Source organism: Panthera leo, chromosome E1, assembly GCF_018350215.1.
Source record: "Panthera leo isolate Ple1 chromosome E1, P.leo_Ple1_pat1.1, whole genome shotgun sequence".
Lineage (NCBI taxonomy): Eukaryota > Metazoa > Chordata > Mammalia > Carnivora > Felidae > Panthera > Panthera leo.
In genome coordinates this window covers 37,288,038-37,421,899 of record NC_056692.1, presented here as the reverse complement: position 1 = coordinate 37,421,899, position 133,862 = coordinate 37,288,038, and the positions used below count along the sequence as shown (strand labels likewise).

Below are 133,862 nucleotides of genomic sequence, written 5' to 3'. Positions count from 1 at the left end.
ATGAATAGTTTCTGGATCTGGATCTGACCTCAATATGCTATGTAACCTTAAACAGCCCTAGTTTTCTCAGCCTGAACCTGAAGAAAATTCTGTCAAACTAGAGATTAATGACTGCTGTGTTTATTGAACAAACATAATGACTACTGTCTATTGAAGCAAAAGACACATGGACTGACAAAGACGTTTCTTGTTGGTCCTTTCGGGAAAGAGGCACCAGTTTAATAACAATAGCTTATACTTAGAAATGTTTACCAAGTGCCAGGCAATTTTGTAAACATTTTGCATATATTAACTCAATTACTCTTCACCACAAACCAGAGTAATACCCTACTTTTACATATGAGGTTGGGCCACAGAAATTGAGTAATTTATTTACGGTCACACGGCTAATAACTGGCAAAACTGGGATTCAAATCCAAGCAGACTAAATCCAGAAACCATGCTCTAATTACTGTACTGTACTGCTTCACATTCAGTTGTTAAAGGATTTATGATGTTGAGTTCATCCTAGAAAATACATACTGTAATCATTGCTGAATGGCAAACACCTTCCACACTTACCTATAGGTCCTTATGTAGTCTGTCAATTACTGTTTATTGAGCACATGTCTACAGCATTTTGCAATGAGTTAAGAGCTCGTGGTACGTACATACAAGAGCTTACAGGCCAAAATATAATTATCACGAAAGTCCAAATAAAATGCTATGGACTATCAAAAGAGAGGGATTACTTTGGGTTTGGGAATCACTTGTATTGCCTAAAATCTTGACTTCTCAGTTATACTGTAAATTCTTCAAGGGTAAGAATTCCCCACAAGTCCTAGCCACAGCATTGAACCTGGAGCATGACACATTAATCGTGACATGAAATTAGGTGCTATATGTATGTGTTAATTAAAGAATGTGTGTTACTAAGCATTTAAATGAGAGCTCATTTCTTTTTTTTTAATTTTTAAATGTTTTATTATTATTTACTTTTTAGAGAGAGAGAGAGAGAGTGCAAGCAGGGGAGGGGCAGAGAGGGAGGAAGACACAGAATCTGAAAAGGCTCCAGACTCTGAGCTGTCAGCACAGAGCCCTATGTGGGGCTCAAACTCATGAACCATGAGATCATGACCAAAGCTGAAGTCAGTCACTCAACTGACTGAGCCACTCAGGCACCCCAGCTCATTATTTCTTAATAGACTCTTGTCTGTCTACACCCCAGAAAATAAAACATGATTTTTTTTTATTGGTCTCCCCACTGAAGTGAGGAAACTCCATTCCATGAGAATGGTTATTAATACAGAACATTGACATAGTCTATCCGAGATGATTTCCTCCACCGTTGAATTTTTTATGTGTATTTATTTATTTTTGAGAGAGAGCAGGGAAGGAGCAGAGAGAGAGGGAGACAGAGAACCCCAAGCGGGCTCTGCACCGCAGCTCAAACTCACAAACTGCGAGATCATGACCTGAGCCGAAATCAAGAGTCAGATGCTCAACTGACTGAGCCACCCAGGCACTCCTCCACCACTGAGTTTTAATGTACCCACATGGTAACCAATACATCCCAGGTCACCTCTGTCTGCCATCTGACCAGTTTCTTTCTTTCCTTCTTTCTTCCTTCCTTTCTAGATTTTACTTTTCTTTTTTTTAAGTTTATTTTTTAAGTTTATTAATTTTTTGAGGGGAGAAAGGGCAGAGAGAGGGAAAGAGAGAGAATTCCAAGCAGGCTCTGCATTTTCAGCATGGAGCCCGATGTGGGCTCAAGCTCACAAACCGTGAGATCATGACCTCAGACGAAACCAAGAGCCAGATGCTTAACCGACTGAGCCACCCAGGCACCCCTAAAGATTTTATTTTTAAGTAACCTCTACACCCAAAGTGGGACTCAAACTCACAACCCCAAGATCAACAGTCATGTGCTCCACCGCCTGAGCCAGCCAGGTGCCCCTCTGACCGGATTCTCAGGGAATGAAAACTTGTTCTATATCAGCCTGGGTGAAATATTAGGGGAAGTCGATATCAATTCATTCTGAGATGACTCATAAGTAGGCTTTTTAAAATAACTGCTCTTTTGGAAAATTTATATTATATTCCTACCTCATTAACTCCCCAGAACATTGGGAGCCGTGTTTTGGGGAAGTAACACCAACCACCAAAAGGATATTTTCAAATCCTACGGCCCCAGTAGTTTGCCTTTCTGAAAAGGCAAAATGAAAAGCAATTAGAGGAAGTGATAAGGTGGCTGGGAGCTCTGCCTCTCGAAAAACAGTCTTGCGCATAGTAGAATATTCAAATATTTATTCAATAGATGGATGAGTAGAATCCCAGATGGAATATGATAAGACAGAGAGCAAAGTTGATATCCTAGTTCTCCAAATACAGGGGGTTCCTTGGAATCCCTTGCTTTCCTATTGAAATTTCTAAATGGAGCCAAAGAGGATGGGCTATCCCTTGAGCAGTGGGACATGTGCTTGCATTTTTCCCCCCTCCCAGTGGCAGATGACATCAAAGATTGAAAGTTCTGAAATTGTGCCTAGTGACCTACATTCTAGAAACACAGTTGATCTGAATGAAGAAAATCCTTCTGGAGAACTGGAAGATTCTGATTATAATGTTTATTGATGACAGTAAACAATATGATACTTGGATTGAAGCGAGTAATAGGCTTGGCATGTGTTTATATTGTACTCCCCTCCCTTGAGTGAAAGCATGAAAAGCAAAATAAGTGAGTGGTTCAAGATAAAGTGACAGAAGAAACCAAGAATTCTGACTTCCTAAGAAATGTTCTCAACCGATCTTTAGCTAATAATGTTAACAAAACTTCTCGGTCACTCCGAGAATTCACTGTCTATAGCTTTCACATAGTGGTTAAGAACATTATAGCACCTGAATTTACATCTTCCTTCCACCTTTTTTCCTTACCTATAAAAAGGGGGTAATGAAATACCTAAATCACAGAATTGTTAACTCATTAAATGAGTTAATGCATGTTTCCACTCTGGTTAGTTATGGCCCTTGCTTCCAAGCTTTGTGGTAGGCCTGGAAGGTATAAACAGAGCCTAGCAGAATCCTGATAAGTGTAACGGCTCTTTGTTCTGGACACAGATCACGTCCCTGCCCCCAGTGTCCATCCCAGTGCAGTGTCACTAAAGCGAGGCTATGAAACACTATGTCCCTAACCTAGATATTAACTAGAGATCCTCAGGAAGCCCTGTATGTTAGCTGTCTTCCCCTAGGGAGCAGTTTTCACCTCTGTTGAAGCTAAGATCCCCGGAATGCGGGTAACTTCCAAGCCCACACGTAACCCTTTATTTCTGTGCTGCACAACTTTCTTCTATGAACTGTTCTTTCTCATCTGTCCTTCCACTCATCCCTGCTGCTGAGGACAAAGGCCTTTTCCTTTACCTTTTTCTGCCCTGCCTCAAATTCCTTATTTCTAAAGGTATGTTTGGGAGGAGATATTGCTCATCTGGCTCAGCCAGAAAAGAAGCCCATGTATCCTGCTGTTCAAGCCCAGTCTAGAGTTAATCCCTTGCCTCTTCTTGCTCCCCTTTCACCCCAGCTGGCTAAATCAAGCAATAATCCTAAAAGGGAATTTCAGGCTATTTGTAACTTCCCCTCTCCGCACCCCCCACCCCCCCCCCCCCCCCCCCCCCCCCGCCCCGCCATGCCACATTCAGGGAGGAGAAGGCAAAGCCCCTGGATCAGAGTAATCTGTTTCTAACCCACTTCCATTCTCAGGGATTACCTCTGCAGGAGGAGGGAGACAGAAATAAATCTAACACCTTAGCATAGGGAACTTGGGGAAGACACTCCAGAAGGGCTTGGATGGCTTCAGGCATGGGGCTCGGGAGCTTGGGAGGCTGTTTTCAAATGCTGGGCACCCTAGGAAAGTCCACAAACCTGAAAAGCAATGCCTGGAGTAATGTTTGGCAATAACAGGCACTCTATAAATGTGCTGAACAAAAGAATGCAAAGTATATAGATTGCAGGCAGGAAATAAATTGTGGGCAAAAACAATTCCCTCATTATGCCTACAACCTCATGTCCTTATATGCACACCAACTAATGGCTAAAATCAATCGACCCACAAATAGGGGAGCGTCATATACTGGAAAGAGCTCTGGGTTGGGAGTCAGGAGACAAGGATTTAGTCCCACCATTGCTGATGTTTACTTACCCTGTGGTCTCAGGCAAGTCACTTTGTGACTCCGATCACTAATTTTCACCATTAAAAAAAGTCATTCTCGGGGCACCTGGGTGCTCAGTCGGTTGAGCATCCAGCCTCAGCTCAGGTCATGACCTCGTGGTTTGTGAGTTTGAGCCCCGTTGGGCTCTGTGCTGATGACTCAGAGCGTGGAGCCTGCTTCGGATTCTGTGTCTCCCTCTCTCTCTGCCCCTCCCCTACTCATGTTCTGTCTCTGTCTCAAAAATAATTATAAACATTAAAAAAAAAAAAAAAGTCACTCTCTAGAGCCCTAAAAACCAAAGTCCCATGCGATGTGTATTGAGTTCCTATTCATAACATACAAATATCTGAGTTCATTTATATACCAACAAGGACTTCCTTTAGAGTTCCTTCTGAACCAAGTGCTCAGCACATCTCCCCTCCACCCTATAGCCTTTCCTCTGTCCCCCATGGACACTGACATAGAAACATGTATCTCTCAGCTGACTGTTCTTTTGGGATGCTCTCCCGTGATTGAATGAGGGCCTCCCTCGCATCGATTTGGGGTTGAAGCCAGAGAGGCTGTGTGAATGCAGAAAACTTCCACTAGAGGGTATCAAGTCTGCACTGGGATCTCAGACTGCAGGGAGGCCTAGCAATCCTAACAATTTCAGAATTTTCAAATACTACATTCAGAGATTTAGAGATCTCTGTTCATTGTTCCTTCACTGGTCTGCTCCTGACCGCTCCTTGGAGGGCTTAAGAAGTCTCTACTACCTTGACATCATTTTGATCTGATTTGACTTCAAATCAAAGGCAGCTTGGCAGAGTGGAATCCATGAGGGCTCTGGCAACTGATACAGACCTGGCTCCACTACTCCCAAATTCAATGTACCCGTCTGTGAAATGGGGATCGTGAAACTTACCTTGCAGGGTTGTTGTGAGCACTAAGGGAACTCACATATGGCAAATGTGACTGGCAGACAGTTAGGTGGCCAAAACTGCTTTTGCACTGGAGAAGAGTTCTAAGAATTGCCACAAACTGGAAATGGAGTTGAGCAAAGAGGGATGGATTTGCAAGAGCTGAGTACCTCCAAACAAGAAATGTCACAGTTTGCCATTTTGCTCTTAGTCTTACAGGTTTCCAGGCTAGTGCTGCTGAATACTCTTCAGGCTTAGCCCTCAGTCCTGTTCTACCCTCTGTGTCAGCCCAGCTGCGGTACTCGGTAGTCTTCTGCCTTTTTCTTATCCTGGTTTCCTTGGAGGTGAGTTTAGTTTCTACCTCCTACTCACCTCCTGGACAAAGGTCTCTTGTGTTCTGTCCTGTGTGTTCTGAAGCGTCCCATCTCCTCCTGGTTCTGTTCTTCCCTTTTCCTCTCTTTTCTCCCATACTCACTTCTAGGGTGGAATGTGCCATCTGTTTCTGGGACTGAGCAGAAGTCTGGGAAAGGGAGAGGGAAGGCCTGTCAGGGCTTGCGTGTCAGCAGACACGTTACAGCTGCAGGGCAGACCAGGGTGAAACCACAAGCCAGAGGCCTCAGGGCAAGCTGCCGTGAGGCCCGCCCCTCAGCAACTCTCTCATCTCTGTCTTACCCCAGAGGTTTCCTGGCAGGAGTGGGAGAGGTTGGTATCGAGTCCTTGAGCCCTGACTCACTCCCTGACCTAGTTGGGTGTTACCCAGTTATCTCCCAAATCTCTCTCCAGAAGCCTTCCTTAGGAACAGGACCATGTCATCCCAGAAGGCAGAAGAGGAAATCAGACCACCTACTTATTTCATCCCCATCTGAGGATCCCCAAAACAAATAAGAAATGTAGGGTCTTTATGACTTTATGTGCCACCCAGGAGGTTGCACTGGTTATAAAATGAACAATCTTCTCACTAAGGGAATGGCTATTTTCCAGATTGCTTTATAGAAACAATCATGCTTAACTTTCTCAAGCAAGAATAAAATTGTTCTTTTATTTTATTTGGACAGGGACAGGGGCTGGGGAGATGGGGACTGGAACACGGAGCCAGGAAGTGACTGGCCATTATCACATAGTGAGTCAGTGGCCTAACTAGGGACAGAACTCAGGTTTCCTAACCCCACCCCAAATTCCATTCTTTTTCCTTCAGCCTCCTTACTTATGGACTCGAGCAATATTCTGGGTTTTCTGGACTTTATAAAGCCCGCAAATTCCTGAGGGTTCAATAGGATATCAATTGTATTTTGCTTATTTGTTTCATACGTGTCCCTTTCAATATCTGTCCTATGGAAATGTGAGATATGTTTCTTGCCTCCTCCACAGATTGTTGAAAACACTTAGAGTTATCTAAGATTCAAAGAAGACCAATGTAGTAGTCTGTGTGAGGTTAGATTTCAAGACTGAAAATTCTATTTTTAAATTATTTCTTGGTATTCAGATCCTAATATCCTTGTAAATTACCGTACCTGTGAACGCTGAAAATTATTTTCTTACCCTCCGCTTTATTCAAAGTTCCCAATCTCTCCCTAACTGGGGTCATGCTTCTTAAAGACATTAGCTGGTTTCCAAGAAAGCAGATTTTAGCTTTATCCCTTGGCAGAGAGAATTCAGTCATTGCACACAGGCCAGAACATTCTGCCAGAGCTCCCCATCTGGAAGAAAAGAGAAAAAGAGTTTCAGAGTTTCCATAAGGGCTGCCTAAGGGGAGGAAGGGAGAATGAGCTATAGAGAGGGAAGAAGAAAGCTACCGGGCTGTAACCCCAAACTCCATAGTCAGAAAAGAAAATCAGATCTGCAAGCTTAAAATCCTGACTCAGCAGTATGATACCTTCTCCTTCCTCCTAACCCTTCCCCAGGATTTATTTTCACCCCATTCCTTCATCTTTCACATGTACTTGTCTGTCCTGATTGTCCCAATTCAGGACATTCTGCTTATTCTTTGTTCTTTACGTATCTCCCCGTTCCAATGTTGTGCTCTCCCTATGGATAGCTCAGAACGTAGGATGGCCAGGGCACTCTGGTGTGCTGTCGCGATACCGTGGTGCCTAGCTGGAGAAGCTGGAGATTCAGTCTGGATCATGGAGAGTCTCCCACTAAATACAGAAAATTCTAAATGTCCCCAACAGACTGTTGCCCAGCTCTACCTGAGCTGTCTCAGTGACAGGGAACCTAGAACTTGGTAAGGCAGTTCATCCTGCTGTTGAGCGTCTGACTGTGACAAATTCCTTCCAGAATGATGTAATGTTTGCTTCCCCTTTTCACCCAATGATTCTCATTTGCCCTCTGCTGAACTACAAAATGAGTTGACATCTTCTATTCAGGTTGAGCCACATGAAATTGCCATTTTTCTATATTAAAAATGGCTGAACATTGTCGATTTCATATTGTTTGCCTTACACTTGACAAAGTAACCTATTTGAGGACAGCTATTACTTCTCCACCTTAGTCTTCTCTTCTCCATATGTAACATCTCTAAACTCCCCCAATGCTTCCTCACCTGGTAAAGTTACTGGATCCTGTTCCAACCTGTTCTCTCAATGGGTATACACTCATCCATCAATGTCTTTTTCAATATGGGGCACCTAGGACTGGCCAGTTCAAAACACAGTGAGATTATTGTCTCTCTTGATTTGACATTGTGTTTTTTCATGAAACTGTGACCTCACTGGGTTTGGTGAGGCCTAAACCTTTTTCACATAAAATGCTGCCAAGCCAGTACCACTGCTTCCTGTACAATTGATTTTGGTTTTTTTTTTTTAACCAAAATGTAGGTCTTCACTTTATCCCTGTCAAATTTCATCTCGTTGATTTTGGCTCTTGGTTCCAATCTGTCAAGATGATTTTAAATCTTGCTACTATCATCCATTCTATTAATTATCTTTCCCAGCTAGATCATGCAAGTTATTGATTTTTAAAATGCTCAATCGGACAATGAGGCCTCTCTTTGTTGATATCAATCTTTTAATCAATATCCTTTGCGTTCAGTTGAAAGGCTAGTTAAAAATCTACATAACTGATTATCTACCCACAACTCCCCTGCCTCATTTTCTTAGCCCCATCTTCCTGCTCCTTGATTACCTTTTTCTGATCTGCCCCTGGCCCATTAAGCACCAAACCCACCCAGGAACCATACAACTACAGATTTCTATAAGGGGCCATAAGCACTAGCTGTTGTTTATATATATAAAATGTGTTATCATCTTGCTTATTTATGTATTTATATATTTAAGTATTTATTTTTATTTGAGAGAGAGAGAGAGAGTGCAAGTGGGGGAAAGAGGCAGAGGGAGACAGAAAGAATCTTAAGCAGGCTCCATGGTCAGTGGGGAGCCCAAAGTGAAGCCTGACCTGGGGCTCAATCCCATGACCCTGGGATCATGACCTGAGCCAAAATCAAGAGTTGGACACTCAACTGACTGAGTCACCCAGGTGTTCTGCACCAGCTGTTTTTTAAAAGGAATCATCAAAGGCCTTCCTTCTTGATAATTCCCCAACCGCTGTCATGGGGATCTTTTCTCTGTGAAACTTTGTGGGAGGCTTTGTGACCCAACCCTAATCACCCCTAGCAGCCACTCCAAACATGATGTCTCTATACTCCTCTAGAATATAGACTCTGGCTTGGACTTGGGCATGGCTCCTCCCATTGGCTCTTGGTGCTCTCCCTCTGCCTACAATAGAACTGTTTTTGTTTTTTGTTTTTGTTTTTTTAGTTTGGGTATTACCATAAATAGTATTATAACCTTGCCTCAATCTTTTAGCTCATATACTACATTAATGAGCACTTAGGTAACTCCCAAGATTTTGGTGTTATAAACACAGAAGACGTGAATCTGTTTGCAAGTACTTAGGTAAGATAAATTCCTGGAAATAGAATTGAAGGGTCAAAAGATATGTACAGTTTAATTTCAATAGCACCAAATTGCTCTCGGAGGAGTTGTACCATTTTACTTTAGCAGTGGTTCAGATCTCAGCAACATCACCAGTTTCAAATTAAATATGCTTGTTCTTGGGGAGCCTGGGTGGCTCAGTCAGTTAAGCAATGGACTCTTGGTTTTGGCTCAGGTCATGATCTCATGGTTCCCGAGTTCTAGCTCGGCATCAGGCTCCGCCCTGACAGCGAGGAACCTGCTTGGGGTTCTCTCTCTCCCTCTCCCTCTGCCCCTCGCCTGCTCACTCTCTCTGTCTCTCTCTCAAAATAAATAAATAAACTTAAAAAAATGCCTGTTCTTAAAAGATATCTTGCTATACTATTGTAAATTTGGAATTGCTTTTAATCTTTCCCTTCTCCCTCATTTCTCCTCTTTATGCCCTCCTCTGATTGTCCCCCTACCCTGAATTCCAAATTCTTCTCATTCATTTGTGCAAAATAACTCTGCTATCTCCAGACTCCCCTTCTTAACTCTGACCCAGACCTGTATTTGCACATGCAAACCTCAAGAGAATAAATTTGTTACCATCCAAAGCCATCCTCCTTCGCAATAGCAATATTGAACTCTATTATAACTTATTATTAAATATTAACTTATTTAATCCTTTCAACAACCTTATGATGCAGGTACCATTGTTATCCCTACTTCACAGTGACAAAGTTGAAATAGAAGTAGCTTTTCCAAGGTCACACAGTTTAGAAATTGCAAAAATTATGTAAACCTGCACGGTAGGTCTCTAAAGATCATGCCCTTAACCACTGCAGACAGATACCTCTCTTGGGAGATCAGTCTACTTAGGTCCCCATCAAATTCTAACCCTTCTGAGCAATGCCAGTGATACAATTCAGGTTCTGGTATTTACTCTTGACGCCTATCTAGCCCACAGCCTGTTCTATTGGCATTTCTGCCCCACAAGGGTGCCTGGAAAAAACAAGTTTCAGGAAGGCTTTACTTAGCCTGCAGCAGAGGAAAAAGTATCGGGTGGGATCACAGGCAGAAGGGGACACCAGTCAAGCCCTTTCCCTTTGCAGAGGTGTGGCCTCCCTGTTCTGGTCTCTGGGTGGGTCTCCTCAGACAGGAAGGGAGCAGTTGGTTTAGTCAGTCTGATTTTCCCTGGAACTCAGCACACTGTGAAATGCAAGAGGTGCCTAAGGCCAATTTAGGCAAGTTCCATTCAACAAACATTCAGTGAGTCCCAACAATGGGCCAGGCACTGTGCCGTGTTTGGGTACAACATAAATAAGTCACATGCTTTAGAAGCAAAGATAAGCACTCCAACCGCCAGTTACCTACATACCTGAGTGTATTGTCTGGCGTGCGAGAGGACAAGAAGAGAAAGGGAAAGTGTGGATAAGGTGCTTATCCCTGGGAGTTCTGATTTATTTTAAGAAAACAATCTAGATTAGGGAAAGAAATAATAACTCAGTCTCGGTAAGTATTTCTGGCAGAAGGGAGGCACCTTCCTGAATACTAAGTTCTTCAAAGGCAGGTGAGGTCAAATACTTTGCCTGTTTATCTCCAATGGTGGGGGAATGAATGTATGAGGGCAGGGAGCAGTCAGAATAAGTTCCAAGGTTCATAATAGTGTGGGGGAGGGGGTTCCATGAAATGTGAATTCCTGTTTTTTCTTGGCAGGTTTTCTGGAAATTGTGATGACAGCTGGTAGTGGGGGAAAAAAAAATCACTGAAATCACCAGTGACGATGGCCATTTCCCTGCCTCTAGGTGGCTGGCTATCACCTGGGCCATTCCAGATGGCAGGCTGCTATGGATTCTTCATTCTCTTTCTCTTATTTAATAAAGTGAGGGTATTATTGGCTTTTTTTTTTTTTTTTAATAAGAGGTAAAAGGTAGGAAGGAAGAGAGAGGGTCATTTTCCAACAGCAATGAATAAGCAAGCCACATCCTCTACATGAACCGGACAGCTTCTTGTGGGAGGATTAAAAGCTCTGGACAAGAGACTAAGCCAGCAGGGACACCCAGTTTCTGGTTTCAGATCTGGTCCAACTTACTGAGAGCTTTGGAAATTCAAAACCTATCTGTACATCCAGTTTCTCTTTTGTGCTGTGGGAATAATAAATGTTTGTCTCCCAATGATATTGTGAAAAAGGAAAGAGAGGAATCATAGATACACATTTAAAGGCCTCAGGAAAAATAGTACTCTGTAGAGACGTATTTTATTGTTTTTAATAATTTCTCAGACTGTTTCAGAAAAGTAAAAAGACCATGGCTGATATGCTATTTTTTAAATGGAGGTTGAGAGTTGCTAAGGGACCTCTCTTGAGTAACTTCCTCCTCTTAATTGGGACAGAAATTCTGGCAGTTGACAGAAACATGAGAAGGGCCAAAATAGAACTCAACCATTCTACAACTTCTGGTTCTCAGTGGACTCCACTTAAGCATTCAGTTGTATCTTCAAAGCTAAATCATTAAAACAAGGGCAAGTTCTAATGAAGAGCACACTTATGAAGAAATATGGATAACACATAGAGAGAGAAAAGGCAAGGAAAAAATCCATTGATGAGCTACAAATGGCCATAAAAATCTGGAAACACAGGCGAACATACATAATAAAAGGCTTATGGATATTACCGTACATGCTATGTTCAATAACATTACATCACGTGGTCAATAGAATGCCCCGCATTAGGAATGCTTAGTTCAATGTGATGTGCCAATCCACAGTGCATGAAACACTAATGGAGTTTCTATCAATCCCTGAAATGAGTCTGTGATGCCTTGTCTCATATAATTTAACTTTGATTTTCATTTTCTTTTTTTAAACTTTTTAAAAAGTTTGTTTAACGTTTATTTATTTTTGAAAGAGAGACATAGACAGAGCATGAGAGGGGGAGGGGCAGAGAGACAGGGAGACACAGAATCTGAAGCAGGTTCCAGGCTCTGAGCTGTCAGCACAGAGCCCAATGTGGGGCTCAAACTCACGAATTGTGAGACCACGACCTGAGTCGAAGTCAGACATTTAACTGACTGAGCCACCCAGGCACCCCATCATTTTCTTTTTTCTTTTAATGTTTGTGTGTGTGTGTGTGTGTGTGTGTGTGTGAGAGAGAGAGAGAGAGAGAGAGAGAGAGAGAGAGAACAAGCGGGGGAGGGACAGAGAGAGAGGGAGACACAGAATCTGAAGCAGGCTCCAGGCTCTGAGCTGTTAGCCCAGAGCCTGATGTGGGGCTTGAACTCAGGGACCGTGAGATCATGACCTGAGCCAAAGTCTGATGCTTAACTGACTGAGCCACCCAGGCGCCTCTGATTTTCATTTTCACTGAATAAACCTACATACCTCAGAAGAAGTAATCAAGGGGTTTCAATCTGTAAAAACTAAGCTATTTGCTATGTTTCTAGGTTTTATGGTTATCTTGTAGCTTTGATGGAGAGGAACACAGAGAATAGTAAAAAATAGTAAAGCAAGGAGAGCAGTAACGAGTTTAGAGAATGATGGAGGGTAAAAGTAGAAACACACAGAATGTGACCATGGAAACAAAACTGGGGTGGGGGAGGGATATTCAAATCCAGTGAACAGAGAGACATAGGAAGAGAGAGACATCCTCTGGAAAAGAATGCAACAGATCAGGAGGAAAGGACAGTGAGAAGGACAGAAAGGGAGGTCAGAAAGAAAAAAGCATTTTTTTTTTTTTTAGTAATTTAGGATTTATTTTTGTAAAAGTAACTGACAAATATTAAAATGTTATACTTGCATTTTGAACATTATAATATAAATATAAAACACAAAACACCCGATGTTCAACACTGATCTCCCATGCCCAACTTGGATTTAGATAGTGAGTATATTTTAAAGAAAGAAACTTTCAAAGTTTGTCACTGCTTGTAGTATATACTTTTATTAAGGGGAATTTCCTAGACTTCACAGACTGTTGGACGCAACCCTCATTAGCCAAAGCTGATAGATGGGAACATACTAGCTTTTTCTACAGAAAATTAATAGAAACATAGTAAGAACTATAACTAAGAACAAGAAAGAACTTTATTTTTATTATTTATTAAAATTTTTTTTTAATGTTTATCCATTCTTGAGGTGGAGAGGCAGAGAGTGAGTGGGGGAGGGGCAGAGAAAGAGGGGGACACAACTCAAAGCAGGCTCCAGGTTCTGTGCTGTGAGCGACGGGGGGCTCGAACCCACAGACCGAGAGATCATGACCTGAGCCAAAGTGCGGCGCTCAACCAACTGAGCCACCCAGGCACCCCTGGAAAGAATTTTAAAAATGATCTAGTCCTGGGGCGCCTGGGTGGCGCAGTCGGTTAAGCGTCCGACTTCAGCCAGGTCACGATCTCACGGTCCGTGAGTTCGAGCCCCGCGTCAGGCTCTGGGCTGATGGCTCAGAGCCTGGAGCCTGTTTCCGATTCTGTGTCTCCCTCTCTCTCTGTCCCTCCCCCGTTCATGCTCTGTCTCTCTCTGTCCCAAAAATAAATAAACGTTGAAAAAAAAATGATCTAGTCCAACACTCAATTTTACAGATGAAGAAACTAAAGACTGAGAGGTTCTAGAGACAAAAGGATTTGGGTGGTGCTGCTGGAAAACCAAGAGATTGTGGTGACCATCAAGAGAAAATGACGTCTGTTAGTAAGTTTTCAATATTTAAACGAGGAGCGCCTGGGTGGCTCAACTGGTTGAGCATTTAACTCCTGATCTCAGCTCAGGTCTTGATCTTAAGTCCCGTGATAGGCTCTGCGCCGGGAGTGAAGCCTATTTTTTTTTTTTTTTTTTTAAATGAAATTTTGGGGCATTTGGGTGGCTCAGTCGATTACGCATCCAGCTTTGGCTTAGGTCATGCTCTCGCGGTTTGGCTCTCACGGGATGGAGTTCGAACCCCATCCCCGTCTCCGTGCTAACAGCTCAGAAAGAGCCTGGAGCCTGCTTCGGATTCCGTCTCCCTCTCTCTCTGTTCCTCCCCGTCTCGCGCCCTGTCTCTCTTTCTCTTTCAAAAATAAGTAAACAGTGAAAAAAAGTTTTTAAATGAAATTTAAATTAAACAGGTGAGGAAAACTCATATGAACTGCAAAAAGCAAAATGGGGACTCAAGCTCTAGTCTTACTGTTCCAGCCATTCTTTACTTTTTTTTCTTAAATTTATTTATTTATTTATTTTGAGAGAGAGAGCAAGGACGAGCAGGAGAGGGGCAGAGAAAGTGAGAAAGAGAGAGAGAGAGAGAGAAAGAGAGAATCCCAAGCAGGCTCTGTGCTAATGTGGGGCTTGATCTCATGAACTGTGAGATCATGACCTGAGTCAAAATCAAGATTTGGACACTTAACCAACTGAGCCACCCAGGTGCCCTTGCTTTTTATTTTTTTTTATTTTTTATTTAAAAAAAATTTTTTTTTAACGTTTATTTATTTTTGAGACAGAGAGAGACAGAGCATGAACAGGAGAGGGGCAGAGAGAGAGGGAGACACAGAATCTGAAACAGGCTCCAGGCTCTGAGCTGTCAGCACAGAGCCCAACGCGGGGCTCAAACTCAAGGACCGTGAGATCATGACCTGAGCCGAAGTCGGACGCTTAACCGACCGAGCCACCCAGGTGCCCCTGCCCTTGCTTTTTAAAAAATTTTTATTTTATTTTTTATTTTTAAGTAATCTCCACATCCAGTGTGGGGCTTGAACTTACAACCCAAAGATCAAGAATCACGTACTCCCCTGAATGAGCCAGTCAGGCGCCCCTTAAGGTTTTATTTTTAAGTAATCTCTACACCCAATAGGGGGCTTGAACTCATAACTTTGAGATTGAGTCGCGTACTCTCCAGCCATTCTTTGCATTGAATTACATCAATCAGCTCTGGAGTTTACAGAAGAAGATCATGAGAAGATGAGAAAAGAATGCCTGTTCTAAGTCAAGCCAGCTTGGGCTCTTGTACGGGTTCTACCAGTTACCAGCCACTGAGATCGCAGGAAATCAGTTAATCCAAGTGTTTCTGTTTTCCAAAACGAGAATAGTAACATCTGCTTCAAATGATACTTGGGGGTGTAAGTGAAAGAATACATAGTATAAAGTGTACAGCAATTCACCAAAGCAGTAAGAAAGGCCAATAGGAAAAGAACACCGAAACTTCTTCCGGACCATGAATCAAAGAAATGCAAAATAAAGAGCAACGAGGTACCACTTTCACCCACCAAATTGGCAAAGATGAGAACAAAGCTAATTAACACTGGAGGGGAGGGGTGGAAGCAGATATTCTCATATATTGCCGAAAGGAGTGTCAATTGGTACATTTCTGGAGGTCCGTTCGGCAATGTGTGTTAAGAACTTTAAAAATGTTCCTGCTCTGGGGGCACCTGGCTGGTTCAGTTGCGGGAGTGTGCGTCTCTTGATCTCAGGGTCATGAGTTTGAGCCCCACGTTGGCTGTAGAGATTACTACAAAAAATAAATAAACTTAAAATAAAAATAAATAAAATATTTAGCAGAAAAGTTTATGCTCTCTGATTCAGGGTTTTACTCTAGGTATTTTGCCTAAGGAAACAATTACACGTGTGGAGTTTTAGTTCATATAGATGCTTTATAGGATAGGAAGAAATACAGTAAGGATGAGTTCTCACAACTTTCCTCTTTCCTACACGGTAAGAAGAATGCTTTGTTGCTAGATGAGTAGGTCCTGGAGAAAATTAGATACAGCTTCGATTTAATTGACATTGAAGGCAGATATTTACAGGAACGTGAGAGGAATTTTATCAGAACATTTTAAGAGGGAGGAAGACATGATGGGGAAAGGAAGGAAGGGAAGGTGGAAACAGGAAAAAAGGGGCTGGCTGAGAGAAGCTTCAAATAATTGTCATATGTGTGAGGTATTAAGAGACAAGAGAGAGAAGAGAGGATTCTGAGGAGTGCTTATTAATGCTAATTAATTATGTCTTATTAATGCAATCTGCCTTTGGTTTTATCTTGAGAGAGTCAAAATTTACTTTTTCTTTTCTTGTTTTTTTTTCTTTTCTTAAAAAAATTTGTTTTAATTTTATTTTTTTTAATGTTTATTTATTTCTGAGACAGAGAGAGACAGAGCATGAGCGGGGAGGGGCAGAGAGAGAGGGAGACACAGAATCCGAAGCAGGCTCCAGACTCTGAGCTGTCAGCACAGAGCCCGACGCGGGGCTCAAACTCACAGACTGCGAGATCATGACCTGAGCGGAAGCCGGACGCTCAACCGACTGAGCCACCCAGGCACCCCAAATTTGTTTTAAGTAATCTCTACACCCAATGTGGGGCTCAAATTCATGATCCTGAGATTAAGAAGTCTCATGCTCTTCTGACTGAACCAGCCAGGCACCCCTTTCTTTTTTCTTTATTCTCATTCTCTCTCTCTCTCTCTTCACTTCTTCTTTGTCATCCTCCTTTTCTCTTATTATTCTTTTTCTTTTTCATTTATTTTTAAAATATTTTATTTATTTATTTATTTATTTATTTATTTATTTATTTGAGAAAGTGAGAGAACACAAGTAGGGGAGGGAGAAGGGCAGAGGGAGAGGGAGAGAGAGAATCCCAGGCAGGCTCTGTGAGGTCAGTGCACAGCCAGACATGGGGGTTCAACTCACAAAATTGTGAGATTATGTCCTGAGCTGAAATCGAAAGTTGAACGCCCAACCAACTGAGCCACCCAGGTGCCCCCTTTTTCTTTTTAAATTTTTTTAAAAAATGTTTTATTTAGTTTTGACTGAGAGAGAGAGACAGAGCATGAGCAGGGGAGGGGCAGAGAGAGAGGGAGACACAGAATCCGAAGCAGGCTCCAGGCTCTGAGCTGTCAGCACAGAGTCTGATGCGGGGCTCGAACTCACAGACCGCAAGATCATGACCTGAGCCAAAGTCGGACACTCACCTGACTGAGCCACCCAGGCGCCCCTTTAAGTGTTGGAGTGATGTTTCTTTAAAATCTTAGCTTGGGCTATTATCAGCTTGGTTTTACATGGATCATATCTAAAACAGCAAAAATAATTAGAAACACTCTATCCAGGAATAGGAAATTAGTTAAATAAGTTAACTAATCTATAGATTAACAGATTAAATTAAGATGTGATCATCTACAGTCATTAAGTCATACTGAAGAATATTTAATAGCATGAGTACATGAATAACATATTAAGCAAAATATATTATGATCCCAGTATGGTGTGTGTGCATGTATGTGTGTGTGTGTGTGTGTGTGTGTGTAATGTATATGTGCATAGAAAAAAGACAGTATACCAAATGTAACAGTGATATTTATGGAATTACCAATTATTTGATATTTATGGAATTACTGGTTATTTTTGTTTTCTTTTTTTTTTTAAGATTTTATTTTTGAGTAATCTCTACACCCAATGTGGAGTTCGAACTTAAGACCCTGAGATCAAGAATCACATGCCCTACTGACTGAGCCAGCCAGGTGCACCCTATTTTTGTTTTCTTTTTAAAAAATTTTTTAATGTTTATTTTTTAAAGACAGATTGAGAGGGAGAGAAAGAGAGAGAACACGATCAGGGGAGGGGCAAAGAGAGAGGGAGACACAGAATCAGTAGCCGGATCCAGGCTCTGAGCTGTCAGCACAAAGCCCGATGCGGGGCTCAAACTCACGAATTGTGAGATCATGACCTGAGCCGAAGTTGGATGTTTAATCAACTGAGTCTCACCCAGGTGCCCCCTGCCATTTTTGTTTTCTTAATGCTCATCTAAATTCTCTTAATTCACTGTGTTGATCAAGCAATACTTTTATAAACAGAAACACCCTCACAATAACCTTTGCTTTTGATTTTTTTTGATGTTTATTTATTTTTGAGACAGAGAGAGACAGAGCATGAACAGGGGAGGAGCAGAGAGAGAGCGAGACACAGAATCCGAAACAGGCTCCAGGCTCTGAGCTATCAGCACAGAGCCCGACGCGGGGCTCGAACTCACGGACCGTGAGATCATGACCCTAGCCGAAGTCAGATGCTTAACCGACCAAGCCACCCAGGCACCCCTGCTTTTGTTTGTTTTTTTTCAATATATGAAATTTATTGTCAAATTGGTTTCCATACAACACCCAGTGCTCATCCCAAAAGGTGCCCTCCTCAATACCCATCACCCACCCTCCTCTCCCTCCCACCCCCCATCAACCCTCAGTTTGTTCTCAGTTTTTAAGAGTCTCTTATGCTTTGGCTCTCTCCCACTCTAACCTCTTTTTTTTTTCCTTCCCCTCCCCCATGGGTTTCTGTTAAGTTTCTCAGGATCCACATAAGAGGGAAAACATATGGTATCTGTCTTTCTCTGTATAGCTTATTTCACTTAGAATCACACTCTCCAGTTCCATCCACGTTGCTACAAAGGGCCATATTTCATTCTTTCTCATTGCCACATAGTACTCCATTGTGTATATAAACCACAATTTCTTTATCCATTCATCAGTTGATGGACATTTAGGCTCTTTCCATAATTTGGCTACTGTTGAGAGTGCTGCTATAAACATTGGGGTACAAGTGCCCCTATGCATCAGTACTCCTGTATCCCTTGGGTAAATTCCTAGCAGGCACCCCTGCTTTTGAAAGTGAGTAGCACAAGAACCACACAGCTTCTAGAAAAAATACAGAAAAATATCACTGCAAGCTTGAAGGAAGCACAGATTTCTTGGCAGAACACTAAAAGCACTAAACATAAAAGAAAAAATTGAAAAATTGGACTTCATCAAAATTAAAAATGTCTACTCATCAAAAGACACCATTAAGAAAATGAGTAGACAAATGACAGGGAAAAATATTCATGGTATATTTACTTGACCAAGGATTCATACCCAGATAGTATAAGGAATGCCTAAAAACCAACAACAAAAAAAGATGAACTACCCAATTAAAAAATGGTCAAAAGACTTAAGCAGACACCACAAAAAAAGAAACATAAATGGCCAATAAGCCATGAAAGGGTACTTATGGTAAATGCTATGATATATCACCCAGATTTTTCTTTTGGAACGAAGGACTTATTCTTCAGGTGTTGAAAGGCTGCCAATAGACAGCCCTCGACTGTCCAGTCCATCTCAATGATTGATTGCCTCAGCTGAAGAGCCCTGACTTGCCTAAGGTCATTCTTTCTTCACACAGTGGCCTGTATCCAATGACAAATCAACATGGAGGTATAAAGGCCTAGCCACTTGCTCAAACTCAAAACATTTTTGAAGGGTCATCCCAGTTTCAGTGCTCTCTGTAGGGTCAGTTGAAGCCTCTGAGACTACATAGCTCGCCTTTCCTCTTCCCAATCATCCTTTTGCCTTCCACACTATAGGTGTTGAACCCAAGTGCACTCCCAAAAAAATCCTCCTGCTGACTAATCTCCCTCTCGGAGTCGGCTTCCAAGGGAACCCCAACTGTGACAATGCTCAACATCAGTAATCATCAGGAAAATGCAAATTAAAATCATAAGGAGATGCCATTTCACATCCACTAGAAGGGCTTTGAAGAAAGACTGACAACACCAAATGCTGATGAAGATATGGAAAAACTGGAACTCTCATACAGTGGTGGTGGGGCTGTAAAATGGTACAACCACGTTGGAGAATTGTTTGGCAGCTTCTTAGAAGGTCAAATACACACTTAACCTATGACTATTCTTAAGTATGTACCCAAGAGAAATGAGGACATGTAGCCATAAGATTGTACAAGAATGCTCATAGGTAGCCTTAGTTATAATAGCCCCAAAACTGGAAATAAACCACATGTCTATCAATAAGAGAATGGATAAATAAACCACAGTCCTATAATACTACTCAGCAATATGTAGGAATGAGCCATTGATATGTACAACAGGTTAGATCAAAAACATTGTTGTATAAAAAAAAAAAAAAAAGCCATAAGCGCACACACACACACAGACACACAGACACACACAGACACACACACACACACACACACACCCCAAACACATATTGACTGATTCCATTGATATGAAGTACAAGAATAGGCAAAACAAATCTATGGTGATAGAAATCAGAAAGTAGTTGCTTGGGTGAAGTGGGGTCAGGGGTGGGGATTGACTGAAGGGGCCATGAGGAAACTTTCCGGGGTGATGAACATATTCTTTATCTTATTTTGTGTGGTAGTTATATAGTGGTTACGATTGTCAATAGGCACTGACCTGCACATTTATGATTTATCCATTTTACTGTATGTAGTTTATATTTTTAAAAAAGCTTATATACACAAAGAGTAGCACAGACACACTCAACAAATGTTTAATGAACAAACGGAGATGATTTTTCTAAGGAAACCAAATTATTAATAATCATAGAAAAGATTTCCTTCTCCTGGGTTATGGTAAAATGTGAGAGTCTCTTGGGATACCCCTTGATTAAAAGCTTGTGAATATTTATTCTTCACGGCAGTTTTTTTCCTCCCCCCCCCCATTAAAATGGGTAAGCTTTGATATCTACAGGAGTGGCAGAATCAGGTCTATGATGTCTGCCTGCATCATTTGCAGGTGAGTGGAAACACTAAAAGTATTATCAAGGTAGTAACAGCGGTGAGAGAAAGAAGTTAAAAACCATCACTGGTTTCCCAGGGAGGTAGATCAGCATTTGGCTGCTTTTCCACATAATCCTGCCAACATCACTCTCAAAGCAATTTCTCTTATAAAATATGGCACGATCACCACCCTATTTTAAACATGGGTACTTAATCTCAAAAAAAAAGTATTTAAAGTATTTGAAAGGTTTCAAGAGATGAGCTAAGGTTTATGGAGCCAGCTGATGTTAACCTATGCTGTTTTGCACTAAGGTTAATACCCTGGGGTACAGGAAAATTAAAGGGGAGACAGAGAATCCTTCTGGGGGTTTCATAGCCTAAAAAAGTAAACATGACAGAATGCCAATCGACTCTCAAGAAAAAGACTTTCGCAAACATGCAAAGCTATTTTAAAATTCCCTTTTATAAAATCAAACAGTTCAAAAGCCATTGGCTGCCATCTTCAAAATCTGAAAGTAGATACTTGGTGGGGTTGCCAGATTCGGCAAATAAAAATATAGGATGTTCAATTAAATTTGACTTCCCGATAAAACAATGAACAGTTTTTAATAGAAGCGTTCCCTCCAAATATTGCATATTTTTAGTATGAGCACGTCTCATGACATATTTGAGACATATTTATACTAAAAAGCTATGTATTATCTGAAAATCAAATTTAACTAGGCATCCCGTACTTCATCCAGCAACGCTGAGTGCTACTTCTCTGCAGGACAAGAGGCCCCACCAGGCTGAGGGGGATGAGCCTTTGCGGTTAGTACATGGAATTACAAGGTTAACGATGGTTATGGTAAAAGAAGAACTGAACCTTTCTTTTTAATGTTTATTTATTTTTGAGATAGAGAGAGCACAAGCAGGGGAGGGGCAGACAGAGAGGGGGACAGAGGATCCCAAGCGGGCTCTGCACTGATAGCAGAGAGCCCTATGCGGGGCTTGAATTTGCAAACCATGAGACCATGACCTGAGCTGAGGTCAGACGCTTAACTGACTGAACCACCCAGGCGCCCTTCTTTTCTTTTCTCTTTTCTTTTCTTTCTTTAAATATTTATTCTCATCTAATCTGAAGGAATGGCACAACTTTATTTTTGTTGTTGTTGTTAGTTAATTTATTTAGAGAGAGAGCGCAAGCAGGCGAAGGGCAGAGAGAGAGGGAGACACAGAACCCAAAGCAGGCTCCGGGCTCTGAGCGGTCAGCACAGAGCCCGACGCGGGGCTTGAACCCAAAACCGTAAGATCATGACCTGAACTGAAGTCAGACGCTTAGCCGACTGAGCCACCCAGGTGTCACCCCCCCACCCCACCATTTCTTTTTTAAAGATTTAAGTAATTTTTGCCCCCAATGTGGGGCTGGAACTCATGCCCCAGAGATCAAGAGTCACATGCTTCACTGACTGAGCCAGCCAGCTGCCCCTGAACCTTTCTTGTGCTCCTGGATTTTTTACTCTGTCACACTGAAAAATATGGTGAAAAGCATTGAAATGTATTTCCAATCTTTTTAAGTGGTAATGAATTTGTTGTACTAAATAAATACACTTGATATTGGAACTCCACGGTTTGTGTAGGGGCTAAGTGCCTAGGATTTACCATATGGGTTTATAAACCTAGAGAACTCATTTCCCTTGCTAGGTTTGCTTTTCCTAGTAAGGAATGAACAGACCGGACTTTGTAAAGCGATTTAAAGACTTCCAAATCCCCACATGAAAGTATTTTTTTTTCTAATGAGGTTATTCCCGCACCCCTTTTACTAAAGGATTGCCCACACTGTTTTGCTTTATAAGGCTTCTATTAGGGGCGCCTGGGTGGCTCAGTCAGTTAATTGTCCGACTTCGGCTCAGGTTATGATCTCCCAGTTTGTGAGTCTGGGCCTTGCATTGGGCTCTGTGTTGATAGCTCGGAGCCTGGAACCTGCTTCAGATTCTGTGTCCCCCTCTCTCTGCCGCACCCCAACTTGTGCTGTGTCTCTCAAAAATGAATAAATGTTAAAATAAAAATTAAAAAAAAAAAGACTTACACTATGTCAGAGATGTCTCATATACTATGTTTCCAAGAGGAGAGCCTGCTTCTGATGGAGTCTGGAGTACCAGTACTCCAGAGGTGGGTTGCAAACAGCAATATTTCTCTGAGTCTGTTTTAACACTCTTGGGGAGAGCATTCTTTTCAGCATCAGCTGATGCTCTGCAGCACAGGATTCTGTTACCCTCATTTGAGCTGCCTGGTTATTCTAGCAATCAGATCTTTCTGTCTCCTTCCTGTTACCCGGCCTGACACCAGCTATCATGTACCCTCTTTGCCTTGACTCCCAGACACACAATTCTTTCATTTTCTTTAAACTCAAATGCCAGAATATTAGAATTTCTAGGACAGCTACATGGCTTTAACAACAGTAGAGAATATGTGAAATCAGGACTTTTCCTGTAAAATCTAGGACATGTGGTCTCCCCAAGATTTCAACACTTGTCCTCTGACAGTTACCCACAACGGTGAGGATATTTGGAAAGGAGACAGGACTGAGAGTCAGAATTCTTTTCAACACGGCTTTGAACACTGCTTTGCAGTTAACCTTGGGCAAATTACTGCCGCTACCTCTGTCCTGTTTCTGACCCCCTTGAATTTGAAGCCCCCTATACCAAAAAAAGTAATAATAATAAAAACAAGCTTAAAGAAAAAAAGAACAGAGCAAAAGGCACTCATCTCTGACTTACTTTGCCTAGCCTTAACATTTGAGTTTGAAACCTAGTGTTTGTAACTTGGTTTATTGGGTTTCTCTTTCCCTTTACCATGAAAGGGGAGAAGTTATGGAAAACAAAGCTCTTAAAGATTTTACCATTTGATTTCCTTGTTTAGGAGAATGAAACTTGCGTCTGCTTTCAGGACTGCCATTTGTCAACTTCAAGTCTGAACCTAACCTGGATAGAGCCATAGTATTCTCATTCCCGGGAAAAAAATGAAAAGGGGTTTATAAATTAAAGAAAGTAATTTACCCCCTCAGACAGTAAGAAAAGTATTTTCTAGGAAATAGTGACACCTTTTTCTCCACTCAACCTCTTCATTTCCTTTGATCCTGTTACCTCCCCTCCATATACTAATGTCCTCTTAAATTGAGATAAGACAGTAATGAATCACTCTAGCAAAAGTACACAGGACTAAACAAAGATGCCACATTCTGGCATCTCTTGTCACTGAGACCCATCAGGATAGGGCACAGCAAGACTTCAGGTTTCCTGATGCAGAGCTCCTAAAACTGTGGTCTCCACTTCATAGTTAATGCATGTTTTGGGGCGGCAAAAATACAAATCTCTCTTGAATGTTTGAATTGTGCCTTGTTGCCTAAAGAGTTTTGTCTTTTTTTTTTTTTTTTCTTTTGGCCTGTCCTAATTCCTGATGTCAGGTCCCTGGGGTATCTGTGATCTGTGCTAGGTCTCATTCTCAGTGAATGTATATTTTATACAGTGTGATCGCACTTTGAGCTAAAATAGATCATATCTAGAAATCGGCTGGTACGGCTTCCTAGGACGAAAGAATGTGAGCAGTTTGAATGCTTTTTGTCTCTTTGGTTTCTTACTGAGTCAATTCACAATACAGAGATGTTACCATATAGATTTATTTGGGGGGGGGGGGGAGGCACCATATCCCAAAGGCTAGCCTCCATACTGAGACCATTTTCCCAGAAAATACAGAATATCTGAAAATGAAAGGGACCTAGATGCATAATTTACAGTTTTTCTTCAGCTCTGGAATTACTTGTTTACTGGGGACAAGATGACTTTCAGCTCAGTCCTGTGCATAAGCAGGCCACAAGCCAATTTCTAGCTCTCTCTACACTTTTTAAGTGTTTATTAATCTTGGTTCCTATGCAAATTCTGTAGGGAAGCTGGCAGCAGATTTTTTTCATCCTCACTTATTTAAACTCCAAGATAAATCGCTCCTATAAAATCTCACTCCATAAGATGTGATCCCGCCAGGTTGGCAGGCCTAAATGTCTTGGGTCTCTTTTTTCACCTCACCCTTAACTCAGGGTTGGAAAGAGGTTGAGAGTATTCTCTTTGGTAGGCATGGCATCAGGTATTGAGTGAAGACCAATTCCTTTTTTTTTTAATGTTTTATTATTATTATTATTATTATTATTATTTTAGAATTGCAATCTTTTTTAAATTAATGTTTTTTTTTAAATTTTTTTTAACGTTTTATTTATTTTTGAGACAGAGAGAGACAGAGCATGAACGGGGAAGGGGCAGAGAGAGAGGGAGACACAGAATCGGAAGCAGGCTCCAGGCTCTGAGCCATCAGCCCAGAGCCCGACACGGGGCTCGAACTCACGGACCGCGAGATCGTGACCTGAGCTGAAGTCGGCCGCTTAACCGACTGAGCCACCCAGGCGCCCCTAAATTAATGTTTATTTATTTTTGAGAGAGAGAGAGAGTGTGTGTGTGAGTAGGGGAGGGGCAGAGAGAGAGGGAGACACAGAATCCAAAGCAGGCTCTGAGCCAACAGCACAGAGCCTGACGTGGGGCTCGAATCCACAAACTGTGGGATCGTGACCTGAGCCGAAGATGGGTGCTCAACAAACTGAGCCACCTAGGCGCCCCATTGTTTATTTATTTGGGGGGGGGTGGAGAGAGAGAGAGAGAGAGAGCATGAGCTGGGGAGGGGCAGAGAGAGAGGGGGACAGAGAGTCCCAAGCAGCCGGATATGGGGCTTGAACTCACAAACCATGAGATCATGACCTGAGTGGAAATCCGACTCTCAACTGACTGAGTGTCCTGAGTGAGGGCCAACTCTGATGTACATTCTTTTTGTCAGGGATTTAAAAAGCAAACAGAAATAGAGCCAAGGGTGGAGAAACTGAGGCTATCTGACTGTTGCCAAGCTGCTGAGGCTTCTAATCCTCTCAGCTACTCTACCAGGCTGGTTCCCGCTGAGCCATCACTCATTTTTCTAGATGAGAGGTCAAGGCAACAACATTGCTAAGTCAATTCCAGCATGCCAGCTCCAGAACACTGTAACCTTTAAAGACTCGGGATTCCATGAGAAATGTTGCAGCAGCATTCCAGAGACCTACGCATCAGACACAGACATACGCATTCTCGCCTGCAGCACAGGGTGTTGGTGTTCCTGCTTAACTCATCTTCTTGTGAGACTCTGGTGGCTAATCTCTCCTAAAAGTACAGTCAGAAAGGCTCATCTCAGTATGAAGATCAGCAACAAAGGGCTTGGGTTTAGTCCTGTAGTTGTCAGTCACTCGGGATTGGTAAGTAATCCTGGAGTAGTGGCTGGGGAAAAGGAAGCAGAAGTACTGAAGAAAAAAAAAAAAAGCTGGGAGGAGCTAGAAAAGAAGGACGGTAGGTGGAAATGTATGACTTTTTCAACTTCCTGATGGAAAGATACCAAAAGAAATAAAACTCCTTCTGACTCTGAGGACCCTTCTTTGGCTATATCTGGATGTATATATAATAATGTCAAATTGCCACCAAATATATATAAAGTTGACCCTTGAACAACGCAGGTTTGAACTGTGAGGGTCCACCTATACATGGATTTTTTTTCCCCCATAAATACAGTATTGTAAATGTATTTTCTCTTCCTTATGGTTTTCTTAAAACATTTTCCTTTCTTCAGCTTTACTGTAAGGATACAGTATGTAATACATATATAACATACACATTACATATTAATTGGGGTGTCTGGGTGGCTCAGTTGGTTAAGCATTTGACTCTTGGTTTCGACTCAGGTCATGATCTCACAGTTCATGAGTTCGAGACCTACATCAGGATTTGTGCTGCCAGTGTGGATTGTGCTAACAGCTCAGGATTTTTTCTCTCCCCCTCTCTCTCTGCCCCTTCCCCACTCATTCTCTCTCCCTCTCTCTCTCTCTCTTAAAATAAATAAATTACTTAAAAAAAAAAAAAAACAGGGGCACCTGGGTGGCTCAGTCAGTTAAGCATCTGCCTCTTGACCTCGGCTTCAGCTCATGATCTCCTGGTTTGTGAGCTGGAGCCCCACATCAGGCTCTGCACTGTTGGTGGGGAGCCTGCTTGGGATTCAGTCTCTCCTTCTCCCTGGTCCTCCCCTGCTTATACATGCTCTGTCTCTCAAAATAAATAAACTTAAACACACACACACACACACACACACACACACACACACACACACACACCTGGATGGCTCAGTTGGTTGAGCAGTCGACTTTGGCTCAGGTCATGATCTCGTGGTTCTTGAGTTTGAGCCCCGCAGTGGCCTCTGCGTTGACCATGCAGAGCCTGCTTAGGATTCTCTCTCTCTCCCTTGCCCTCTGCCCCTCCCCAACTTGTGCCATTTCTATCAAAATAAATAAACTTAAATAAACACACACACACACACACACACACACACACACACACACACACACACAAAATACACGTTAATCGACTGATATCAGTAAGGCTTCCAGTCAACAGTAGGCTATTAGTAGCTAAGTCAGAGTCAAAGAGTTACATGCACCTTCAACTGCACAGGGGTCTGTGCCTCAATCCCTGCCTTTTTCAAAGTTCAGCTGTATTTATATACACATGCAAACATACACACCACCTGTTATACACAGTATCCATTGGTATAGTATACATTTAAAAGCATATGGAATTAATCTGCTTTACTTTCATGAAAAACACAGGATGGGTAGATGTACTCCCCACTTTTCCAACAGTCATTCCAACAGCCATTTTATGTTACAAAGAGTCAAAGCTGGGATCTCATGGCATCCAAGCTCCCATGGATTGCTCTCTTTCTTTTTGTGTCCCTAGTGTTTGGAACCCTCTCACTACCTTCCCCAGGTTAAGACTCATAATAGCGAAATTAGAATTATAATTTCCATGCTTGAAAGTGACATTGAAGGCTTTAATTTCTACATCAGGGAGGTTACATATTAATAGTTATGCTTAGTTTCGATCTAATATCGTGGGTTTTGTAATGGTCTCCCAAAGTCTTCCACATCTTTCTCTTCCCCTTTCAATGTTCCACAGCCAGGATGTGTTTCCCTCCTCCCTGAATATTTTGGCTTCCTGTCCCAACTCCTTTATATTATCTTTGCTTTAAAACATGTTTTCCAATGGTTTACGCTTGTTCAACATATCATTTCTCCCAGCTCTTTATCTAGCATTCCTGCTATGAAGACCATACTGACATTAAGAACATGATAGACTTCTTTTAGAAATTCCTAACCCACAGGTAACATAATATTTTTCTTCGAGAAAAGCATTCATCATGCACTTGTCTCCTTTCTGAATGGGGAAACTGAAGCAGGGAAATTGTAAGACTTGCTCCAAGCCATAGACAAAGTCAGTGGTAAGACTGGGACTTATATCCTCAGACTCAGGCTAGTGCCTAAAATCTAAGGACAAAAATGTCTTAGAATGACTTCATTTATTTATTTTTTGAGGTTTATGTACTTATTTAAGTAATCTCTACATCCAATGTGGGGCTTAAACTCAAGACCCCAAGATCAAGAGTTGCATGCTCTACTGACTGAGCCAGCCAAGAGCCCCTAGAATAACTTTGGTGTTTTTTTTTCTTTTTCTTTCTTTCTTTCTTTCTTTCTTTCTTTCTTTCTTTCTTTCTTCCTCTTTCTTTCTTTGTTTCTTTGTTTCTTTCTTTCTTTCAAGTTTATTTATTTTGATAGAGAGAAAGAGAACGAGTGCAGGAGGGGCAGAGAGAGGGGGAGACAGAGGATCTGAAGCAGGCTCCCTGCCGATAGTAGAGTCCAAAGCGGGGTTCTAAGTCTTGAACTGTGAGATTGTGACCTGAGCCAAAGTCAGAGGCTTAACCAACTCAGCCACCCAGATGCCCCTACGTTTTTCTTTCTTAATTTTTTACTGAAGTATACAATTTGCATGGGTTTTGAAATTTAGATTTTCATGCATCTATTTGACAGACCTGGAGCAGTTATTGTCTGCTGCTAAGGTTCTCATTACAGATGTAAGAAAAAAATTGTCCTCACCCTTTCTGTCTAATTGTGGCAGCCACGACTGAATGGGGGAATGGGGGGGGGGATTTAGATTTTCAAGGGCTTCCTTAAACAGAAGCCTAGAGATCTGCTAGAAGTAAGGCTAATGACCTTGAGACATTACTGAATCTCCCACCCCCCCACCCTGCCCCATTCCTTCTGAAGCATCGTGGAGAGAAATGAATTTCCAAGAGCCCTCGTGTTCTTCATTTCAGTTATTCCAGAGAGGCCTGCCTGGAGCATATTAGATTGTTAGCCAGTCTTATTTATGAGAACTGTATGCCCATACCCCAATTCAACCTTCCATTCCCCAATCCCAACTTATAGGTAGTAAGTATGGCTTCACTCCTGACTTGCTACATTGGAACTTGCTGGGTCATGGGACTAGGGAGAGGGCCAGGTAAGATTCTCCCCTTTTCCCTCACAATTACTGCTACTATGAAGTCTATGGCCCTGGTGATTTTTTTTTTTTAATTGCTTCTGTGATTTTATTAAAAAAAAAAAAAAAGGTTGCTTCTAGTCTTAGGTTCACATAGTTTCTCTATAGGGCATACGTCTTGTACAAAAAGGAAAGGCTACAGACTGGATAAAATATTCTCTCTTGATCAATCGGTTAGTTGGGTCAATAACAATTGAGATGTATTTGTTCAGGGCTCAATACCTACAGTTATGAAGGAATTAGAAGTACATCTTGAAAAGATATCCATATAAACAAATTAAAAATATAATTACAGAACAACAGACGAAATACAAACAAATCAGCAAAAGCCAGTACTTGGGAGCTGACAGGAAAGGGGTTAGAGTTGAGTGGAGTTAGTCAATGAGAGCTTTCTGGAAAAGGTGAGGTTTGAAGGAAGAAGCATGGGTTGGGCAAAGAGGATAAGGAGGTCTTTCCAGCAATAATGCATGGCAATGGTAGAGAAGAGAGAATGAGCAAACTATCAGGGCCAAATAGTAAACAGGTTAGCTTGCTAAGACTGGAGAATCTATGTTACAGGGTGAGAAAAAAACAAATCTAAGGACAGTTCATGGAGAGCCTTAAATGGTTATAAATCAAATTTGCTTTAACAGACAAGAGGGAGTTTTATGGGTACTCACAAAATGAGAATAACTTTTTAAGAAGCAGAGATACAGACGGACTGGAATAAAACAAAACTGAAGAGTTAGAAAAATAGGGAAGCTGCCGCAAAATTTTTCAGGAGAGAAATAAAAATGGCTGTGTTCTGATGCCAATTCTGCCATTTATTTGCTGTATGACAAGTCACTGAATCTATGTGTGTCTGTTTTCTCATCTGTAAGATGGGAAAAATGGGGTCCACCTAAACAGGCTGTTGAAAGGATTAAACGAATTAATATGTGAAAAGTGTGTAGTAAGCATTCCATACATTATTATTCAGTGACTAGTTAGATTATTAGCATATAACTAAGTTATTACTATTATTATTTCTATGACCTAGAAGTGGTCACAGAGAGTCCTGCATGTAACAAAAGGCCTCATCTCACATCTTAGTTTGAAAGGATTGCTTTCAGTCTGTCCTAAAAGTTATGCAGGATTTAGAGAACAAGAGGGCAGGCCCAGTGCCCAAGACAACAGCCCCTGGTCTCACGGGGCAATTGAGCACTATAAATGTGGCTAGCCGGAACTGAGATGTTCTCTGAATGTAAAATATACACTGGATTTCAGAGCTTCAGTACGGAGAAATAAAATCTCATTATTTTTTATATGATTACATGTGGAAATATTTTGGATATGTTGGGTTAAATAAGATGTGTCAATCTCCGTTGTTTCCCTTTCGTTCTCTGATGTGCTACTAGAAAATTTAAAGTCACTTAGTTGGCTCCAATATATTTCCATTGTACAGTGCTGGTCCGTATGTCATTCAGCATTTGAGTTTGGAAATCAAGGGGTACTACATGAGAAGGCTCTATAAAGGAATATGGGGATTACGGATGAATCTCTTTGTCCTTGACACTTTAAAAATACATATTTATATATATGTATAAATACATATTTATATATGATTAATATACATTTCTATTAAAATATATATAACCCCGATTTGTGAGATATCTACAGAACTACTATCTATTGAGGGAACCACAGCTAGTTTAACTTTAAAGAGGACACAACTGGCAAAGGGTCTTTTAGTTTAAAAAAGAAGAAACAAAGATGAAAACGGAAAAAAGATGAAAAACATATCTTACTGTGAACATTAAATCACGGAAACGAAAATCTTCCTAACTTTTGAAATCACTCCCTCAAAGGTCCAAATGGCATTGGTTTAAGTAACCTGGATTATTAAAAGTTTTCTGGCAATTTTTTTTTCATAATCATCCCTTCAAGTTGTTTAAAATAACAGGAATAAGTACTGCCAAATAGCCTCCAGTCAGGGCTTTCCGCTGATCTGGAGGTAAAAATCCAGTTTGGGGTTTTGCTCTGAATTGATATTTTAACATTTTACCCTGATGTACCAGCCAATTGCACAGACTTCAACTTCCAAATGTAGCTGGGGGTGGGGTGTGTGTGTGTGGGGGGTCCTCACGCGGCTTTCCCTCCGCTTCTCCAACCCTTCTGGGCTCCTTTCGGCTCGCGACGATCCGGCTCTCCCCAGTGGCGCCGACAGGTGCAGCGCGGGGAGCCGCCTTCCGCCCCCAGCACGCGCCCGCGACCCCGCACCCTCTCGCCCAGCCGGCCGCGCCCTCGCCGCTCCGCCCCCTGCCCCGGCGCGCGCGCGCACAGCGGTGGGGGCGCGCCCGGCCGGCGGGGCCGCGCACGCAGCTGCCGCCGCCGCCGCCGCCGCCTCCTTCCCTCCCTGCAGGCCCTCCTCCCCTGCCCTCCCCTCCGCCCCCTTCCCCGTAGGCAGCCCGCCCGCCCGCCCGCACTGCCTCCCTCCCGGCCGCGAGCGCTCCGGCTGGGTCTCTCCCCCGCCCCCCCCTACCCCAGGCTCCCCGGTCACTCTCCTCAGGCGGTCGCCCGCGCTCGGTGGATGTGGCTGGCAGCCGCCGCCCCCTCCCTCGCTCGCCGCCTGCTCTTCCTCGGCCCTCCGCCTCCTCCCCTCCTCCTTCTCCTCCTCAGCCGCTCCTCTCGCCGCCGCCTCCACAGCCTGGGCCGCGCCGCGATGCCGGAGAAGAGGCCCTTCGAGCGGCTGCCTGCCGATGTCTCCCCCATCAACTACAGCCTTTGCCTCAAGCCCGACTTGCTGGACTTCACCTTCGAGGGCAAGCTGGAGGCCGCCGCCCAGGTACGGCGACCCTCGGGCGCCGGGGGCGAGCTGCGGGGCAAGCAGTTAGGCCGCGGGCTGGGCTGGGGGCCCGGCCGGGAGGGCGGGCAGGCCGGCGGGCCTGGGCGCTGCGGGCCTGGGGCTGGCGAGGCCGGCTCCGGGAGCGGCGCGCCCCTCTGGGGCGGCCGCGGGGCGCCCCGGCCGATGTGCTCTGCCCTGCTGGGCTGGGGCCCCGGGCCGCGCTGCGGGGAGCGCCGAGGGAGCTGGCGGGCCCTGCCCGAGCGCCCGCACCCCCCCCCTCCCCACCCCTGCCCCGGGCGAGCACACCTGTGCCGGGCTTCCCCCCGACCCCAGGCCCTTCCGGGCTCGGTAGTGTTCTGGGCGAGGCTGGAGGCTGTTGGGGGAGGCCAGAGGGGTCATGGGAGTCCACGCTCCGTCTCACCCTCCTGACTCAGTTCTTTTCTCTGGATTTCCCTACGCCCCACGGAGGACACATTGGAAGGGGCGGTCATCTGAGACTCCGACCGCCGCGCGTTAGCGTGGACGGGAGATTCTAGAAGGGGGGGAGAGGGTGAGAAGGAGAATGCTAATCCCGGGCAGCCTTGCTGAGTTCTCCCCGCCTGCTCCGGCCCAGGGGCTGGGTTTCCAAGATGATCCGCCCCCTCCCCCTTCCCCTCAAGTGACAGTGCAGCAGTGACTTTGTTCTCTCCTAACCTCTAGAGAAGCTGAAGGAGGACCCCATCTCCGCTTTTCCTCCCGTCTTCTAGCTTTGCAGGCTGTGAAGCAGGTGGATTTATTGTTACCGCGATGGTTGCTTAGCAGTAACAGTCCTCTGAAAGAAGCTGTTAGCTTTAGCATACCACTGTTGAAAATATTCCATTACTCTTCATTGCAGTTTTTGGTGAATCATGCCCCCCGCCCCCCACATTATCTTAAGTATTGTTTGATCTTGGAGACTTTTAGTACTGATGCCCTCCAAAGGTCCCGAACAATAGACATTTGTGATATACCGTGTTTTATGGTGTGTTATGTGAAGTCTGCGGTGAGAAATGGGAACCGTTTAGCAGTTATCTTTAAAAAGAATGATGGTAAATATATTGTTTCAGTTCTTTCTCTACTGCAGTCAGAGAGGGAAAACCAGTAGGCCTCAAGCTTAAAGAACAGGGTGTATATCGCAGCGAAATGAAAGGAATGTATGGTGCTGGAATGAATTGAAAGTTTGAAGTTGTCTTTGAAAGCTGAGTACTCAGATTGAAAATACGTCTGAAAGTGTAGAATTAAAAAGTATACTGTCACGTATGAAGTGCTTGTGGGAAAGCACGAGGGCTCTAGGGTCTGGCTGTTTCAAAAGGCAAAACTTAACCCGTTTGAAAGTCAGGTGATTTAAAAAAATTTCCACTAAGAATATGAATCAGAATGAGTGTATCTTTGGTCTAAATTAGGATTTGAGAGGGTTATTTGGGAGACTGTTTGTTTAAGCCAAGTGACTAGAGTGTTTGATACATATTGGCAGGGGGCAGATGGGAGGGACTGTAAACAGTAGTGTGTCTTGTGACTTGGCAAACCTGGGGGAAGAAGGACCTATGATGAATGAGTTCGCATTATGTGAAAAGACTGAGTTAGATTTAAAAAATCATTTGTTTCCTTACCTCGTTAGTTGGCAACATGGGTTCCGAGTTTTGAGAGGTATGCATATTGAAGGGAATTTTTCAGAAAAAGACTATCTAAATAAAGATTTTTCAGTGATTATTAGGAAGTGAAGTGACAGTTCTGTTTAAGTGTTGGGACAGAACAAGATGCAGTGACATGCTTCTCCTTACTGCCTTTCTACTTGCTTTTCCAAAGTGGTGAAAACTATGTGGAAGACTGCTTTGGGCCATTGATGGAGCACATGGTAACGTACTAGATATTAATGGGGAATTGTGAATTTGATACAAGGAAGTAAATGGATCTTTGTTCGTAACAGGAGGTTTTCAAAGCAATTCTTTCCAGAAATTCTTTGCAGGCTAGGTGGTAACACGAATGAAAGATGGTATGATAGTGACTTGTAACAGGTTTGATTACAGAATGATTGGACTTTTTAATTGCACACATTGCCACCTTTGGAAGAGGAAAGGAGTTAATGTTGGTAAAAGTTAGCATTAGTAGTAAAAAGCACATAGTCATGTTTTTGAGATACATGGTTTAGAGCAATAATTGTGGCGTTAGATGGTATCTTATTGTGGAGATCTAAAAATGTGGACAAGATTATTATATCTCTAGAAATCTAGATTTATAACTGGTATTGGGTCAGTTTCCTAACAGTTGGGATCATATTACACAAAGTATGCAAGTTGCTTGGTTGCTTTAGTTGCAAAATTTTATGATAAGCTCAGAGTATTTGTACAGGTTACATATTAGAAGCTTAGTGGATTTTTAACCTGGTCTGGGGTGTGGGCTCCTGGGGAAGGTGAAGAAATTAGTCAACATGCACCAATTTTAAAAGCAGTTGTCTTTTACATAAGTGAGTGTGGTCTAGGTCAGCAGGTTTTTTTGCAAATGTGTTATCAAGGGCCTAGAGAAATGGGACATTTCTACTACCACTGCCCCCATCCCCCTTTACATTAGGATACTTGAGAGCTTTTGTAACTATTTCAAATTCTGATTTCTCTTGCTTTGTGGATAATTAATAAAAAATAGATAAGATGTTTATGTGAGTGGCTACACTTTCTTGTTACTAGGGTATTGTGGTTTATACAGTAATTGGGCTTTCTCTTATGGAAATAGTTAACCTGTGCCAAAGAAATTAACTTCATCCTTCAAGGCCAGAAGTCAGGATATAGTAGACAATCCTTGGTCTTTGCCAACAAAATACTCATGTTGGTGATGACTAAATTGGCACTTAGCGGAGAGTTACAGATATAGTAGTTTGTTTGGCAGGCTAAAACCTGGCACCTAAATGGATGTTATTGTCAACCCTGTGTTATGGAATTTTATGCCCAAATTTTGCATATTTTCTTTAAATTTTTTAATGTTTATTTATTTTTGAGAGAGAGAGAGAGAGAGAGAGAGAGAGAGAGGCAGAATGTGAGCAGGGGAGAGGCAAAGGGAGAGGGAGACACAGAATCCCAAGCAGGCTCCAGGCTCTGAGCTGTCAGCACAGAGCCCTATGCGGGGCTTGAACTCACCAATCAAGAGATCATGACCTGAGCCCAAGTTGGATGCTTAACCGACTGAGCCACCCAGGCGCTCCTGCATATTTTCTATGCAGTCATTTTGGTTGTGTTTTATTACTTAAAAAAGTGATAAAATTAATAATTTGTGCAGCATTGTGTGGAATCACTAAATGGTCTTAAGAAATTAAATTGGAAAGATTGGTAATAAGGAACTGAAGTTGTTCAGATTTTCTTTTATTTCTTGAATTATATGTATGAAGAAACACCTAAATATAAGCAGCTTTTATATGTTAAGCTTTATCTACTATCATCTGGCAATGAATTTTGCAGTGAATTTTCCGGATAAATGAAGTTTACCCTTTGAGGCACTTTACACTTAAAAAAAATATTTACTGATTTGGATGGAAAGATTCCAAAAATGTATTTTTTTAAAACTCTAGTTCCTTATAATCTAGGTTTGTTGCTTTCCTCTTTTTTTAAATACTGGACGTTGTTCTGAACATCTGTCACTGATACTTGTAACCACAGATTTACCCAATTATTACTATAATTTACTACTTTCATATCTATAAAGTCTTTTTGTTTGTTTTTCTTACTGTTAGGTTATTACTTCTTGCTGCTTCTGGTGCCTGGTTGTTGCCGATTGTGCAATTTCTTCCCTCTTCTATTTTATTGAACTTGATCTGAAGAGGTCTAACTAACCAGATAAACAGGCTTTTGTGAGCTTAAAAAGAAATTTCTAAGTGAGAGTTTGATGGACTCTTCTGAGTGAAGGGTATGAGCTTTATTGTATGGACTTTGTATCATCTATTCTGGCTTCTATACAGGCTCTTTTTTTTTTTTTTTTTTTTAAACTTCCTGGTTCTGGATAATTGGTGTTGTCCAGTACAGCCTGGCCACATGTGATCTTGAGCAGTAAATTATCTATGCAACTTCTCCGAACTTTGCTACATAAATGAGCCTATTCTTATTGGAAGGTAAATCCTACTCTAATCTGTATGTGAGTCAGTGGCAAAGGACTGAGTCTTCCTAGATAGCTGTTTTGTTGCTAACTGGGATTCGTTCTCCAGATCTTGGAGATTCAGTTTTGAACATCATTTAAGTTTGTAGTTCTCAGTTTATTTGGCCACTTGTAATCACTTTAAAATTTTACTTTAAATTAGGAAATGTTTTATAAATACAGAAGAGTAACTCACCACTCAGATTGAGCAGATATTAATGCCCCCCCCCCCCCCCCCCCCCGCATTTGCTTCAGACTATGCATAATGTTTTTTAGGAAATAAAAGGTCACAGATACCACTGAAGTCCATTTCCATCTCTTCCCATCCCTACTTTCAGGGGTAACTTCTCTCTTTAGGTAGGTGAGTATTATTCCTATGTGCATATGTAAGTAGCCACCAACTGTTATTTAAACTTTTATTGCATATGTAAGTAGCCACCAACAACACACAGCAGTGTTCTGTACATTAAAAATTTTTACATTAGTGGTAATCGAAAACATTACCACATTTGACTTTCTGCAACTTGTTCTTTTCTTGTCAATCTCTCTCATTAAAAAACTTGGCTCAATTTGTGTTTGCTAATTATTTGCTCCTTATTGTCTTTAGAAATTACAGCCCCGTTCTGCAGAAGCAATGATTATTACAGAATTTTAACTATGAAACTGCTTGTGAGGCAAAGTGGCTCAGGCTTCAGACTGATTGGTATTTGGAGTTATTACACTGGAGATTTCCTTTTACTAAAATCTGAGGACTTTGGTAATCAGAAAAAAACCCTCTTGAGTCTTATAGTACCTGGAAGATGTATTTCTGGGTGATTGTAATAAAGACTTATTCAGGAAAAAAAATTATCTCATGTTGCTGCCTTCTTAGCTCATAGGAAACTTCCACTGTAAAAGTGTTACCAGTGGTCAAGCTGTATTTTCAGTAGAGCTATTAGTGTTTGGTCCAGTTGAAATACAGTCTATATCAAACTTCAAGAAGACTTAACCCTAGGTTTGAAACAAGGAAAGGATATATTATTGTTCCATTTTTTAGTAGAATCAAATGGAGAAGTTGAAAATGAGTTTGTTATCCACACAATATATATGCCAACTTCAGTTTTTTGCTTCTATTTTAAGCTTGTAAATTGTGAAGGTCTTAATGCTGAAATTCCTTTGAATTATTACCCATATTTTTAATAGTGGAACACACAGGTAACATTCACTAACATGGTGATGTTAATATGTGAGAAATCACATACTGAATCATCCAGTCAGTGCTACTGTTGGGAAAGCATCAAAAAGAGTAGTGTTATAGTGTGGTAGTCAAGCACTTAAGTCCACGGAGATATTTTAAACCTTGGGCAGTATATGTATGCTGATACCCATGGTGCTATATAATAGCACATAGTTTTTAAGTTTCATATCATTCTCCTAGGCACTTTATAAACTGTTGGGTGAATGCTGTTAGATGATATTCAGAGTTAACATTTTTATGATTAGAGTGCATTTAATCTTGGTCTCTGTGTCTTTTTTTTTTTTTTTTTTTTTTTTAAGTAAACTCTGTGCCCAGCGTGGGGCTTGAACTCACAACCCTGTGATCAAGAGTTCCATGTTCTACCAACTGAGCCAGCTGTGTGCTCCTCTGTGTGTGTGTCTTAATAATAACATCTATTAAGTAATTACTGTGTATCAGGCACTAAGGGCTAAAACAAACACTTTCCTTCCTGTTCAAAATGCATTGTCTAACATGAAGCAGAATATACTGTCTGGTTTTTAAAATTTGAGTAGCTTTCTATTATTAAAATAAGTGTTTTTGTTCCTTTGGTTCTTCCCTGCCACCCTGCAAAAAAAAATTAGTAGTTATTCAACAAGCAGCTTATAAGCAGGTGGGTTTTCCTTCAACACAGGAGAAATTAGAATGTACTGGTAACTGGATTTTGTACACTGTGCCTTTCCAAAGTACGCAAGCAGTTTCCCTCAGAATGTTACAGTAGTAGTGAGATAAATGTCATTTGGCATATGTAGTGTTGTACAGGTATCTTGACATTGGCAGATTAACTGCTTGGCTACCATTAAATTCACCAAAGCTGTTGATGGATGAAAATACGGTTGCCTAGATAAAGATTAAGATGCGTAACTAAACTACTGTTGTCATTCTGTTGGCATAAACTTCAAACTCTGGAAGACTTTTATTCATTCAACTTTTTGGAGATACCTCCCTGCCCCTCACCGCAGCCTCATTAAGTGCTTCATTTCTCTGTTCTGAATTTTTTTAAAGTCACTTTATAAATAGGCAAAGTTTTGTTTGTTTGTTTTTGTTCAGATGTGTTATTAAATGGCCAGTTGGGACACAAAAGTTTTACTGCTGTTTAGGAATGTTCTTGGTGTGGGATTCCAGGGTGGCTCAGGCGGTTAAGAGTCCGAGTCTTGGTTTCAGCTCAGGTCCTGATCTCACTGTTCCTGGGATCAAGCCCTGCATCCAGCTCCAAGTGGAAAGCAAGGAGCCTGTTTGGGATTCTCTATCTTCCTCTCTCTCTGCTCCTGCCCCCCACCTTGAGAGAGACAGAGAGCATGTTCGTTCTCTCTGTCAAAATGAATAAGTAGCGGCACTTGGGTGGCTCAGTTGGTTAAACGGTCTGACTTTGGCTCTGGTCATGATCTCATGGCTTGTGAGTTTGAGCCCCACATAGGGCTCCGTGCTGACAGCTCAGAGCCTGGAGCCTGCTTCGGATTCCCTCTCTCTCTGCCCATCCTCCCCCCTCTCTCTCAAAAATAAATAAGTATTAAAAAAGGGAACGATATGATCTTGGTGAAGTAAATGGTATGAAGGAATATTACCACTCGCAAAATTTATTATGTATGTGTGTGTTTATTTTAAGATTTTATTTTTAAGTAGTCTCTACACCCAATGTGGGGCTGGAACTCACGACCCCAGGATCAAGAGTCGCATACTCTGCTGACTGAGCCAGCCAGCTGCCTCTACCACTTGAAAAATTTTTTTAAAGTTCATTAAATGATATTTTTGTTTAGAAACGGACTTATGAAAAGGATTTTTTAAAAACTAAGCTCTATACCTATCGTGGGGCTTGAACTCAGGACCCCAAGAATAAGAGTCCATATTTTACCAACTGAGCAAGTCAAACCCCTGGAAAGGATTGTTTTTAATGAACCAAAATAGTTTCATGTTATATGTTGGAGATTTTGACAGTGTGTTACAGGCTTAATAACATACTCTCTAATTTAGTTTAGATAATTTTAGCTTGAGATTAATCATGTTTATTGGTTATTAATAAAGTGATTATGGTATAGCTTTTCCCTACAGATATTACACTACTCTCTTGTCCTTACCTAGTTCTGTGGTCTCTTGGTGATCTCAAGGCGCTATTGACCTACACGTGGATTTTGTTTGGACTGTGCAGTGTTTTTGCAAATTTTGCATTCATTGCCATTAGTTAAAATTTGGGAGATTGCACATGAAATCTGAAATTTGTGGCTTTTTTTTTTTTTTTTTTTTTTTTAAGTAATCTCTGTCTCTAATGTGGGGTTTGAACTCAGATCCTGAGATCTAGAGTTTTCATGCTGTACTGGCTGAGCCAGCCAGGCACCCCTGTGGCTTTTTTTTTTTTTTTTTTTTTTTTTAATTGGAAGATCTGTCACTACTAAGTCTGCTTTTCAGTATAGCAATAATTGGTTGGCTCCAAGAATTGGTTACTTCCGCCTTACTTTTACACAGAGCCTTCACTTGGCCTACTGTACTCACCTGCTTGGCTGGCCTCTGTAGACATTTGTTGATGATTTAGGGCATCTGTATATTTATTGCTTTAAATTTAGACTTTTCAAATGTCTGAAAATGAATTTGAGTTTCTGTTTAATGCAACAAGTATGTAAAACCATGGTTACAACCAAATTGAAAAATGGGCAAAGGTTATGAATGGACAATTTGCAGAGGAAAAACAATGGCAAAAAAAAAAAAAAAAAAAAAGGAAGAAAGAAACTTTTAGGAAAGATGCTTATTAGTCAGTGTTACTAGTAATAAGGGACATTCTAATTAATACAACAGTGGAATACCATTTAAGACTCATCAGACTGTCAAAAATTTTTAAGTTTTCAGAGGATAATGAAAGTGAAATTTCTTTATTCTTTACTCATTGGAGTATTAATTGAAAATACTCTAGAGGATAATTGGGTAATTCTTGGTAAAGAAAAAGGTGGATAAGAAAACATGGACCAAGATGAGTATTGTAGCACTATTTTTTAAATAACAACAACAAAAAAAATGGAACTAAACTAACTTCCTTCAGGACAGAAATGGATAACTGTGGTTTACTTACAGAATGGAATACCACTAGGCAGAAGTTAAAACTAATGAGTTAGATCTACATCTGCCTGCATTTACCCATCTCAGAAACAATGTTAAATGAAAAAAGCAGGTTGCAAAGGTTATATACACTTTGATACTATTTGTATAAAGTTAAAAACATTGCTTGCTGATATTTATATATGTAGCAGAAGTGCTATACATACATGAGAAAGAGCTACATTAGCCTTTGGAGAGTGGCTGCAGGGAATGAGGAAGAGAGGATGGGGCTTTCGTTATGTCTGTATTTTATTTTGGGGATCTGAAGCACATAAGACAAAATCTTAAAAAGTTTATTTGGTCTTGATGGTGAGTCATTAGTGTCTGTTACATCCAAAATGTTTCTTTGGTAAGAAAAAAATTTAAGAGTTTTATGAAGTTTTGACATGGTTTATAATATCACTTTTCTTCCTCTGTCCTTACAGAAGGTCTTATGATGGGCTTGATGTATAGGTTATAATACATAATTAATTGCAACCTATGAGAAATGTTTCCTGATTTTTTTTTTAATTTGAAAAATTGTAATTGTTTTAAATAAAGGTTCAAGTAGAAAAAAATTGCTTTTATTTCGCTCATTGGTCAGATGTTTAAATTCTGTGAAATACTTGTGTTTATTATTGCTTGTAATATAATTTGGAAAGTGTAAATTGCCTTGGGTTACTTAAAACAACTCATTTATTTTTACCATGGTGATGTATAAATACTCAGTCAAGGTTTTAGTGATGTCTGGGTTTTAAAAAATTGCCTGTGACATACATTAGGCTAAGGGGAAGATGCACATGTTACTAATCTAGGCTATTTCTGACACTGCTGGTTTTTCTTTTCCCTTTAGGTGAGGCAGGCAACCAATCAGATTGTGATGAATTGTGCTGATATTGACATTATTACAGCTTCATATGCACCAGAGGGAGATGAAGGTAAGAGCTGTTTTCCATTTGATTTGCTGTCTCTCTGTGTGTATGATGTGTGTATGGTGGATATATACATTTTCAGATTAAGATATCAGTGTTTGTTACTTTAGAAGTAGGAAACATTTTTAGATGTTCATGGGAAATATTTTAATAATCTATATTATGAGATTAAGGAAATGCCACAATTTTAATTCTACTTCAAACATTAACTTATTTTTTGACTCTAGGCAGATTACATTTTTATAAATGTAAAATATATATAATATAGTAACATGCATATAAAGCCAAAGAGTTATTTTAAAAATAAGTACTTTGAACATGAAAGATTGGTTCATCCAGGCGGCTTAGTTCATATGTGGTTTTCTTAAAAGTTTTTTTTTCCTTCTTGAGCAATAGATTACAACAGGGATAATAAATCTTACTTGTAATGGAGAGAAAAATATTGGCCTTATGAGATTGAATGTGGAGGTTAGATGCTAGATGACCAAGTTAGTTACAGGGTAAGAATATGTTAAGAAGAAACATTATATAGAACACATGGGAATTCAGTTAGCGTCTTTAAAATGAGAACTATTTTAGACCTTGTAATTACAATAAGGATTAAATTGAGTAGTCAGTTTTGGCCTGAAATCCTATTCCCACATAAGCTACATTTTTAAAAAGTTGTCAAGTTTGGCAAAAACTCACAAGTATATTGATACTGGAACTGAAGTGCTTTTTACTTTTTTTTTTTTTAAAGTTTATTTATTTATTTTGAGAGAGAGAGAGAGAGAGAGAGAGAGAGAGAGAGAATCCCAAGCAGGCTCCAGTCCGTCAGCACAGAGTCCAACACAGTGCTTGAACTCACGAACTGCGAGAGCATGACCTGAGCTGAAACCAAGAGTTGGATGCTTAACCGACTAAGCCACTCAGAAGCCCCATAAAATCTTTTCATTTGATATCCGGGCGCTGGCTGGCTGGCTCAGTTGGTGGAGTATGTGACTCTTGGTCTCAGGGTTGTGAGTTCAAGCCCCATGTTGTGTGTAGAGCTTACTTTAAAAACAAAAGAAAAAATCTTTTCATTTGATATCAAATAAGTTAGGAATTTGACCCTTTAATTTCCATTTAGTATTGCTCTTTCCCCTCTCCTTTACTCTGAAAAGAAGCATACAAGTAACATTTTATGACCAGGCAGTATTTATTTCGTGAGTTTTTCTTAGATTGTTTTGTCCATAGCAAGACAAAAAAAAAAAAAAAAAAAAAAAAAGTATCAGTTGAGCAGATCATTGCCAAGAAGTACTGATGTTCGATTGTACATGAGATCAAACTGCAGTGATTTTAAGTTAGAGGAACAGATCCTTCCAATGGACTTTGAGTGAGTGCCAACATTAAAGCAATTGTTTGGTAAATGAAAGAGGGATGATTTAATTTCTTTACCTTTGAAGAAAAATATAAGCACCTTAGCCACGCATATCAATGCAAACATGTTTTGTTACAGGTAGAGAACATTTAAATTTCATACAGAGTTTTTAAATGGTGCCCAGTAAAATACATGTGCACCCTCCGGCTGGCATGGTTTCAGCTCAGGTTTGTTTTTATCTTCCTCTACTAAAACGCCAGGAAAGAATTCAGAGAACTTAAATGCTTCGAATATGCATAACTGAATGGTGCCAAGCTCATACCAGCCTGAATATCAAGGAAGCAGTGTCTGTGTTCTCACTAAGAGGGTCAGAAGAGAAATGAAAGCTTATAGGAAGTAAGGGGATTTGAAGAGAGATTCAGATAAAATATTAATTTTTTTTAGGTACTTAAAATATTTTCTTCAAAACTAGCTAAGGTATATTTTTCAACTCATTTCTCCTACAGCAATGGGAAAAACCTAGGGTCATGTGTAAGCACCTCTAATTTAAGGGATAAGAAGAGGGGAAATTATATTAATGTGGTATTTTAAGGTTTCAGTCAGAAACAGATAGATTTGGCCTTCTAGATACATACCCAGCTTAATTTTGCCCTTGGACAGAGTAGCATTTCTTGATTTTTACCTTATGGGAGAGTACAACACGTTGTTTCTTTAGAAATTAGTAGTTGGAAATTTGACTGCCAGCTCCTTCTAGGACTGTATGAGTTGGCAGAGGAATATTTGAGTCAATAGGACTCATTTTTTAAACCCAGCTAATCTCATCTAGTCTGGTACTTGTTAATACTTACAGATTGCCTTCTGCAAAACTGATTTACATATCTGTAACCACTAAATCTTGGTGCTTTAAGGTAAAATCAGAAAATCGTTTGAAAGCACAAAATTGTTGCTTCTCTGTGTAAGTTTTTAATTGATGAGAAAAGGCCATCTTATGATATGTGCAGTAACCCAGAAAGACCTATTGGCATGTGTCTCCTTAAACTAAGGCACTGCCTTTTAAACAGAAATAATTTATTTTAAAACCTAATTGAGATCTTTATAGTATTTAAAAAATGAGAAATCAGTAAGAAAAACGGCTGAAAACTGTTTTTTTACTGTTCTGCACTTCAAGGGTTGGTGAAATCACTAGCACTTAAGCCCCAGTACAAGGAGTGCACCTCCCTACACAGGGCAGGGATTAGTATTGTCATCAGCTTCTGCAAGAGAAATACGAAACTTTTGAGTGCCTGAACTCAGGTCCTGACAGGTAAAGAGTTTTTTAATTTATCGTTAATAGATGGCTTGGGCATAAGCACATGGAGAATGATCACTTGAAAGTTTTGTACCAACTTTTCCCTTAGTGTATACTCTGTCAGGTATGTTTGTGGCATTAGCTGTATAAGGAAACAGTTTTCCGTTGGCGACATAATATTTCATAGAAGGTTCTAATACATACTTTCAGGTCCACTAGTATCACTTTGGTTTATTTGTAAGGCATGTAAATTTTAACACATTTATTCTTGAAGTAGAATTCTATTTTTCGGTGTGTGCATAAGAGCACATGTATGTGTTTAATGAAAGGAAACAGCTTAGTCAGAAATACTGCCAGATATTAATAATTCAGAACAAAACTATTAACTTGAAAAAAAGGAATGGTTCCTAACACTTGATCATAAGCTTCAACAGGCCTTTATAAGCCTATTAGTAATATATATTCTGTCATACAGTTAAGTGTGGTTGAGGAATAACATTAATAAACTACCATTTCTTTGCAATAGAGTTGTTTTTGTCATCATTCGGAAAATACACGCATGACCAATTAAGTGCTAGCTCTCAAATCTGGAAAATTGAAACAGAAGGGAAAATACCCATTTTTAATACAAATATATTGAAATATGATACAGAATTTCATAAGGAAATTTTATTTTATTTTTATTTTTTTAATTTTTTAATGTTTGTTTATTTTTGAGAGAGGGAGAGGGAGAGGGAGAGGGAGAGGGAGCATGAGCAGGGGAGGGGCAGAGAGGGGAGACACAGAATCCGAAGCTCCAGGCTCTGAGCTGTCAGCACAGAGCCCGACGTGGGGCTCAAACCCATGACACACGAGATCATGACTTGAGCTGAAGTCAGACGCTCAACTGACTGAGCCACCCAGGCACCCCCATAAGGAAATTTTAAATAAAGAATCAAAGTATGAGTTTAATTATAAATAACAGTGTAGAGTAGGAGTCTCAAACCAAAGTTACTGTTGGGATTAAGCAAATAATAAAACATGAATGAATTGGACTGGATATAGGAAAACAAGTGTGTTGGAACAGAGGCCAAACCAAAGAGTGCACGTCTCACGTAAATATTCAAATTTTAAAGAACTTTTCTGGCCAGCAACGTTTTTGTGAGCTATATTGATTTCTTTTGAATTTGCAGCCTCCCAGGGAACTGTGGTGTGTTATGCATATTCTTTATCATTTGGACATGAAAATAAGACGTGAGCATAGCAGTCTCATTAAAAAGAGCAAAAACCCTGGGGCCCCTGGGTGGCTCAGTCAGTTAAGCATCCGACTTCACCCCAGGTCATGATCTTGAGGTTCACGAGGTGCAGCCCTGCGTCAGGCTCTGTGCTGACAGCTCAGAGCCTGGAGCCTGCTTTGGATTCTGTGTCTCCCTCTCTTTCTGCCCCTCCTCTGCTCATGCTTTGTCTGTCTGTCTGTCTCTCTCTCTCTCTCTCTCTCTCAAAAATAAACATTAAAAAAAAAAAAAAAAAGAAGAGCAAAAACCCCGTGCGAAAATTTTCTAGTTTTTAATTGAAACTGATGTATACTGTGCTGTATTACTATTAAATATATTCATCAAACTGTGTTAGTTTGCTGTATGTGTTCCAGTGGTATATACTTTTTAAAGATTCAGAATCTAGCATAATACCTCTTCTTAGGTAGCTAGCTTTTTGGGGGCACTAAAATGGCCTTATTTCTGAGCTCTTATTTTTATTTTGTCTCTGGTTTAATTACCGGTCCTGAGTATACTGAGTTTTGGGGATTTTGAACATAAAAGTCTATCATGTGCTATTATTCTTCTGAAGAATGGGTATGTAAATGCAGAAGCTAACCACCACTCCAGGCTGTATTGAAGAACCGGATATTTTCCCAGGTCTTTGGTAACTTTCAGGACCTCCTGTTTTCTGAATTAAATGGTGATTTTATTTATTTACTCATTCATTTTATAAAATTTTTTTTTAACGTTTATGTATTTTTGAGAGAGAGACAGAGTGCGAGTCGGGGAGAGCAGAGAGAGAGAGAGAGAGAGAGAGAGAGAGAGGGAGAGGGAGACACAGAATCTGAAGCAGGCTCCAGCCTCTGAGCTGTCAGCACAGAGCCCAACGCGGGGCTCGAACTCACGAACTGTGAGATCATGACCTGAACCGAAGTCAAACGCTTAACTGACTAAGCCACCCAGGCGCCCCTTCGTTCATTCATTTCAAAGTTTCTTTTGAGAGCATGTGTGCACACCCAGGTGGGGAGGGGCAGAGAGGAGAGACAGAATCCCAAGCGAGCTCTGCACCATCAGCACAGTGCCCTATGTGGGGCTTGAACTCATAAACGGTGAGATCTTTACCTGAGCCAAGATCAAGAGCTGGACCCTTAACTGACTGCGCCACCCAGGCGCCTCTGATTTTATTTTTTGTGCTAGTAAACTTAATTTTTTTAGAGCAGTTTCAAGTAAAAAGTGCAGATTTCCCATGTATTCCTTGTCCCACCCACCCCCTTTCCCCTCATAATCAGCATCCTGAACCAGAATGGTACATTTGTTACAGTAGATGAACCTACATTAGCACCTCATTAACACTCAGAGTCCATAGTTTACATTAGGGTTCACTCTTGGTGTTATACATTCTATGGGTTTTAACAAATGTAGTCACCATTACTGTACCACACACAACTGTTTCACTGCCCTAAAAATCCTCTGTGCTCTGCCTGTTTGTGCAGTCTTCCTTCCTAACCCCTGGCAACCACTAATCTTTTTATTGTCTCCATAGTGTTTTCTAGAATGTCATATAGTTGGAGTCATAGTGCAGTATGTTGCCTTTTCAGATTGGCTTCTTTCACTTAGTATTAACGCACTCAAGTTTCTCCATGTCTTTTCATCATTGCTTGAGAGTTCATTTCTTTTTAGCTCTGAATGATATTCCATTGTCTGTATATACCAGTTTATTTGTCCATTTACCTATTGAAGGACTTCTGGGTTACTCTAAAGTTTTGGCAGTTAGGAGTAAAGTTGCCATAAATATCCACGTGCAGGTTTTTGTGAGGATGTACGTTTTCAGCTCCTTTTGATAGATACCAAGGAGCATGGTTGCTGGATCCTATGATAAGAGTGCATTTAGGGGTCCCAGGCTGGCTCAGTTGGTAGAGCATCTAATTCTTGTTTGCCAAGTTGTGAGTTTGAGCCCCACAGTGGATGTAGAGATTATTTAAAAAACAAAACTGTTCAGTTTTGTAAGAAACTGCCAGACTGTCTTCTAAAGTAACTGTATCATTTTGCATTCCCACCATCAATGGGTGAGAGTTCCTGTTGCTCTGCATGCTCCCAAGCATTTGTTGTTATCAGTGTTTTGGATTTTGGCTATTTTAGTAGGTGTAGAGTGGTATGTCATTGCTGTTTTAATTTGCAGGTGCCTAATCACATGATGTTGAAACTCTTTCATATGCTTTCTTGTCATCTGTGTATCATCTTCTGTGAGATGTCAGTTCAGATCATTTACACAATATTAACTGGATTGTTCTTTTTCTTATTGTTGAGTTTTAAGAATCCTTTGTATGTTTTGGATAATAGTCCTTATCAGCTGTGTCCTTTGCAGATATTTTCTCCCAATCTGTGGCTTGTCTTTTCATTCTCTTGATATTGTCGTTCTCAGAGCAGAATTTTTAGACTTTAATTAAGTCCAGGTTATCATTTCTTTTTCATGGATTATATCCTGGGTGTTTTATCTAAAAAGTCATCACTGGGGCACCTAGTTGGCTCAGTCGGTTAAGTGTCTGACTTTGGCTCAGGTCATGATCTCACAGCTCGCGAATTGGAGTGCCATATCTGGCTCTCTGCTCACTGCTCAGAGTCTGGAACCTTCTTCAGATTCTGTGTCTTCCTCTCTCTCTGCTCCTCCCTCACTCATGCTGTCTCTCCTTCAAAAATAAATAAATGTTTTAAAACAAATTTTTTAAAAATAAAAAGCCATCACAATACTCAAGATCATTTAGGTTTTCTCCAATGTTATCTTCCAGGGGGTTCGTAGCTTTGCATTTTCATTTAGGTCTATAATCCATTTTGAGTTAGGTTTTGTAAAAGATGTAAGGTCTATGTGTAGATTGTTTGCATGTGGATGTCCAGTTAACAGCACCATATATCAAAAAGATAGCTCCCTTGTATTGCTTTTTCTCCTATGTCAAAAATCAATATGACTGTATTTATGACTGCATTAAATACTTATGTATTTAAATTATGTATTTATCTATTTCTAGGCTCTCTATGCTCTTCCATTGATATACTTGCCTTTTGTTTTTCCAAAACCACACTATCTTGATTACTGTAGACTTTATGGTAAGATTTGAAGTAGGGTAGTGTCAGTCCTCTGACTTCGTTCTTCAGTATTGTGTTGGCTATTCTAGGTTGTTTACCTCTCCATATAAACTTTAGAATCAGTTGTTCAATATCCACAAAACAACTTGCTGGGATTTTGATTGGGATTGGGATTGAATCTATAGATCAAGTTGGGAGGAAATGACATCTTGACAGTATGGAGCCTTCTTACTCATGAACATGGAATATCTCTCTATTTATTTAGTTCTTTGGTATCTTTTGTTAGAGTTTTGTGTTTTTTTCATACAGATCTTCTATATATTTTGTTAGATTTATACCTCATTGTTTCATTTTTGAATATGATAATGTAAATGATAATGTGGTTTTAATTTTAAATACCACTTATTCATTACTGGCATATAGAAAAGTGATTGACTTATATGTATTAATCTTATATCATGCAACCTTATTATAATTGCTTATTAGTTCCAGTTTTTTGCTAATCCTTTTGAATTTTCTACATGACCATGCCATCTATGAACAAGGACAGTTTTATTTCTACCATCCCAGTATGTATACCTTTTGTTTCCTTTTCTTGTCTTACTGTGTTAGGATTTTCAGTACAACGTTGAAAAGCAGTGATGAGAAGGGATATCTTTGCTTTCTTTGTTCCTCATCTTAGCTGGAAAGCTTGGAATTTCAAGTTGAAGAAATTCATCCATTTCTACTTTGCTGAGAGTTTTTATCATGAATAGGCATTGGATTTTGTCAAATGCTTTTTGTACATGTGATGATTGTGTGATTTTTCTTCTTTAGGCTCTTATGATGAAGTACATTAGTTGATTTTTGAGTGTTGAAACAGCCTTGCATTCTAGGATAAATTCCACTTGGTCATGGCCCATAACTCTTTTTATATATTTTTTTCTTTTTCTTTTTTTTAAACATGTATTTATTTTTGAGTGAGGGGGATTTATGGGGGAGGGACAGAGAGAAAGGGAGACAGAATCTGAAGCAGGCTCCAGGCTCTGAGCTATCAGCACAGAACCCAACATGGGGCTCAAACTCACAAACTGTGAGATCATGACCTGAGCTGAAGTTGAATGCTTAACTGACTGAGCCACCCAGACGGCCCTCTTTTTATATTTTTATATGTTGCTGCATTTGATTTGCTAATATTTTGTTGAGGATTTTTGTGTTTACATTCATAAGAGATATTGGTTGATAGTTTTCTTGTATGCCTTTTGTTTTGATGTTATGGTAGTGCTGACTTCATAAAATGAGTTAGGAAGTTAGGAACTCATAAAATGAGTTCTGCTTCTATCTTCTGGAAGAGAGTATAGAGAATGTATATAATTTCTTACTTAAATGATTGGTAGAATTCACAAGTGAACCTATCTGGGCCTGTGCTTTCTGTTTTGGAGGATTATTATTGATTGAATTCTTTAATAGATATATAGCTATTCAGAGTATCTGTTTCTTCTTGTGTGAGTTTTAGTAGATTGTGTGTTTCAAGGAATTGGTCCATTTCATTGAGGTTTTTAAATTTGTGGGCAGAGACTTCTTTATAATATTTCTGTATTATCTTTTTAATGTCCATGGGGTCTGTACTGATGTTCCCTCTTTCACTTGTGATTTTAGTAATTTGTGTCTTCTCTCTTTTTCCCTTAACCTGGCTAGAGGGTTATTGATTTTTTTTTTTCAAAGAATCAGTTTTGTGTGTTTTTTTGTTGATTTTTCTCTACTGACTTTCTATTTTATTTTCCTTTATTATGTTTTTAAAGTCTATTTGAGAATGAGAGAGAGCACACACGTGCAAGCAGGGAAGGGGCAGAGAGAGAGGGGGAGAGAGAATCCCAAGCAGGCTCTGTGCTGTCAGCATGGAGCCTGATGTAGGGCTCAATCCCACAAACCATGAGATCATGACCTGAGCCAAAATCAAGAATTGGGCACTCAACTGACTGAGTGACCCAGGTGCCCCCTGTTTTTCTAGTTTAAATTTCATTGATTTCTGCTCAAATTTTTATTACTTATTTTTGTCTGCTTATTTTGGATTTAATTTGGATTTAAAAAACTTTTTCTAGTTTCCTAACATGGAAGCTTAGATGATTTTATTTATTTATTTATAAGTAAACTCTACACCCAACATGGGGCTTGAATCAGAACCCCAAGATTAAGAGTTGTATCTTCTGACTGATCTAGCCAGGCACCCCTAGATAATTGAAATTAGATCTTCTTTTCTAATATATGTTTTCAGTACTATAAATTTCCCTCTAAGCACTTCTTTCACTGAATCCCACAAACTTTGATAAGTTGTATTTGCATTTTCATTTAGTTAAAAATATTTAAAGGTTTCTCTTGAGATTTCTTCTTTGACCTGTGTGTTATTTTATATATATATAATATATTATATATATATATAATATATAAATATATTATATATATAAAATATAAATATATTATATATGTATATAAAATATAAGTATATATGTATATATTTATATATATATATATAATTTAATTTCCAAGTATCTGGGAATTTTTCCAGCTAGTTTTCTGTTACTGATTTCTAGTTTAATTCCTTTGTGGTCAAAAAGCAGAGGTTTTAGATTTCTCTTATTTATTTATTTTTAATTTTTAAAAAATGTTTCTTTTTGAGAGAGAGACAGAGCATGAGCGGGGGAGGAGCAGAGAGAGAGGGAGACACAGAATCCAAAGCAGGCTCCAGGCTCTGAGCTGTCAGCACAGAGCCTGATGTGGGGCTCAAACCTATGAACCGTGAGATCATGCCCTGAACCAAAGTCAGATACTTAACTGACCGAGCCACCCAGGCGCCTTGATGTGTATTCTTTTAGATTAGTTAAAAGTGTGTTTTATGACACAAAATATGGTCTGTCTTGATGAATGTTCCAAATGAGCTTGAGTAAAATGTGTAACACATTCTGTTTAATGAAATAGTCTATAGATGTCAATTGTATCCAGTTGATTGATGGTGCTGTTGAGTTCAACTGTATCCTTACAGATTTTCTGCTGCTGAGTCTATTTATTTCTGATAGGATGTTAAGGTCTCCAGCTCTAATACTAGATTCATGTATTTCTCCTTGCCATTCTGTCAGGTTTTGCCTCATGTATTTTGATGCTTTGTTGTTAGACACATACACAGTAGGGACTGTTATGTCTTCTTGGAGTATTGGCCCCTCTCTCGTTATGTAATGTTCCTCTCTTTTTGCTTTGAAATCAGCTCTGTCTGAAATTAATACAGCTACTTGCACTTGTTTTCATTAGTGTTAGTGTATCTGTTTCCATCCCTTTACTTTTTTAAACATTTTTAAAAATTATTTTCTTTTAATGTTTATTTTTGAGTGAGAGAGACAGAGTGTGAATGGGGGAGGGGCAGAGAGAAAGAGGGAGACACAGAATCTGAAGCAGGCTCCAGGCTTTGAGCTGTCAGCACAGAGCCCAATGTGGGGCTTGAACGCACAAGCTGTGAGATCATGACCTAAACTGAAGTCAGACGCTCAACTGACTGAGCCACCCAGGCACCCCTCCATCCCTTTACTTTTAATCTGTAAATTTTTTTAAGTGGTTTCCCTAGATTTTGCAGTGTACATTTATAACTAATTCAGTCACTTTCATATAACACCATCATGCTTCCCAAGTAGTACAGGCACCATATAATTACAAAATATTCCCAATTCCTTCCTGCCATGCCTTGTATCATTGCTATCATTCATTTCCCTTATGCATAAGCACATGCGCGCGCGCACACACATACAAAAGCCAACCTAATCAAATACATTGTTATTATTAATATTTTGAACAAATTATCGTTTAGATCACTTAAAAATAACAAAAATATTTTTCTTTCTTTTTTTTTTTTTTTTTTTTTTTTTATTTTTTATTTATTTTTGGGACAGAGAGAGACAGAGCATGAACGGGGGAGGGGCAGAGAGAGAGGGAGACACAGAATCGGAAACAGGCTCCAGGCTCCGAGCCATCAGCCCAGAGCCTGACGCGGGGCTCGAACTCACGGACCGCGAGATCGTGACCTGGCTGAAGTCGGACGCTTAACCGACTGCGCCACCCAGGCGCCCCAACAAAAATATTTTTATTTTACTTTCATTTATTCATTCTATAATGCTCTTCCTTTGTATAGATCCAAGTTTCTGACCTATATAATTTTCCTTTTCTCTAAAGAACTTTTTTCTTTAATGTTTATTTTGAGAGAGAGAGAGAGAGAGAGTGCATGCACAGGGGAATGGCAGAGAAAGAGGAGAGAGAGAATCCCAACTAAGCTTCCTGACTCAGGGCTCGGTCTCATAAACTGTGAGATCATGACCTGAGATCATGATCAAGAGTCCAATGCTTAACTGATTGAGCCACCCAGGAGCCCCTAAAGAACTTCTTTTAACATATCTTGCGAAGCATGTCTACTGGTAACAAATTCCCTCAATTTTTGTTTATCTGAGAAAGTTTATTTTTCCTCACTTGTTTTTAAGACTTAATTTTGTTTTAAGTTTATTTATTTTGAGAGAGAGAGAGCGCGTGTGTGCATGCGTGCATATCAGTGGGAGAGAGACAGAGACGGGGAGAGAATCCCAGGCAGGCTCTGCACTGTCCCTGATGCAGGGCTTGAACTCACAAACCATGAGATCATGACCTGAGCTGAAGTCAGACATTTACTGAACCACCCAGGTGTCCCTTAAGACTTAATTTTATTTTAGAACAGTTTAGGTTCACAGCCAGATTGAGAGGAGTATTCTATTTCACTTTCGAAGGATGTTTTTTTTTTTTTCTTTAATGAGCAGCCGGCAAAAGCATATTAGAATGTAAGAACAGAAAGTAAGAATAATATGAAAGCTCTCTTTACAGAGAGGGGGCATTTGAAAGTGAATGCCACTGAAGGATCAGTTTCAAGGATACAGAATTCTAGTTTTTCTTTCTTCCCTTTAAATGTTTCATTCTATTCTCTTCTTGCTAGCGTGATGGATGAGAAGTTGAATGTAATCCTTATCTTACTCTTCTATAAATAAAGTGTTTTTTTTTCCCCTGTGGCTTCTTTCAAGACTTTTTCTTTATGTTTGATTTCCTAAAGTTTGAATATGATATGCCTAGGTTTAGAGGTTTTGGTTTTTGTTTTTGTTTTTTTTTACATTTATCCTGCTTGGTCTTCTCTGAGCTTCCTGGATCTGTAGTTTGGTATCTGACATTAATTTGGGAGAAATTCTCAGCCTTTATTGCTCCAAATATTGCTTCCATTCCTTTACTTTTCTTGTCCCTCTGGTAGTCCCATCATGGTTACACCTAAAGTTTTCCCATAATTCTTGGACATTTTGTTCTGCTCCCCCCCTCGTCCCTTCCCCCACTTTTACCCTCAGTTTTGGAGGTTTCTTTTGTCATGTCTGCAGGCTCAGAGATGGTTTCCTCAGCCATGACCAGTCTAACAACCAACCCATCAAAGGCATTCTTCATTTCTGTTACTGTTTTTGATTTCTATCATTTTTTAAATTCCTTTTTAGTATTTCTATCTCTCTGCTTACATTATCTGTCAGTTCTTGCACGTGTCTACTTTTTTCATTAAAGCTCTTAGCATATCAATCATAGTTTAAAACAAAAATCCTGGTCACATAATTCCAACATTCCTGTCATAACTGACTCTGGTTTTGATGTTTGTTTAGTCCTTCAAATTGCATTTTCTGCCTTTTAGTATGCCTTCCAATAGTTTTTGAGACCCAGACATGATGTACTGAGTAAAAAGAACCACGGGAAATAGGTCTTTAATAATGAGATGGGGGGCATCTGTGTGGCTCAGTCAGTTGGGTGTTCAGCTCTTGGTTTTGGCTCAGGTCATGACTTCACAGTTGAGTTCAAGCCCTGTGTCAAGCTCTGCGCTGGCAGCGTGGAGCCTGGTTGGGATTCTGTCTCTTCCTTCTCCTCTGCCTCTTCCTGGCTCATGCATGCTCATACATTCTGTACATTGCCTTTCACTCTGTTGATTGTGTTCTGATGTACAACAGTTTTTAATTTTGATGAGGTTCAGCTTTTTCTTTTGTTGCTTGTGCTTTTGGCATAATATCCAAGGAGTCGTTGCCAAATCCAATGTCATGAAACTTTTGCATTTTTAAAATTAATTTTATTATTATTTTTTAATTTACATCCAAATTAGTTAGCATATAGTTCAACAATGATTTCAGGAGTAGATTCCTTAATGCCCCTTACCCATTCAGCCCATCCCCCCTCCCACAACTCCTCCAGTAATCCTCAGTCTGTCTCCATACTTATGAGTCTCTTCTGTTTTGTCCCCTTCCCTGTTTTTATATTATTTTTGTTTCCCTTCCCTTATGTTCATCTGTTTTGTTTCTTAAAGTCCTCATATGAGTGAAGTCATGTGATTTTTGTCTTTCTCTGACTGACTCATTTCGCTTAGCATAATACCTTCCAGTTCCATCCATGTAGTTGCAAATGGCAAGATTTCATTCTTTTTGATTGCTGAGTAATATTCCACTGTATATATAATATATATTTATATATAATATATGTATATTATATATAAATATAATATATATTTATATAAATATAATATCTAAAAAATATACAATATATTATATACTATATATTTGTATATTTATATATAAATTTATATATTCTTGTATATTTATATATAAATTTATATATTTATATATATTTTATATATATTTACTATATAATTTATATATATATAAAATTTATATGTATAAATTTATATATATATATAATATATATAAAATCTATATATATAAAATATATATAAAATCTATATCTATAAAATATATATAAAATTTATATATATAATATAAATACATAAATATATATAATATACCTATTTTATATATTATATTTATATATGTATTTATATTATATATTATGTATATAATGTATGTATATTATATATAATATATATATTTATATATATAACTATATATAAATATATATACATACATATATACATACATATATATATATATTTTATATATATATAGGTACACACCACATCTTTATCCATTCACCCATTGATGGACATTTGGGCTCTTTCCATACTTTGGCTATTGTTGATAGTGCTGCTATAAACATGGGGGTGCATGTGTCCCTTCAAAACAGCACATCTGTATCCCTTTGATAAATACCTAGTAGTGCAATTGCTGAGTCGTAGGGTAGTTCTATTTTTAGTTTTTTGAGGAACCTCCATACTGTTTTCCAGAGTGGCTGCACCAGTTTGCATTCCCAGAAACTTTTTCATTTTTTTTTTTAACGTTTATTTATTATTGAAAGACAGAGAGCGTGAGCAGGTGAGGGGCAGAGAAAGAGGGAGACACAGAATCTGAAGCAGGCTCCAGGCTCTCAGCTGTCAGCACAGAGCCCGACGCAGGGCTCGAACTCACAAACCTCGAGATCATGACCTGAGCCGAAGTTGGATGCTTAACCTACTGAGCCACCCAGGCACCCCTGAAACTTTTGCATTTTTAAAAAAACACATTCATTTTTTGGGAGAGCACAAACAGAGGAGGGGCAGAGAAAGGGGGATAGAGGATCTGAAGTGGGCTCTGCACTGACAAGCTGACAGCAGTGAGCCCGATATTGGGCTTGAACTCATGAACTGTGAGATTGTGACCTGAGCCAAAGTCGGACACTCAACCGACTGAGCCATCCAGGTGCACCTGCATTTTCTTTTAAGAGTTTTGTAGTGTGAGTTCTCACATTCAGGTCTTTGATTGATTTGAGCTCATTTTTAAAAAAAGTTTTATTTTTATTTTATTTTTGAGAGAGAGAGAAAGAGTGCAAATGGGGGATGGGCAGAGAGAGAGGGAGAGAGAGAATCCCAAACAGGCTCCACACTCAGCTTGGAGCCTGACTTTGGCTCAATCCCACTAATCATGAGATTATAACCTCAGCTGAAATCAAGAGTCAGACTCTTAACTGATGGAGCCATCTAGGCACCCTGAGCTCTTTTTTTAAGTTTTGTATTTTAATCCAGTACAGTTAACATACAGTGTTATAGAGGTGCCTGGCTGGTTCAGTCTAAAGAGCATGTGACTCTTGATCTTGGGTTGTGAGTTTGAGCCCCATGCTAGGTGTAGAGATTCCCAAAAAAGGCAGGGGGAACCCTTACAGTGTTATGTTAGTTTTAGGTGTACAGTATGGTGATTCAACAAGTCCAACTTTAGAGGCATCTGGGTGACTTGGTCAGTTAAGTGTGAACTCTTAATTTCAGCTCAGGTCACCATCTCACAGACTGTGGGATGGAGCCCCACATTGGGCTTCGAGCTGTCAGAGTGGAATCTGTTTGGGATTTTCTCTCTCCCTCTCTCTCTGCCCCTCCCCTGCTTGTTCTCTCTTTCTCTCTCTCTCTCTCTCTCTCAAAATAAATAAGAAATAAACATTTTTTAAAAAGTCCAACTTTATTCTTTTGCGTGTAGATATCCAGTTTTCCCAGCACTATTCTTTTTCTTTTTCTTCTTCTTTTTTTAATTTACATCTAAGTTAGTTAGCATATAGCACAATAATGATTTCAGGAGTAGATTCCAGTGATTCATCCCCTGTGTATAATACCCAGTGCTCATCCCATCAAGTGCCTTTCTTAATGCTCCTTACCCATTTAGCCCACCTCCCCACACACAACCCCTCCAGCAACCCTCAGTTTGTTCTCTGTATTTAAGAGTCTTATGTTTTGTCCCCTTCCTTGTTTTTATGTTATTTTTGCTTCCCTTTCCTTATGTTCATCTGTTTTTTATCTTAAATGCCTCATAGGAGTGAAGTCGTATGATATTTGTCTTTCTCTGACTTAATTTCTCTTAGCATAATACCCTCTAGTTCCATCTATGTAGTTGCAAATGGCAAGATTTCATTCTTTTTGATTGCTGAGTAATACTCCATTGTATATATATACCACATCTTCTTTATCCACTCATCTGTCGATGGACATTTGGGCTCTTTCCATACTGTGGCTATTGTCGGTGGCACTGCTGTAAACTTTGGGGTGCATGTGCCCCCCAGCACTATTTCTTTTTTAAAGATTACCTTTCCCCATTGAATAATTTTTGTACCCTTGTTGAAAATCATTTGATCATATATGTAAGAGTTTATTTCTGGGCTCTTGATTCTATTCCATTAGTCTGTATGTCTGTCTGTATGCTAGTACCACACTTTTTTTTTTTTTTTTGGTTACTATACCTTTGTAATCAGGAAATGTGAAACTTCCAACTTTGTTCTTTTTTCAAGGTTGTTTTGGCTCTAAAGGTCTTTATGAGATACTATGTGATTTTTGTGGATGGGTTATTAAATTTTTGCAAAACACATTGTTGAGCTTTTGAGAAGGATTGTACTGAATCTATAGATTGCTTTGGATATTATGAACATCTTTTTTTTTTAATTAAAAACATTTTTTTAATGTTTGTTTATTTTTGGTGGGGGTGGGGCAAAGAAAGAGGGGGACAGAAGATCTGAAGTGGGCTCTATGCTGACAAGCAGAGAGTCTGACATGGGGCTCAAATTCACAAACCATGAGATTATGACCTGAACTGAAGTTGGACACTTGACTGACTGAGCCACCCCGGTGCCTCTAAGTTTAAAAACATTTTTAGGGGCGCCTGGGTGGCTCAGTCGGTTGAGTGTCCGACTTCGGCTCAGGTCACGATCTCGCGGTCCGTGAGTTCGAGCCCCGCGTCGGGCTCTGGGCTGCTGGCTCAGAGCCTGGAGCCTACTTCCGATTCTGTGTCTACCTCTCTCTCTGCCCCTCCCCCGTTCATGCTCTGTCTCTCTCTGTCTCAAAAATAAATAAACGTTAAAAAAAAAAAAAAAAATTAAAAAAAAAAAAAACATTTTTAAGTAATCTCTACACCCAACGTGGGACTCGAACTCACAACCCTGAGATCAAGAGTCATACATGTTCTACTGACTGAGCCCACAAGGTGCCCCATGGAGATTATGAGCATCTTAATATTGACTTTTGTTTTTTAATTTTTTTTTAGCGTTTTATTTATTTTTGAGACAGAGAGAGACAGAGCATGAACGGGGGAGGATCAGAGAGAGAGGGAGACACAGATTCCGAAACAGGCTCCAGGCTCTGAGCTGTCAGCACAGAGCTGGATGTGGGGCTTGAACTCATGGACCGCGAGATCATGACCTGAGCTGAAGTCGGACGCTCAACCGACTGAGCCACCCAGACGCCCCTTAATATTGACTTTTAATCATAAACAAGGGATGTCTTTCCATTTGTTTGTATATCTTCTTTAACTTCTTTTAGCACCATTTTTTAGTTTTGAGTGTATGAGTCTTTCACTTCCTTGGTTAAATTTGTTCCTGAGTATGTTTATATTATTTTTGATGTTATTGCAAATGGAATGGTTTTGTTAATTTCCTTTTGAAATTGTTCATTGTTAGTGTGTAGAAATGCAGCTGATTTCTGTATGTTGATTTTGTGTCCTACAACTTTGCTGAATTTGCTTATTCTAACAGTTTTTTTGTTGGAACCCTGAGGATTTTCTATATATAAGGTCATTTTTCTCTGAACAGAGAACATTTACTTCTTTCTTTACAATTTGAATGCTTTTTATTTCTCTTTCTTGCCTAATTACTCTGTCTAGAACCTCTAGTACTTTGTTGGATAGAAGTGGCAAAAGCAGCCATACTGTTTTATTCCTGACCTTAGGGGGAAAGCTTTCAATCTTTTATTAATAAGCAAGATCATCTTGATACAATTGAATCTGTTTGTTTTTTCTAAACTGCTCTTATTCCGGGTTTGTAGCCTGGTCAGGGGTGTTTACTAAGGTTTTCCTTTCCCTTTTGGGCCCTGAAATTCAGTATTTAGTTCCCTCCCGTCATAAAACTGCTGAAATCTAGGAGTCACCAAATGTCTTGAGGGAAAATTGAATAAAGAATGTTAGACAATCTGTTATTCCATTTTTCTGGGATATTGGCCATTTGAATTCTGGCTGCTTTGGTAGTTCTGAATTCCAATTTTTGTGTCTTCAGCCCAGCAAGACTGCTGCAAGCTTTATGGCTCTCCTTTCTTCATTGGCCTCTGTGTTCTGTTTAGGAGTCAGAAAATGCAGCAAGGGAATAAAGAACCTGTGAATATAGAGTTGTTCTTTATGTGATTCCCATTCAAACACTTAAAAGTTCTTTAATCCGATTTTTATAATTGTTCTGATACCACCTAAGCTGTGATAGCCAGAAGCAGAAGTCTAGATGCATCATTTAAAAATGCAAAACATAACTGGGGCCTGGCTGGCTCAGTTGGTGGAGCATGTGACTCTTGATCTTGGGGTCGTGAGTTCAAGCCCCATATTGGGCTAAGAGCTTGCTTTAAAAAAAAAAAAAGTGAAACAATTCATTATGAGATCTGTAGAAGATGGTATTTCATTCAACTAGTTGTGTTTAAAATATATTTTTTAAATGTTTTATTTATTTTGAGTGAGAGAGAGAGAGCATGAGTGGGGGAGGGGTGGAGAGAGAGAGAGAGAGAGAGAGAGAGAGAGAGAGAGAGAGAATGAGAATCCCAAGCAGACTCTGTGCTTTCAGCACAGAGCTCCACGCAGGGCTTGATCTCACACCACAAGATCATGATCTGAGCCAAAATCAAGTCAGACACTTGAATGACTAAGTCACCCAGGTGCCCCTCATTCAGCTACTTGTAGGTACAATTATTGGCCTCAATCCGGATACACATTATCATCAGTAAGTATTAAGATGATGGTTTAATGATCTGAAGATGGTTATTAAAGCTTAAAATACTTTGTAAACATTGCATACGAATAATTTTTAAAATGTGAAGAATTACAAAACAGTTATGGGTTATCTTCATTAACATGGTGTTTAATATATTATTTTGTTTATTTTTTTTTTAATGACAAAGAAAGTTTATATTTGTTGTCATAAAATCAAACAACTTAGAATATAAAATAAACAGTTGGGGTGCCTGAGTGGTTCAGTCGGTTAAGCATCTGACTCGATTTCAGCTCAGGTCATGATGTCATGGTTCATGGGATTGAACCCCATGTCGGGCTTTGTGCTGACAGTATGGAGCTTGCTTGGGACTCTCTCCCTCTCTCTGCCCCTCCCCTGTGCTTGCTTTCTCTTTCTCTCTCAAAATAAAAAAATAAACATTAAAAAAATAATAATATAAAATAAAAAGTCCTTTTTTTCCCTCCCTTCATTGTACCACCTACCCTCTAGCCCCAGAAGTAAGCACTGTTAATAATGTCATATGAATTATTTTATATGTGCAAATTTTTCCCTTTAATTTACAGAAGTGAGATTTTGATATACAGGGCTTTAGAACTTGCTTTTTTAAACTAAGGTGATATTCACTTTTTAGGACAATATACATAGATCTGTCTCATAAAAACCTGGTATAAATGTGTCATTTTACAAGCCATTTCTTTCTTTTCTTTTTTAAAGTAGGCTCTACACCCAACGTGCATCTCGAACTCAAAACCCTGAGATAAAGAGTCACATACTGTCCCACCTGAGCCAGCCAGGAGCCCCCACTAAAGCCATTTCTTAATGCACATTATCCCTCCCTTTTTTGGCTGTTGTAAACGGTAGTGCAAAGGATATCTTGTGTACCAGTGAGAATATAGTTATAAATTGTATTACGCATAAAAAAGTACTTTAAAAATTTTTAACACATATCAAATTATCTGTTGTAGCTATGATTATCAAGTATCCTTCCTAAAAAGTTGTGTCATTTTACATGCCTGTCAAGAATATAGGACTGTTCATATCCTTTTTTAAAAAAATTTTTTTTGAGTTTATTTATTTATTTTGAGAGAGAAAGAGTGGACAGAGAGGGAGCCAGAATCCCAAACAGGCTCCACACCATCAGCACAGAGCCTGATGCGGGGCTTGAACCCACAAATTCTGAGATCATGACCTGAGCTGAAATTAAGAGCTGGATGCTTAACCAACTGAGCCACCCAGGCATCCCAGGACTGTTCATTTCCTTATATTGCCATTTATCCTGAGTATTGTTATCAATCTATACTGTCACCACACTGGATGTTATTATCAGTCTTTCTATTCTACTCTAAGAAATGAAAAAATAATATTTTTATTTGAACATTTTATTGTATAAATAAATACAGTATATAAAATGTATGTTCAATATAAAATTGGACAGAAATACTACAGATTTATAATTGTTACAAAAAGTAAAAGGCCAATAAGTAGATGAAAAAATATTTAACCCTACTACTAACGGGTTCATAAAAAGCAGAACACAGGCTCGTACTCTTCATTAGACATATAAAATGAAGCAACTCTTTAGGAGGATATTTGATAATCATATCTACAGCAGGTAATTTGATATGTGTTAAAAATTTGACACAGTAGGGGTGCCTGGGTGGTTCACGGTTCTCTCTCTCTCTCTCAAGAATAAATAAACATTTTTCAAAATTAATTGAAACATTTTTAGTGTTTATTTTTTAGAGAGTGACAGAATGTGAATGGGGAAGGGGCAGAGAGAGAGGGAGACACAGAATCTGAAGCAGGCTCCAGGCTCAGAGTTGTCAGCACAGAGCCCAGCTTGGAGCTTGAACTCAAGAACTGTGAGATCATGATCTGAGCTGAAGTCGGATGCTTAACCGACTGAGCCACCCAGGCGCCCCAAGATAAAATCTTAAATTTCTAATTCCTGATCTTATTGGGATATCTAAGTTTATATATGAAACTGTATTTTGCTTTCTATACAAAATGCATGCATTTTAAAATAAGTAATCTGTAAGTACGATTAGCTCAACTTGGCGTCAGATTGAATATATTCTTGCATTAGAAGGAACAAATTGGGGGTGCCAGCTGAGCCAGCTCAGTTGAAAGAGCATATGACTCAGTCTTGGGATTGTGATTTCAAGTCCCCTGTTGGGTGTAGAGATTAAATAATTTTTTTTTTTTAAAAAAAGGAGGGACAAACGATACTGCTAGTCAACCCTTTTCTTCCTTTTTAGTACAAGTCAGAAATGAGAAACATGACGTTTGGAGTTGTGCACACTTAAATTCTTTCGCTTTCATTTTAGTTGGTTTTGAACGGTAATGGAAAACTCTGATAAGGAGTAGTCCAGGTTCCATAAGGTTATGTACGAATATAAAGTATATCAGTGTATCATAGTTTTAAAATTTATCTTATTTGTATTTAGTGGGTTTTTAACGTTATTTAAACAGCTTTAACGTGATATGGATTGCTTTAGTGGCTGTTGTTTTTAAGAATTTAGATAACTTGTCATTTGATTATAAAAGATACATTGGCTTCCTAAATTAGGTTAGGTTCCCTATAATCTGTAGACCAGGTTAGGGGCCCAGTCACGTGTATCATTTTTCATAATAATGATCATGTTTAGTAGTAATGATAAAAATACTGGAGAACTCATGGTTTATTGTATGCCAGGCAGAGTGTGTTACATATTCATAGAGACAACAGCCTCAGGTACAGAGAGGTCATGTGATGTATGGTAGGTCATAAGACTGGTAATTGATGCAAATCCAGGTAGTTTGGCTTCTAGGGTCTACAGTCTGTTGCTGGTTATTAATTTAACGACACCATATTGTAAGTACTTGTTTGTGTCCATACTTATTAGAATCTAAGTTCCTTAAGGACCAAGAGCCATGATTCCTTCTTTTTCCTCTGTGGTCTTTGATAGTATCTGATATATAATAGGTAAATATTTAGTAAAATGAAGTAAAATCTAAAGAGATGGAGTGTCATGTTTGTTAGGACTGAATTTCTTCATATGCTTATGGTATTGACTTTTATGGGTAACAAAATTACATTATATTTGGGATTATTTTGTCATTAACTTTAATTTGTATTTTATTCCCTTTGAGGAATACAGTCAAAATATCTGCTAATTGTAAAGATTTTGTACTGGGGCACCTGGGTGGCTCATTCAGTTGAGTGTCTGACTCTTGATTTCAGCTGAGGTCATGATCCCAGGGTCAGAGGATTGAGCACCGCATGGGACTTTGCATTGAGTGTGGAGCCTGCTTAAGATTCTCTGAGTGCCCAGGTGGCTCAGTTGGTTGAGCGTCCATCTTTGGCTCATGTCATGACCTTGTGGTCTGTGAGTTTGAGACCCACATCTATCAGTACAGAGCCTGCTTCGGATCCTCTGTCCCCCTCTCTCTACACGTCTCCTGCTTGTGTGCTTTCTCTCTCAAAAATGAATAAACATTTTAAAAATTATTAAAAAAACATTAAAAAAAAGATTGTCCCTAAAGTTAAAAAGATGATTTTGTATAGTGTTTCATTTTTTTTTTAAGTTTGTTTTTGAGAAAGAGCACACAAATGTGAGTGGGGGAAGGCCAGAGAGAGAGGGAGATAATTCCAAGCAAGTTCTGTGCAGACAGCATAGATGTGGGGCTCAAACCCACGTTTGTCATGAAATCATGACCTAGGCTGAAATCAAGAGTCAGATGCTTAACTGACTGAGCCACACAGGCATCCCCAGTGTTTTAAATATTAAGATGGGGCGCCTGGGTGGCGCAGTCGGTTAAGCGTCCGACTTCAGCCAGGTCACGATCTCGCGGTCCGTGGGTTCGAGCCCCGCGTCGGGCTCTGGGCTGATGGCTCGGAGCCTGGAGCCTGTTTCCGATTCTGTGTCTCCCTCTCTCTCTGCCCCTCCCCCGTTCATGCTCTGTCTCTCTCTGTCCCAAAAATAAATAAAAAAACGTTGAAGAAAAAAAAAAAAAAAAAAAAAAAAAATTTAAAAAAAAAAAAAAAAAAATATTAAGACAATGAAGAGCATGAAAATTGTAAATTATGTAATTTTTGGATTAAATGGAAAAGAAAAATGGATTCTATAATATAATTTTGTATTTGCTGAGTTCCCCACCCCCAGTTTTAATGAGGTATAATTAGCAAATAAAAATTATATATATATTTAAGATACATAGTTTGATGTTTTATGATACATAACATCATGAAGTAATCATCACAAGCTAATTAGCATATCTATCACCTCACACAGTTAATTTTCTTCATTTCTTTTTTTTGTGTGTGTGGTGAGAACATTTAAGATTTACCTTCTTACAAATTTCAACTATACAAAACAGTTTTGTTAACTATAGTCACATTGCTATGTATTAGATCTCCAGAAGTATTCATCTTGCATAGCTGAAACTTTGTACATTTTAATTAATGTCTCCCCATCCCCCTAGCTCTTGGCAACCACCATTGTACTCTCTGCTTCTGTTTGATTATTTTGAATTCCACATACAAGTAATAATTGCTCAGTACTTGTCTGTTTCTGGCCTGTTTCACTTAGCATAATGTCCTCCAGGTTCATTCATGTTGTTCTTAAACATGTTCTCAAATGCCAGAATTTCCTTTTTTAAGGCTGAATAATATTCCATTATGTACATACACACACGTGCGCCCCCCGCCACCTTGTCCTTATCCATTCATCTAGGGGCAGATACTTAGGTTGTTTCCATGTCTTGCTATTGTGAATAATGCTGCAATGAATGTGGGAGATACTGATCTCATTTCCTTTGTGTATACATCTAGAAGTGGGATTGCAAGATCATAAGATAGCTCTATTTTTTATTTTTTAAGTTTTTAAAATTTATTTATTTTGAGAGAGAGCATGTATGCACACATGAGCAGGGGAAGGGCAGAGAGAGAGAGAGGGAGAGAGAATCCCAAGCAGGCTCAGCACAGAGCCCAGCTCGGGACTTGATCTCATGAACTGTGACGTCATGACCTGAGCCAAAACCAAAAGTCAGCCACTTAACCAACTGAGCCACCCAGGCCACCCCTATTTGTAATGTTTTGAAGAACCTTCATAACTTTTCCATAATGGCTGTACCAATTACATTTCTACTGGCACTATACGAGAGTTCTCTTTTTTCCACATCCTGCCACCACCTATTTATTATCTTTGTCTTTTTGATAGTATGTATGCTGTTCTTAAAGGCAAAGCTGGAAGAGTTATTCTCCAAATCAGTGCTTCTTAACTTTTTTTTCCCCAAGACATTCATAGAAAATGATAATGTTTTCTTGGTACACTGGAAAGAAGAGTGTCACACAAGGAGGGTGACAGAAGTATCTTATTGTTCAAGCACTATCTGGCGGACCCAAGGGCCAAGGAAATCAGCATCTTGGCAGACTTGTAATTCATATTTGGAGCTGCCACAAAACACTGAAAAACTCTACTGTAAATTGTTTCAACATATTAACATTACAAAGGATCTTAGCTACCAAATCTCATATAACAAAATATCATTTTATTTATTTATATATTTTTTTACATAAGTAATAACTTTATAAATTTACTGTACTTTTTTATAAGTAGTTGATCCTTGAACATTGCAGGATTTAGGGGCACCAACCTCCTGTTCAGTTGAAAATCTGCATATAATTTGGTTCTTCCAAAACTTAAGTACTGGTAGCATACTGTGTCTGGAAGACTCACCAGCAACCTAGAGTTAACACATATTTTGTGTATTATATGTATCATATACTGTATTTCTACAATAAAGTAAGCTAAAGAAAAGAAAATGTTATTAAGAAAACCATAAGGTGGGAATGCAGTTTGTTGTAGCCACTGTGTAAAATAGTATATAGAAGTTCCTCAAAAAATTAAAAATATAATTATCATACGATCCGGTAATTCCACTACTGAGTATTTGCCTAAGAATATGAAAACACTAATTTGAAAGGATATATGCACCCCTATGTTAATTGCAGCATTATTTACAATTGTCAAATTGTGGAAGCAACCCAAGTATCCATCAACGGATGAATGGATAAAGATGTAGTGTGTGTGTGTGTGTGTGTGTGTGTGTGTGTGTGTGTGCGCGCGCGCGCACGCGCCCGTGCGCTCAGTGGAATATCACTCAGCCATAAAAACTGAAATCTTGCTATTGACAACAACATGGATGGAGCTGGAGAGCATTATGCTAAGAGAAATAAGTCAGAGAAGGACAAAACCCATATGATTTTACTCTTATGTGGAATTTAAGAAACGAAACAAAGGGGGAAAAAAAGAAATTAAGAAACAAACTCTTTCATACTCTTTTTATTGAGAGAGAAAGAGGGGGCAAGTGAGCAAGGGGCAGAGAAAGAGGTAAAGAGAAGTGGGGCTCACCTGAAGCGGGGCTCATGCTCACCCAGGTGCCCCAAGAAACAGACTCTTAACTGTAGAGAACTAATTGATGGCTACAGGGCAGGGGGGCGGGGGGAACAGGTGAAGGGGACGAAGAACACACTTGTCTTGATGAGCACTGAGAATGTATAGAATTGCTGAACAACTATATTGTACACCTGAAACTAATATAACAGTGTATGTTAACTGTACTGGAATTAAAATACAATTTTAAAAATTGAAAATAAAAAAAGAAAACCATAAAGGAGAGAAAGTACATTTACAGTACTGTATTTATTTAAAAAAATCCATGTAGAAGTTAACCTGCACAGTTCAAACTCGTGTTGCTCAGGGTCAACCGTATTTTATTTCCTCATGACTTTTCTTTTTTCCCCTTCAGTCCCCAAGTCTTTTCAGTTTTATTAGTCTAAGAATCAACTTTTGTGTTATTTATTTGTTTGTTTGTTTGTTTATTTATTTAGAGAACAAGCTGGGGAAGGGCAGAGGAGGGGGCGGACAGAGGATCTAAAGTGGGCTATGTGCTGACAGCAGAGAGCTTGATGCAGGGCCTGAACTCACAAACCGTGAGATCATGACCTGAGCTGAAGTCGGGTTCTTAACTGATTGAACCACCCAGCCAACTTTTGATTTTAAGTCCTCAATTGCATGTTTATTTTCTGTTTCCTTAACTTTTGCTCTTTATTATTTCCTTCTCCTTTCTTCAAGTTTGTTTTGCAGTTGTTTTTTTTTTTTAAACTTTTTGAGATGGTTGCTTGGCTTATTAGTTGCTTTTGTAGTAGTACATTCATTTAAAGCTAAAAAGTTTCCTTCTAAAAATATACCACTTTTAGGTGCATCCCACACTTTTTTTGTTTTGGGGAAAATTCTCCAGGCAGTGACTGTGGTTTGATGCAGCTGCAACTCCTCCTGCCTTCTCCTCTTTTTTTCTTTCCTTTTTTTAAATACAGCTTTATAAGATTTATGTATTATTGGACATGTAATAAACCATGTGTACTAAAATGTATAATTTGGGGGCACCTTGGTGGGTCTGTCGGTTGAGTGTCTGACTCTTGATTTCAGCTCTGGTCATGATCTTACAGTTGTGAGATCCAGCCCCCTGTTGGGCTCTGCACTGGGTGTGGAGCCTGCTGAAGATTCTCTCTCTCCCTCTGCCCCTTCCCTGTTCACTGACTCGTGCTCTCTCTCTCTCTTAAAATAAATAAATAAAATGTATAACTTGATACTTTTTGACCAATGGATACAACCAAGATAACCTATCCATCACCCCTGCAGTGTTTCCTCATGCCCCTTTGTGATCCATTCTTCTCCTTCTCTCCCCATCTCCAGGCAACCACTGATCTGCTTCCACGTTTTTTTGACATATAGTGTCTTTATAATTCAGTTCAAAATACTTTCTGATTCATGGAATATTTAGATGTACCTGGAGCTTTTCTAGTAATTGTATTAGGGTCAGGTAACACACTATTGGCATATCTGGGGGATAGTACAGGTTGGTTTGGTTCCAGGCCCCTGAAATAAAGTAAATAATCATGGTAAAGTGGATCAAATGAGTTTTTTTTAGTTTTCTAGTGCATATAAAAGTTATGTTTACACTATACTATAGTCTGTTAAGTGTGCAGTAGCATTATGTGGTTAAAAAAACCCAAACAATGTATATACCTTAACTTAAAAATACTTCATTGCTAAAAAATGGTAATCATTATCAGAGCTTTTAGCAAATCGCAATTTTTTTTTTTTTGCTGATGGAGAGTCTTGCTTTGATGTTGATAGATGCTGACTGATCTAAAGATTGAGGTGGCTGTGGCATTTTCTTTTTTATTTAACGTTTATTTTTGAGAGAGAGAGAATGTGAGCAGAGGAGGGGCAGAGAGATGGGGGAGATAGAATCCCAAGTGGGCTCCATGGAGCCCGATTTGGGGCTCAATCTCACAAACCTGAGCCAAAACCAAGAGTCTAGTGCTTAACTGACTGAGCTAGCCATCCAGATGCCCCTGTAGCATTTCCTTAAAATAAGACAACAATGAAGTTTGCTGCATTGGTTGACTCTTCCTTTCTTGAATGCTTTCTTTGTAGCATGTGATACTGTTTGATAGCATTTTACCCACAGTAGAACTTCTTTCAAAATTGGAATCAGTCCTCTCAAATCCTATTGTTGCTTTATCAGTGAAGTTTATGTAATATTCCAGATTGCTCTTGTCATTTCAACAGTTTTCAAAGTATCTTCACCAAGAGTTGATTCCATCTCAAGAAACCACTTTCTTTGCTTTCCCGTAGGAAGCAACTCCTCATCAGGGCACCTGGGTGGCTCAGTCCGTTAAGCATCTAACCTCAGCTCAGGTCATGATCTCACGGTTCGTGGGTTCGAGTCCTGTGTCAGGCTCTGTGCTGCCAGCTCAGAGCCTGGAGCCTGCTTCGGGTTCTGTGTACTCCTCCTCTCTCTCTGCCCCTCCCCCACTTGTGTTCTGTCTCTTTCCCTCTCAAAAATAAACAAACATTAAAATATTTTTTTTTAAAAAAGGAGCCACTTCTCATCCATTCATGCTTCATTATGAGATTGCAGCAGTTTACTCACACCTTCAGGCTCCATTTCTAGTTATTTTGCTGTTTCCATCACATCTGCATTCTGAGTGTACTCAACATTTATTGATTAGGTTAGTGGTCTTACATAGGTGCAGTTTGTGGCACCCCAAAACAATTATAATAGTTACATCAGAGATCACCATAACATATACAAGTTTGAAATATTTTAGGACTTATCAAAATGTGACACAGAGACATAAAGTAAGCAAATGCTTTGGGGGGAAAATGGGGCCAATAGACTTGTTCTACACAGGGTTGTCACAGACCTTCAATTTGTAAGCAAAGCATGATATCTGTGAAGGACGATAAAATGACGTATGCCTGTATATGATTTTACTTCTTTGGACTTTAAGACTTGCTCTTGCTTTATGGACCAAGATTTGGTCACTTCTAAAATGTTCGTGGGTGCTTGAAAAGAGTGTGGTTTTGTAATTGTTGGATGCACTGTTTTATATATGTCTTAACCAAATCAAGTTTGTTAATTTTGTTTAAATCTTCATTTTTACTGATTTTTCCCTGCTTATTTTATGAATTATTGGTTGGTGTTTGTCACGATTTTTCTTATTCTTTACCTTTAACCTTTCTGAATGATTGTGTTTTAGGTATACCTCATGTAAACAGCTCATTGTACTTTTTTTTCTTTGAGTTACAATCTGAAAACCTTTGTCTTCTAAATAAGGCTGCTAATCCATTTACATTTAATGTAATTACTGTTATTTTTCTTTAAATCTACCATATTTTATGTGTTTTCTCATATTCTTTTAGTTAGAAAGGTCCTAAAAGTAATGCTTGTTATTTGGATGTATGTCAGTACCCCTGGAATTACAACAGCCATCCCTAACTAAAAAAATCCAGTGGTAATTGATCATTTCACCCTTCTTCTGGATACTACAAGGATCTTAGGAGCACTTAATCTCTATGTATCTCCATCTGACTTACATGGTATCATTGTGGTATAGTTTAATTTTCCTCTCTCCATTTTTAAAAAATTTTAAGTCATAAGACATTATTTTGTTATATGTAGTATAATATTTCTTTAGCTTTACCAAAATATTTGTTGTCTTGTTCATCCTAGCAATCCTTTTAGAATCATTCTTTTTTGTTTGAAGAATACCTTTTACAATGTTTAGTATGGGTCTGTTGATGGCAAAGTCTCTGATTTTGTTTCTTTGAGCATATCTTTGCTTTATTTTTTTAGGCTTTATTTTAAATTCCTACCTTATTGGGGCACCTGGATGTCTTAGTTGGTTAAGCCTCCAACTCTTGATCTTGGCTCAGGACATGATCTCATCGTTCCTGGGATTGAGCCCCAAGTTGAGATCTGTGCTGGCAGCACGGACCCTGCTTGGGATTCTGTCTCTGTCCCTTTTTCTCTGCCCCTCCCCTGCTTGCTCTCTCTCTCTTTCAAATAAATAAAACATTAAAAAAATAAATTCCTACTTTATTGAAGTATAATTCACATGCAATAATATGTTAATTTTAAGATATTATTAACACTATTAATTTTTAGTGTTCATCTTGCATTTTGGTGAGTTTTGACAGATGTGTATTACCAGTGTTATAATACTCATTTTTTCAAACAAAAAAAAAAATTTTTTTTTTACATTTATTTTTTGAGAAACTGTGAGACAAAGCGTGAGCGGGGGAGGGGCAGAGAGAGAAGGAGACACAGAATCTGAAATAGGCTCCAGGCTCTGAGCAAGCAGTCAGCACAGAGCCTGATGTGGGGCTCGAACCCACGAACTGTGAGATCATGACTTGAGCCAAAGTCGGACGCTCAACTGACTGAGCCACCCAGGCGCCCCTTAAAACAAAATTTTAAATACATGGGGCACCTGGGCGGCCCAGCCAGCTAAGCGTCTGACTTGGTTTCAGCTCAGGTCATGATCTCGTCCATGGCTCATGGGTTTGAGCTCCACTTTGGGCTCTGCACTGACAGTGAGGGGTCTGCTTGGGATCCTGTTTCTTTCTCTCTCTCCCCCTCCCCCACCTCAAAAAATTAAATAAATAAATAAAAATTTAAGTAAAATCTACTTCCAATGTAGGGCTCAAACACATGACCTCAAGAGTTGCATGTTCTACCAACTAAACAAGCCAGGTGCCCCATAATATTCCTTTTTTTTTTTTTTAATTTGAGAGAGAGAGAGAGAGAGAGAGAGATCGATCTTGAGCAGAGGACAGGGGCAGAGGGAGAGAGAGAGAATCCCAAACAGGCTTCATGCTCAACGTGAGCCTGACATGGGGGTTGATCCCACAATCCTGGGATCATGACCTGAGTTGAAATCAAAGAGTTGGATGCTCCACTGACTGAGCCACCCAAGCGTCACCCCCCACCTCCATAGCATTCATTTTTGAAGAATTACTTTTCCTTGCTGCAAAATTCTAGATTGGCAGTTATTTTCTTTCAGTACATTGGCTATTTTATTCCACTGTCTTCCTCCTTCCATTGTTACCCTTACAAAGTCAGTTCTAGGCTATTATTTTTTTGACAACAGCGCTCCCCTCACACTCTCTTAGTTCTTGGTTCCATGTTCTCTGTAGGTTCCCCTGTAATTCCTCCAGAATGGTGTTTTTTTTTTTTTTTCCCAGTGCAAAACCATTTTGGTTTTATGAAAAAACAAGGTATGTTGCAAGTAGCAGGTGGCTATTGGAAGCCTCTGTTGAATTCTTTTTCATTGCACCATGAACTGCTTTCTGAAACCACAGAAACACTATGGTCGATAGGTTGCCATCTGAATAAACAAAACAAAACCTAATCACATTTGATTTAGTATTGAACTATATAGGCATATGTGGGTTATCTAGAGTTATGTGGATTAGGTTGCCTAATTAGGTTACATACAGATGTGGCTTGGAAGAAATGATATTCTGAGTTCCAAATAGACCATTAATTTATTTTTATTTTTTAAAGTTTTTATCTAAATTCCAGTTAGTTAACACACAGTATAATATTAGTTTTAGGTATAGAATTTAGTTTTACATACAATGCCTAGTGCTCATCAGAACAAGTGCCCTCCATAATCCCCATCACCTATTTAACCCATCCCTCACCCACCTCCCCTATAGTAACTATCAGTTTTTTCTCTATAGTTAAGAGTCTGTTTCTTGGTTTCCCTCTCTTTTTTTTCCTCCCACTGTGTTTTAAATTCCACATATGAGTATTCGTCTTTCTCTGACTGACTTATTTCACTTAACATAATCCTGTCTAGCTCCATCCACATTGATGCAAATAGCAAGATTTCATTCTTTTTTATGGTTGAGTAATATTCCATAGTGTGTGTGTGTGTGTGTGTGTGTGTGTGTGTGTGTGTCTGTGTGTCTGTGTGTGTGTGAGAGAGAGAGAGAGAAGACAGGCAGACAGACAGATGTGTGTACACCCCACATCTTTGTCCATTCATCAGTCAATGGACAGACATTTGGACTCTTTCCATACTTTGGCTCTTGTTGGTAATGCTGCTGTAAACATCAGGGTGCATATATCCCTTCAAATTAGTATTTTTGTATCCTTTGGGTAAATACCTCCCTAGTGCAATTGCTGGGTCATAGGGTAGTTCTATTTTTAACTTTTTGAGGAACTTCGGTACTGTTTTCCAGAGTGGCTGCACCAGTTTGCGTTCCCACCAACAATGCAAGAGGATTCCCCTTTCTCTGCATCCTTGCCAACACCTGTTGTTTCTTGTGTTGTTAATTTTAGCCATTTTGATTAGTGTGAAATGATACCTCATTGTAGTTTTGATTTGTATTTCCCTGATGATGAGTGATGTTGAGCATCTTTTCATGTGTCTCTTGGCCATCTGCATGTCTTGTTTTGGAAAATGTCTCCAAATGACCATTTATAAAGGAACTTTTTTTTTTTTTTTTTTTTTTTTAATATATGAAATTTACTGTCAAATTGGTTTCCATACAACACCGAGTGCTCATCCCAAAAGGTGCCCTCCTCAATACCCATCACCCACCCTGCCCTCCCTCCCACCCCCCATCAACCCTCAGTTTGTTCTCAGTTTTTAACAGTCTCTTATGCTTTGGCTCTCTCCCACTCTAACCTCTTTTTTTTTTTTTTTCCTTCCCCTCCCCCATGGGTTTCTGTTACGTTTCTCAGGATCCACATAAGAGTGAAACCATATGGTATCTGTCTTTCTCTGTATGGCTTATTTCACTTAGCATCACACTCTCCAGTTCCATCCACGTTGCTACAAAAGGCCATATTTCATTTTTTCTCATTGCCACGTAGTATTCCATTGTGTATATAAACCACAATTTCTTTATCCATTCATCAGTTGATGGACATTTAGGCTCTTTCCATAATTTGGCTATTGTTGAGAGTGCTGCTATAAACATTGGGGTACAAGTGCCCCTATGCATCAGTACTCCTGTATCCCTTGGATAAATATAAAGGAACTTTTGAAGTACAGTTGAATTGGAACTTCTGTTACTGGCATTTTTAGAAGATTGTATATTTGTATCTCAGTATAATACGAGAACAGAATCCACTCGAAGCTTGTGTAGATGATGTAAGCTATAACAATTTTGGCTGACTTTATGTATTTTTTTTTCTATTTCAATCATTTTAAAAATGTGGCTTTCTGAGTATACTCTCTTGTATTTCTCTCTTTGTACTTCCTTTCCTGTGATTAAATTTCATCATGTTTAAACATAAAGAGGAAAAAAGTGTTGCATGGTTCAACTAATGTTTTACCTTTTAGTGCATGATGTTCATGCTCAAATATTAATATAGGAAGAGTTTTTTGATGCAGACAGAGAGGGCATATATAGAGGGCTAACATGAAAAAGTTAAATGGAGTGGAGAAGAGGTGCTTTTGTCCTAAACTTAATACTTATTGCTTCTGCTGAATTTTCCTGGTGAAACACCAACTTTAGTTAATTGAAAACTTAAAATTTTTTTCATGTTTATTATTTTTGAGAGAGAGCATGTGCAAGTGGGGGAAGGGCAGAGAGAGAGAGAGAGAGAGGGAGGGAGGGAGGGAGGGAGACACAGAATCTGAAGCAGGCTCCAGGCTCTGAGTTGTCAGCACAGAGCCCAATGCATGGCTTGAACTTGCGAACCGTGAGATCATGACCTGAGCTGAAGTCGGATGAGCCACCCAGGCGCCCCAGAAACTTACTTTTTAATACAAAAGTAGTATTTCATGAAAAACTGAACTTTGCTTATTTTGGGGCTTGTTATAAATCAGTACATAAAAAGCTTCCTCATTTTTTAATGGTTAATTAGTATTCTGTGAAATGAATTTATCATAATTCATTAAGCCAGTCCACTGCTGATGGATATTTAAATGGAATTCTATGCTGCAGTGAATAGTATTGTATATATCACACATCATTTTGCATATATGAGAAGGTATTTGGGATAATTCCTGGAAGTTGAATTATTGGTTCAGAAGGTATATATATTTGTAATGTTGATTGATATTGTCAAATTGCACTTTATAGAGACTATACTAATATCCAGAAACTTGTTAATCAAACACTCTATTCAGTACCGTATCATCTCAAATTTTTTTATCTTTGGTAATCTGATAGGTAAAAGGTAATCCTATAATACCTTTACTTTGTATTTCTTTATATTATCAAATTAAGAATCTGTGTATTTTAAAAACCATTCATATTCGGGGCACCTGGGTGGCTCAGTCAGTTAAGCATCCAACTCTTGATTTCAACTCAGGTCATGATTTCATGGTCATGTATCAGGCTCTGCAGTGACTGCATGGAGCCTGTTTGGGAGCCTCTCTCTGTCACTCTCTCTCTGCCCCTCCCCTGCTCATGCTTTCTCTCTATCTCAAAATAAATAAACAATTAAAACAATTCTTGTTTGAATTTTCTGTGATGTGCCTGCTCATATCATTGCCCATTTTTAATTGGATGCTGTCCTTTTTTACTGATTTTTTAAAAAAATCAATACTAAATCTAAGGGAGAGTAACCCTTTTTCTATCAGTGAGAGAGAGAGTGTGTGTGTGTGAGTCAGGAAGAGGGGCAAAAGGAGAGGAAGAGAGAATTCCAAGCAGGCTTCATGCTCAGTGCGGAGCCCAATGTGGGGCTCGATCCCACAACCATGAGATCATGACCTGAGCTGAAACCAAGAGTTGGCCCCTTAACCAACTGAGCCACCCAGGTGCCCCTATGACTTCTAGATTTTAAGGCATGTTTAGAAAGGTTTTTCCAGGCATTGGTTATTTGTAAAAGACAGTATTTTTATAGTTCTGGTTTTAAACATAAGTCTTTCTTCCACTTGGAATTTATTTTCATATTAGATATAAGGTATGAATCCAACTTAAATTTTTGCCACAACATCTTTTATGGAATAATCCGTCTTTTCCCTCATATTCAAAATGCCACCTTTATTGTATGTTAAATCATATGTATTTGATTTTCCTTTTTCCTTTTTGAATGTTCTGTATTGCTAAGTGTAGTTCCATACTCACAATTATTGTAATTTTGTAATATGTTTTAATAGCTGTAGAACAGGCCCTCTCATTACATTTCTTGTTCTGAATTCATCGAGTTTCTTATTTATTTTTACATATGAATATCAGTGTCAGATTGTCCCATTAAAAAAGAAAAACTATTGGTATTTTTATTGGGATCATATGATATGTAACCTAAAGACAATTAATAACAATGAGATTTATCCCTAAGATTATTTTTTACCTTTCCATTGTTTGTCTTTTGTGTCTCTGAGTAGTGTTTGAAATTATCTTCATAAAGATTTTACACATTTCGGGTGCCTGGGTGGCTCATTTGTTAAGCATCTGACTTTGGCTCAGGTCATGATCTCACGGTTCATGAGTTCGAGTCCCACTTCAGGTGAGCACAAGCCCCATTTCAGGTGAGCTGCATTTCTCTCTCTCTCTCTCTCTCTCTCTCTCTCTCTCTCCCCCCCCTCTTTCTCTCCCCCCCTTCCTCCCCACCCCCACTTGCCCTTCACTCACTTGCACCCCCCCCAAGGAAAAAAAAGATTTTACACATTTCTTACTGTATGTATTCCTAGGTGTTTTATACTTCTTGTTGCTATTATGAATGAAGTCTTTTGTTATATCTTCTAGTTATGGCTCTTGATTTCTCTGTGTTAATTTTTTTTTTAATGTAAACTCTATGCCCAATGTGGGGCTTGAATTCATGACTCTGAGATCAAGAGTCACATGCTCTACTGACTGAGTCAGCCAGGCACCTCCACTCTGTGTTAATTTTGTATCTTGTTTTACCTTACTGAATTTTTTAAATCATTTCTTTTCACTTGATTCTCTTGGATTTTCCTGAAATACAGTCTCATAACTGATACAGCTTTATCTATACTTACTAAGTTTTTACCAAGAGTGGCTGATGAACGTTTAATCATGTTTTCAGCATCTATAGGGTAAACTATTTTTTTCTCTTAATCTGTTTTTACTGAACTAGTTTAGTTGTGTTTAAAGCAACTATAAGAAATGTTTTGGAGTTAGGATAGATGACACCCATCTGTTTTTAGTATGACCTGCATTTCCTTAAATTTCTTAAATCTTTTATCGTGAAAAATATTGTGTACCTCAAAAAAGTGCCTATGGCAATTGTACAGCTTAGTACTATAATCCTAAAGACCTATTACCATGCCTCTTTCTGATCACATCCCATCTTACCTTACTTTGACTTTCAAAGTAATGATTTTCTTCTTTTGCTTTATAGTGTGACAACATAAGTACACATTCATGAATAATATAGCTTAGTTTATGTTTTTTGTACTTTATATAAATGGAATCACACAGTAAAATACTGTATGGCTTCTTTTGCTCAATATTAAGTTTTTAAGATTTGCCCATGTTGTATACAGCTGGAGTTTATTCTTTTTTTTTTTTAATTTTATTTTTTATTTTTATTTTTTTTAAATTTTTTAATTTTTTAAAATTTACATCCAAATTAGTTACCATATAGTTCAACAATGATTTCAGGAGTAGATTCCTTAATGCCCCTTACCCGTTTAGCCCATCCCCCCTCCCACAACCCCTCCAGTAACCCTCAGTTCTCCATATTTATGAGTCTCTTCTGTTTTGTTCCCCTCCCTGTTTTTATATTATTTTTTTCTCTTCCCTTATATTCATCTGTTTTGTCTCTTAAAGTCCTCATATGAGTGAAGTCATATGATTTTTGTCTTTCTCTGACTGACTAATTTCACTTAGCATAATACCTTTTAGTTCCATCCATGTAGTTGCAAATGGCAAGATTTCATTCTTTTTGATTGCCGAGTAATATTCCATTGTGTGTGTGTGTGTGTGTGTGTGTGTGTGTGTGTGTGTGTGTGTGTGTGTACACACACACACACACACACACACACACCACATTTTCTTTATCCATTCATCCATCGATGGACATTTGGGCTCTTTCCATACTTTAGCTATTGTTGATAGTGCTGCTATAAACATGGGGGTGCATGTGTCCCTTCGAAACAGCACACCTATATCCCGTGGATAAATGCCTAGTAGTGCAATTGCTGGGTCGTAGGGTAGTTCTATTTTTAGTTTTTTGAGGAACCTCCATACTGTTTTCCAGAGTGGCTGCACCAGCTTGCATTCCCATGGAGTTTATTCTTTTTTGTCACTACCCTGCATTCCATTATAGAAACATACCAAAATATAGTTATCCTTTCTTCCATTGGTGGACATTGATGGACATCTGTATTGTTTTAGTTTGAGGCTATTGGGAACAATGCGGCTACATACTTTTTTTTTTTTAAAGGTTTATTTATTTTAGAGAGCAAGCTGGGGAGGGACAGAGAGAGAGAGGGAGAGAGAAGATCTGAAGCAGGCTCCACGCTGTCAGTGCAGAAATGGATGTGGGGTTCAAACTCAAATCGATCATGACCTGAGCTGAAGTCGGACATTTAACCGACTGAGCCACCCAGATGCCCTGCTATGTATTTTCTTAATGTTCAGCCTGGTGCACATAGGCATACTTTGCCATCAAGTATATGCCTTGGAGTGGAGTTTCTGTGCTATAGGGTGTAATTATTTTCAAGGTATGTCAGTTACATTACCTCCAAGAGTGAGTTCCAGCTGCTCCACAGTCTTTGGTCTTTTTTTTTTTTTTTCCCAAGTTTATTTAGTTAAGTAATCTCTACATATAACGTGGAGCTAGAACTCATGACCCTCACGAATTCACTGCTCCATGCTCTTCTATTCGGCCAGCCAGGCACCCCAGCTGCCTCACATTCTAATTAACACTTGGTGTTTTTAGACTTCTTGCTGTTAGCTAATCTGGTAGGTATGTAATGGTATCTGACTGAGGATTTAATTTTCATTTCCTGATTTTAATGAAGTTGGTTACCTTATTGTATATATATTGGGCATACATATTTCCTTTATTGTGTCAAAGTATTTTGCCTATTTTTATTCTGAGTTCTCTGTCTTTTTCTTGGAATTTAAAGGAGTTCTTTTTATGTTCTGGATGTAAGTTCTTTGCCACTTATGTGTCACAAATATCTTCTGCATCTTAAGTTTAATTTTTTTAATTTTTTTTTTTTTGAAAGAGAGAGAGAGCAGGGGAGGGGCAGAGAGAGAGGGAGAGAGTGAATCCCAAACAAGCTCCATGCTGTCAGTGCAGAGCCCAATGTGGGGTTTGAACTCATGAACCGTGTAATCATAACCTGAGCCAAAATCAAGAGTCAGGTACTTAACTGACTGAGCCACCCAGATGCCCCTGCATCTTAACTTTCTTAATCGTGCCTCTTAATGTACAGAAATTCTTATTTCATGAGAAATACAATTTATCATTTTTTTCTTTTTAAAAAATTTTTTAAAGATTTTATTTTTAAATAATCTGTACACCCAGTGTGGGGCTCGAACTCACAATCCTGAGATCAAGAGTCGCATGCTCTACTGACTGAGCCAGTCAGTCACCACCCACCTCCCCTTTTCTTTTTCTTTGTGACTGTTGCTTTTTGTCTTAAAAAAACAAAACAAAACAAAACCTTTTTCAATTCTAATATCATGAAGATATCATCCATATTACCTTTTTTAAAAAAATATTTATTTATTTTGAGAGAGAGCACGCAAGCGAGCAGGGGAGGTGCAGAGAGAAGGAGAGAGAGCAAATCCCAAGCAGGCTCTGCACTGACAGTGCAGAGCTGGATGCAGGTCTTGAACCCACAAACTGAGATCATAACCTGATCCAAAACCAAGAGTCGGATACTTAACCAACTGAGCCACCTAGGTGCCCCTATTATCTTTTTTTTTTTTAAGTTTACTTATTTATTTTTAGAGAGAGTGAGAGCATGAGCATGAGCAGGGGAGGGGCAGAGAGATGAGGAGACAGAATCGCAAGCTCTGCTGTCAGCGCAGAGCCCCATGGGGCTCAATCACACAAACTGAGGGGGGGGGGAGTTTGGCTCATGACCTGAGCCAAAACCAAGAGTCGGATGGTCAGTGGACCGAGCCACCCAGGTGCCCCCATCCATATTACCTTTGAAAAGCTTTGTTTTGATTTACATAATGTACTTCTTAAGGTATGGTACGAGTCCAGGTCCAGCTTGGTTTCTAACCCCCAAAGGGAATTGTGCCTCAGTACTACTTACTAGAACATTATCCTTTCCCCACTGCTTTGTAGTGCTCCATTTGCTAGTTCATGTAATTGATACTTCTAGTATTTGTTGATTAAGATTTTGGTCAACCTTTTGTGAGGTTAGTACTATGTTAAAATAGACTTGATTCTTTATTTTTTAATTTAATTTTGTTTAATTCCGGTATAGTTAACATACAGTATTATGTTAGTTTTAGGTGTACAGTATAGTGATTCAACAGTTCTGTACACTACTCGGTGTTCATCCTGATAAGTGTACTCTTTAATCTCCCATCACCTGTTTCACCCATCCCCCTCACCCACTCCCCTCTGGTTTGTTCAGTTTGTTCTCTGTCGTTAAGAGTCAGTTTCTTGGTTTCTCTCTTTGTCTCTTTTTTTTTTCTTTGTTCATTTGTTTTGTTTCTTAAATTCCACATATGAGTGAAATCATATTTGTCTTTCTGTGACTGCCTTATTTCCCTTAGTATTATACCCTCTAGCACCATCCATACTGTTGCAAATGACAAGATTTCATTCTTTTTTATGGCTGAATAATAATCCGTTGTATGTATATATTCCACATCTCTATCCATTTATCTATCAGTGGACATGTAGGTTACTTCCATAATTTGGCTATTGTAAATAATGCTGCGATAAACATAGGGGTGCGCGTATCCCTTTGAGTTAGTGTTTTTGTACTTTTTGGGTAAATATCCAGTAGTGCGATTCCTGGATCATATGGTATATTTTCAACTTTTTGAGGAACTTCCTTACTGTCTTCAACAGTGGCTGAACCAGTTTGCATTCCCACCAGCAGTACACGAGGGTCCCTTTTTCTCCAGATCCTTGCCAATACTTGTGTCTTGTGTTTTTGATTTTAGCCATTCTGACCAGTGTGAGGTGATAGCTCGTGGTAGTTTGGATTTACATTTCCCCAATGACAAGTGATGTTAAGCATCTTTTCATCTGACTGTTGGCCATCTGTATGTCTTTGGAGAAATGTCTATTCATGTCTTCTGCCCATTTTTTTTCAATATATGAAATTTATTGTCAAATTGGTTTCCATACAACACCCAGTGCTCATCCCAAAAGATGCCCTCTTCAATGCCCATCACCTACCCTCCCCTCCCTCCCACCCCCCATCAACCCTCAGTTTGTTCTCAGTTTTTAAGAGTCTCTTATGCTTTGGCTCTCTCCCACTCTAACCTCTTTTTCTTCTGCCCATTTTTATATTAGATTATTTGCTTTTGGGGTGTTGAGTAAAAATAGATTTGATTTTTATGACTACTAATATTTTTTAAAGTCAAGAAAAATATGAGATACTTCAGTATGTAAATAATGTTTTATGTTCACATTGTGAATGCAAGAGATCAGAGAATCAGTGAGACCTACAGGAAGCCTGTGGCTCACAAAGGAAGGAAGCTATTTTATATATTCTTTATTTTTTATATCTATTATTTATGTAGCATAGTACTGGTTGAATAAAAGGTTAAATTGAGATATAGGATTGTTAGCATATATGAACATATTTAGCAAATTTTCAATTAAGAAAAACTCATCTAGATTTTATTAAGTAAAGCAGGAGTAACCTTATAATTACCGATTGTGTTATCCACTGATAATACAGATTGGCTTTAATGATAACGGTAGGCTCCCTCATAGTGGTATGCGCTTATTAAAAAAAGATATTAGGGGTGCCTGGGTGGCCCAGTCAGTAAAGCATCTGACTCTTGATCTCAGCTCAGGTCTTAATCTCAGGGTCGTGAGTTCGAGCCCTGCATTGGGCTCTGCACTGGGCCTGAAGCCTACTTAAAATAGAAAAGAAAAAAGAATTAGTATTAGTGACATAAGATTGCAGCCATTATGGCCTTGGACAATTTATGAAAATCAAATATACAGTCTTAAAATTAAATGTGAATATAAATACCCAGGAGTACCCCCATTTGTAAGATTTGTAATAAAAATTAATATGAATGGAGTTAAGAGTTCTAATGGAGTGGTGGACCCAAGAGACATATCAATGTTAGCAAAATGGCAGAATTCATATAGCATCAAAGTTGTCCTGTGAGAGCTTCAGCGCCTAATGATGTCTAAAGAAAATGAAACTGCCTCAGCCACTAGAAGGACACTGTTACAACAAGTATTCAAAAAGAAAAACCACAGCCCCCTTCCCCCAATTCGACTGACTGACTGGAAGAGTGTCCCATAATACAAGAGACTTTTTAAGAATTCAAATATATGATTACTACTCTTTTTTCTAACCTTTATTTATTTATTTTTTTGAGAGACAGAGCATGAGCTGGGGAGAGGCAGAGAGAGAGACACAGAATCTGAAGGAGGCTTCAGGCTCTGAGCTGTTAGCTCAGAGCCCAACATGGGGCTGAACATGAACTGAGAGATCATGACCCTGAGCAGAAGTCCAATGCTCAACGGACTGAGCCACCCCATACAGGCACCCCATACTACCCTTTTTTTTTCTAAGAGAATTTTAGAGGAGGGTTTATTCTTTTTTTTTACACATGTAATATAGTTGCTATGTACACTTGAAAGCCTGTATTAGAATGGAATACGGCAATACAAAACTTGATTGTTGTTTTTTAATTTTTTAATGTTTATTAATTTTTTGAAAGAGAAAGAGTGAGTGAGAAAGAGTGAGGGGCAGAGAGAGAGAGAGGGAAGCATAGAATCCGAAGCAGGCTCCTGGCTCTGAGCTGTCAGCACAGAGCCTGACATGGGGCGTGAACCTATGAACTGCGAGATCGTGACCTCAGTCAAAGTAGGACACTTAACCAACTGAGCCACCCAGGTGCCCCACAAAACTTGTTTCAATTTAAAAACTGCTATTCTTGGGGCACCTAGCTCGTTCAGTTGGTGGATCATGTGACTCTTTTTTTTTTTTTTTTTAAGTTCATTTATTTTGAGAGAGAAAGACAGAGTGAGCAGGAGAAAGTCTGAGAGGTAAGGAGAGAGAGAATCCCAAGCAGGCTCTGCACGGTCAGCACGAAGCCCACTGTGGGGCTTGATCCCATGAACCATGAGATCATGACCTGAGCTGAAATCAAGAATCCGATGCTCAATGACTGAGCCATCCATGCACCCCCAGAGGGGTACATTCTTAAGCATTAAGGTGATTCTTGGTTTTCCTCTAGGCTAAGTATGATTCTATATATAGGAATCAAGTTAGAGCAAATCTCGAGTTTTTGCCAGCAAGTCATTTCAGTGAAGATTTCATCAGTATTGTATATATGCCAAGTCATGAGTTCTTTTCAAATTTAGGAGCTAGTTTATGACGGTAGAAACAATTTTGGCAGTAGGAAGGGAACTGAGTTCTAGTCCAACTATGTGACCTTAGGCAAATCATTAACTTTTATGTATCATTTTCTTCATCTTTAAAACAAATATTTGATTAAAGTTCTTTTAAAATCTGAAATTGTAGGGCATCTGCGTGGCTCAGTTGGTTGAGGCTTGACTCTTGATTTCACCTCAGGTCATGATCTCACAGTTCATGGGATTGAGCCACATGGGGCTCAGCGCTGACAGCATGGAGCCTATTGGGATTCTATCTCTCCTTCTCTCTCTCTGCCCCACCCCTGCGTTCCCTTCCTCTCTGAAAATAAATAAACTTTAAAAAAAAATCTGAAATTATAGTTTAATGGTTTTGTGAAGATTTAGCTTTATAAAGACATGTTTGAACCATAATAGTATTAAAAACATTGAAAATTCAATCAGGGTGATTCATAAAAAGGAGTGGATTGTGGGCATCTGGCCTGGCTTACAGAATGTTATTAAATCTGAATCATTGTTACCCATATCAAACTTAAGTCCATGACTGATAAGCCTACCTCTCTCTTTTAATAACAGTTTTATTGAGATAGGATTCACATACCATACAATTCACTCATTTAAATTTTTTTTTTTTTTCAACGTTTTTTTATTTTTTATTTTTGGGACAGAGAGAGACAGAGCATGAACGGGGGAGGGGCAGAGAGAGAGGGAGACACAGAATCGGAAACAGGCTCCAGGCTCCGAGCCATCAGCCCAGAGCCTGACGCGGGGCTCGAACTCACGGACCGCGAGATCGTGACTTGGCTGAAGTCGGACGCTTAACCGACTGCGCCACCCAGGCGCCCCACAATTCACTCATTTAAAGTGTACAATTCAGTAATTTTTAGTATACTCACAGAATTGCACAGCCATCACCAGAATCAATTTTAAACATTTTCATTACCCCATTAAGAACGTACCTGTAAGCAGTCACTTTCCCTTTCTCCTCAAACTCCCAGCCCTAGGCAACCCCTAATCTACTTTCTGTCTCTATATAGATTTGCCTATTCTGAACACTTCTTATAAATATGTGGCCTTTTGTGTCTGGTTTCTTTCACTTAATACAATATTTTTCAAGGTTTATCCTTACTGTAGTATATATCAACACTTTATTTCTTTTTGTTGTCAAACAGTATTCCATTGTATACCACATTTTATCTGTTCATCATTTGATGGACATTAGGGTTGTTTCCACTTTTTGGCTATTGTGAATAATGCTACTACAAACATTTGCGTATAAGTTTTTGTGTAGACATATGTTTTTATTTCTCTTGGATATATACCTAGAAGTGGGAGCTGGGTCTTATGGTTATTCTATTTAATAATTATTTGAGGAACTGCTGGGCTGTTTTCCAAAGTGGCCGCGCCGGTTTACATTCCCACCAGTAATGTACCAGGATTCTAATTTCTCTACATCCTCCCTTACACTTAGTATTTTCTCTCTTTTTGATTTTAGGCATCCTAGTGGGTGTGAAGTGGTGTTTCATTGTGGTTTGCTTTGCATTTCCCTGACGTTGAAGGATGTTGAGCATCTATTCATGTGCTTATTAAGGCTACCTCTTTGGCTGACTTCTGATGTTGGGAATGTGATGTGGTTGATCTACCTTAGCTCTTTTCTCTCAAGTGTCAATTGAGCATTCTGAAGTATCAAATAAGCAATCTTTTGTTACTACTGGTAGAGAGTAAATCAAAGCTGTAATTTAATCCACGCATCTGTTTTCACCTGTATTTCTGTAAAATGCAACAACAAAGAATTTTATTGGAAGTATGACCTGTATTTTACATTTGATTTTTTTTAATTTTTTATTTATTTTTGAGAGAGCAAGAACCAGCAGGGGAGGAACAGAGAGAGAGGGAGACAGAGAATCCCAAGCAGGCTCTGCACTGTCTGCATGGAGCACAATGTGGGGCTGGAACCCACAAACCATGAGATGATGACCTGAGCCGAAATCAAGAGCTGGATGTTTAACCGACTGAGCCACCCAGGCACCCCAGTATGACCTGTATTTTGGTTGGAATTGTTACCTATCTTTGGTTAGGGGACAGAACTTTCATTGATATATTTTAACACCGAAATCTTGGCAATTTGCTGTATCTTTCGAACGTTCGTGAGTAAAACTACAACATAGAAAGCAGTATCTTGTCTGGGCCAGGGATGCCTGGGTGGCTCAGTTGGTTGTACATCCAACTCTTGATTTCGGCTCGGGTCATGATCTCATGGTTCATGGGTTCGGGCCCTGCATCAGGCTCTGTGCTGACAGCTCAGAGCCTGCTTGGGATTCTGTCTCCCTCTCTCTCCGCCACTCCCCCGCTCATTCAGTCTCTCTCAATAAATAAAAGCAAACTTAAATATCTTAGTCACACAAAGATGTGAATGAAGCATGTCTGGGAATCTGGTAGAAGACCTTTTCACATTTATATTAGCCCTATTTCCTTTATGTTATGAAAGTTTTGTGTATTAATACAGATGTATAATTGTTTTTCATGAGCCTTTTTAACTCAGGATGTGGCCTAAAATAGGTTAGTTTGAAATGATACTTTTGTTACTACAAACTTAATTTATTAATTTAATTTATTAAATTAAGAATATTTAGTTTTAGGGACACCTGGCTGGCTCAGTCGATAGAGCATGTGACTCTTGATTTCAAGGTTGTGAGTTCAAACCCCACGTTGAGTGTGAAGCCTACTTAAAGAAAAAAAAGAATATTTAGTTTTAGTAGAGATTTTGCTCTTAAAAAAGTTAATTGTTGCAGTCTAGATTTGTCTTAGTTCAGTCAGATATGTGAAGTAATGTTTTTTATTTCCATTCCAGAAATACATGCTACAGGATTTAATTATCAGAATGAAGATGAAAAAGTCACCTTGTCTTTTCCTAGCACTCTCCAAACAGGTAAGAGTCATGGCTTTTGTAAGATCCCATGATGAATAGTGACATCTTACTTCTTCCAAAGAAATTTGTTGTGTGCCTTTTTTTTCCCCTCACCGTTTTTTTTTTTTTTCTCTCAATATATGAAGTTTGTTGTCAAATTGGTTTCCATACAACACCCAGTGCTCATCCCAAAAGGTGCCCTCCTCAATCCCCTCACCGTTTTAAGCAGATTAAATATTAAGACAAAGCTTTTGAAAGAGGTTCATTACAGCTTTTGGGCCACCAGGAAAAAAGATGACCAAAACTAATGATCATCCTATCCTAGAACATAATGCATTGTTTTTCACCTTTTTAGTTTCACCCTTTAAAAAAATACAGTTACCCAGCTCTGTCTTTCCATACTTGAATCCACATGTCTGAGGTGAATTTCCCACAGATGATTTTGATGTATATTATGCAAGTGAGGGTATGAAAGGAAATATTTGTTGATACGAGACTATTATTAGATATAAAAGCACAAAGAAAGGGGTGCCTGGATTGCTCAGTGGTTAAGCGTCCAACTTCGGCTCAGGTCATGATCTCATGGTTTGTGAGTTCAAGCCCTGTGTCGGGCTCTGTGCTGACAGCTCGGAGCCTGGAGCCTGCTTCAGATTCTGCGTTTCCCTCTCTCTCTCTGTCCCTTCCCCGCTAGCACTCTCTTTGTGTCTCTCTCAAAAATAAATAAACATTAAAAAAAACACACACACAAAGAAAAAAGAAGACTGAGCTTAATGTAGCGTAAGAAATTACATACAAGTCAATTGGTAAAGCACTATATGACTTTGATTTATGATCAACTTGAAAAGCAGCAGGTGAAGTACACTTGTGATGAGCACCGAGAGTTGTATGGAAGTATTGAATCACTGTATTGAAAATCTGAAACTAATATAACACTGTGCATTAACTAACTGGAATTAAAAGTTAAAAAAAAAAAAAAAGCAACAGGTAATTTGTATAAAAGAAAATGCAAATGACTAAAATATGTGAAAAGACATTTGACTTCCTAGTAATGAGAAACATGAAAACAGCATTTACTGATACACCAGTTTTTGTCTGTTATGTAAGCTAAAGTTAAAAAAAAAGATTCTTAATGATTTGACTACTTTGATATTACTGGTGGGAGTGCAAATCCATGCAGTGTATTTGGAAGGCAGTCTGGCAATGTGTATCAAAAGCCTGGGGGGCCTCAGGGGCTCAGTTGGTTAAACTTCTGACTCTAATCTTGACTCAGGTCATGATTTCACAAACTGTGAGATCAAGCCCCCTGTCAGGCACTGTGCTGACAGCATGGAGCCTACTTGGGATTCTCTCTCTCTCCTTCTCTCTCTGCTCTTTTCCTGGTCGTGCTCTCTCTTGCACTCTCAGAAAAAAATAAACTTAAAAAAACATGTCTAAACATGTTCATGGCTTTTGACTCAGCAGTTCTGAATATAAAGAAAAATCCTAAATGCAAGAAATGCTTTATGCTTAGAAATGTCTGTTGAGACATTACTTAAGGTAGTAAAAAATAAGAATGAGTATATTTACCCAACAGTAAGGGAATAATTAAGCTAATTATGACATATCAGTATGGTGGAATATATATAGCAATTAAAAGTGAGGTTATGAATCCTTAATGCTGTGATGTGCTTGTTATAGTGTAAAATCGAAAAGCAGAATACAAAATTACATATACAGGGTGATGAATCATATCCCTAAAATTGTACAAATAAAATGATATGTCTGGTTGTTGACATATTGATTATTTTTATTCTTATTTATACCTTTTTTTAGTTTCCGTAATTTTTAAAAATGTTTATTTATTTTGAGAGACAGACTGTGAGCAGGTTAGGGGCGGAGAGAGAGAGAATTCCAAGTGGGCTCTGCACGGTTAGCACAGAGCCCGACGTGGGGCTTGAATTCATGAACTATGAGATCATGACCTGAGCTGAAGTCAGGAGTCGGATGCTAAATCGACTGAGCCACCCAGGTGCCCCAGTTTCCATAGTTTTTATACTGATAATATATTGCCTAGTATTTTTAGAAAAAATAAAAAAAACTTTTTTTACATTTATTTATTTTTGAGAGAGATAGAGCACAAGTGGGGGAGGGGCAAAGAGAGAGGGAGACACAGCCTCCGAAGCAGGCTCCAGGCTCTGAGCTGTCAGCACAGAGCCCGACGTGGGGCTCGAACCCACAAACCATGAGATCATGACCTGAGCCGAAGTCAGACACTTAACCAACTGAGCCATCCAGGCACCCCTAGAAAAATTTTAAATCGGAGAAGGTTTATTTTTTATTTCAGTCCTCTTTTCATTTTGCCTTTTTCTAACTAGGATTTCTTGTATGAAATAATCATAAAAATAAATGTTTTGCCATGAACATGTATTAAAAGATACTGAATAATATAACATAAAAATTGAGATTTCTCTTCCTCTGATCCCTTCCACTTCCATCATCTGGTGAATCCTTCAAGAAATATTTCATCTAGGGGCGCCTGGGTGGCTCAGTCAGTTAAGTGTCTGACTTCGGCTCAGGTCATGATCTCACAGTTTGTGGGTTCGAGCCCTGCGTCGGGCTCTGTGCTGACTGCTCAGAGCCTGGAGCCTGTTTCAGATTCTGTGTCTCCCTCTCTCTCTGCCCCTCCCCTGTTCATGCTCTGTCTCTGTCTCAAGAATAAATAAACATTTTTTAAAAATTAAAAAAAAAATAAAGAAATATTTCATCTATGTAGAAGTATATACATACATTTTCATCTACAAATGGGATGATAAATCTCAGTGGCTTATAGCAGAGAATTCTTGCTTACACACAGCCCTGAGGACTGCTGCAGCCTTCTTTCCACCTTTGCCTAAGAGCTCCACTCAACTCACAACTCTTCTCTTTCTAGGACCTGTAGTAAGCAGCTTCTGCAGCTCAGGGATGGGGACAGAAACAAACCATAAAGATACATATAACGCTTCTGCACGAATGGTGGTATACTTGATGTCCATTCTCATTTCACTGGTTGAAGCAAATAGCATGGCCAAGCCCAAAGTCACTGGGGCAACAATTACCAGATATTTGATTAAACTTCTATGAAAGAGTCAAAAACCAGACAATAATAGAAATATAGAAACTTGCTAGAAGACAAAAATAAAGTCACAAAAAACCCCACAAAACAAATGAATATCCTTAGAGATATTGTTAATAGCACATTCATCAAATAAGAACAGGACAGAATGTTATCAAACAGAATTAGAGCAAGAAAACTTTGGAAATTATAATACAGTAGAAATAAAAAAACTTAGGGAGCCTGGATGGCTCATTTGGTTAAGCGTCTGACTCTTGATTTCGGCTCTGGTCATGATCTCATGGTTCATGAGTTCAAGTCCTGTGTGGGGCTGGGCACTGACAGTGCAGAGCCTGCTTGGGATTCTCTCTCTCCCCCTCTCTCTCCGCCCCCTCTCGCGCACATATTTGTGCCCTCTCAAAATAAATAAATAAAAACGTAAAAAAAAAAAAGAAAGAAAAAACTCAATAGAAGTTTTGGAAAATGAAATAGAGGAATCTTACAAACGGGAAGAAGATTTGAGGACCATTCTATCAGAACCAACATCCATCTAGTAGAAGAGGGGACAGAGAAAATGAGAAGAGAAAATTATTAAAGACACAAACAAGAAAATTCCTTTGAACTGAGGGGATTGGAATCTTCATTTTGAAAAGGTACACCACCGAGAGGGACTAACTTAATAAATGTAAAAAATGCCGTATCATTGCAGATCTTAGAACTTCCAGGGATAAAAGTGAGGCTCTCAAAGAGTTTCTCCCCAAAGTCAGAGGGTTGGGAGGAAGGAGGGAATGCTAGCAGGTTACCTTCCAAGTTCAGGAATCAAAATAACAGTAGACTGGGGAGTGGGTAAAATGGGTGAAAAGGAGTGGGAGATACAGGCTTCCCTTTATAGAATAAATTGGGGGGGATTAGAAGTACAGCATAAAAAACATAGTCAGTGGGATTGTAATAGCTTGTATGGTAACAGGTGGTAGCTACACTTGGATGAGCACTGCAAAGCTTATAGACTTGCCAAATCACTATGTTTTATACCTGAAACTAATGTAACATTGTGTGTCAACTATACTTGAATGAATGAAAAATTTTTTTTTAAAAAGGGATAGTAGTAGACCATCAGGAACAATGGAAACTAGACCCTAATGAAGCCATTCCTTCAAAATTATGAATGAATATGATCCTCAACCTAGAATTAATTCTGTGCTTAGCCAAATTGTGAATTTAAAGACGGTAAAATAAAGATATTTTCAGATTTGCATGGTCATAAAAAAAAAATTAACTCTTTGTAAAAGATAAAGGAGTGGGAGATGTAATTTAACTAAAACTTTACTTTCTATAGTAAAAAGAAAATAATATGTAAAATTGAAAAATGAAGAAATAGCTGTATAAGCAAGGTATTTAGAAATCACAGAGTTGGGGTGCCTGGCTGGCTCAGTCGGTTAAGCTTCTGACTCTTGATTTTTGCTCAGGTCATAATCTCCCGTTTATGAGATAGAGTCCCGCATAGGGCTCTGCACTGACAGCTCTGAGCCTGCTTGGGATTGTCTCTCTCCCTGTCTCTGTCTCTGTCTCTGCCTCTCTCTCTCTTTCTCTCTCTCTCTTTCTCTCTCTCTCTTTCTCTCTCTCTCTCTCTCAAAATAAATAAACATTAAAAAATAATAATAAAGGGGCACCTGAATGGCTCAGTCGGTTGAGTGTCTGACTTCTGCTCAGGTTCATGATCTTGAGTCCTGCACTGGGCTTGCCGCGGTCAGCCTGTCAGCACAGAGCGTGCTTCAGATTCTCTGAAAAATCCCCTCCCACCCCTCCCTCATGCAAGCTCACTTGCTCTCTCTCTCTCTCTCTCTCAAATAATAAATAAAACATAAAAGTTTAAAAAATAATAAAAATAAAATTCATAGGATATATAGTGGAAATGTGTTTGCCATTCTAGTCCTTTCTAACTCAGCTCTACTCAAAAGCAAACAGTTTCCTATGTATCCTTTCAAAACTATTCCATAGTTTTGTAAACATGTCTGTATATACTGTTTAAGAACACAGACGTTAGGGACACCTGGGTGGCTCAGTTGGTTGAATGTCCGACTTTTGGTTTCGGCTTGGGTCATGATTTCATGATTTGTGGGTTTGAGCCCTGCATCCGGCTCTGTGCTGACAGGGTGAAGTCCTCTTGGGATTCTCCCTCTTTGCCCCTCCCTTGTTGGCTTTCTCTAAATAAATAAATAAACAAACAAACAAACCTAAAAAAAACCCATAAAGGTTAGCATGCCACGCATCATATTCTGTACCCTTTTTTTCCCCTTAATTGTGTGTGTATTTGGAGAAATACCGGGTGATACTGACATTTCGAAGAGTGAAAAACAGGTTCACAGGAAATGGTGGCATGAAGGCAGAGACCTTTACTCTCTTTTCATACAAATTAATCTGTCTTTAATTTTTTAGCATTTAGTAGGCTCATTAAATTTTTATTGAAGTATTTCAAGGTCTACATGAGGTTTTATAGCAGTTCTATCCTAAGTAGGATAGCAAATAGAGTTTTTGGTAGAAGTTGCAATTTTTCTGTTGTTTACTTTATAAATGAATTTATTGTATGTTTTAAAAGGTTTACCATTCCAAGCAGATAAGTATTGCATACACTGGATATTGAAATAAGGTGTCTAATGTGAGGAACAATGTAAATTTTGTACACAAACAGGTATAAAATTAGACAGTCTGGCAATCAGTTCTTCAGTATGCTGTAAATTTGATAAGTTGACGTTTATTAAGAAGTCTTTTCTCTCCTGTTTTTGCCCTAAAATTCTATATTAGTGTAAGCATTTTGTAATTAGTATTGTATGTGACACTACTTAAATTTATTAATGATTTTTTAAAACTTTAACTTGTGTTTTGTTTGAATTTCAGGTAATAACCTTTTCCAATACTTTGTATTTTGTTTAGTATGCCACTTTTTTGGAAGTGGTCACTATCAGTATCTTGTTATGGTTTGATGGCCTTGGAGATTTAAAACCGAGTAAAAGTGTAAGCAGCCTTTCTTATTTAGTTATGAGTTTTAAATCCATTTGTATTCCAAATAGGAAAAGGCAAAAGTAGATTTTCCATGGAGTATGAATTACATAAAAGATATTTTAACAGTTGACTTAGTGAAAACAGACTGGCAGTTTCCATTTACGGGAATTGCAACATAACATTGCATCATACAACTTCCCTTTAAAGGTAGTGGGTTTTTATAATCTATTAGATATTCCTTATAAACTTTATTAATGTTACTATATCTGCTTTTTTAAAGATTAGTGAATTCCTAAAGAAAACAAATTTTATACTATAATTAAATTCTTTAGTATATAATACTATATATACATATCATTTGGTATCACTCATTTAGAATTCTTTCACATTCTTTTATTGTATTCTTATTTACTGTCCCAGTAATCTGTCATTCTCTTTAAGAAAGTATTCATTGTCCCCTTCAGACAGAATGTCTGATTTTTAAAAAATCAGAGTCACAAACATTTATTTAAATAAACTTCAGTTTTTTCCCCAGCATGATTATTTTAAGAATGTGGCACTTTTGGGTGCCTGGCTGGCTCATCAGGAGAGCGTGTGACTCTTGATCTTGGGGTCATGAGTTCGGGCCCTGCGTTGGGTGCAGAGCTTACTTAAAAAAAATAAAAAAAAAATAGAACATGGCACTTTGTTGAGTGATGACTTTGCCACAAAGGTCTGAAATTTTCACTTGAAATTCCTTTCAGAATGAGTTTGAGGTACGTAAGGAAATCAGTTTAATTACTTAATTGACATACTTAATAGACCACAGTGTTTTGTCCAGAAACAGTTCGCAGTTTGTCATTCACTTATTCTGTAGACTTGGACTTTTCGTGACTTTTGGACCTTTTTAAAAAAGTTGAATTTTGCAAGGTGAAGATTTGACTTTGAGAACATCCGAAAGGATATGTCAGAAAGATAGAGTCAAGAACATTTTAAACAATGTCAGTGGCATTGCTCTGTGGCATTCCAAAATGACAGTTTAAAACATTAGGGTATAAAATGTTTTAGAATGATTGCCTAATTACTTTATAATCATACTATGTCTTTGATTTGTTAGATTCCCATGCTCTAGCTCTTGTTATAAATAGGCACTTTTAAAAGGATCAAGTAAAAGTCAACATTTTTCTGGTTGGTTTTTTGGGGGGGTTTAATTTGTAAAATGTAGAATGGGATTATTGTTTTGTCATGCATCTGAATTTCATAGATGACTATAGATAATAATTTTTCTGTTGTGAAAGAAAGTATATATACTCACAAAAACTCCCATTTTGTCTAATTTGGTTTACCCTTATACAATAATAGAATATATATTCAAGTTGCATTTTTATTTGCATTTAGTAATTATTTGATTAAATGTATTTCTTTTATCATTTCAAATGATTGAGGTGACTATAAGAGTTTTTATGCCCCTTTGCTAGCCAAATCATTGATCTTCCATATATAGTTCCTTACAAAAGTAGGGAATCAGTGTTCCATTTGGATTGAACAGATAAGGTCTTATCTTACTGATAGAGTAATTGGCATGAATTCATCTAAATGGACCAATTTATATGGCATAATTGGCAAAGGACATGAATTTTGGATTAAGCAGGCCTAAATTTTTATCTCATTCTTGCTGCTTACTAATCGTGTGACCTCAAACAAGTTATTGAAGTCAGTTTCCTCATCTGAAAAAAATGGAGACTATACCAACTTTCAAGTTTCTAAATATTTTTAAAGCACCATGCACAGTAACATGTCATACATTTATTAACAAATGTTCGTTTCCTCTTCTGTTTTTATCTTTATGTATTGGTGATTTGAGATGAAGTTAATACAGTTAAAGAACTTAAAAAAATTTTTTTTAACATTTATTATTGAGAGACAGAGAGAGACAGAACATGATCATGGGAGGGGCAGAGAGAGGAGGAGACACAGAATCCAAAGCAAGTTCCAGGCTCTGAGCTGTCAGCACAGACCGACGCAGGGCTCGAACTCAGAAACTGTGAGATCATGACCTGAGCTGAAGTTGGACAGTCAACTGACTGAGCCACCCAGGTGCCCCAATACAGTTAAAGAACTTTATAAGCAACTTTATAAGCAACTTTATAAGCAGTCACCCTAAACATAATGTTAAGATTTACTTTAGGATTAGTCTGCCATTTCCTTTAGTAAATACTGTATTCTCTCCTTTGCTGGGAGAAGTGTTTGAGAAAGGAAAGAATGAGTTGAACATTGTAACAGGTCAACTAAGTGTCTTAAGGACATATTTTTAATAACTTGAACTAATATCTATATTAAAGTGGTTTTCATTCATTTTCAATCACAGGTACAGGAACCTTAAAGATAGATTTTGTTGGAGAGCTGAATGACAAAATGAAAGGCTTCTACAGAAGTAAATATACTACCCCTTCTGGAGAGGTGCGTTATGCTGCTGTCACACAGTTTGAGGTATGGTATTCTTCTCTAAAATATTACGATCTTGATGTATAAACATTCTGACAAAGTTCTGTTCTATTATTTGCATGATTATTCTGTTCCCTTCATATTGGTTTATGTCTAATGTCTGTCCCTCAAATGAATTTTTGAGAGCTTTCATCACTTTGTCTTTTAGATATTTGAGAAACTGGTTTGTTTTTTTTTTAGAAACTTTTAAATCTTATCCATGTTAATTCATTTAATTTCTTCTAGTATAAATTCATTTACCTACTGCTGCTGCTCCTAATCTAAAAGTTTTCTGTGCTACCATTTCTTTCCTTATACCCTGTTTACTTTTCAAATAAGTAAGTAGAATGAATTCATCATTTATTTAACTTCTTTTAGAGTGCAGCCAGCCATCTAACATTTTCCTTGGGGAAACTTTTTTCCAAAAGTATGTGCTTCCTCTACTTCTGCATATTTTGTTCCTTCTTTTCAAGATACAGCATCTTGTCATCGGTTCTTTTTTTTTTTTACTTCATTCTGTTTTGTTAAAGTTTCTTTCAAAACTGAACCACTAAACGTTATTTTGCTTAACAAGTTTGCTCTTTTTTTTTTTTTTTTTTTTTTTGAGAGAGAGAGAGCTAGAGAGCACAAGCGAGGGAGAGGGGCAGAGGGAGAGAGAGAGAGAGAGAGAGAGAGAGAGAGAGAGAGAGAGAGAGAAAGAATCTTAAGCAGGCTACATGCTCAGTGTGGAACCCAACGTGGGGCTCATTCTCACAAGCGTGAGATCATGACCTGAGCTGAAATCAAGAGTCACATGCTCAACTGACTGAGCCACCCAGGTGCCTTTCTTAAAAAACAAATTAATTTGTTCTTTGTTTATTTTTAAAGGAAAAAATGAGGTCTCTTTAAGTAGGTCAAGTGGTGGCAGTTTTATGTGTAGTATATGGAAATGCCATTAAACGAACGACCTGTTTAGAACTGATGAGGGCATCTGTCTTTATTCCTGTTGCTGTCATTTCGGATGAAGAACAAAGCACATCGAAGATTCGGGGCGGGGGGTTAATAAATCCAGAGAGGCAACCTGTGTTCCCAGCTCTGAATCCTTACTGTGTACTTGTTGACTCTCCTATGCTCTGTGTTTTGTAACATTACTGCTGAAGCCATTTACACTGAATTTTTGAAATGTTGAAATGTTTTGTTAAAAATATTCTAAAATAGTCTAATACTATAGACTGTTAAGATCTGTAGCAGACCTAATTCCTGGATTATTGTTTATTGTTTGTTTCTGTTTGTTTGGGGTTGCTGATGGGGCAGTGATAGTAAGCCTTATGTTCTCCCTGTAGTCACTGCCTAGCTTGTTGCCTGACACTGAGTAGAAAGTAAACATTTAAACAAGTGAAGGAATGGATGATAGAAATAAGACAATGGCAGTTACTTCATGAAATAGTTGGTTAGGTTAATTCAGTAATATTTAGATTTCATATTCTTTTCTTAAGGCTACGGATGCTCGGAGGGCTTTCCCTTGCTGGGATGAGCCTGCCATCAAAGCAACTTTTGATATCTCATTGGTTGTTCCTAAAGACAGAGTAGCTTTATCAAATATGGTATGTATGTGTTTGTAAGTATATTTAAATTTTGAATAAGTGTTTAGAATATGTAGTTTGCTGGTTAGACGGAATAGCATGAAACCACGTAGCACACAATGCTTGATACAGAATGGGAACATAAATGTTAGTTTTCTTATTTCCAGTAAGCCCTCTTTTTTTAAACTGCCTTATTTGGAATTTCCCTCCTCATGGAAGAAATTCCTTATAAACTTTAATTTGGAAAACTAAATAAGTGATGAGTTTAATAAATATTACCTGAAAAAAAAAATCTGGCTTTCTTGTTAATAATGCCAAAAGATATAGCCATATAATGAAGTGTGTATTGAGGTTTCTGGTTGATTGTACTCTTGGAATATGCTCTTTTCACTGATGTCATTGATCTCTTTCATAAATAGAGTAGGCATTTACCACATGAAGTATATTGATTAAGACAGAGAGTACCCTATAGCCTATAATATGAATCTGGGGAACCTGGAAAAGCCTACTGTACCTGAAAATAACTGGCTTTTGCCTCCTTTATCGGTAGAGAGAATTCCATAGATAGAATGCCATTCTCTTCTCGAATATTCCTAAAAGGAGAATAATACATTAAACTGAGATATTCTTTTACCGTTTAGTATGAATGAAATTATCAGGTCTGTTCTTGAGTAAGTCTTCCTTGGAAGAAAGAATAGAGAGATCTTGAGGAAATGGAAAGCCTGAATAGGAAAAAGAGGGGTAACAAAAAAGAGAAACGAGGAACTCTGTAGATAAAAGTGGAGATTCTTCCACAAATTTGCTTAGAACCAGCCTTGGTATAGAGAATGCGCTAAATTTAGAAATCTGTACCCTTTGAAATGTAGATTTCACAATTACACTTCATTAATAGTTATTTGCCTTCTATCCCTCTTTCACTTGAAAAGCATTGAGGTCTTACATCCCAGTGCCTGGCATATAATAGGTATCCAGGAAAAGTTGCTGCTTTTCTCTCACAGATCCTTGGTAGTTTCAACACTTTAGCCCCCAACCTCTTAATGTATCCTTTAAAAAAAATTTTTTTTTAATGTTTATTTACCTTTGAGAGAGAGAGCGCGCGTGCTCCTGCGCAAGCAGGTGAGGGTCAGAGAGAGAGGGAGACACAGAATCTGAAGCAGGCTGCAGGCTCCAGGCTCTGAGCTGTCAGCCAGAGTCCAGCGTGGGGCTCAAACTCATGGACTGCGAGATCATGACCTGAGCCGAAGTCTGACACGCAACCGACTGAGCCCCCCAGGTGCTCCTATCCTTCTTAATGGGAGAGATTTTGACAGCATGAAAGCAGTGGTTGAATTGGGATAGATAAGTAAGCAGTACTGGAAAGGGGGAAGGAGAGGCAACACAGTTTATGGCTAGTATTTCCTCTAAGGTATTTAATGTAAACCTGTTTAAATTTTCTACTTCTTTCTTTGTTTCTTTTTCTCTTTCTTGCTTTCTTTCTTTTTTTTTTTTTTTTAAAGAATGTAATTGATCGGAAACCGTACCCTGATGATGAAAATGTAGTGGAAGTGAAGTTTGCCCGCACACCTGTCATGTCTACATATCTGGTGGCATTTGTTGTGGGTGAATATGACTTTGTAGAAACAAGGTCAAAAGATGGTGTGTGTGTCCGTGTTTACACCCCTGTTGGCAAAGCAGAGCAAGGAAAATTTGCGTTAGAGGTAAATGTACTTGAAGAGGATTGTTCCAACAGTCCATAACTCCAGGTTGGGGAATTTACATTTCTGATCAATTATTAGTACAATTATTTATAATTTAGTCTGAAATTTGTTGTGCTACGTTGATTTTATTTTTAAGAGAATTTTGGAACTACCAACCTTGGTGTTATATTAACATTTTACAAGATAATGATGAAGAGAATATTAGAGCGGAATTTATTTATCCAGACAGTGGGTGGGAAAATAAGTAATATATTTTTCATACCAAGTTTTAAATGGCCAACCTTAACAAAGCTTGGGGCTAAGGTAGTCTTCGGAGGTAGGGCTCCCCAGGGTTGGTTTCTAGTAACTTGAGGTGCTTTGGCTTGCAACAGGATTCCTGTGTGGATTTCTATATGAACTACAATGAAATATTTATCAGGTGGTTCTTTTGTTTATACTTTTGTAGGTTGCTGCTAAAACCCTGCCTTTTTATAAGGACTACTTCAATGTTCCTTATCCTCTACCTAAAATTGATCTCATTGCTATTGCAGACTTTGCAGCTGGTAAAGTAAATTTCATTTTATTGCTGAATTGTAATAACTTTTTTGAATTTTGTGATTTTTGAGGAAGAGTTATGTACATATATCAATAAATGTTTGTATTTATTTTATGAAGGTGCCATGGAGAACTGGGGCCTTGTTACTTATAGGTATGTTAATGACACATTCCCCTGCCTTGTCTTTTCAATCACTGATTTCGTAAGAGGTTCACACCTACTTGCGGTTGAGTAGCTTCTGCCTTATGATCTGCGGTAAATTCTCCTACCTCCCCCACTTCTGTGCACATTTCAGGAATGCACATGAACACCCTCTGGTGCTACTATCTGAGATTGTAAGATTTTAAAGTGAGCATCTGGCATTAGTAACATTTTTAGATCTATTTTTGGCTGAGTTTCTCATTTCGGTGCCTTCTCTTCCTCCCAGAAGTTTCATAGTTATTTTTCCAGCTTGAAGAACCTTCTCTGCTTTAATATTTTCTGGCCAGGTTTTTACATGTCTGTCACCACAATACAAACATGTGGGTTGTATAATTTTTAAAGCAGGGTCTGTAAACAAGTTTTTGCCCTGCCTGCTTCAATGAGTTAAGTTTTGGACAGCCTGCTCAGTGTTCTTTTCCGGACTGTGGAATGCATCTTCTCCCAATTTGCCAGTCCCCTTCTTTTAATGGAAGGACTGTCTTGTCTCTGTCTAGCACAATAGTCTAATCCCTCAGACTAAATTCTTTAAGAATTTCAGGCAGCTGTCCTATTTACAAACTGATGATTTAACTTGTGTCACACCTTTGATCTTCTGTTGTATGAATTCTGTTGGAATAGCTTTTAATCTTCCCAGAACTTTTTCTCCTTTGTATACTCGGAGGAAATGTTTTCTTGATATCTCTAAAGCCTAACTTGACCATCTTATTTAGTATTATTTGAATCTCCCTCCCCCACTTGTGCATGCCTGCTTTTATTGCAATACTTTTATTGTTTAAAAAAATTTTTTTTTAAACACAGGGAGACTGCATTGCTTATCGATCCAAAAAACTCCTGTTCTTCATCACGCCAGTGGGTTGCTCTGGTTGTGGGACATGAACTCGCCCATCAATGGTTTGGAAATCTTGTTACTATGGTATTTAATATTTTTAAGTGCTCAAATATATTTGTCTTCATCCTGCTGTACATTATTTTGGCTACATAGTATTTCAGGTTTGACTGGAACACTGTGCTAAAAAATAAATGAATCATAGAAAATCTTTATTTTAGAAGGTCCACTTTGAAAAGTGTTTATCAGAATCTCAGTATTAACCAGGAGCATGTGGACAGTCTTTATTCAACACAAAACACTTCCTAAACTGTTGTAGGGTTTGCCTACAAATGGGAAGCCATACTAATTTGGGTGACAGGGGTTCCTTTTAGGTACAGAGATTCTGTGCAGTGAGATGCCAGCCTGACACTAGTTTCTTGAGAATATTTATTATGTAGTCCAGTAGCTGAAAAATAACCTGATAAATAACAACATGATCTTTGATTAGGCTGAAATGCTTTTGGGGGTCAGTTGTCTCATTGACTAAAATATTACATTGAAATTTAATAGAAACGGAAGCAAAGAAAGTAGGGAATAACTATAAAGTATATTAAAATTTCCAACTGTTCCATTGAGATTATTGTTTATTATAATGTTTACAGTGAATGATCTCTGTCCTCAAGTCTTGACCTTTCCCCTCTTACTCTAAGTAAGTGCTATCTATGGCAGCCAACTATGTTAGAGCTTGGGAGCACAGGGTTTAATGAGTGAACTGGAAGTACCTCTGCAAAGAAAGAACTGGAGATTCTGGAGCCAGCCAGATTCCCTGATAGCATTTTAGGTTGCCAAAGAGCAGAACCTGACTTGGATGTTAGTTGAGTCCATATGTCACAGGAATAAGCAAGAAAGTACGGCATTTAACAACTATTACATGTCTGAGAGAGTTTTTAAAGAAAGCCAGCCCTTCAGATTAAACCATTTCCTTTTGCTTTGGATGTTTAAAATTTTACGTAGGAGTAAAAAAAATTTTTTTGACATATAATTTCATGTGGAATTAAGTATGCTAGTAAACTACCAGCAATACATTTTAGTGGGGGGATATGTGCACATTCTCATAGTGCTTTTAAACAACTTTTTACTGGATTTGAGTAACTGTTTTAGTTGTTAGATGTCAGTTGTTTCATTAAGTGAAATGTAAGGGCTTCATGATAGGTTGGTGAATAGCTAGCTCTGTACCAGCTTATCTTCGTGGGAGCTACTAGTTAAATAAGTGCACAGAGCACTTAGACAAATAGCCTTTCATCACCTAGTATTGAAAACATCTGATCTTTCCAGAATTTTAATGCCTTTTTTGTTTTTCACCATTGCATTCGTCCTTTAGCATCTCTATCGTGGATTCTTATATTGATTTCTTTTTTTAAGAGATTTAATCAGCTTTAATGAAACTTGATTAAGATCTCTTTCTAAAAAGTTGGTTTTTTTTTTTTAAGTTGGTTTTATCTGTGACTCACTTATATTCCTTGTCCACTCTACTATTAATTCTTATTAACAGGTGAGAATTTTGTATTCCGTAAATACTTAAAACAACATTCGTTACTGAACTACTTACTGCCATGATATTTCTGTTCATTTTACCTAATATTTATATAAGCAGTACTGCTTTTCTGTTTATCTAGAAAATTTGTCAGTTGACAGTAACTTTTCTCAGTCATTATAAAAATCCTTTCTAGTTTTCTGTGTTTGGTCCTGGTAGCTTTCTGGTTTATCAAACTAACTTCTACCTGACAATTTAGGCTCTTGCCTACATTTATCTGTTCTCTTCCCCTTTTCCATATAAGCACCCCCCCCCCCCCCCGCCCCACCTTTCTCCTTACATCTTTTCTACCTTTGGTAATAAAAAGTGACTTAGCTATGTTTTGAAATGTCCCTCAGGCATAATGCCAATATCACCAGTAGGCCTTTCTTAGCATCTCTTTTAAACACTTTTTTTGTTGTTCAGACATGTGACTTACTAAATGTTTTTCACTGAATTTTGGTTTATTAAGTTGTAAGTTGTAGAGTATAGTGGAAGAGACATGTGACTTTTTCAAGTTAGTGGAATGAAAAGCATTTTGTTTTCCTTACACATTTCTTTCTTTTGTTTTTAGGAATGGTGGACTCATCTTTGGCTAAATGAAGGCTTTGCATCATGGATTGAATATCTGTGTGTAGACCACTGCTTCCCAGAGTATGATATCTGGACTCAGTTTGTTTCTGCTGATTACACCCGTGCCCAGGAACTTGACGCTCTAGATAACAGCCATCCTATTGAAGTGAGCCATACTTTTCAACCATCGGCCTTTCTCTCATATTTAATGAAATAAGTAATTTGTTTTGGAGATACTTAGGACTCTGAAAAGAAAATTACATGAGCAGTTCACTTGTTTTTATGGCTTATATTTTCAGTCTTGAAAATCTCACAAGGTTAAGTTCTAATTATGTTTCTTTTTAAGGTAAGCAGTATAAAAGTTTGATCTTTGTAGAAGTAAGTGCTATGTACCCATAAACATTCACTAAGTACATTTTTATTGCATAGAATGGGAGAACCATGCCTATTGGGCAGTATGCATAAGGGAACATTTTGATTCCATTGTTTGTTTCAAAGAAAATTCTGAATGTATTTTTTTTGTTGTCATTATCTGTTTTTATGTATATTTTATTTCTCTTGACTTATTTCAGCTTAGTTTATATGAATTAATTTTGCTTCCAAAGAACTAGACTTACAGTCTACTTTGATGTATTTAACGAGGATCCTATATAATTGTAAGCCATTACGATTAGCTGCAAGAAATAAAATGTTTTTCATCTCTCCTTTCTTCCTTCTCCAGTCTTCCAGTAAATAGATCCATAGTGATTTACCTCCCAGCAAAGCGGAGCCAGGACCCTCAGAGACGATGGGGATCATGTCATATATTCCACTTTATTTAGTATTAGTTACTACATGCTTTTTAAGGATCATCATTATGCATTTATCAGTGAGCTAAAGGCAGAAAAGTATCTTATGAGTTAGGAGGGTTTTCCTAGAAAGCTTTTTATGTAATTCAGTATTACAGGCTGTCTGCTTCCTGTTATAACCCTGAATCACACTGTCTGCCAGGTCAGTGTGGGACATCCTTCTGAAGTCGATGAGATATTTGACGCTATATCATATAGCAAAGGTGCATCTGTCATCCGAATGCTCCATGACTACATTGGGGATAAGGTAAAAAAGCAGTTTAAAAAAATCTTCCATTCTTTTATGGTGAAATCATAGAGTTTTGCATGGAAAAAAAATGTCTGCTTTCATTTAAATTAAGTTCCTAAGTAATTTTTCTAGATTCTAGAAGAATATACTCTGATCTGGCTTATACCTCCATTTCTTTTTATATATATTGACTCTCGTGGTCTCTTAGATGAATGACGTGTAAATGTGTTTGGGGGATGTGTGGGAGGCTGGTATAAAACTTAAAAGCAAAAGTAGAAAGCAGAGCGTATGCATTCTTAAATAGAAGGTAGTAGACGTTCGAGGGATATGTGTTTTTCAGTAAATCTGACACTCAGGTAATTTGAGTACTAATATGCAGATACACTATAAATTCCAAGGTCTTAATCTCCCGGATTTTAAAAATTGTGTTTTCTCAGGACTTTAAGAAAGGAATGAACATGTATTTAACCAAGTTCCAACAAAAGAATGCTGCCACAGGTAATCTTTAATAGCTTGAGATACGAGTGGAGAGAAGGTGTTGGCTCTCAATCCAGAGTGGGACATTTAATTTTTCCTAAATGCTTAACATAGGAAATCAAGTTGACTTACCTGGTGCCATGTGTTAAGTCACGGATGAGCATGAATCAGGACCTTCCTTCCGGTGCCCTCTGGTAGTCTGCTCTCCATGGCTCGGTGTCCTGCCACTTCCAAGAGTCTGAAGAGTTCTGTTTGGCCATTAAAATTGCTACAAATTAACCATTTTTAGGAGTAAACTTATGGAATAACAGAGTTTCAATGAAGTAAGGTTTAAGATTTTTAGTGTATAGTGGTCTGTGATTTATTGTGAATGGGAGTCCAAAGAAAGAATAAAGGTGTAAGTGTTGATTGAAAATGACAAAGAACCAGGGTTGGAGTTTTGAGTTCTTAGTGAACAAAAAGTTTAGAAAACAAGATTTATGTAATGTCATTAGTATCTAATAGAATGACAAAAGTTCAGAGAGGCCCGGCCATGGGCTGTTCCTGAGGTTTATGACCTGTGAATTAAAAATACATACATCTATCTGCCTCTCTGTTGAGGACACGATGTAATCCTGACACTCTCCCCTTCTACCCCCCCCCCAACCCCGCCCCATTCCCCTGGCCATAAATGTCCATCTCAGTTTATGAAATAGAGAGGCATTCTGTTCCTTAAAACAGAGCCAAAGAAGAATGTGCTCTTGCAAATTTTCTGAGTCTTTAGCATGCATATATACATAATACATGAGGAAAGAGCTTTCTGGTTCTTAAACTGTAATGTACATGCAGGAACCCAGAGCTGAAAATGTTTCTAATTCAGTAGATCTGGGGTGAGACCGGAGGATCTGCATTTCTAACAAGCTCCCAGGTGAAGCCAGTGCCACTAGTCTTTAGGCCACACTTTGAAAAGCAACACCTACCATGTACCTTTTTTGGGTTTATGTTACTTCTAAAGACAGTTGGCAGTTCAAAGACACTGCAGTTACCATCCATGGTTTTTATCCTGTCTGTCCTCACTACCCTTTGCTTAATTCACGCCTTCACAATCTCTACTGAATTCCACAGCTGCCTACCAACTCACTACTTCTTGCCTGCCCCACTCTCTGCAGTTCTCCCTGTCACTCTGAGGCTAGCCAGGGTTATCTTTCTAAAGCAAATACTTGATTGCATCACCTACTGATTATTGCATCACCTACTGATTAAAAACATTTGAGATACTTCAGTCCCTTCACAGTGTAGTCTGTTCTTTTTAAGCCATACATAGTCTTTTTTTTTTTTTTTTTTTTTTTTTGAGAGAGATACACACAGAATGTGAGCAGGGGAGGGGCAGAGAGAGAGGGAGACACAGAATCTGAAACAGGCTCCAGGCTCTGAGCTGTCAGCACAGAGCCCGATGTGGGGATTGGACCCACGAACCATGAGATCATAACCTGAGTCAAAGTCGGACGCTTAACTGACTGAGCCAACCAGGTGCCCCAAGCCACACGTAGTCTTAGCTGGTCAGCCCTTGCCTACTGTTTCAGCCTCATTGCTGGATATGCCTTCTAGCTTCAGCGCATTGAACATTTGCTATTAGTAATGTTTTGTGTCTTTCTTACACTTTTTCTTTGTATATAAACCATTTATTTGTCCACCTGGAATGCCCTTTTCCCTTTGCCTAATGAACAACTCCTCTTCAAGATGCAGACCAGAAGCCAACTCTTGTGAAGCCTTTATTTTCCTTGAATTTTTTTTTAAAGTTTACGTATGTATTTTGAGAGAGAGAGAGTGCGAGCAGGAGAGAGGGACAGAGAGGGAGGGGGAGAGAGAGAGAGAGAAACTCAAACAGGTGCCTCACTGTCAGCTCACAAACCTGTGAAATCATGCCCTGAGCCCAAATCAAGAGTCGGATGCTTAACCAACTGAGCCACCCAGGTGCCCCTTCCTTGGATTTTTCCTTAAAGGGCTTTTCCTCTGTTCATGCCCCCATTATAGCGTGTATCTCATTGAATTGCTGTTTTGCTTACCATGCCACCAGTGCCATTTGACCATATGAGTTTTACTTCAGCCTTAGAGCACTGAGTGTTTTTTAAACCTCTGTTAATTGAATGGATATCATGGTTTTAAGTTTGTAGGTGATGCTTAGTGGTGATCTTGAATATGTTTGTTTGTTTCTGTTATCTTCTTGTTTGAACTTCCCTGTTTGTCTTTTCTTTACTATAATTTGTGATGGATTTTTTTTTTTTTTTTTTAAGTAAACTCTAGGCATAACATGGGGCTTGAACTCAAAAAACTGAGATCAAGAGTTGCACCCTCTATTGACTGAGCCAGCCAGGCACTCCTATAATTTGTGATTTTTTTCTATTAAACTGGAACAATTAGGGGCATCTTAAATTATAAGACCGGTTTTTGTAATAGAGTTTATTTAATGGAGAGGCAAGTGGACATTAACTTGACCCCCCGTTTATCTCCCGAACCTGAAAGAACCAAAGAATTGGTTAGCAAGATAGCGTCAGGAGCTATATAAAATTTCTGGTTTGTTTCAGAAAATAAAAATGTAAACATTTTAGATTTTCATTGTTCGTGTTTACCTTCTAGAGGACCTCTGGGAAAGTTTAGAAAATGCTAGTGGTAAACCTATCGCAGCGGTGATGAATACCTGGACCAAACAAATGGGATTTCCCCTCATTTATGTGGAAGCAGAACAGGTAACCTTATAAAAAGTCCTCCAATTTGTCTGCTACTGTACTACATGGAATTCAGGCGGTGTTCCCTCATTTGCTTTTCTGTACTTACATTTAAACTAGCCCTTGCATTGTTTTCTTGGTGATCTATTATCTGTATACTAAATGGTTTGCCTCCCCCTCCGCCATCATTAAAATCATACATACTTATAGTAGAAAACAAAATGTTGTCTACTCTTACTGTCCCCAAGGAAAACACTGTAAACTTGTTGATATAACTCATTTTTTTAAGTTTATTTAAGTAATCTCTATACCCAACATGGGGCTTGAACTCATGATTTTGAGGTCACTAAGTTGCATGCTCTTCCAGCTGAGCCAACCAGGTGCCCCTTGATAGAATTCTAAAATGACCAAGTCAGGTTTATCCTAGGACTGCAAAGTTGATATAACATTAAAAAAAACTATCAGTATTTTGATTCATAAACACTACACTAACAGAATATAGGTAGGAGAACCACATAATCACTCCAATAAGATGCAGGAAAAGCATTTGTGAAAATTCAACACCCATTTATAATGTCATTCTTAAACATCAGCACTTTTTAAAATATTTTATTCATTTATTTTTAAATGCTTATTTATTTATTTTGAAAGAGAGCATGAGTGGGGGAGGGACAGAGGGAGAGAGAATCCCAAGCAAGCTCCATGCTCAGCACAGAGCCCAACCCAGGGCTCAATCTCACAACCATGAGATCATAACCAGAGCTGATACCAAGAGTCGGACGCTCAAGCAACTGAGCCACCCCGGCACCACTTAAGATTTATTTTTTAAGTAATCTCTACACCCGGTGTGGCGCGCGAACCCACAACCCCAAGACCAAGAGTCACATGCTGCACCATCTGAACCAGCCTGGTGCCCCTAAAATTAGTTTTAATGTTGGTTGGGTGGCAATGGGATTTTGATCAGAATTGCACTATTATTAGTTGAACTGTTACCTGAATTCAGAAAGTTGTACCTCAGAATGAGTTTTCTTCCCAGCAGGACTGAGCTACCCAGGTGCCCCCGGTCATTGCTTCTTTACTCAAATTTTTTAGCTTTTCAGTTCTGTCTTGTGTAGTCAGTTTATCCATAAAGGTCATTGGCCTAATTTGACATTGAATTTGGGTGATACGAATCTGTTATATATTATGTTATTTAAAATGTTCTAGGACGTATTAACAAATGATAAGTAAAGCAAACGATTGCATATTTGCAAAGTTTTTTTTTTTTTTTTAATATGCACTTCGGTTGTTTTAAATTGTTTTTGCAGTTCTCCGCCACCACTTTTTTTGTGCTTCATTGCAAAGCTCATCCTTTGAAACAAAATGTGTGCCTCTTTCATGTTTAGCAGTCACTCTAAACCTTTGAATTCTGAACGTTGAGTCCATGTGCTAATGTAAGGTTGCCACTTTTTAGAAGCTTAGGAGTCTAAAGACATAACCTCCCTCTATAAAGATTAAAACAACTGGCTGCAGTATTATTTATTGTTACGTATCCTTGTGAAAATGGTAACATTTTAAAGTTCTTGTCTGTATACATAACCCTTCTGAGGGGCCGTATTACATAGAACATGGCCTTTTATTTAGAGGCTTGTTATTTTGGGGCCTAAATGAGAAACAGCGCCTTTTCTCCCATTCTGTACTATCGTCCTCTTCCTCACTGTTGCACTTTGTGTTCTCATGAGACATTTGGCTGTACTGGTTTCACCTTCTACTTTGTCACAGAAGTGTTGGCCCCTCCAAAAAGAAGGGGAAAAAAAAGGGTTGATACTACTATTAATAGCCTTTGTTTATGCTTTCTTAGGTAGAAGACGACAGATTATTGAGGTTGTCCCAAAGAAAGTTCTGTGCCAGTGGACCATATGCTGGTAAGCAAATGGCCGTAAGCGGGAGCTGATGAGTGAATGTGGACACCATTCCAGTAGTGTTCCAATTAACAGGAAGTAATTACATATTTTTTAATATTTTTGATAGGATTAAATAAAAACAAGGAAATGGTAATAAAATACAAATGAAATCTAGGAAATCAAAAGAGGAGATTCATGAGGTATTTGTGGTGTTTTGATATTCTTCAGTTTTTTGAAATTCCATGTCTCTGTATGTTATTGGAGGCTACAAGGAATGAAGAAGGATAGGAACACCTAAGAAGGATGTCTCTATCCTTACAAGAATCTTGCTGCACATTTGTGTGGGTGGCTAATTCTTTGTCTTCTTTTTAATTCTTGGGCATACTAAGTAAGTAAACAAGTAAATAAAGCACAAAGATTATTTACAGTTATCATGTACCATTTACTGTGCTAAGGCAGTATCACTGACCCTTATTTTATAGTTTCAGCAACCCTACTGGGTAGGTAGTATTATTTCCTTTCTACAAATGAAGGAGCTGAGGCATAGCTGGGTTAGTTAAATTGCCCAAGGTCGCCTATCTGATGAGTTAAAGAGTAGGAATTCAGACAAAATAGTTGGATTCCATGAGTTTATACCCTTAACTACCACTCGACTCTGGCTTTTCAAATTATTTCTACAGGTCAGTAGATTCTTTTGCTCAGGAAATTAAAAGTACCTTTCTCACCTCCTTTAAAACAATTCTTAGTAGGGGGAGGTGTATATCAGAATCACCTATCCTTTTCATGTTCCAAAATAGGGCACACTCTACTAGGGTTAAGAGGTATATACCCTTTCATCCTTAACCTTCCTTAGCATTTGGAATTACTTTTTAAGTAAAGCTGTCTGACAAGTCAGATGACAAGGTTATTATCCAAAATAAATCCCTAAGGGTCACAGTTTCTGTTTTCTGCCTCATACCCACAATCTGCATCGTAGGACTGAGAGGTTTTGCAGTTTTTTTCAAATACTCTGTGACTGACCAGTATAGGCAGTATTAAAACCTGAAATGTCCCATTGTTAGGAAATTTTAATTTGTGGTTTAACCTGATAGCACAAAACTAGATAACTTAGTAAAATAGTTAAATGTAACTATAGTTAAATGTACTGGGCAATGGGCAAAGGACTCTCTTCTGTTTGGCATCTTAATTCAAAGTCTGTTTTTCTGTCGGATCCCTAAAAGACAGGTATGTCATCTGCCTTGCAAAAGCTTTGAGTTTTAGCTATGACTTTTTAGTGATGGAATCCGTCAGTTCTAGGATGTATCCTGTCTAAGAAATTAAGTCAACCCTTCACTACGTATACTTGTTAAGGACTGCACCTTAGAATGTTTTTAAATGCTATATGAAGACTTTGACCTACTTGAAATTTCTTTTACAGTAAAATTATTACTGTCTCTGTTACTCTATAAAGGGAAATGATTAAATTAAAATCACTGTGTTTTAATTTAACACGAATTTTAATTAAGAAACACTAAATAAACTGTTCTCCTTTTCTCTTTTAGGCTATTGTGATTTTTGTTAATAAATTCTCTCTTCCTTTATACTAGTATTATTCAGGTTATGGAAGAGTTTATGTACCATTGAAAATGAGCTATTGGCTTAACAGACTCAAGCTCATATGTAAGATACCAGTCCTCTCCCTCCACCTTACCTTCTATTTCTTCCCATGACAAATTATTTTTCAAGTTTTCTATTTGTTCTTCTGTTGCTTAAGGAGAAGACTGTCCCCAGTGGATGGTTCCCATCACAATCTCTACTAGTGAAGACCCCAACCATGCCAAACTGAAAATTCTGATGGACAAGCCAGAGATGAATGTGGTTTTGAAAAATGTCAAACCAGACCAGTGGGTAAAGGTGAGTCCATAAATGGCCTAGCCATTTTTATCTTACCTAAATGAATTGATTTCTCTCACTTCCTTTATACATTTTATGGCCGGCTGTAAATTCTGCTTTAGTTTAGATGAGGACTTGCAAAGACAAAAACATTACTAAACTGTCCTGTGTGAAATTTAGGGCCAATTTTCAAATAATATTATCTGATGTCTTCCCTTAGGTAAGGGAGTGGTACATAAGCAGATAAAAAGGGATATGATCAAAGGGGAAAAAATAGTAGATTATGTGTAAAGTCACATTAATCAAAAGGTCTGTGGTCTTGCAACTTCCAACTGCGCTGTCATTGTAACAAGATGTTAACCTCCACCATGTGCTGTCATTGTGTATGCACAGCTATCGTCAAGCGAGGCCACACATGTAATAATGAGTTTGTGTCACTGAAATGTGAAATTCCTGTAACTGGTGTTTTAAAATCATTTCATAAAAATAACAGTTGGTAAAGATTATTTCCCATTATTCTGTACTCTGTACCATTCGTAATAAAAGTATCTACTATAAACTTTTCTCCCAATTATAGGTTCCTAATAGGAATTATACATTATCTCAGACTTTTGTATGTGTGTGTGTGTGTGTGTGTGTGTGTGTGTGTGTGTGTGTATACACATACACATATATGATTTTTTAAAAATATACTCAGTGGAGGGGTGCCTAGCTGGCTCCCGTCAGAAGAGTGTGAGACTCTTGATCTCAGGGTTGAGTTCACACCCCACATTGGGTATAGAGATTACATAAAAATAAAATCTTTAAGAGGTGCCTGGGTGGCTCAGTCGGTTAAGCGGCTGACTTCGGCTTAGGTCTTGATCCTCACGGTTTGTGAGTTTGAGCCCCACATTGAGCTCTGTGCTGACAGCCTGGAGCCTGCTCTGGATTCTATGTCTCCTTCTCTCTCTGACCCTCACCCGCTCACACTCTGTCTCTCTCTCTCTCAAAAAATAAACATTTAAAAAATTCTAAAAATAAATAAATAAATAAATAATTATAAATTATAAATAAATAAAAACTTTAAAAATACAGATAGATACACACATATACATACTCAGTAGAATACTGTGTTACCATTTGAAATTACATCTGGAAGATTATGTAGCTATATGAAATTTTTCTTATAAATGAGAAAAACCTATGTATGCTGTGATTGTAACTGGGTAAATAAAGGTATTATTCCTGCAGTAAAAGGTAGAGGGAATCAATAAAATAGCAGTTGTATTATCGTGAGGTGATTTAAAAAAAATACTCACAGGGGTACCTGGGTGACTCAGTCAGTTAAGCATCCAACTCTTGGTTTCAGCTTAGGTCATGATCTCATGGTTCTGGGATCGGTCCTGCATCAGGCTCTGTGCTGAGTGTGGAGGCTGCTTGGGATGCTCTCTCCACCTCTCTCTCTCTGCCCCTCCTTCCCTGCTCATGCTCACTCTCTCTTTCTTTCAAAATAAATAAATAAAATTAAAAAAATACTTACATGTAAGTAGTAAAAGTAAAAACATAAATAGTGAAGTACTTGTATCTTCTACCTTATTTTACCTTTAAGGTATTTGGTATATAAATATTATCAAAAATATTTTTGCCTGTCAGTCATTAGCCTACAGAGAATAACAGTCCGTGATTATCTCATTCCACAAATTATATGAAATTACCTTTAAGGTCCATGCAATTCTTTAAAATCTAGGACCTGAGCATTGCTATTCTGGTGAGACTGTGGGCTGAGTAGATGAGTCTTTTTGTAAAGGTTTAGTCTTCCTCAGAGATTCCACTGTCCCCGTGTTCTTACATATAGTAAATATTTTCTGTGAACTTAAAACCATCCACCGAGAGTAGACAGAAACCGATCCGTGTGATTCCCTCCCTCCCAACCATTTCCTTCCTACTGTCTCTCACTTTGTCCCCCACTATGTCAAGTTTCTGTTTTCTTTCACCTGTTTTCATCTTTGACAACCGCTTTCTATCTTTATGTGTTGTTTCATTTTAATCCCTGCCTGCATATGTGATCTTTGTTGTTTTCACTCAGATATACTGAAAGCAAAACTCCTTTCACACCTGCAAAAGACTGCTTTAAAAAACAAATGGATGTGGCGCCTGGGTGGCTCAGTCAGTTAAGTCTCCGACTTCGGCTCAGGTCATGATCTCATGGTTCATGAGTTCAAGCCCTGCGTTGGGCTCTGTGCTGACAGCTCAGAGCCTGGAGTCTGCTTCAGATTCTGTGTCTTCCCTCTCTCTCTCTCTCTCTCTCTCTCTCTGTCTCCCTCTCTCTGCCCCTCCCCTGCTTGTGCTCTCGCTCTCAAATAAACACTAAAATTAAAAATTAACAAAACAAATGGAACTGTTTAATTAATAATGTCCATTGGGTATCTTTTCAGTTAAACCTGGGAACAGTTGGGTTTTATCGGACCCAGTACAGCTCAGCCATGCTGGAAAGTTTATTACCCGGCATTCGTGACCTTTCTCTGCCCCCTGTGGATCGACTTGGATTACAAAATGACCTCTTCTCCTTGGTGAGCCTCTCTCAAGTAGTATAATGGATTTTGTTGATTAAAGGATTTTGTTTTTCCTGGAGTATCTGACTGAAACATAATTAGAAGAATATGGCTCTTCCTGAAGGTTGAACACCTTTTGGGACTAGAACAAATGACTAATTATTAATTAACATGACAAGATTGAACCTATATAATTTACCGGAAACAAATCCCATGTCACTACTCCTAAGCCAGCTTTTTGCAATGAAAACTATCCTTCGTAAGGCAAAAATTCTTTTCGGTAGAAATAGGTATGAGCCTTGAAGAAATTTCCCTATTGATGTTTGTTTGTTTTTTTTTAATAATTCAGAATAATTTATATTTTTCTAAAATAGTGATTGTACTTGGCTGGAAACATCTAGAATTTTTTAACATTCCATTACTACTCAAATAATAGTCCATTAGCTTTAGAATTATATTTATGTGGGGTATCTGGGTGGCTGCGTCAGGAGAGCATCCGACTCTTGATCTCAGGGTCATGAGTTCAAGCCCCACATTGGGCGCGGAGCCTACTTTAAAAAAAAAAAAAAGGATTATATTTCTTTTGGCTTTGTTCCAGAAAGGATTTAAATCAGCAATTAGTAGTATTATCTTTATGACTCCAACATAGGTTAGATAATTTCCAGATGTCTGTGATAAAATTGTCAGATTCCTCCTACTATTCCTTTAAAGTGGACTTGAGTTTTCCCTCCCTTCTGCAGTAACTGGTTTTGGATTCCTCCTTTGTATAAACACAGATTAGCACTGATGCACAAAACCTCACATCTGCTGATCTCATTGCTGAGAGAGACCTGTCCCAGGAGAGTGGTGTATTTGTGCAGTTGGCTGCTGTAACACGAGTTCCTTTTCCTAGCTCTGTTAGTTAATTCTGAAAGGCCTTCCAGTTTGCCTTCTTTCACAAATGAGTAAAGGACAGACTGAAGTTGACACAGTTGGCAGGTCCAGCTTTGAAAGAGCCTCTGTCAAAAACCAAAGCCCTAACTATTGTTGTGTCTTTTCTGAAAGTATGAGAATTTTAAAAATAAAAACAAAGCCAAGGCCCCAGACACTGGATAGAAATAGGAAGTTAACGGCTCTCCTTCTTGCTTTTTTTTCCCTTGCTTTCTTTCTCATTGAAGTATAGTTGATGCACAGTGTTACATCAGTTTCAGGTGGACAGCATAGTGATTCCACGTGTCCGTGCCTCATGCCGTGCTCACCACAAGTGTAGCTATACCACCTGTCACCAGACAAAGTGTACCTAAGTTGCTCTCTCACAAATAACAAAAAGTAAATAAGGGATATTGTCATGATAGGAGGTTTATTCTCATAATCCCCTGTGTTCTTTCAACCAAAGAAATGACTGACTAGCAGTAGATAATGCTGAAAATGCATGCTTGTGTTTCTTTGTTTTGTTTTTGTCTGAAGACTAGATTAATTTATGTTTTTTCCTATCCCAGGCTCGAGCTGGAATCATTAGCACTGTAGAGGTTCTAAAAGTCATGGAGGCTTTTGTGAATGAGCCCAATTATACTGTATGGAGCGACCTGAGCTGTAACCTGGGGATTCTCTCAACTCTCTTGTCCCACACAGACTTCTATGAGGAAATCCAGGAGTTTGTGAAAGATGTCTTTTCACCCATAGGGGAGAGACTAGGCTGGGACCCCAAACCTGGAGAAGGTAATGGATGCACGGAATGGGGAAAGAATTGATGAGGAATTGGACCCTTTTTACTCAGCTGTGGTTAACAGTACCGGTAGCATCGTATCTGTTGGGTGTTACTATGTTTTCAGCTCCCCAGAAATTAAATCTTAGGTCTTTTAAGTTTATTGGTGAAGTTACATGGGTCACCAACATAAAAACAGTGGTGGTCATGTGTATTCACTGTTAAATACGATTCGTAAACAACACAAATGGTGGAAATAGAGGCCTTTTACAGCGTTCCAAAAGCCTGTCTATAGTCAAGAAAAGCTAAAGGGAATTTTAGATGATTTTATTTATTATTGCCATAACTATCAGGCACCTTATGTGTACAACTCGGAAGGATACCGAGAGACAGTAAGTGAATTAAGGAAGTTACTGACATTCTACATGTGTTCTCTCCTCTGATTATTTCCATAATTGTATATTTACTCTTTTGCCGTCATCATATGTTGGGAATGGTGATCTTGTGGTTTTATATATAATTGTTTTCTACCATCTGCAAATAACTAAAGGTGGTATTTCATCCTGGCAGTCTTGATCTCAGAGTCTTTTGCAATAAGAACAACAGTAACAATTACCTAGAGCTCTATGTTTTCCCCTTGTGGATTCAACAAATATTTATGCGCCTAGTAAATACCAGGTACTATTCTGGGAGCTGGTGGTACAGCAGTGAAGAAAGCTTTGCCCTGTGTGGCTTACATTCTAGTGGGAGACACAGCAAACCATTGAACATACGATAATTTAGGTGGCAACGAGTATCATGAAGAAAAATAAAGTTAGGTAAGGTAGATAAAGAGTGGTAGGCCGGTACGCCCTAGCCTGGTCAGGGCAACAGTCACTCATGATGAAGTGATAATATGAGCATAAGCAGAGACCTGAGAGAGAGCTGTGAGGCCATCTAGAGGGAAATGGTCCAGACAGGGAACAGCCAGTGCAGGAGATCTGCAGCAGGAGCAGGCTTGGGTTGTTCGAGGAATAACAAGGAGGCTAGATACATCAGGACGGAGTAAGTGAGGGGGACAGAGTGGGAAGCGGTGCAGCTCCTATAGGACCTGTGGGACCTAGTACATTTTCGACTTTCACAGTTAGTGATATGAGAAAGTGACTTGAGAGCTGATGCACAAGAACGTGACTTGACGTACTCAGCTGTGTGGGACCCAGACGAGTGGAGAGGCAAGAGACAGGAGCAGGGAGACCTTACAGAGCTGTTCGAGTAATCCAGTTGAGGTGCCGGGTGCAGCTTACACTTGCAGGTGGCAGATTCTGGGCGTGTTTTGAAGGTAGAACTGAACCTATTTGGTGGTGGACTGACTGCAAGGGGAAGAGGGAGGAGCCACCACATTCTGGCCTGAGGACCGGAGGGGTGACCTTGCCAGATACAGAACAGGATGGCCGTAGAAGTGGGCTGGGAACAGAGGGAATCAGGAGCTGGGTGTTGGACACGTCAACTTAGACATCCAGGTGGAGAGTCAAGCCTAGAGGTCTAGGCTGAATAAATGCATTTAGTGTGTAGATGGTGTTTACAGCCACGAGACTGGACGAGATCACGCAGGGCCTGAGTGTAGGCGGACAAAAGAGGTCTGAGGGCTAGGTCCGAGGCCAGGCCAAGATTTGGAGATTGAGTGGAAGACGAGGAGTCCGCAAGGGAGACTGACTGGCCACTGAGGTGGGAGAGTCAGGAGGGAGGAGATGTTCCAGACGTCTTAAGAAGCAGTGCAGAAGGAGCGTTACCCACTGTGACGGCTGGTGCTCTGAGTCCGGCGAGATGAAGGGGGTTGGTGAAGCCATCAGCAAGTTCTGTGGAGCGGTGGAGAGCACTAGTGGTCCTCCAGAGCGGGAGGGGGTAAGCAAAGGGCACATTCAGACAACTTTTTTTTTTTAATTTTTAATGTTTATTTTTGGGAGAGAGAGACAGAGCATGAGCAAGGGAGGGGCAGAGAGAGAGAGGGAGACACGGAATCGGAAGCAGGCTCCAGGCTCTGAGCTGTCAGCACAGAGCTGGATGTGGGGCTTGAACTCAAGAACCGTGAGATATGACCCGAGCCAAAGTCAGACACTTAACCGACTGAGCCACCCCCCAGGCGCCCCACATTCAGACAACTTCTTCAAGGAGTTTTTGCTGAAAAGGCAATCAGAGAAAAGGGGATAGTCTGGGGAGAGATGTAGAGTCAGTGGAGGCATATTTTTTTTTTTTTTTTTTTAATAAAGAGGGAGATTTTGTAACATGTTTTTGTGCTGATGACAATGCTAGAGTAGTAATAGAAAAATCCGTGATGTGAAAGAGACGGGGGCTAATTCCTGGAGCGATGGCCAAGCGATGGAGAGGAGTCGGGACCCAACGGAGGAGTGTGCTTTAGACAGGAGCACAGAGCCCTAGAAACAAAACATGAGAGGGTGTGTGGGGTCAGATCCACGCAGACTGGTGGATGTTGTACTTCTCTTTCACGGCTCAAAAACACCTTAATGAAATAGGGAGAATATCTTTAGTTTTCTAGTTTTATAGATAGAAGAATCAAACAGCAAAATAATAAAACATTCCCTTGTGTCACACAGCAAGTGAGTACCAGAGTCAGAATTCCAAATTGGTTCTTCTAAGAACCTCACTAGTGTCCTGTTGTGTTATGTATTGATCTCCTATTGTTTTCTTGGACTTATTTTTTTACTGAGTTATAATTTAAATGTAGCAAAATGCACAATTCAATGTTACATTTCTTGGGGTGCCTGGGTAGCTCAGTCAGTTAGGCATCCAGCTTCAGCTCAGGTCATGATCTTGCAGTTCATGGGTTCGAGCACTGGGTCGGGATCTGTCCTGACAGCTCAGAGCCTGGAGCCTGCTCCGGATATTCATTCATTCATTCTCTCTCTCTCTCTCTCTCTCTCTTTCTCTTTCTCTTTCTCTTTCTCTTTCTCTTTCTCTTTCTCTTTCTCTTTCTCTCTTTCTCTCTGCCCCTCCCCTGCTCTCTCCAAAATAAATAAACATTAAAAAAAAATTTAATGTTACAACTCAGCGACTTTTGACAAAAAATACACTGAAGAGGTTGCCTCGGGCCTCTTCCCAGTCAGTCCTTGCCAGGCCGGTTCCCCTATCCATCCCCTCCAGGCTAACACTATTCTGCTTTTTTTCACCCTAGATTAATATTATCTCTTCTAGAACTTTATGTAAATGGAATCCTAATATATTTTTCCTGCTCTTACATCTGGCTTCTTTCAATATAATGTGCTAGAGATACATCCAGGGTGTTCATTCCATTTTATTGCTTAGTGGTATTTCATTGTATGTACCACAACTTAGCTGTTTTGGTATTGCAATCCATCATTGCTAGTGTTAACTTTTTTTTTTTTAAGACATAGTATATAATAAAATGTACCTTTTAAAGTATACAACTCAGTCTTTTTTAGTTTGTTCACAGCATTGCACACCCGTCACCACCATCCAATTCCAGAATAACTTCTTTAGCCTCAAAAGAAACTCCATACCCATGGCAGTCACTCCCCATCCCCTGGCAATCCTGATCCCTGGTAACCACTAATCTGCTGTCTGTCTCTATGGATTTGCCTACTCTGGGCACTTCCTGTAAATGGAATCATACCCCGTGTAGCCTTTTGTGTCTCACTTTTTCCACTTAGCACAATGTTGCTAAGGTTCATCCGTGTTGCAGTGTCTGTCAGTACCGCATCCTCTTATAGCTGAATAGTATTCTGCTGTATGGATGTACCACATTTTGTGTTTTCATCACTTGGTGGGTGTTTGGATGGTTTCTACTTTTCGACAGTTGTGAATGCTGCTGTGAACATGTGTGTACAAATTTTTGTGGACGTAACACCTCCGTTTCTATTGCGTGGACTTGCCGGATCATACGGTAACCCCATGTTTAACCTCTCTAGGAATTGCCAGACTGTTTTTCCAAGTGGTCACAACATTTTATGTTCCCGCCAGCAGCGTATGAGGGTTCTAACATCTCCGCGTCCTTGACAGTGCTTGTTATTGTCTGTCTTTTTTAGTCATCCTGGTGGGTGTGAAGCAGATCTCATAGTGGTTTTGATTTGCGTTTCCCTAATGACCAAAGTTGAACATCTCTTTATGTGCTTATTGGAGTAAACCGATCCATCAGATTTCGATTTTTAAAAATCTCAGATTTCAATTGGTTATACACAGCGTACTAGTTCAGTATGTGGCCTTTTTTCTGAATCTTGGGTCAAAACTGCATGATCTAAGCCTGTTTCTTTCACATATAATCCTTAGCAATGTAATTGCCTAGATGGAGTGAACATTTAGTCAATTCAGATCATTGGCATTTGTAGACAAAGTCAGCAAATTCATTTGCTTGTCTAGCGTGTTTATTAGCACTTCATTTCACTCTTGTGATTTGAACAGTATAAATCAGTGTCCTCTCAAGTACTAGGGTAATTGATTGTGTTTGTTCAAGATGGCAGACATGGTATAAGATATCCAAGTAGCATATTTGTGAAAATGGGATTTTTAAGCAGTGTTGTGTCTCTTTTACTTCTTAATCAGGTCATCTAGATGCACTCCTGAGGGGCTTGGTTCTGGGCAAACTAGGAAAAGCAGGACATAAGGCAACATTAGAAGAAGCCCGCCGTCGGTTTAAGGACCACGTGGAAGGGAAACAGATTCTCTCCGCTGATCTGAGGAGTCCTGTAGGTTTTCATGATAAATAACCTTGATTTCTAGGTGACTGCATCATTCTGCACACAGTGTGGGATGTATTTAATGGTAACCAGAAATGACCTAGACACTGACCCACACATTGTGTCTGACTCTGTGTTAATATGTGCCATTTAGGTGGTTTGTAGCCAGCTTCTCGTTTGTTTCAAGTTTCTCAGACTACACTGTGCTTAAAGCTGATTATCTGTGCACATTCCCCTGAGAGAGCCGGTGTGCATGCCGTCTCCCTGTCTGGTTTTCAGTATGGGCTCCGAAGCTCTTTGTCGCACAGTTTGTACGTAACATCCACACACAGCTGTGTACAATCGTGTTGACTTGCTTTCTGCCTTAACATTAGAATATTTGGAACAAGATACAGTTAATCAGATGCCTTCTTTGTCGTTCCTGTATTCTCTTGTAGGTTTATCTGACCGTTTTGAAGCATGGTGATGGCACTACCTTAGACATTATGCTAAAGGTGAGTACATTCGGAAAGGGTTTCCATCTTCTGCTGTTAAACTTGGATTGACACAGTACAAGCTTTAAGTGGTTAAAAAAAAAAAAGTCCTGGCAAAAGAAATATATGTAGATATGCATGTTGCAGACAGGCAAATATTAAGAAACTATGGGAGAGAGATATCATGTCTGTTCACGTGTACTACCAATACAATGCCAGAAGTCATCTAGTGTTCTCACTTTTTTTAATTTGTAAGTTTATGTATCTTAAACCAAAAAATGAAGTGTTCATTTTGATTAACAAGTCAAGCTCTTAAAATTTTCCCTTCTGTGTAAACTTACATAGGATCCTTCCCATTTTGAAGAAAAGGTTTGTGTCTGTGCTTAGGGGAGAGAGAATCAGGTGTCTCCAGGGTTTGAGTTATGTCAGTGCCTCTTATGAATGGACAGGAAATTAACTGACTTGCCTGCGTAGCCTCTGTAGTTTCCCCAGAGGGTTGGCATGTAATTAAACTCTAATACAGATACTGTACTTCTCCAGTCCCTGTCCATGCGGTTGTCAATCTAAGAAATCACTTGACAGGTAGGGGGAGCTGAACTTATTACCATCGAATAAAATGTGCAAAATGTGTCTAAATACCCAAATTACGTGTCAAATCTGCAAAGCCCATTCGTTTAAAGACCTGCTCTTAGTGGGAACAAACAGAACAGGAATGGGATGTGCTTTGCTACTTCCATCTTTAATGGATTAAGAACACTTTTCTGACCTCAAGTAGATCAAAATTGCAAATCCAATTTCTAGTATTTCATTTTAAACAAATCCTGTTTTTTTTTTTAATGTTTGTTTATTTTTGAGAGAGAGAGAGAGCATGAGCATGAGCAGGGGAGGGGCAGAGAGAGAGGGAGACACAGAATCCGAAGCAGGCTCCAGGCTCTGAGCTGTCAACACAGAGCCCGACACAGGGCTCGAACTCAGGGACCGTGAGATCATGACCTGAGCAGAAGTCAGATGCTCAACCGACTGAGCCACCCAGGCGCCCCCAAATCATATTTTTTTAATGATTAAAATATTTTGAAAAATGTAAACTTGAAGAAACTCAAAATGTGCCACTTTACTGATCTTGGACAAGAGTTTCCTTTCTAATAATATCAAAATTATACTTTGGGTTTAACTTAACTTTCAATTAAATGACATTGAGGTCCCTTCTCAGTCTTAATATTCTGTGAAACTGTGTACTATGAATCCTGTATTTCTTTGCATATGAAATCAGATATTTGTGGGTTTTGTCTTTTCCATAGCAGTATGGAACAAAATAGGGGTTCTGAAATTCTCATGACAGATACCTTGACATTTTCATGTCATAGCACACTTTTAAGAATTTATTCTAGTATGTATATTTAATAAGTATTGGCATCTATTTAATGTAAGGGAGCTGACTATAATTCTGATTTACTATCGAAAGAGCTCTAATGAAGGCCAAATTAGGTTTCTTCAAGAAACCAGTTGATGGGAGATGAGGAGGATTGTCTTCTGTTGGTAATTTAGGAATAATGAGGCCCGCTAAAAAAGAACTTTGATTTCAAAGTATATTTGGAATGTGGTGTTATGGTGCCATCTAGTGGACTAGTTTAACAGGTTCTCCTTGGGGAAAACCATGCTTCTTGAAAGCCAGAGTTCAGACCTTGAGTCCTGGAGCTGAAAAGGACCTTAGAAATTATCTCTCCATCCCACTCATTTTACACAAGGGGAAACTGAGATCCAAAGAGGTTAAGGACTTAGTCAAGGTCACACAGCTAGTTAGACACAAAACCAGGACTAGAACCCAGGTCTCCTGACTTCTATTTTACTACACTGCTGCTCAAAAGAAATCAAAGGAAAAGAAGAGGAAATGGGGGCCTGTGATGGGGTGTGCGGACACTGGTCAGTGTAAAACCTTCAGTGAGAAAAAAAGCCAACAGAGTCTATCGATTAAGTTGTCTTGGAGAGATATCTCATATATGCTTGTAATTTTTGTATGCATAATGTTTTGTTTCTGATGGTGGAAAAAAGACTCGGTATAATCACTGTGGAAGATTTAGAGACTAGAAAAGTATAAAGAAAATACTTACCTGTAATTTGAAATGTTTAAAAAGGTCACAAAATAGGTATAAGATGATCTGATGTCCAATTTGGTAATGTACATATTGTAATAATTTAATTTTTTCTTTATGCTTCTCATTTTCCTAATTTCCTGCATTCAGCATGCGATGCTTTTGCAGTTGAAAAATTTGATGATACAGAATCCCACTGATCAGAGACCATCGTTAATATTAACATGCATTTTTGACTATTAGAAATTAAATTGATGACCTTCAATGGTATTGGCAATCATCAGTTTGTTCATTTAACACAGAACATTAGTCAGACATCATACCCCTCAGATCTTGAATTTAAACTGCTCAGAACTGATGACCAGCCATTCACATAGTACTCACTTACATTTAGTGACTTACTATAATAGCCAATCACAAATTTAGTGCCTGAACATCCTGTAAAGTTTTATCTTCTGTTAATTTTATGCCCTGAGCGCCTAGCCAATGAGAATATAGAACAGAAGTTTCACCTTACTGGGGGAGAAGCTCATATAAGCATGTGTCTGACTTCCAGGGGACAGTTAACTATCTCGATCTGTATTTTTTCACTATAGCTTCACAAACAAGCAGATATGCAGGAAGAGAAAAACCGAATTGAAAGGGTCCTTGGGGCTACTCTTTCACCTGAATTGATTCAAAAAGTCCTCACGTTTGCACTTTCAGTAAGTTACAATGAAAACTGCTTTTAGAGGGAATTGTAACCTATCAATCTGTGGCAGCTGTCTTTGACTCCATATTCTCTTGATCTGCTTTAACCCCTTCCTCTTAGTCTGGGGGAAATGGAATGGGCTTTTGTTACTGACCTCTATCTATATCTGCCTCTAACGGTGGGAATCGGGATAGTTGGAAGCAGGAATAAACTGGCAAGCCTACTTATCTTACCCCTGTGCCTACTTTCCGTCTCTTCCTTTCTTTATCCTGTAGGAACCCAAGCAAACATCTATTCAGCAGCCTGTTTTTACCTGTCTCAGTGCCTCATTCTCAATTTGGCTGATCTTTAGGAAGCTTTCTGGTGCCAGTTATTCCTAAAATAAGGAATGAGGGTCTTCAGTGTGATTACTTGGGTACCTCAACAGCATTTGCCCTTTCTGGCACCAGAAGATGTTTTGAGTACAGTAGACTTTTCGTTCTCTTTCTATTTCTAGGAAGAGGTACGCCCACAGGACACTGTGTCAGTAATTGGTGGAGTGGCAGGAGGCAGCAAGCATGGAAGGAAGGCTGCTTGGAAGTTTATAAAAGACAACTGGGAAGAACTTTATAATCGATACCAGGGAGGATTCTTAATATCCAGACTAATAAAGGTGTGTGAAGATTTTTATTTTGAGTAGCTTGCTTATCATAGATGTTATTTAGAGACATCCCTGATTCACTAGGCCTATAGTCTTTGCTCTTTAAGGGTTTCTTCCAAAAAAACCCACAAAAGTTCCTTAAATAATTATTAGCTTTATTAAAGGGCTTCTCCATCACCCATCCTGCACCTTCTAGAATATTCTGAAGTTGGGAGAATATAAAATGATTTGGTTTTTAGGTAAATGGAAGTTTGTTCCTAGCGTCTTTTAGTTACATTTACTATTTAAACCATTGTTTTTTTCAGCTATCAGTTGAGGGATTTGCAGTTGATAAAATGGCTGGAGAGGTTAAGGTAAGCAAAGTACTGTTTCCTTTTTACTTTTCAATCTAGTAAGTAAAAACACTAATGAGCCAAATTGTAATGATACGATGTTGGGGTAATGCTGTATTTATCCTTGTTTTTGCTTGGAAGAAGACAGCTTGGGTTGTGTCTTTAATGCTTGAAGAATTTAGGGTTGGAATCATCTTTGAGCGCTTTGCAATATGGTTGAAGGAACGTGGTGGAACTTGGAATCAGTCGATCTGAGTATAAATCTGTGCTCTGCCCTATGTTAGCTATGGGACTTCAAGTAAGTTTTTTAATCCCTGTGAGCCTGTCTCCTCATCCATAAAATGGAATGATGATAAGATTGTTATTTAAGTAATGTAGTGGGACTGGAACAGAGTAGTAGGTCCTTGATAATGGTTCTTTTTTTCCTTTCTAATAACAACCTTCATAGGTCTGTCCTGTGCACGAGGAGACAAGATGGCTATGCAAGGAATCTCCTCTTAGCCCTTACAAAGGAGAATCTTCAGTTTAGTGGTAAAGTTCAGCATGTGAGGAACAGATCTACACTGATGAGGGAAATCTTAATGTTAAGCCTTCCATTGGATTTAATTGTGAAGTTATTTTTGAAGTGTCACTTTTACCTTTACTTCTTGAAGGCAGTGGGGTTACGAGGTGTGAATGTGGAGGCTCTGAGGGCTGTTGTGTTGTTTCACTCACTCTGTGAGCCATTGTTTGGAATTTTAAGGTTTCAGGTCTTGAGAAAACAGTGAAACACTTGATCTCTGCCTTCATTTAACTTACATTGTATGCTGTGGAAACAGTTACTTTACCGTAAAGGATAGAAGTACTCTGAAGGAGAAGTACATATACCTGGTTTGGAGGGGAAAGGCAGTGAGTGGCCAAGCTGAGACCGGGAAGATAGGTAGAGGCCAGACTGGAGGGCCTTGGAGGCCATATGAGTTTTCCTAAGAGTGCAAAGCCCTTGAACTGCTTGTCAACAGGGGAGTGAGTTGATGTGATTTGTACCATAAAAATTTCAGTCCGGCTGCAGTATGGGAAAGAGAAACATTTTGGGATGCTGACTGCAAGCAAGAATGATAGAGTAGCTTTCAGGAGATGGAGTTATGAAATTCAAGGGCTTGGGTTTGTTAATCTTTAATTCAACAAATATTTACTGATTGGCTTCTCTGTGTTGTGAATGTACCTGGCAGAGGAAGAAGGAAGAATCAACGATAATTCCTGGGTTTCTTATATGTAAATAGTGGTGCTATTTGTGGAGATGGAATGAGGGGCAGTTCTGTATTGTACTTGGGCCCTAAGAACCCAGCCCCAAGAACGAGCCTCAGCGAAGGCGCCATTGTTGTTTGTGTGAACGAGGTTATTGATTTCCAAAAGTTCTAGACTTAATCTGATGAATTAGTCATTCTTTCCTTTACACCTGTGACGACTGGTTCAAAGTAAAGACCCCTATCCTTTCGTTGGTTGGTATTTAAGAGTTGCTCTGTTTACTATGAATCTTGGTATACTTCATTGGAACGTAGTTTGTTGAATCTTTAATCAATAAGCTTTGGATAAATTATAATAAACTCAGAAATGTTTTGTTGTATGAAAGATGTGAGTCTGTGGAGCAGCAATTTAATCTTTGTGGTCTTATCGCCTTCACAAATTAATCTCTGTTTGAAGCAGCCGGAATGTGTGCGTCCTTAAGGACTCTGCCTGCCAAGTATTGTGCTAACAGTTTTTATGGATTTTCTCTTAAACTTCTGGACTAAATAGTTTCTTACCAATGAGAAAACAGAATGATTAATGTACTCAAACTCACAGGCTAATACATGACCGAACCGAGATTTGAGTCCCAACCTAATTCCAAAGCCCTACATTAACCACTAGATAATGAACCTAAAAGACAGGCCAGAGGTTCTGCCTCTTTGTTACCTTTTGATTAGATTTGAAGCATGTATTTGGGGAAGAATTCCTGTATGCAGGTCTAAGGGGCTGCTTTGTTTTCTTTTAGCCTGGGAGTAGCAGCGGTAAATTTTCACGATTAAAGCTTTTGAATCCTTTACAGAACAGTGGGTAACTTCTCATGACCTGTGATACTTCTAACTTCGTACCATTGCTAGTAATGATCCTACCTTCTGGGTTGTTTTATACCAGGCTTTCTTCGAGAGCCACCCAGCTCCTTCAGCTGAGCGCACCATCCAGCAGTGTTGTGAAAATATCCTGCTGAATGCTGCTTGGCTAAAGCGAGATGCTGAGAGCATTCACCAGTACCTCCTTCAGCGAAAGGCCTCGCCACCTACGGCGTGAACCCTGAGCGCCGCCACCGCGGTTCTGCTGCTTGGCTGCAGGGATGAGGTGGGGCTACCGAACAGCTGATTCATATGCCGAGAATTTGGAGTCTTCTTTCAAACCAGTGGGGGTTGGACGATGAATGTAGTTAACTGGTTCCTGCTCACACTCCAGAATTAAATTCTATTGAAAAAGGAAAATCAGCAATTCAGCAAAAAAATAAGTAAATAAATAAAAATAAAAAATAAAAAATGTAAATATGATAGTAATAAAATAGAGCATAACGAAACTGTGAAACTTCCTGAAGCCTTGTCAGTGGTTAAAAGTATTTAACACTCTCCTGTTAATGACAGATGTTCTGTTTTTATAACCTACCAAAAGGAAACTAGAGGCTTCTGGGTGAAGAAGATTTTTTGTGAAGTGGGTTCTGCGAGCAGCCTACAAGCCAAGGGTAGTGTCCATTGCTCTGGGAATGGTTAAACGTGAAAGGCTGATAGCTGGTATAACATAGAGTCTGTGCATAATTCCAAGTGTTTTTTGTTTTTTTGTTTTTGGGGTTTTGGTTTTTTGGTTTTTTTTGGTTTTTTTTTGTTTTTTTTGGGCATGGGGACTGATCAGGAAGATATATTTTCCTGCATAACTCAATCTGAACCAAGGATTGTAGTTTTCCTCCTTGCCTTCCCTTCTGTGTGACCCCCTTGGCCAAAAAAAAAAAACAAAAAAAACAAAAAAAGTTAAAAAAACCAAACCTATCCTGGTCTGGGTTTTTCCTCCTCCTAGTTCCACCCCCAACCTCCCCCCCCCCCCACCCCCCACCCCCCCCACCCCCGGTGTCCTTCTTAGAGATAAAGAAATAATAAGGAAACATCTTTTATAGCCACATTAAATAAGAGAAACTGATATACATTATTTTTTCTTTCTTTTTTAAGATAACTTTTAAGAACCCTGAAATGCATATAGGTGAGACATAGAGATGAAAGGGTTTTCAGCCAGGCCATCCTGAAGGAGTCACTCTGCTAACAGCGGTCTTAGTTGTCTGACAGGCCAACTGTTAAGCCTCTTTCCAACAGTGTCAACACTGGCTTCTCCTGGTTCATTCTGGACATGTAAGAAGTCCGTGGTAACTGCTGCAGGGGCCGCATATTAGTGGTAACTGGTTCAAACAAAAACTGTAAGCCTGTGTGCCACTCTTCGCTTTAACAGTGTATCCTACTAACAAGCCTCACCTAACTAATCCAGCGAGTTTTAACTCTAAACCTCTTTCCTTTTCTCTGGCCCTACCTTTTTTCTTTTCCCTTTTTCCTTTTCTTTTTATTTTTCTTTTTAAAAATATTTTTTGTGTTATTAACAGGAATTCATATTTGGTGTGGCTTAACTGTATTTCAGAAGGTCATCAGATTGTGAGACTGCTTCCTTGAAACATTTTTGTGCTATTGTTTTAAAAAAATAATAATTAAAAAACAGTTGGCGTTAATAAAAATGTCAATGTGAAATTGATGTCCTGATTTCTTTTATTCTCTTCAATAAGAAATTACAAGCGTTTCCTATCATTCACTAGGATTATAAGAAGTTTTGCTATCATGGGATTTTTTGGGTCTAAGAAAATCCAGTTTCTGAATTCCTTAATGACTAAGACCTAAACAGAAAAATCCTAAGAGTCCTTCTAAATTCATTCTGGATCAGTCAGCATTCAGGAGTTAACCTGACACTTGCCAGTTCCCGTTTCTTGAGGCTCTCTTGTCCAGGTGCCACACGCAGGGCGGCCATGAGGCCATCTAGGCATGTGCTTAAGGCACCAGCAAAGTAGGGACACCAAAAACACTGAGAAGAAATCTGCTTAGTATTCTCATTTTACAATTAGAAATTCTAGAAAGAAGTAATTTCATTTTCAGCATATATACGAGTTTTGTGTATAATAGTTAATTGGCTTGAATTATGCTGCGGCACAGGTGGTGGAGGGTGTCTTCTGTGTCCCCTTCAGAGCCGCTCCCATCCCGTTCTGTGCCCCGGGAGGGCTTGGCCCACACGGACTGCACTGACAGGGTCCTTTGCCCTCTGACTTCAGGTTGTGTTGATCCAATTTGTAATACCTTCAAGATCAAAAGGCATGAGGAGAGGACGGTCAGGGTATTTATTCACCAGGCTTCCTCATCCCCAGGTCACATGGGTCGTCTGTGACCCTCTACCAAAGGCCACAACTCCTGTTCAGAAGCCCTCTCTAGCTTCTAGCTCCGTCACTTTGCCCCTTCAAATCTAGGGAAAGGATTATTCCCTTACTAGCTCTGGATCATTCCATTATTCCTTGTTGGTTCCCCTGAACTTTGCTCACATCTTTGTAAATAGTCCCTTTATTAAACCTTCATCAAGTTACCTAGTTCAAGTGTGTTCTCTGTTCTCTACTAATATCCTGACTGATTCTGGCACCAGAGTCCTGATGATAACGGGTCTCTAAAGGTCTTAAATCAGCCTTTTTGGTGTTAGATTTACTGCTTGTCTTCCAAGTAGCTCCCTATCGGGTAATATATTCATTTTACAGGTGAGAAAGCAGGCTCAGAAAAATTAGGTAAAGAGTTACACAACAAATAACTTAGGGGGCACCTGAGTGGCTCAGTTGGTTAAGCGTCCAACTCTTGGTTTTGGCTCAGGTCGTGATCTCATTCTCTCTCTCTCTCTCTCCCTCCCTCTTAAACTTGAAAAAAAAGGAAAAAAACAACTTAGAACCAGTGGTCAGCCCAAGATCACCAGCCTCTAAAACCTGTTTTCTTCTCACTAATTGTCATGTCTTCACATTTAAAAGGTCGTACAGTCAGACTGGATCCAGGCAACAGCTTTAAAGATTTTTAATGATTTTTCCTTGGTTAAAGATTTTAGTGGAAATCAGAAGGTTGGAAAGAAAGATGAATGTGGGGTACCTGGCTGGCTCAGTAGAGCATGCAACTCTTGATCTTGGGGTCATGAGTTCAAGCCCCACATAGAGCTAATTAAAAATTTTTTTTCAGGGGCGCCTGGGTGGCTCAGTCGGTTAAGCAGCCGACTTCGGCTCAAGTCATGATCTCGCGGTCCGTGAGTTCGAGCCCCGCGTCAGGCTCTGGGCTGACAGCTCGGAGCCTGGAGCCTGTTTCGGATTCTGTGTCGCCCTCTCTCTGACCCTCCCCTGTTCATGCTCTGTCTCTCCCTGTCTCAAAAATAAATAAAACGTTAAAAAAAATTTTTTTTTCAAAAAAAAAAGATGAATGTGTTACTTCCTATAGGGAATTTGATATTATCTTTTATTAATGGGAAGCAGTAAACCATTTTGGAATACTACATGGTGCTGCATGAATTCTTAAACTTACAGTTTCTGAGGATGGGTTTCAGGGAGCAAGGAGCCCCTCGAAAGTATTGGTAAAGAATAGATCTCTGTAGTGTGCGATTTAGGGGGAATGAGTGGAGTTCTGGAGCTTTGAAAAGATTCTTTCAATTCTGTTACCCAAACAGGTCCTAGAATGTGATCAGAAAGACTTGGAGCCACATTTGTACAGTTAGTGATTATTTTTTTTAGCAGGGCAGAAAATAAACAAGCTTTTGGTAATCTACTTACGGCACTGAATCTACACTTAAGAGATAGCCTCTTTTTTTACTGAATAAATTACTTGATGAGAAATTAATCTCTTCTTACTTACTACATACTGATTTTAGGCTCTCCAGGTTTTTGGTGTGTGTGTGTGTGTGTGTGTGTGTGTGTGTGTTTAACGTTCATTCATTTTTGAGAGAAAGGGAGAGACAGAGCGCAAGTGGGGGCGGGGCAGACAGAGAGGGAGACAACAGAATCCGAAGCAGGCTCCAGGCTCTGAGCTGTCAGCACAGAGCCCGAGGCAGGGCTCGAACTCACAGACCGCGAGATCATGACTTGAGCCAAAGTTGGAAGCTCAGCCAACTGAGCCACTCAGGCGCCCGCGCGCGTGCGTGCGTGGTTTTAAATTTTTTATAAGACTGGGGCGCCTGGGTGGCTCAGTCAGTTGAGCGTCCGACTTCGGCCCAGGTCATGATCTCGCGGTCCCTGAGTTCGAGCCCCGCGTCGGGCTCTGTGCTGACAGCCTAGAGCCTGGAGCCTGCTTCGGATTCTGTGTCTCCCTCTCTCTCTGCCCCTCCCCGCTCATGGTCTCTCTGTCAAAAATAAACATTAAAAATTTTTTTAATGTTTATTTTTTTATAAGACTGTCTTCTCCTTTGAGATAATGCAGAAATTCACCCAAGGTGGACCGTGCCTTCTTGCACTGCCCCCAGCGGGCACAGACTGCTCAAGGTGCTTGGTTTCCAACACAAGCACAAGAGACAGGAGACCCTGATGGTAATAAAATGTTAGGCCAAACAACTGCCTTCCCTGGGAAACCAAATCAGAGGATTGGTTGCTGTACCAGGACATTTGATGGCAAATGTGATAGACGGCAGGGTCAGAGAAGGGAAGGTTTATTGGGCTGTTCGTGTCACTTGTAAAAAAAAAAAAAAAAGTCTGCTCGGTCCTGCATTTCCGCTGCTGGTATCTGGCAGGTGTAGCTTTCAGCACTGAACTTCTGGTTCCAACACTGGGGTAGAGTTAACGACAGAAACATAGCTTACTATCGATCTACGCTTTCTCGGGGAAGTTGCCAGCAGCTGACAGGAGACATACTGTATACCAATTAAGATGACAACCAAAGAAAAATATAATTAAATCTTGCCATAGTTTGGCTGACCATGCCAGCATGGCCCTCTGAGCCATCTGCCCCCCCCCCCCATATCCCCAGCCAACTTGAACCATTTTCATCAGTTGGACAAATGGTGCAGGTATGTAACATTGCACTTTAATTTCAGCTCACTCTATTAGGCGGCTGATTATCTACTTTGTATTGTATATGCTGATCTTATGGATATTCTCTTTTAAAAAATTTTTTTTTAGATTTATTTTTGAGAGAGAGAGACAGAGTGCAAGTGGGGAAGGGGCAGAGAGAGAGGGAGATACAGAATCCGAAGCAGGCTCCAGGCTGTGACCTGTCAGCACAGAGCCTGATGCGGGGCTCGAACTCACCAACTGCGAGATCACGACCTGAGCTGAGGTGGATGCCCACCAACTGAGTCACCCAGGTGCCCCACAGATACTCTCTTCTTAATGCTTACTATTTAGACTTCTACTAAGGCAGTTAAGATGAAGAAAGCCACATAACTGAATGGCTAATGGTTTAATAGAAGTCTCAAGAAAATAATACAAGACAATGAAGGAGAGATGGAGAACCAGTTTATAAGAAAAAGTACAAAATATTTAAAACGTTTGACATGAGTGAGGATGGATGACATGGTTGTTGCTTTCTTGATAGATCAGTTTCCGCTTCTAGGAATAGAGCACTTGAAAGTGGGATGTGTGAAGGGGTGTGGTAGGATGAAGTTCATGCTGTGGCCTTTTAGAGTGTGAAGAAGTGCCTTCTCTCACTTGGTTCTTTTCCTCTGCCCCCTTCACCACCACTCTCCGGGGCCTCTGGCAACCACCAATCTGATCTCTGTATCTGTGAGCTTGGTTTTTTGTTTCTGTTTTTTTTTTTTAACATTTCACACTTGAGAGACATCACTTGGTATTTTGTCTTTCTCCATCTGACTTCACTTCGCATAATGCCCTTGAGGTCCATTCGTGTTGTCACAAATGACAAGGCTTCATTCTTTTTACGGCTGAATACTATTCTAGCGTGTGTGCACATGTGATGTGTGTGTGTGCATGTGTACATGCTACAGTTTCTTTATTCATCGATCCGTTGGTGGACACGGGTTGTTTACCTATCGTGGCTATTGTAAGTAATGCTACAATGAATGTGGGGGTGCATATCTTTTTTGAGTTAGTATTTTCATTTTCTTCAGATAAATACCCAGAAGAGGACTTGCTAGGTCATATGGTATTTCTATTTCTAATTTTTTGAAGAGCCTCCATACTGTTTTCCACTATGCATCTGCACTAATTTACATTTTCACCAACAGCGCGTGAAGGTTCGCTTTTCTCCGTATCCTCACCAACACTTGTTATTTCTTGTCTGTTTGATTCTGGCCATTCTGACAGGTGTAAAGTGACAGCTCGTTATAGTTTTGATATGCATTTCCCTGATGATTAATGATGCTGGGCATCATCTCATGTGCCTATTGGCCCTCTGTCTTTGGGAAAAGGTCTATTCAGGTCGTGTGCCCATTTTTAACTGAATTATTTGCGGGGTGCTTTTTGCTATGGAGTTGTAGGAGTTCTGTAGAGATCTTGGGTACTAGCCCCTTATATATGACTTGCAAATATTTTTTCCCATTCAGTAAAGTTTGCCTTTTTGTTTTGTTAGTGGTTTCCTTTGGTGTGAGGAACCTTTTTAATATTATATAGTCCCACTTATTTTTGCTTTCGGTGTCAGGTTAAAAACAAACAAACAAGACAAAACATTGCCAGGACTTATGTCAAGGAGCTTACCAACTATATTTTCTTCTAGGAGTTTTATGGTTTCAGGTGTTACATTCTTTAATCCACTTTGAGTTCATTTTTGTGTATGGTGAAAGACGGTGGTCAAGTCCCATTCTTTTGCATGTGGCTCGCCAGTTTTCCCAGCACCATTTATTGAACAGACTGTCCTTTCCCTGTTGTATATTCTAAGCTCCTTTGTCATAAATTAATTGGCCATACATATATGGGTTTATTTCTGGGCTGTCTATTCTGTTTCATTGATCTACGTGTCTGTTTTTATGCCAATACCATATTGTTTTAATTATCATAGCTTTGTAATAGAGTTTGAAACCAGGGAGGGTGGTGCGTCCAGTGTTGTTCTTTCTTGAGATTGCTGTGGCCATTCAAGGGTTTCTCACTTCCCTCATCTACCGGTAATAGAGTACACAGATGATCTCTAACTGGAAAGATAACAAAACAGTACATGACTTATAAGGTCTTTTGCCTACCAAATCTGGTCTACTCTCCCTGCCCCGCTGACACTCTTCTTTCCAGCAGATGGAAGGTTCTAGAGCTGTGTGTCCAAATACAGTAGCCTCTAACCATATGCAGCTATTTAAGATTAAGTTAAAGTAGGGGCACCTGGGTGGCTCAGGCGGTTAAGCGTCGGACTTCAGCTCAGGTCATGATCTCGCGGTTCGTGGGTTCAAGCCCTGCATCGGGCTCTGTGCTGACAGCTCAGAGCCTAGAGCCTATTTCAGATTCTGTGTCTCCCTCTCTCTCTCTGCCCCTTCCCGACTCACGCTCTCTTTCTCAAAATAAATAGACATTTAAAACTCAAAAAAAAAAAAAATTAATTAAAAATTAAGTTCCACGTTTCAAGTGTTTATTAGCCACATATGGCTAGTGGCTGCTGTATTGGGCAGCACAGGTGTATAGATCATATTCCGTCGTTGAAAGTTCTGCTGGACCCCCTGTTCTACATGGAGTATGTGCAAGTGTATTTTTTATTTAAGGTAGCAAATAGTTACATAATATGTTCTTCTTTACCAACCTCTTGTAACGTTGCTACTCATCTAAGAACATTGTATCACTAACCCCTATCCACTTTAAATTTTATTTCTGTTTAGGAATGTGATACATACTCATTTTCTAAAATTTGAAGAAAAAAAAGAAGAACGAGCACTGGGTGTTCTATGGAAACCAGTTTGATACTAAATTATATTTTAAAAAGAAAAAGAAGGGGCGCCTGGGTGGCTCAGTCAGTTAAGCATCTGACTTCGGCTCAGGTTATGATCTCATGGTCCGTGAGTTCGAGCCCTGCGTCGGGCTCTGTGCTGACAGCTCAGAGCCTGGAGCCTGTTTCGGATTCTGTCTCTCCCTCTCTCTGACCCTCCCCCGTTCACGCTCTGTCTCTCTCTGTCTCAAAAATAAATAAACGTTAAGAAAAATTAAAGAAGAAAAAAAAAGTGACCATCTCATCTTAAAAACCTGCCTCCCAGAGACCGTCATGATTACAGATGTGTTTGGGAGGTCTTCTTCCAGCTATGTTTTTACACTCTAGTGTATGCATTTTTTTTTTATGTTTATTTATTTATTGTTGGGAGAGAGGGGACATGAGTCGGAGAAGGGAGAGGATCCCAAGCAGGCTCAGCACTGTCAGCACAGAGCTTGCCATGGGGCTCGAACCTGCGAACCGCGAGATTGTGACCTGAGCTGAAATCCAGAGTCGGGCGCTTAGCCGACTGAGCCACCCAGGCGTCCCCCTAACGTATGCATTTAATTAGTTTTAGTAACGAAGACAGGCCGTGCCCCTTTTGTTGTTCCCCTTTGTAACCGGTGCCCAGCTTTGTCCGTCTTTGCCTTAGGGAAGCTAAGTGTGCTCGGCTCAGACCTGTGACCCCTGATGTCATGCTCTAAGTCACGAGGCTAATCACTAGAAATCGCTTGAGCACAAATTAACGGTTGGCAAGTACATACCTTGAGGAGCATTTCTTCCTTGTTTAGATTCACTGGCTCGGGAGTGTTTTCCAGCCTGGCTGCCTGATGTTAAATGCCAGTTTTGTAGAGTGCACACATTTGAAGAATGTGGCTTTAAGCTCCTGGCTCAATTAGTTTAAGTGGTTCGTGTAATGAATTCACTCAGTGTTCTTTCCTCACTGGAGATGTGAACTGGCACTATATTTGGAACTAACATTTGCAACCCTATGCACTGCTGCCTGGGTGTTTCGTGACAGATTTTGGTTGTTACCACTCTTCGGTGGATTTAGGAAGTTACATGGTGACGGATTTCACTTTGATGGGGAGAGATATAGCTGGCTTAGGGTGAGAAAAGAAGGAAAAAAATGCCCTTCTCCTAGACTGCAACCTGCAGGGACTTCAGCTTAGGGCAGTTGTTGAAATGAGGCCGTGAGTGCCTCCCACTGGGCCCTGCTTACCTGTCGAGTGCCCGCCTCGTGAGCCCGCGCAGCGCTGTTAACCTCCTACTCTTCCACTGTCGCCATTAATCTGACCATACCTCCCTGCTTCCAGTAAATAAACGTGCCACCCATCTGCAGACGACCCGAGTGTGCGCCAGACGAAGGGGAGACCTGAGACAGGAATAGTCCGGGCGCTTTTGAATATCCATATTATCTTCTGTGATCCCCGCTCGACCACCCCACCCAGGGTGGTGGACACAGGTTCTCGTTGGTGTTTGAGCATCAGAGAAACAACACGACAGGTGACGACAGCACCAGCCTTTCCCAGTAACCATCAAATAATACAGTGACACTGTGTGCTAACCTCACGACCTGCCATGTGATGCGGGACGTGTGTGTTTTGATCACGAATCAAAGGGTCAATGAAATACCCTGAAGTCTTAGTGAAATTGGTTTTGGAAATATCAGAAGAAGCTTATCAGGAAAGCCTGCCAGAACTGAACTTAAGGGCAGAATTCAAGGCAAGATTCTTTTTTTTTATTTACAGAATGAGAGAGAGGGGGTGGGGGAGGGGCAGAAAGAGAGAC

At 39.3% G+C, this 133,862-nt stretch overlaps 1 protein-coding gene and 1 pseudogene across 2 annotated transcripts; both read left to right on the top strand.

Annotated features, from left to right (window-relative positions):
• Positions 1 to 31,441: 31,441 nt before the first annotated feature.
• Positions 31,442 to 125,112, top strand: NPEPPS (aminopeptidase puromycin sensitive). Of its 2 annotated transcripts, XM_042916581.1 has the most exons (23): positions 31,442 to 31,749; positions 41,055 to 41,139; positions 85,464 to 85,541; positions 93,938 to 94,059; positions 95,529 to 95,636; positions 97,112 to 97,312; positions 97,758 to 97,854; positions 97,967 to 98,000; positions 98,847 to 98,961; positions 101,004 to 101,168; positions 101,993 to 102,097; positions 102,517 to 102,577; positions 105,173 to 105,282; positions 107,102 to 107,165; positions 108,898 to 109,037; positions 111,431 to 111,565; positions 113,026 to 113,245; positions 117,786 to 117,928; positions 118,357 to 118,413; positions 121,079 to 121,186; positions 121,670 to 121,825; positions 122,119 to 122,166; positions 124,300 to 125,112. In XM_042916581.1, exons 1-23 carry the CDS (start codon positions 31,495 to 31,497, stop codon positions 124,450 to 124,452), a joined length of 2,760 nt encoding a protein of 919 aa, XP_042772515.1. In that variant the 5' UTR covers positions 31,442 to 31,494; the 3' UTR covers positions 124,453 to 125,112. The 2 variants fall into 2 exon arrangements, with proteins under 2 accessions (XP_042772515.1, XP_042772516.1); XM_042916582.1 differs by lacking the exons at positions 31,442 to 31,749; positions 41,055 to 41,139 and adding an exon at positions 42,367 to 43,775.
• On the top strand, positions 79,261 to 81,614 carry LOC122206924 (annotated as a pseudogene).
• Positions 125,113 to 133,862: the final 8,750 nt, after the last annotated feature.

Excerpts from the sequence above, each read along its gene's own strand:
- NPEPPS (XM_042916581.1), top strand. The coding sequence starts at position 31,495 with ATGTGGCTGGCAGCCGCCGCCCCCTCCCTCGCTCGCCGCCTGCTCTTC. Across the intron at positions 97,313-97,757 it reads AAGGAAAATTTGCGTTAGAG|GTTGCTGCTAAAACCCTGCC; the intron begins GTAAATGTACTT and ends ATACTTTTGTAG. Across the intron at positions 117,929-118,356 it reads CCGCTGATCTGAGGAGTCCT|GTTTATCTGACCGTTTTGAA; the intron begins GTAGGTTTTCAT and ends ATTCTCTTGTAG.